Here is a 128,863-nt window from a genome sequence, read left to right as displayed (position 1 = left end):
GCCACCTTGGCATCGGCCTCTGGCTGCAGCCTAGAGGGAGCCTGTGTGGCACAGCGGTTACCTGCCCAGCTCCTGGGCTTGCCTCCTTCCTCATTGTGAGACTCTAGGCACGCAGCTCAGCCTCTCTAGGGCTCAGTTTTCCTCATCTAGAGAATGGGGATAACGACAGCCACCTCTGCACTTCGGGAACAAGTAGTGACACTAACAGCACCCCTACGTGAGCACTCTCCAGCTTCCAGCTGGCCACGGTTGGCCAAGGAGGAGGGCTTGTTAGGTCCCCACAGCCTTATGTCTTACCATGGGGTCCTCAGGGGCAGAGAGAGAGAGAGTCAACAGAGCCTAAAGCTGGTTGGTTGAAAATCTCAGCACAGATGATAAATTTCTATCCAGATTAATCAAGATAAAATGTGGTGGGCCGGGCGCGGTGGCTCACACCTATAATCCCAGCACTCTGGAAGGCCGAGGAGGGAGGATCCCTGGACCTCAGGAATTCAAATCAGCCTGAGCGAAAGTAAGACCCCATCTCTACTTAAAATAGAAAAGCTAACCAGGTGTGGTGGTGGGCACCTGTAGTCTCAGCTACTCAGGAGGCTGAGGCAGGAGAATCACTGGAGCCCAGGAATCTGAGGTTGCTGTGAGTTATAATGATGCCACTGCACTGTAGCTGGGGTGACAGAGCTATACCCCATCTCCAAAAAAAGAAAATAAAATAGGAACTGAGGAGAGATGGAGGAAGCGTGTCACTGCCTGTTTATTACCTGAGAACAGTGACAGGCTGACTCGCATGTCTGCCCAGGTGCTGGCTGCAGCCCACAGGGAGGACGTGCTTTTCATGCACCCCAGGGCCTGAGCGGGGTCCTGGGGGAGCTCCCGTGGGGTCTGTTTCTGAGATTAATCAAAACAGCAGAGAGGTGGGGAGTTTCCATCTCCTGGCCGGCCGAAGGAAGGGGTGGGGTGGGCTCACTGAGTCAGTCCCACTGATCACGGCTGGGACCCGGTCGGCTAGAGAAGACTATAAAGTTGGGGTCTGGGGTAACCCCCATGGGACCTGTTTCTGAGATTAATCAAAACGGCGGGAAAGAGGGGAGTTTCCACCTCCTGGCTGGCCGAAGGAAGGGATGGGGATGGGACTCTGAGTCAGTCTCACTGACCGCGGCTGCGACGGGGTCAGCTGAAGAAGGTCATAAAGTTCCGGTGAGTGACGTGATCTTGTTCCATCCCCAGAATGAGTCTTAGGCAGTGGGAACTCTCCATATGGAGGATATCTCCGGCTTCCCAGAATTCTTCATCAAATGTACAAATGTTTCAAAGGAAACTGTTCTTCATTAACATTTTCCACCAGTCAACTGAAGTCTTCTGAGAGAACGCCGGGAACCTTTTTATGAGGTTTCCGTGAAACGTGTTTGCTGACACAGCAGCTGATCTGTCATGACCAGGCGGCACCATAAAAAGGGGCCTGGGTTCAAATCCTTGCTGTGCACCCCTGGGAAGATCACTTTCCTTCTGTGGGCCTCAATTCCCTCCTCCCCAAATGAGAATAATAACTGCCACCCACCTGTCAGGGCTGCTGCAGAGATAAATGAGAGGACATGGGACGTGCTCAGGAAGCGGTAAGTGCCTAACCGTCAGTGTGCAAGCATTTATAGGTGAGGGCTCTTATTCCTGCTATTTAAAATAGATTCTTCTGTGCATGCTTGACCCAAGCAGCAGACTTAGGGGCAAGTATTTCTGGGGAAAACACAGCCTGTCTGTGCGGTAGAGCTTTTGGCCACACCAGATCCCTGGTGATTCCCAAACCCAACTTGCATCACTGTAAGTTCTCAGGACAGAAGATTCCCAGGCCATTTACCATAATAATAATAATAGACTGAGAAAGCCCCTATAGACAGAGTTATTAAGTATCAATTAGGATTCAGTCTGGAACCATGGAGGGTTTGGAAAATGTTTTCAGATTATTTTCCAAGTATTTGATGAAACCCCAAGACATTTTTCCCAGGCATATTTTCCCCTGAAGTTGGAAACCCAGAAGTATTTAAAGGAGAATTTAATCCTTGGGTTCAGGATCTGCTTGTGCTTAACTCATCTGAATGGAACGGCATTTGATACCCGAGACATCCGTGGTATATCCCCATATTTGAAACGTGGAATTACATACTTGCATTTCGGGTGCCTGCAACCGAAGCTCACATTAATCCGCAAACCAGAGCTCGATTTTCCAGAGGGTATAAACTTGGTGAGGGCGCCCTTCAATTAGGGGACTTGAGATAAAACCGCAGGCCTTAGAGGACTGAGGACCCTCGGTCTGCAGAGAAGTGGAGGGTGGAGTGAGGGACTGTGCTGGCTCCCCTGGGAGTGTAACGGTCAGGCATGGAGATGACCAGATTTTCAAATTTAAAAAGGAAAAAATGCCTATTTCAGGAGACCCAGACTACACAGACAGATATTGAGAGCAAGCAGGGAAAAAACAAAACCACCCTACGAAGACGGCCCTGGTGATGGTCAGGCCAGGCATTGCCTTCTGGTCTGTCTTCCCCTCACTTTGGGAACTGGCTTTCCAGGTGGCAGAAACGAAGAGTGGGGTTTCACGAATAATCAGCCATGACCCTTCTGGTAAGGCTTGAGGGACATGGAGAGACAGGCTGAGAGCCAGGCTGGGTGGCCTTGCTGGAGGGCACAAGCCACAAGACCCAGGACTGCTGCCTCCCCACACCTGCCACTCAGAAAACACGGCCTGAGTTTCCGCTCCTCTCACAGAAGGCGTGGGAGCAGAGTCACAGCAAACAAGGGGAGAGAAGGCAGCCTCGGTGGACACTTCGAAAACACCGCTAGCTACGTTTCAGTATCCCTGTTTATAAATGGGCCTGATCACACCATGAGGACCAGGATTATGTGCCATGATTTTAATTCAGTCGCGCAGTCTGCAGCTTGGTGACTCAGTGGGCAGCCAGGAAGAAGGCGGCTTTACAGAGTCACATCTAGGCGAACGTGCCGTGCTGAGAATACAGCAATTGATTAGTGGAGATACTGTTATTAAAACTGGTAACCTCCGGGCATATTTCTGTGAGCTTAGATCCCCTCCCGGGAACTTTTTTTTTTTTTTGTAGAGACAGAGTCTCACTTTATGGCCCTCGGTAGAGTGCCGTGGCCTCACACGGCTCACAGCAACCTCCAACTCCTGGGCTCAAGCGATTCTCTTGCCTCAGCCTCCCGAGCAGCTGGGACTACAGGCGCCCGCCACAACGCCCAGCTATTTTTTGGTTGCAGTTTGGCCGAGGCCGGGTTTGAACCCGCCACCCTCGGTATATGGGGCCGGCGCCTTACCGACTGATCCACAGGCGCCGCCCCCCTCCTGGGAACTTCAACAGAGGTGACTTCAAGGCCCGTCAAGGGGTTTGCATTGGTCCCATCCATGCTTGATCCCTGCTGTGCTCTCTGGGGCAGTGGGAGAGGAACACGAGCCCTGCGTCCACTAGCCCTGAATGTGTGCTGGACCCACAGCCCAAAGAGTGTGCACCCAAGAGAAATAGGCCCACCAAGACACCTGCCAGACAGGAGTCTGGCCTGTGCTCAATCCTAGCACTCTGAGAGGCTAAAGCGGGTGGATTGCCTGAGCTCAGGAGTTCAAGACCAGCCTGAGCAAGAGTGAGACCCAGTCTCTAAAAATGTCTCAGCGTTGTGGCAGGCACCTGTAGTCCAGCCACTCGGGAGGCTGAGGCAAGAGGATCACTTGAGCCTAGGAGTTTGAGATTGCTGTGAGCTGTGACACCCACCACGGCACTCTACCCAGAGAGACAAAGTGAGACTGTCTCACAAGAAAAAAAAAAAAGAAAGAACAAAAAACGTTCTTAACGTTCCAGCAATTCCTTATCACTCGGCAGGGAGAAAGAAGCAAGCCCTGGCACCCGCCCCACTGGCACAGACTTCAGAGAAATAATCCTGAGAGAGGGAAGACAGGGAGGTCACTTATGAAGGCTCTGATTCGATGCTCAACACAGTCAAAAGCATCTGTGGCCACCGCTCTCACCGGGGGTGACTGTGTCCATGTGGGAGAAACTTTGTTGTCATGACTAGAGAGGGTGGGGGCAACTGGCAGCCAGCAGGACAGAGCAGGGAAGCCACTAAAATCAAAGAACAGCCCCGCCACAGAGAAGTACTGGCCCCAAATGGCAATAGTGGGAGGGTGAGAAACTGACGTGTGACCACAAATGTCAGGTTGGTGGTTGCGGCTGGGGATGGGACAGTGACCAGGGGCAAGCTTGGGGCCTTAGGGCTCTGGACATAATCTATACATTTACATACGTTTCTAAATACAGCAAGAGCCTCAGGGCTGTGTGCGTGTGCTGTGTGCTTTGTCACACACACACACACACACACACACACACACCCTCCTCCCACGCTCCCAAATCCAGACTGGCTCCAGCAGAGCAGTGGCCGTGGTTTCATGTCCCATCACCGTCCCCGCCACTCCTCTCATTTAACTGGGGCAGAACAGTTGATTCAATGCAGTGCTTTTACTGAAGCAAAAAGACAGGGTTTGACTCTTGGGTAATCCAAGGCAAATACGAACCATATGAACTTGCAGACTCACGGCAGCCACCGCGATCGCTTTCCCAGTATTTTCCAAACCGCCGCTGTGGCAGCGAGCGGGTGCACACAGCATCCGGCGTTTACGGCGCCCCTGGGTTTTTATTGCCTTGGCATCACCGCCTTCGGGAGCTCATCATTTCTGTGAAAAGGTGCTGGGCCGGCCAGTCCCTGCTTGTTTCATCAGCCACAAACCCGTCACAGGGAGTCAGCAACTGGTCAGTATTCAAAGGCCCCGGGCCGTCTGCTCAGTGGACCAGTAGGTCAGCGTCAAGGGCTGAGACCGTGGCCTGTGCTCACGTCCTGGGCCACAACTGTGTTCAGTCTAGTCCAGGGCAAAATGGCTTGAAGTCATGCTCTGGCAAGACTGGGTAGATCTTTTGCTGTGGCTGTCACTCCATGGACGGTTGAGCTCAGATGCTCTGACCCGAGAGGTGGAACGGTGACCACCTATTGATTCTAGTTTTTTCCAATGAGGTTTACTCACTCTTTGGTTCATATTACATGCATTACCAACGGTGACCATTAGAACAAACAAGAATAAAACACTGAAAAAGATTTAGTTTCAGGAGGCAAAGACTCAGAAGTCAAAGTCAAGGTGGGTTTTATGGTATAAGCGCCTGGCCCTGGGGATTTGTGCCCCTTAAACCAAGGGAGAGAAATAAGGCCAGGCTGCAGCCCGGGGGTACCAAACAGACCATCAGGCCGAGCAGACAGCCACCTACAGGTCTCCAAAATGGATTTCTAAAATGTAAACCGTGTCGGGCCGCATCTGTGGCTCAAAGGAGTAGGGCACCAGCTCCATATATCGGAAGTGGCAGGTTCAAAACCGGCCCTGGCAAAAACTGCAGGAAAAAAAAAAAAAACAAACCGTGTCCCAGCTATTTGGGAGGCTGAGGCAAGAGAATCGCTTAAGCCCAAGAGTTCGAGGCTGCTGTGAGCTATGATGCTACGGCACTCTACTGAGGGCGACATAGTGAGACTCTGTCTCAAAAAATAAACAAATAAATAAAATGAAAACCATATCTCAGCACACAGCGACCCTCAGCACTCCAGAAGAAAAATAGTGACCAGCCATTTCCCCGTAGAGATTAGAGGGTCGGGGTTGAGAAAGTTGATTACAGGGGCTGGTGAGATTGTGGCACGGTCATAACTACAAAGCTGGCCTTTCAGGAAGACCAGGCCAGACCCAAGCCACTTGCTTCTCGGCCGCCTCCCCTGCTTTCCTATCTCTACCTGCCCACGTTCTCACCTTCCCATCCCCTTGACCAATCTCAGTATGAAATTTGAGCACCCTTTGCTGGATTTATCAAAGTGAGTGTTTTCTTCTCAGATGTAACTGTGGGCAAGTTGTACCTTTATAGTTCTAATTCTCTGCAAACAAATCTTAGGTTGTCTTAGTTCATCTTTGTTGCTATGAAGGAATACTGAGGCTGGGTGATTTACGCTAATAAGAGGTTTAGGCTGGGAGTGGCTCACGCCTATAATCCCAGTACTCTGAGGCCAGAGGTTCGCCTGAGCTCAGGAGTCTGAGACCAGCCTGAGCAAGAGCGAGACCCCCATCTCTACTAAAAACAGAAAAATTAGCGAGGCGTTGTGCCAGGTGCCTGTAGTCACAGCTACTCAGGAGGATGAGGCAGGAGGATACTCTGAGTCCAGGAGTCTGAGGTTGCTGTGATATCACAACACTCTAGCCAGAGTGAGACTATGGCTTAGAAAAAAAAAAAGAAAGAAAGAAAAAAGGAAAGAAGAAAATGAAAGAAACAGAGGTTTGTTTGGGTCCCAGCTCTGCAGGCTGTACAAGAAACACAGCGCCAGCATCTGCATCTGGTGACGACCTTCTCCTGCTCCCTCCCTGCACAGGGCAGAGGAGAAGGGGAGCCCCATGTGCAGAGACCACACAGGAGGGGGACCGGGGACAGGTTCTTTCAACAACCAGCCCTGGTAGGAAGTGATGGAGCTAGAACTCGCTGGTTACAAGGACAGCACCAAGCCTTTCAGGAGGGATCAGCCCCCAGACCCAAACCCTTCCCCACCAGGCCCCACCTCTGACTCTAGGGATCAAGTTTATTTATATATATATATATAATTATTTTTTTTTTTTTTGCAGTTTTTAGCCAGGGCTGGGTTTGAACCCACCACCTCTGGCATACGGGGCCAGTACCCTACTCCTTTGAGCCACAGGCGCCACCCAGGGATCAAGTTTAAACCCAAGGTTTGCCGGATCAAATAGCCAACTGAAGCACTTGGATTGATGTCCTCTGTGATTTTTCTTGTGCCAGTGGCTTTTAGTTTTCAAAAAAGTCCCATTGCAGATGGAAAGAAGCGCAGGAACAGAAAAATAGAAGGCCTGCTATGCACGTGGCCTGTGCAAGCATCTGAGGGGTAGGAGGGGCCGCGCCTCCTGTCCAGCACTTCAGGGCAGCCCTCCAGCCCTCGCACCATTTTCTAGTGGAAATTTGGCGGGCAGAGGAAGTTTTTCTACTGTGGTGGTTCCAGACCAGATGGGAGACAACACCCAGATGCTGAACTAAAGCGGTCTGGGCTGAGCAGAGGCACCAGAACCGACTGCGTGGCAGGGATCCAAACGAGGGGCGGGCAAGCAGTGACCCGGGCAGGCGAGGCGCCCACTTGGGGAGGGGAAGGGTGTTGGGCTCCCTCTCCTGCCTCTTCCTGCCGCTGCCAAGGACCCCAGGACAAACCTGGCAGCACGGTGGTGGCTGAGAGGCGGTTCACACCTTGTGTGGGTGACGAGTTCTCATGGTGGGTGCTTGCTCCCTTCAACCCACCTACGCGTCGGCACCGCAGTCTCAGGTGACTGCCCCACGAGCAAGGCCTGCAGGAGGTGCCAGGCGCAGGTGACCAGGTGGGCCCCGGTGACTGAGCATCCCATGCGCTCACGGATCACACTGACTACCTTCATCAACCCTGCCGGAGGGCCTGGGTGGCAGCACCACTCCCCCCGGACACCGCATAGGTGAGATGCAGGGCGACCTGCCCAAGGGGGCGTGGCCGGCTAGGGCTGGGCGGGTTGGGAGGCAGGCTGTGTGGCTTCTGCAGCCTAGTTTTTTACACATTACTTTGCTGCTTTTGTTTGCTTTAACGCTACAACCAGTGAGAGTTCATCCAGACTTTCCTCCTATTTCCACAGGTTCTGTCTGCCCTCCCAGTTGACTCCTCGGTGAGCAGGGCAGGCCGCAGCGGAGCGCAGGAACAAGAGGCCAGTCTGACAACTGCTCTCAGCACAGCTCAAAGGCTCCACACAGGGGTGGTGCCAATTCCCCGTCCACACAACAGAGATACTGATGCTTCCTGGTGCTGCCAGAGGACAAGGTGCCTGGGAAGAGCTCAGGAGCAGGCCTGTCAAAAGCCCTAAGTCTTAGTTGTTAATATCTTTGGAGACTGTCCAGGAGAATGGAGGAGAGGCAGGGAGGTGCTGAAGGAGTGACGTGCAGGAAAACCCCAAGGGTGGCCACAGGAGTGCTGATCTACCTCGCTGGTCCCCTGGGGCCACCTCCAGGTCATAGACCCATAAGGAAGCAACAGACGTGTCCTTAGTCCTTATCTTGCTCTCAGCAGGACTCCACTTGAGCCTTCACTTCCCACGCTAAGAAGTATGGCAGGGACATCTGAAGCCACAGGAAACAGGGCTATCTTCCTGGACTGTCAGTTTTCCTCATTGCAAAGCTGATACCTACTTTCCCCAGTCAGCCCTAAGGAGGCCCTGCTCACTTGCCTGGACCCTAAAGATACATATTTTGCTGGAAACTTTTCTCTGTAGAGCATAGGAGAAAAGTATTTGTGAACTACATGTGATAAGCCTGGACTGTCAAAGGCGCTTGCCAGACCCACAGGTATCAGGAACTATTTTTAGAAACAATAAATAAGGGCAGCACCTGTGGCTCAGTGAGCAGGGCGCCGGCCCCATATACCGAGGGTGGTGGGTTCAAACCCAGCCCCGGCCAAACTGCAACAAAAAAATAGCCGGGCGTTGTGGCGGGCGCCTGTAGTCCCAGCTACTCGGGAGGCTGAGGCAGGAGAATCGCCTAAGCCCAGGAGTTGGAGGTTGCTGTGAGCTGTGTGATGCCACAGCAATCTACCGAGGGCAATAAAGTGAAACTCTGTCTCTACAAAAAAAAAAAAAGAAACAATAAATAAATGGTTACCTGCACAGGAGAGGGATCGACAGAGCTCAGTCCAGGGCTTGTCCTCTCTGATACAAATAGAACGGGTGGGGACACGGAACAGAGTCTCAAATCTAGAAGCAAATCTCTGTGTACAGAAATGGCTTTCCATCTTCTTTTTCTTTTTTTTTAATTAAGCAAAGGAATAATTCTTTTCTTAAATCAAAAAAGAATGCCGGAATACCGAGAAAACACGTGAAAAGAGAGTTGGTTTCTTTGAAGGACAAGTGGGAAGTCCAGGGGTAAGCTGACCAGACCCAACCCCAGAAACCCAAAGCTGCAGATAAGACCTTAATCTATGACATAGCCCAATACCATATGCCAAGCACAATGCACTCCAGATGGGTTAAGTTGTTGGGGAAAAAACAAAACAAAACAAAACAAAACAAAAAAACCTCCCTCCCCCCAAAACAAAATCAAAACCAAACTAAACACAGGGTCAGATTTTGTCTAGTTCCCAAATGTCCCATCAGTAACACAGGATTCCTTGGAAATTTTCTATCAGGGAACTTTTCAAATGCACAAACACGATACTTGTTGGTTCCAAACAGAATGGAGCCACGCTAATGTCATACTTGTTAGAAAACCTAATATAAAAATTTTCCCCCAAACGATCAATAACACAGAGCAAGCATTTAAATGGGAGTCTCTGAGAAGATGAAATTGATAAAAGTGTTTAAATGAAAGTATCCTGGCTGGGTGCAGTGGCTCACACCTGTAATCCTAGCCCTCTGGGAGGCCAAAGCAGGTGGATCGCCTGAGCTCAGGAGCTGGAGACCAGCATGAGCAAGAGTGAGATCCTGTCTCTACTAAAAATAAAGAAAACTAGCAAGGCATTGTGGTCCCTGTAGTCCCTGCTACTTGGGAGGCTGAGGCAAGAGGATCGCCTGAGCCCAAGAGTTTGAGGTTGCTGAGAGCTATAATGATGCCAAAGCACTCTAGCCTGGGGGACAGAGTGAGATTGTCACTCAAAAGAAAAGAGGAGGGGAGGGGAAGGAAAGGGAGTGAAGAGAAAAGAAAAAGAAAATATCTTGTACAATATTATCAGTGTGAAATCCTAGAGTCAAAACAAAATACTCTGTAAATACCGCAGCAGCTAGGATTGGATCAATTTCATTTAATGCAAATGCTGGACCATGATTTATAAACTTACTTGCTGGCTGTTACCAAGGAAAAGTCACCTAACAAAATACTATTATGTTCAGCAAATCAGTGCCTAGTAAACAGTTGTGAAATATGACCACAGTGTACAGAGGGGCATGAGTAAGTCTGCAAAACAAAATGTACAAGCAAGAAGCAACCATACCATTTAAATTCCATGAGAAAAACTGACTTGCTGATTAAAATGACATAACATTTCTTGCTGAAATGTTGAGGATAAGGAAAGGCAGGGAAAGTCTGGTCACCTGTTTCTAAGAAGCGCTACCACCAGACAAAGCTGGCGGGTGCTGAAGTGCAGTTCATTTTCAAAAACAAGTTAATTTTTCTCCAAAATCTACAAATAACACAGGAACAGGCAGGCCATGTGAGTATTACTTCAAAAAAAATTCCTAGGAAGCTAGAGGCAACATTTGAAGAGGGAAAAGCATGTCTACTTGGCAATTCGTTATGACTGATTTTATTTTATTTTATTTTTTGTAGAGACAGAGTCTCACTGTACCGCCCTCGGGTAGAGTGCCGTGGCAGTCACACGGCTCACAGCAACCTCTAACTCTTGGGCTTACGTGATTCTCTTGCCTCAGCCTCCCAAGCAGCTGGGACTACAGGCGCCCGCCACAACGCCCGGCTATTTTTTTGTTGCCGTTTGGCCGGGCCCGGGTTTGAACCCGCCACCCTCGGCATATGGGGCCGGCGCCCTACTCACTGAGCCACAGGCGCCGCCCGTTATGACTGATTTTAAAGGAAACACACCATGTTTCACGTACAGCTCTGGCCACATGGCCTTGCCACACATGAACTTTGAAGACACCAACATTTTGCCTCATGTTTTTTAAGTCTACTGACCTTCAAGGAATCGGTATAGAGGATACCATCTTCAGTGGGGTCTATTAACAAACTGGTTTTCTTTCTTGGGCCAAAGAATAGAAAAACCTTGAGTCTGTGTCTCTGTTTTTAGTTTTTTTTTTTTTTTGAGACAGAGTCTCAAGCTGCTGCCCTCAGTAGAGTGCTGTGACATCACAGCTCACAGCAACCTCCAACTCTTGGGCTTACGTGATTATTTTACCTCAGCCTCCCAAGTAGCTGGGACTACAGGTGCCCGCCACAAGGCCCGGCTATTTTTTGTTGCAGTTGTCATTGTTGTTTAGCTGGCCTGGGCTAGGCTCGAACCCGCCAGCTTCGGTGCATGTGGCTGGCGCCGTAACCACTGTGCTATGGCTCTGAGCCCTGTTTTTAGTTCTTTTGTGGGCTAGATACTTCCAGTGGGGAGTTAAACCATCCACAATGGCACAGATTATTAATTTATCACTGACTCATGCAAATTAGTTGAATACTAGTGCACTGGTATTATACGGTTAACACATTAACTGCCATGTCAGTTAATATTTAGTATTTAACTTATGCTAGTTTTAAACCCAGGGCCCTGTGAAGCATATATAACTCACACAGCTTTTGACCTATCTTGACCTAATAAAACACTGTGGCTCCAAGGAAAAAAAATATTTTCTAGTGAGGCAGTCAACGTGTTAATTCAAACAACTGACTCTGCGCTTGTAGCTGACCAGTCTGCACTGGTCAGGTAGAAACAGTCTATGACAGCAATACCCAGCAACAACACAAGGGAAAGCCAGTGAACTAAGCTGCCTCCGTTGACGGCAAAGCTGGTGCTCAGGCTGCCCACACACTAGACCACAACGGTCACACGGAAATGAAAACAGAATGCCACTGTGAGCCACGTGGGTGGCTAAACCATCACGCCAACAGGACAGTGAAATACACACCACTGTCCCCCACCCGCCCCCGCAGTAAACCCACAGTGGCCTGCACGTTCTTGGCTAGTGGGTGAGAAACGGACCAACCACTAACAAGCTACTGTGAGCCGCAGAGAGAGGATGACCAGTTATGAGGGTGGGGGACATGGGCAGGATGGATGAGCCTCTGAGGACAGGAAGGACCTGATCTGGTTCAAGTATCAAAACCTACGGCTCAATGAAGTGCTTCAGAATAGAATTTTGTTTCACCTTTCACTGGGTTACTGCTGGTGTGGTCTGCTTCCCCCAAAGTTAATTTGGCTTCCTAACTCCCTGTGCTCCAAGAGAATTGTATATTATTTTAATGAGTAGCTAACTGTGATTTATAATCTAGCCAAGCAAATCAGAATAGGGTTATAAAGGGTAAGCAGGCTAAGGGGATGATGTTAGTACTCTAATTTCACAAAGTAAGCTGTGAACCCCAGACTGGGACACTCTGAGATTAGGCATACCAGAGAGGAAGACCCGGACCACACCAAAACCACTTCTCCGCAGGTTCCAGGACGTAACCAGAAGTGTGCACAGATCCAGAAGCCCGGGCGCAAGAGGCCCAAGGGCGCAGTACTGGCACCGCACCCCACTCCTGAGTTCCCTCTCTCCACATCTTCTGTCCAGGCACCTACCAGCAGGCTAGGCGGTGTCCTGCCCCAGTGTCCTTCAACTAAAAGGATGTTCAGCCTTGACCTAACCCGTCGTTTTGGTGATTGTGAAAAACGCTGCAATGTAGAAACAAGGAGGAAAATAAAATGGGGAGGAAAATCTCTTATTTTCTGCTAATTTCAGATTTTAAAACTTCATTTACTCAAACCACTATGGTTAATAATTTTGGCAACATTAAACGCGCATCATCTGAGTCTTGGTTCAGCTTCCACACACATTTCAAGATCACTCGAGGCAAAGTCATGCCCCACGAATTCCAGTTACTGGAAAAGGCATTCACATTCAAGGAAACACACACAACTTTTAAACCAACTTAGTGATTTTTATTGATGGGCGACGACTTTATACTCCTAGGTATCACTACACTGTGTACAGTTAGGGACGCAGCATCGTAGAAGAGCAGACAGCAAAGTTAACAGAGACGCAGGAAAGACCAGTCTTCACCACGGTGCCCACTTCTCATCGTGTGCACACAGAAGCACGAATGCAATTTGAAATCTTTTAATGGCAATAAAGTTACAATCACCCATCTATGGAGACTAACATTGTAACTCCAGATATTTGATCTGCAATGTGTACGTAAGCAGTTTCTCATTGCACAATTATCAAAACCTATTCTTCCTATTAGGAACCAGCAACTTATTTTTGTGTTTATTTTTCTGTGAAGTAAGAACTATTTCTTCTTTGATAACTGGCTCATTTTTATTGTTTATCAAAAACTAAAGGGTGGGGAGGAAAGTGTGATGGATTAAAAAATTTCTTTTTTAAGGAAAGATAAAATTCATTTTCACAAATTTACAAGTGTTGCTGGTGCAGGATTTATGCTACTAAGCAATTAGGCTGGGAATCAAATGCAAGTTCCACTTTCTTGTCTCAGGAATCAGCATTATTTCAGAAATATGGGGTTTTGTATATATTCTAAAATCAAGCCAACAGTCTGTTTCAACCAGATGATTTGGAAGTTAGAAGTCAACATAGCTAGGTTGTGCACAAAGCCCAAGGCAAGTCCTTTTCATTCTAGCCCATTTTTGCAAAAGGGAGAGTTTCTCTCTATAGAGCCACTAAAGAGAGGCGGGAAGTCAGTGAGAGATGGAGTTCTACAAAGCGGGCACCGGGCACACACAGCGCACAGGAGCTCACAGCAGGTCCACGCGGCGGTAATACAGGAGGTAGGCTGTGCGTTCAGCAGTTGGCTTCACCACCTGGTACTGGTTAATCACCTTGACTGTCTGGTCATCGATGCGCAGCCAGCCGTTCAGACCAATCTGGAAGACGTCCGTAGTGTAGTGACCCCCTGTGGCGCTGCCGCCGTGATGGTAGACCACTGCAAGAGAGTGCCAGCAGGGACACCGTGAGAGCAGCACCGGACAGACCACCTAATTAGGGGTGTCCACCTCATTCCTTCCAAAGATGTGTCTTACGTGCAAAACATCTTACCAACACAGACGAGACAGAGAGGAGCACCTACACAAAACAGTGCGATTTAAACTCAAAAATGTAAACAATTTATAGTAAAACCTTTTACACAGCTTTAAAGTAAGTGTGTGTGTGTGTGTGTGTGTCTATCTCAGTAACGTTTTAACATGCCCGGCCCCTCACAGGACACTGCCCTACACGGCCACCAGCAGCACGTTCTCATCACCTCTGAAGCACACAGTCAGAGGCTAGGTTCATGCCCTCCGACCTAGCCAACTCCACCTTTACACTGTCCAGAAAAGATTATGGAGTCTTAAATATTATGTTATCATTTATAATACTGAAAAAAAAAAAAAAGGCTTGGCACCTGTGGCTCAAGCGGCTAAGGCGCCAGCCACATACACCTGAGCTGGAGGGTTCGAATCCAGCCCGGGCCGGCCAAACAACACTGATGGCTGCAACCAAAAAATAGCCGGGCGTTGTGGTGGGCGCCTGTAGTCCAAGCTACTTGGGAGGCTGAGGCAGGAGAATCGCTTGAGCCCAGGAGTTGGAGGTTGCTGTGAGCTGTGTGATGCCACGGCACTCTACCCAGGGTGACAGCTTGAGGCTCTGTCTCAAAAAAAAAAAAAAAAAAAAAAAAAAAAAAATACTGAAAAAAAAAAGGGAAAAACTTTAATGCCTATTGTAAGAAATAGGACTGATTAGTAAATTATAGTAACACAAATTTTTTCATAGACTAAAAATGGTGACATGGGAATGTTTATAAAATAGTACACGAGAAAACAAAGACCCCAAGTTTTCTGTGAACAATCTGTCATCATGAGTTGACATCACATGCATGCATGGGCCCAAAGAAAGGAGGGACATCAGGACTGTTGAGAGTATAGCTGTGGAGGGCCCCTACAGAGATGGCACTAGTAATCCTTTCTCCTTTTTAAAAAAATTCAATGTTTCTATAATGCTTTATTTATTTATTTTTTTGAGACAGAGCCTCAAGTTGTCACCCTGGATAGAGTGCCGTGGCATCACAGCTCACAGCAATCTCCAACTCCTGGGCTTAAGCGATTCTCCTGCCTCTGCCTCCCAAGTAGCTGGGACTACAGGCACCCGCCACAAAGCCCGACTATTTTTTGGTTGCAGCCGTCGTTGTTTAGCGGGCCCGGGCTGGATTCGAACCCACCACCTCAGGTGTATGTGGCTGGCGCCTTAGCTGCTTGAGCCACAGGCACCAAGCCTATAATGTTTTAATAGAAGAAAACACCACTTGCTATTTACTTTTTTAAAAATCCTCTTATTCAACCTAGAAACCTAACCAAAGGCCTAAAACAAAGTCACCCGTTGGACGATGCCATGAAGGTTGTTATTAAAAGACAGCTACAGGACACAACCGTCCCCCATCTATGAAGCGGGGAGCAGAGGGCTACCAGGCCTGCAGCAGACGTCAGCCTGGGGAAGGGCGGGGGGTAGTCCGAGACTCTAGGACGGCAGTGTGGCTTGGTAAACTGTGTTCCACCACCGGGACCCAAAGGACCAGGCCTGGGGAGTGACAGAAGACTCAGCTGGTAGAAAATTCTGAGACTGGCATGAATTAGAAATGGGGATAGTAGAGACAGCAACGCAGGTGGGTGTGGCACATGCTCTCACGCAGCCCTTGACCAGGAAACACAATTTCTAAACCCTGACCGTGACTGCCAACCTTCTCGTGCAGCCACCTCCCTCCTGAAGTGATGCAGAGAGAAAGCAAAGAAGCTGTTCACCGCCTACCAGGACTTGGGTGCTCGAGTCCACCCTAGTCAGCTGCTGAGTCTGAGCCCCAACTGAGGCCCTGGAATTCCCACTCCAAGGCAGAGGAAAAAAAGGCTGAGAGACCCATGGGAACAAATTGCCTGCTGCCACCCAGTCTGGGGCCCAGAGGGTACAGGAGGGTCTGTGCTGCCTTTGGGGGAAACCAAGTCAAAAGGAACAGTGACTAGGAGGAGGGGAGAGAAGTCTGGGCACCTTCCAGTGTGGCCCAGGGCCCTCTCCCACTGACCAGTAGCCAAACTCTCCAAAACCTCAAGAGTGGACCAAGGTAGACAAGAGCTTGAGACCCTGCTTGGGCAGTCCAGGCCAGAGTGGTGACTTTTACTGTTTGAGTTCCAGTTTATTCTGTTATAAAATGGTATACCATGTCTAATACCATGTCTAATCTCTCAGGACAGCTGTAAGAATAAAAGAAAAAGCTATCCAGTACAAAAAAAAATCAACAAATGAATAAGGATCAGTGAATAGTAGTGTTATCTTAAAACACAAACAGGCTCAACAAAGGTAACATAAAAGAGCTATAAAGGCCGGGTGGTGGCTCCTGCCTGTAACCCCTGCAGTCTGGGAGGTCGAGGCAGCAGGAGCTCAGGAATTCCAGACCAGCCTGAGCAAGAGTGAGACCCGTCTCTACTCAAAACAGATCAGCCACGTGTCGTCTCCACTCAAAACAGATCAGCCACGTGTCGTCTCTACTCAAAACAGATCAGCCACGTGTCACGGCTCACACCTGTAGTCCCAGCTGCTTGGGAGGCTGAGGCAGAAGGATCGCTTAAGCCCAGTAGTTTGAGATTGCTATGGGCTGTGATGACACCACTATACTCCTCTACCCAGGGTGACAGGAAGATTCTGTTCAAAGGCATTAAAGACTCAGGCTGTATGTACAGGAGAGAGGAGGATGGACAGCAAGAAGGGAGAGGGAAGAAGTGTGAAAGAGGGCGGCGCCTGAGGCTCAGTGAGCAGGGCGGGCGCCCCATATACGGAGGGTGGTGGGTTCAAGCCCAGCCCCGGCTGAACTGCAACAACAACAAAAAAATAGCCAGGTGTTGTGGCGGGCGCCTGTAGTCCCAGCTACTCGGGAGGCTGAGGCAAGAGAATCGCTTAAGCCCAGGAGTTGGAGGTTGCTGTGAGCTGTGTGAGGCCACAGCACTCTACAGAGGGCCATAAAGTGAGACTCTGTCTCTACAAAAAAAAAAAAAAAAAGAAATACAGAAGGGAAGAGGTCCCATTCTCCAAGGGCCAGCTTGACATCCTAAGACTCTCCTCAGACTCAAAGACAGAGTGAGCTCCTATGTTAGGGCCTAAATGATGTGCCACCAAATTCTAGGCAAAACATTCTCAAAGGACTTCCGGACTTATGAAGCCCACAGGGACACCTAAATAGAATACCATACTCCCTATGTTAAGTGGTATTAGCACAAACATGTGCCTCAGCACACACCCTTTTCAACATTGCTTTCACAGGAATATACAAATTTACTTACCTGCAAACAGCCGATATGTTCTGTGGCATTTAAAATTCTTATTTTTAACCCCTGGAGAAAGAAGTTCTGAAAAATAAGACATGGAAGGTTCAGAGCAGCAACACCAAATGCCTAATAACAGTCCCTGAAATAAACTGCCCAGCAGGGGAGAGCTAAACAAGTCTCCATCCTTTCGATTGCATGGAAATTGAGGAAGGAGGAAATTCAGCCACACAGCACAGCAATACACTTGAGCAACCAACCCCCTAAGACAAAGGAGCTAGAAACTGAACCTATGAGGTTTGTACTAGAAAAAGTTCTTTCTTTCTTTTTTTTTGAGACAGTCTTATGTCGCACTCGGTAGAGCTCACAGCAACCTCACAGCTCACAGCAACCTCAAACTCTTAGGCTTAAGTGATTCTCCTGCCTCGGTCTCCCAAGTAGCTGGGACTACAGGCACCCACCACAACGCCCAGCTATTTTTTGGTTGCAGTTGTCATTGCTGTTTAACTGGCCTGGCTGGGTTCTCAGCAGTTGCCAATGCTGTTTAACCAGCCAGCCTCAATGCATGTGGCCAGGGCTGTAACCACTGTCCTACGGGCACTGAGCCAAAAAAGATGTTCTTAAAACTGGAAAAGAAAAAGCTACCTACTTAAAAACAAAAACCAAGAATCAGAATATTTTACACGTGAGTTGCTTCATAAAACTTCAATTATGTGACAGTGAGAAGATTTCAACAACAGGTGTCAGTCCAGCAGGGGCTACCGCTGGGAAGCTCCTTCTCTCCTGTGCAGCCCCCACCTTTGCAGGAGTGCCACTGCCTGGCAGGAAAGTCCAGCAGAAGATGCACTGTTCCTGGCAGCCATCAGTGGCTCCTTCTCTACTGCCCACCCCACAACTACGCTAGGTCCTTTTGTCCCCATTTGTCATCTCTCTTCCCATAAAGTAATGGAGGTGGCAGTTGACACAAAAACACATGACAAGCAAGAGAAGCTATGCCAGGCTCAGTGCCCGTTGCTCAGTGGTTAGGGCTCTGGCCACAGTCACGGGGGCTGGCGGATCTGATCCCGGCCCAGACCAGTTAAAACAACAATGACAACTACAACAAGAACAACAACAAAATAGCTGGGCATTGTGGCAGGTGCCTGTAGTCCCAGCTACTTGGGAAGCTGAGGTAAGAGAATCGCTTAAGCCCAAGAGTTGAGGTTGCTGTGAGCTGCGATGTCACAGCACTCTACCCAGGGCAACATCCCGAGATCCTGTCTCAAAAAAAAAGGGAAGCTATGCCAATAAAATCCATGTGGAACAATATCCAAGTCAGACAGACAGCTGATGGGGTGGGGGAGACGCAGGAGTGTGGGTCAAAGACTGCCTTGCCTGATGCTGGCTGCATTTCAGACTCCCTGCAGATAATATAAGATGGGAAGGCCTATCTACCACACTATTCTTGCTGCCGTCTTTCTTTCCCTTTCTGGTCCTCGAAATCCCTGATGACTAAGGAAGTAGCACGAAGTGCGAGGGAGGAATGGGCACTGAAGCCGGGTGGCGGCGATGCCCACCAGCACCAGACTGTGGGCCCGGAGAGACCCATCTAAACGCTACACTACAGGTGATAAAGGTGACACTACATCTCCTCCATCATCTGTAATGCATGGAGGTGGGGGTGGGCACTGAGTGCCGTGGGGGCGGGGGAGGAAGAGGCTCTCAGTCCAGGTTCATTCCTCTACCCCATCCAGGATCAAGGTCAGACATCTCCTCTTTTGTTTCCCAAATATTCAATATTCTGAGAATCACCTCTAGCCTATCATAGGTTTTTTCACAAATTCTGAAGCTTTCAAGAAAAAGTTTTCCTTCAAGCTGTGATTTTTTTTTTTTTGAGACAGTCTCACTATATTATGTTATCCTCCATAGAGTGCTGTAGTATCAAAGCTCACAGCAACCTCAAACTCTTGGGCTTCCACGATTCTCCTGCCTCAGCCTCCCAAGTAGTTGGGACTACAGGCACCCGCCACAACGCCCGGCTATTTTTCTGTTGTAGTTGTCATTGTTGTTTAGCTGGCCCGGGCTGGCTTCGAACCCGCCAGCCTCGGCGTATGTGGCCAGTGCCATAACCACTGTGCTATGGGCACTGAGCCTTTTCAAGCTGTGATTTTAACATGATATCCTTTACCTTAGGGCTCTTTAAAATAGCTTCCAAAATATGTGGACACTGCCCTGGCTCCCTGACAGAGACTTGCGGCCAATCAATTCTTCCAAATCTCTCCTGAGTCCCACTTCCTCTGGCAAGCATTCCCACTGCATTAAGACAGTCCACTTAGCCAGGCTGCTCGAGTTGTTAATGCTCTGTGTGCCATTAATGCACAAAATGTCTATGGAAAAATTATGTTCTTTTTGATGGACAAAAAGCTCTTATTTCTCTAATCTAGTAAGATTACATGGTTTACTTGTTTTTGCCTCTATATTAAAAAGGTTACTTTCATCGGTATTTTAATGTAAAGGTTTACTGTAAGTCAAGAAATTTAAAACAAAGTCAGCAGGAGAACCTCCCCGTTCAGCGTCACCCAGGAATGCTCACTGATGTGCACGGCACTGCTCATCACGTGTGTTACCTTTACTAATCTCCAAGTCCACAGGATAGTCGATGTTTTTGATAAGCTTCTGACATCCACCGGTCTTCTCATAAACAAACCGCTTCAGGTGCAGCACAAGAACAGGAGGCAGTTTCTCCAGAGTCACTCTTCGACTTATTTCAACCTACGACACGAGACACACCAGGACACATCACCCTGTCTCACGAGGACCAGCAGATGTCACATCCACCTTCCCCGTGGACTTCCTCTGAGAGCTGACACCTGAGACTTCTCCAGGGTAGCACAGACACTCTTCTTAAAAGCTGCACACCTCCCTCTGAACTGTAGGGGATTCTTTGGGTCCCTGAAAGCCCATCCGTGAACTCAAAAGTTAAGAACTTTCCTCTGTGACAACATTAATGATGAACTGGCATAAAACTAAAAAAGCTAACTTAGTAGTACCTTGAATTATATGTGAATTAACCTTTTTTTTTTTTTTTTTCTTTTGAGACAGAGTCTCACTCTGTGTCCCTCGGTACAGTGCTGTGCCACCTTAGCTCACAGCAACCTCAAACTCCTAGGCTCAAGCAATCCTTGTGCCTCGGCCTCCCGAGTAGCTGAGGCTACAGGTGCTGGGTTATTTTTTTTTAAGAAACGGGGTCTCGTTCTTGCACAGGCTGGTCCTGAGCTCAAGTGATCCACCTGCCTCGGCCACCCAGAGTGCTAGGATTACAGTCATGAGCCACTGCACCCAGCCCCCATTTTTAATTAAATAATGTTCATACTATTGATAAAACTGATCCAGTATGTTTCTTCTGCCAAGCATTTACGTAACCATATAGCTATTTATTTTAACCATTAATCAATTTAATATGTCCTTATGCACATATTGTCTAATCAATAGTGCTTTTCAATAAAGCTAGGATTTTTTATCAAAATGCATTTTTATAGATAATCTTTTTATCCATCATTCTTGGTACTTATAACCTCTTCTGTGCTTCCTACATTTATCTGGAGAATACTTCGGGTAGAAATATTTTTTAAGTAACAATTCAAAAGATAGCAGCACATAAAAAACAATTTTAAAACCATCAGAGTACTATATACAAATCTAGTTAGGCAATTTAATGGGTGCTGCACTCATAAGACAGCACTACATGGATTTATGTGTGTTAATTTCCCAAACTCTTCCATACCTGTCTTCCCACCCACACAGACACCCCTCACACTTCCTCCTAGTCCCAGGGTGTCCTTCTGCTCTGGTATCTCTGTTACAACAGGAATCTGCTAATGAGAAGCACGGACACAGCTCACAGGGACCCGGGGAGCGGGCGTGCTGGACTAACACGTCGCTAGGGAGCTTCTCAGGGCTGACCAACCTACGAGTTAAACAGGTAAGTTCCTGAATGCGTACTGGGAAAGTGCTGCATACCTCACTGCCGAATGCCACTAAGGTCATGTTTGAAGTGCCCCCCGTGGCCATCTGTGACCACAGTAACATTCAGCATTGAGGCATGTAGCACTTTTTCTAGAACGAATTTGTGAACTTAATTGTCAGATCCTGTATAATTATGACTAAACTTTCTGCTTATTCATTAAACGGCTAATCCAAAATTCTTAAATATGTATTTTGGGTTTCCAAACTGAGGCACAATTTCTCATCACCAACAAAACTGAACATTTTCTATATAGCAAATATTTTGTATGATCATATTTCCCCAAAGACCTTCATGGGTCCTCACAGAAAAATACTTATGACTTAAAACAACAGTGAAATTAAACTTGGTATTCTAAAAAGTTTAAAAAGAAAATCACATTCAAGAAAATGTAAGCTGTCCCAATTGTCCTTCCTCAAACACCGGCTTTTCCCACTGTTCCTGACCTCCCGTGGTAACACACTAGTCCAATCACGGAACCACAACAGTCGCCTCTTTCTTTTTGATCCTGAAGGCTTCACCAAAATGCCACACACACACACACACACACACACACACACACACACACACACACCCTGTTCTTGAAACCTTCCTGCCAATGTGCTCTAGAGGACAAACTGTCCTTTCCTGCCACTTTCTAACACTGACAATCACCTGTCCTAGTTCCCGACCCTCCTACTGCTCAAGCCCCCTAAAAAGTCAAACTTTAACTGCAGCAGAAGCAAAAGTAATGAAAGCAGATACATCACAATGGCAGCTTTCCTAGGTTGCCTAAGGCAAGGCTGACAAGCTCCCCAGCAGGATGAGTGGCAAAGGCTCCTGGGTCAGGTCAAGGAAGAGAGCAAGGACAGCAGGCCGCACCTGGAGAGTCAGACCCATCCGTTCCCACAGCCAGCGCGGCTTCCCCACCCGCCCAGCCACCCAACACAAGAACCCATTTCTCTCCCTCTCTCTTCCGTGAAACTCCACCACCAGGCTCTTGTTAGCTGATTCACGTAGTCAACTGTCTCTGGCTCCTACTAGTTTTATTTTTTAAACAAATCCACCCGTAAGACACAAGTCAGAAAATATGAAGGCAGATCAGGCATAACTTGTGCAGATTCCAAGAGTCTGGCTTGACCAGCCCAAAGCACAAGACCCTGGACGTACTAACAGTCTCCATGTGCTACCGTGGTCTTCTCAGAGCACAAGACAAGGATAACTCCAGCCACACCGTGGCGACAGGTTCTCTATGCTGGGCTGCCTTACTTCACCTGGTAGCTGCCACACACTGCCCAGCATTTACATGTTCAAAGAAGCTTTGTCCATCACCAGCCTGCATGTTATGAATTCACTGCCACAATCTAAAGTGGGACTTTAAAGAAGAAAACAGGCACACAGTGGCACATTCACACAGCCAGGAACTAATAAGCTCTCTCAGACAGAACACGACCCGCCTCTTCTGGCTTAGCTGACACGTACACCACTAAGCTATCATCTGCTACTCTTAACCCCTGAAGACTGGGAAGACTCAAAGATTTTATCTTTTCCAGATTACATCAAAGAGCAGCAGGCATTAGAATCATGGCTTTATATTTTTTCAGTGTCCTTGAACATCTACCATCAAACGTAAAACAGATGTGTTTAGAATCTTTTATATCCTAACTAATCTAATACAAGTTGTGCTCGATGATATCATGAGTATAAATACACTGTTCAACCTCAATTAGAGATTTTATTGACTTTGTGATATGACGATTAGTTTTCCAGAAAATCTCACGTAGCTCAGGAAAAACAACCAAGATGAAGACGGCCGCGTGTGGCACGATCCAGAGCTAAGAGGTGGTCGGGATGACCCATTTCAACTAGAAACGTGGACGCTTTCCGTCCAAAAAGTTAAGCAGCTAATTTAAGGAACAACTCAAATTCATTTCCCTTCATTCCTAATTTCATGTTTTTTTCCACCAAAGCAGAGTGCCTTAGTGCAAAGGTTCAAGAGCAACTGTGAACGTACCTCTTGCTTAGTTTTTGTGGTATAACCTTGGACAGATTCTCTTGCCACCAAGCTTTCCAATGCGTCCTGGACCGTACGTATCTTGTCAGCCTGGATATCCAGCTGCAACGTGAAAAATGGTTGCAAAGTGGCAGATTCTTTTGAACTCTGCTGGTAAACCACAGACCTAAGAAATGAAAACAAAAACAAAAAATTTAAGGGAAGAGTCCTTGCCATTTTCTCTAAGATTAACTAGAAGAGGAATAAACACCGAAAATAAGATCATTCAACATTACTTTCAAAACACCAACAGAGAAAAAGCCAAAACATAATGAATTTTAAAATAATTCTGCTGAATACCACCTCCTTCGTATTACCAGCAACTAAATCTACAGTTGAGGCGGTGCCTGTGGCTCAGTTGGTAAGGCGCTGGCCCCATATACCGAGGGTGGCGGGTTCAAACCTGGCCTTGGCTGAACTACAACCAAAAAATAGCTGGGCGTTGTGGCAGGCGCCTGTAGTCCCAGCTACTCGGGAGGCTGAGGCAAGAGACTTGCTTAAGCCCAGGAGTTGGAGGTTGCTGTGAGCTGTGTGATGCCACGGCACTCTACCGAGGGCCATAAAGTGAGACTCTGTCTCTACAAAAAAAATAAAATTAAAAAAATAAATAAATCTACAGTTGAAAAATTTTCCCAGCTTAAGTGCACTGGAAGAAAACACACTTCATTCTTTCCCCTCCACTCCACATTATCATCTACTGCGTGAGTTGAATACAACGACATGGACTCAAAATGCTGACGCTTTTTTTTTCTTTTTTTTTTGTAGTTTTTGGCCAGGGCTGGGCTTGAACCCACCACCTCTGGCATATGGGGCAAGCACCCTACCCCTTTGAGCCACAGGCGCCACCCCAATGCTGACGCTTTTCATTTTCTCAGAGTATCGTAGCCTGTTCTAATAAAAACGGAGGCAATCCCAAGGTAAACAAAAAATTTATAATGGCATTTTCCCCAATAAAAATGACTTACAAAAAGAAGAAGGGGAGTTGGGTGTGTACCAACAAGTTAACATTCCATGAAAAAAGGCTACCTACCACCCTTTCAAGAAGGGTGTCAATTCAACCTTATTTTCTTAGCTAGTTTTTCATTTCAATTTTCTTTTTCTAAGTTTTCTGAGTAAAAATTGTGTGTTTGCCCCATTTCTCATATAGCCTTAGCAAGGAAACATTCCAGAAGTTTAATAAGTGATTCTGTCTCTGCAGTCTGAGTGACCTAGTTACAAACGGAATAAAATGGGTGTGCGCAGGTATTCAGGCTTCCAGAACAGGTGCTGTCTAGAAACATTCCTCTGGAATGATGTCAGTGACAGCAGTTCCTATGGTTCCAAAAAGGAATGCAGTGGTGGGAAAACCAGCAAGGAAAGTTGATGAAGAAATTAACAGGGGCCTCTTAATTTAGTGGTCCTGCATTTTACAGGATCACAGGGGGAGAAAGGTGAAGAATGATGCTGGTCTTCCTGGGGAAACTAAAAAACACCTGAAGAAGAATTTTAGAAGAAAATCTTTCAAATGGCTTGAATAAACATGCTAATGACAGCTGAAAAGGAGTTCCTGGACTGTAAGAACGCCTTATCTTTTGCTTCATCACTTTTCAAAAGGAAACATGAATCACCAATTTCAACACAAGCTCCTACAAAGGCTGAGGTTAGCAGCCACGACAGAGCCAGCAGTTTCTCCAAAGTGAACTCTGGTGCTTTCTGATCACTCTTAGACAAAGTTGAAATCTCTGGATACACTGCCATCCGTGGTCTTGCAATTTGGATACTCTCTACTGCTGCACAAAAATGGTGCTCTCATTGTCTGGCATGGGAGCGGTTCCCTCACCCTTCTCTCCCACACCTAAAGGAGTGTTCGAACAATCGTACCAGCAGGCAGCTGGACCCTTGGAACTAAGGGCTTGGCCTCCCCTCACTGCTACTCACCAACTGGGGTCTCTGCTTTCTCCTGCCAACACAACACATCCTGGTACAAGAAGTTACAGTGGCAGTGGTAAGGAGCTGGGCATTTCCCAGACCACAGCTAGCATGGAGAGACTCCAGAACACCAGAATAGAAAGGGCCTGTGGGGCTGAGCCTGTAGCACACAACGCAGAAGTGACTGGTTCAAGGACTCACGGCTGCTCAAGTGGCTCCTATGTCCAGTTCTACACGAGGTCAGAAACCAGCTTCTGAAGGAATCAGTACGGGCCATCAGAGGCTTTTATCATTAGCCTGTTGAAAAGTGCTCAATTTCAAGTGTTTTTAGCCACAGTGGGACCAAGTCAAGTCTTGATGCCTCTATGTTACTTCTTTTAGATATACAACATTTGGGACAATGTTGAGACTGAGGACCTCACTAAAGCATCACCCTTGGAGGCAAGGGCTTCAGAGAGGAAAGCGTGCTACAACAAGGCCCGTCTAGTGCTTCTGAGGAGGAAGCCTCCCTGGAGATGGTACAAGTTTTACCGAGTTCCACATCACAGTGGTATTGAAAAATTCTCATGTAAATAAATTAAAACCTTTAGGACTTTGCAAATGAGCAAAAAAAGCTGGTTAAGGCACCAGCGACATACACGGAGGGTTCAAAACTGGCCCAGGCCAGCTAACAATGACAACTGCTACAAAAAATAGCCGGGCATTGTGGCAGGCACCTATAGTCCCAGCTACTTGGGAGGCTGAGGGAAGAGAATCTTGTAAGCCCAAGAGTTTTGAGGTTGCTTTGAGCTATGATGTCACGGCACTCTACCCAGAGCAACATAGTGAGACTCTGTCTCAAAAAAGAAAAAAAGGAAACTAGTACTGAGCAAAGTACCCAGAGATGCTATGCCTGGTCCCCTGTCCTCCTGTGTCAAAGTACGTCCGTCAACACTATCTAGCTCACTTGGCTCCAACGTCTAAAATTCCTCCAATCAGGGTGGAGCCTGTGGCTAAAAGGGGTAGGGCGCCGGCCCCATATGCCAGAGGTGGCGGATTCAAACCCAGCCCCGGCCAAAAACTGTAAAATTCCTCCAATCAATTCACAATAGTCAAGATATGGCAATAACCTAAGTGTCCAAGGACAGACCAATGGATAAAGGAAACTGGAATATACCAATATTGAGAAAACCGTGTTCACCAGGGGCCAGTGAGGAGTGGGTGGCAGGTGGAAATGGGAGGTGCAGGTCAAGGAGACATGTAAAATGAACAAGTCTGGAGATCAACCATATAGGATGAGGACTGCCGTGAATAACAACGTACCACACTCGCTCCTGCCACACACACAAAAAACTGAGACCACAGACATGTTAATTTGCTTCACTATAATAACCACCACTTTACGGCCTGTATTTCCTAACATCCCATTGTAAATACACACAACAGAATGTGTTAAAGTAAACAAAATTCTTCTGATCAGATTACAATGAGTTTGTTCTCTGAACTTGATGCCGTTAGCTCACTTTCCTCCTGCTACCTAGGAGTGAGCAGCTGAACTTGACAGAGCAAAAGCAGTGGGGACTCACTGTGGGACACAGGCCCCACGGATGGTGGCCCTGGGGAAATGCTCTAGTGGGAGCAGGGTGGAAGTGGGCTGCAGTGGGGCCACAGGGGAGCGTCAGAGTGTGGACAAGAGTGGGCAGGAGCCTAGAGTTGAACTACTGGTTCCAAGATGTCCAGGACAAGTCTCACACTTTCCTCCTTCAGCAAAATGGCAAAACCCTTAAAAAGGCAAATACTAAATTATTCCAGAAAAGCATAAACCTGATGTGTCCACCAAAGATGCCGGTGATGGGCGTCTGAACGAAATCTGCCTGGCGGGTGAATGAAGTCTTGTTCCTGGGGCCGACTTGCTCCCATTCATCCTCACTTCCTTCGCCTTGCTCCTCCTGCTCATAATCATCAAGCAAGTGGCTCTTGGGCCCATTGGAAATCGTAAGTTCTGAAAGGAGAACATCAAAAAATAAAAATAAACAAAGGTTCTACATGTGAACCATCAACTATAGTTTTAAAAATAAACTCGGAAAGTGTTCCAGAATAAGAGCCACGGTGATCGCCATGTGTCCCACTCCATGGATCTTTGTCTGCACACGTGCTGTGCACTCACAGAGCAACTGGAGAAGCGCAGAGGTGCTAGGACACAGATGCCACTGTGTCATTACAGTAGGTGTCCACAGCTAGAAGAGGGACTGTGATGATGCAGGAGAGGACTGATCCTTAGGGGACATGTGCGTTAGCACTTGGGGTGGAGACTAAACTCTCATCTGCACCTTGACTTTGACTCACTCAGGAGAAATGTGGAGGCAGTATGTACCCAAACTGTATAGACAGAGACAGCACAAACTTGATATGCTAACAACCGTGGACTCCAGCAATGATAAAGGTATTCAACCTATTCTCCTCTGGATGCTTGATTGTTTGCCTAATTAAAAAGTGAAGGAAAACAACAGAGGTTCTAGATAATTCTGATTTATCTAAATATAATGTTCTCAATGATATGTTACCCTAATGCAGTGGTTCTCAACCTTCCTAATGCTGCAACCCTTTAACCCAGTTCCACATGTTGTGGTGAAACCACAACCATAAAATTATTTTTGTTGCTACTTCATAATGGTAATTTTGCTACTGTTATGAATCATAATGTAAATATTTGATATGCAGGAGACCCCCAAAGGGGTCACGACCCACAGGTTGAGAACTACTGCTCTAATGAATAAATAAGTGATAGCTGAAAGGGTAATAACTGTTGGGGGCAGGGGAAGCAATTTATATACAAGCATGCAACATTTATATAAAGCAATTCTTAAGAAAATTTTCTCACAAATCTTTTCAGCAAATAAAAGACCACGACCTACTTTCATCATTTGGTGAGAGCAGCTTTTTTAGGTTCAACATTTCCTCATGAAGTCCATTTAGAATGAAACCTAAATACTCCTCAGCATCTTCTTGGCGACCCTGAAAAAGTCAAATCCGATCTCATTAACTGTAACTGATCACTGTCCACAGCTGTAGTTCAGAGCACCTGAATATTTGATTTATGCCTCCTCTAAAATTTAAGAAGATTTAGTGTAAAGTATTTCCAAAAAATAACCTGAGTTTTCTTTGGATAGCTAAGATCACAAGAGCAGGAAGGAGACAGATTAAACACATAACTCTATGTGGAGATTTTCATTTTCTTATTTATACTTTTTCTGTGCTTTTGAAATATCCTCTAATAAATGTATAATACACCTTTGTAACAAAAAGGCTATTTAAAAGTTCTCTTTTGTTAGTACTAGAACTGGATGTCTAGAGCCAACTCACTGCACAAGCCCAAGGGTCACTGACTCTGGGAGCTACGAAACTAGAAGCCTGGGTGCCTCCTTCCATTGTTGAAGAAGGTCAACTATAGGGGAAAGATTCAAATTATATGTGAACAACTCAACCAACCTCAAGATTCACCTGCTTTATGCATACACACACATCAGCAAAACCATTCAGCTATGAGTCACACAAGAGTCTTATAATCCCCACAGGTATTATTTGGCTCTGTGATTTTTCATGATCCGTTCAGTTCATTCTTCAGTGTTAATAGCTTATTCCAAGGATCTCTATATTCTTCTGCTTAAGAGGAACTCGTCACCCACGGTGTGGCTGCCCTGGGAGAGGGCCTGAAGGTTTCCTCGAGACTTTTTCCCTTCTCTGGTTTTGCTTTGCACCCTTTTGTGGCAGTAGCACATAACCAGGAGTGTGCCAGCTTCTGAGTCCACTGACTATTCCGATAAATCACCAAACCTAAGGGGACCCTGATATATCAACATTAATATAACTTTGAAAAGCCATTTGTTTACAGTATCAATCTGAGCATGACCCTAGAGGAGTCCAGCCCCAGGAAGCCCTCCCTGAGCACCACTTCACCTCTGCCTGAGCGAGGCAGCCCTCCTCCAGCTGCGGGGGATGCATTATCGATGTATTTCTCTTGGTGTCTGTTCACTCAGGTTATATGTTTAATTCCCTCACTGAGCAATGGCTCTTTGAGGGCAGAATGCACATTTTATTCCATTTCTACATCTCTAGCACTCCGTACATTTCCCATTATTTGGGAAAAATAAACTCTAAGCAAATACCAAATGCTGCATTATTCGCATAATACTTAAAACTCGGGCGGTGCCTGTGGCTGAAAGGAGTAGGACACCGGCCCCAATATATCGGAGGTGGCGGATTCAAACCCAGCCCCGGCCAAAAACTGCAAAAAAAAGCTTAAAACTCTATGCTGCCCCTGTGGTATACCACACCACCTTTGACATTCACACTTCTTCAAAGCAGTGGAGCTTTACTTGATTTTAATGGCTTTTTTTTTTTTTTGAGACATAGAGTCTCACTATGTCACCCTTGGTAGAATGCTGTGGCATCACAGCTCACAGCAACCTCCAACTCCTGGGCTTAAGCGATTCTCCTGCCTCAGCCTCCCAGTAGCTGGGACTACAGGCGCCCGCCACAATGCCCGGCTATTTTTTTGTTGCAGTTGTCATTACTGTTCAGCAGGCCCAGGTCGGGTTTGAACCGGCCTGCCTCAGTGTTTGTGGCTGGTGCCCTAACTACTGAGCTACGGGTGCCAAGCCAAATGTCATTTTCTTTTTTTTTTTTTGTAGAGACAGAGTCTCACTTTATAGCCTTCGGTAGAGTGCCATGGCCACACACAGCTCACAGCAACCTCCAACTCCTGGGCTTCAGCAATTCTCTTGCCTCAGCCTCCAGAGTAGCTGGGACTACAGGCACCGGCCACAACGCCCAGATATTTTTTGGTTGCAGTTCAGACGGGGCCAGGTTTGAACCCGCCACCCTCAGTATATGGGGCCGGCGCCTTACCGAATTAGCCACAGGCGGCGCCCCAAATGTCATTTTCTTAACTATTTTTCCCTCTGCATAAGTTTCCCTAAGTGTCATTTCAATTGTCATGCTGATTTGTCACAAACTCAAAAGAAATACTGTAGTTAAACGTGCTAATAGGGGCGGCGCCTGTGGCTCAGTGAGTAGGGCGCCGGCCCCATATGCTGAGGGTGGCGGGTTCAAACCCAGCCCTGGCCAAACTGCAGCAACAACAACAACAAAAAATAGCCGGGCGTTGTGGCGGGCGCCTGTAGTCCCAGCTGCTCAGGAGGCTGAGGCAAGAGAATCGCGTAAGCCCAGGAGTTAAGAGGTTGCTGTGAGCCGTGTGAGGCCACGGCACTCTACCGAGGGCGGTACAGTGAGACTCTGTCTCTACAAAAAAAAAAAACGTGCTAATAGTGCCCTGGACTCATCCTAATACCCATCAGGGCCCTTCCTTAGGCAGCACCTTGGAGTTCGGCAGCAAAATGTATAATAAAAAAAAAAAAAGAAAGAAAAAAATTCAGGGGCAGCACCTGTGGCTCAGTGGGTAGGGCACCGGCCCCATACACCGAGGGTGGTGGGTTCGAACCTGGCCCCGGCCAGCTAAAACAGCAATGAGAATTGTAACAAAAAATAGCCGGATGTTGTGGCGGGCACCTGTACCCCAGCTACTTGGGAGGCTGAGGCAAGAGAATCATTTAAGCCCAGGAGTTGGAGGTTGCTGTGAGCTGTGACGTCACAGCACTCTACCGAGGGCAACAAGGTAAAACTCTGTCTCAAAAAAATGAAAAATATAGGGCGGCGCCTGTGGCTCAGTGAGCAGGGCGCCAGCCCCATATGCCAAGGGTGGCGGGTTCAAACCCAGCCCCGGCCAAACTGCAACAAAAAAATAGCCGGGCGTTGTGGTGGGCGCCTGTAGTCCCAGCTACTCGGGAGGCTGAGGCAGGAGAATCGCCTAAGCCCAGGAGTTGGAGGTTGCTGTGAGCTGTGTGATGCCACGGCACTCTACCGTGGACAGTAAAGTGAAACTCTGTCTCTACAAAAAAAAAATAATAATAATAATAAAAAAATAAAAAATATATAAAAAATTCAGGTAAAGGAGGTCAAGGACACTGAATACTCCTGTGTGATGAAGCATGTTTAGCATTCAGGTACACATGAACTTGACGACTACTGCCTTCATTCTAGGCCCGATGCACTCCACTCCAAAAGCAAGACTGTATTGGTTAAGAGAGCTGCCCCCAAAGCCAGACTCTGTCATTTACTAGCTATGTGGCCATAGACGATGATTTAGTTCTCCCAATTATAATGAGATAGTAATCCTACTTTACTCACAGGGTTAATCGAGTTATATAAAGTACTCAGAACATTACTTGGTGAACAGTGAAACTTCTACAAGCTCGGTTTGGTGATGAGGGCTATCGCACACTCTTTAAATTCACACAAGCACTGACGTCATTATAAACCTAGATCTACTACTGAACACCCGCCAGCCTCCAGCACCTCAGAGGGTGGGCAAACACTGAATAAGCCACAGTCACCAGACAAACCAGAGCAAAAGGCAACAGGGACTACACAAGAGCAGGCTCAGACCTTCTCAGACAGGCTCGACTTGTTCACGGTCAGGAGTCTATAGATATACGTGGGTTCAAAGGCAGCTCCAGGGCGGATATCCCTCACAATTTTATCCCCAAGAGCTGCAATGGAAACAGGAGACAGACTTTCCTAACTAAAATGAAGTTATAAATGGTGAAAAGCAAAATAATCAAACCTCCCCCCCTCCCCAGCCCACTGAATGCTGAGAATGGCACTGGGGTAGCAATCTGTATTTAGACGTTTTCCTTCAACAAGACTGAATTTAAAAAATCCAATCATCTGACTCTGTAACTCCTAAGAGGTAATGGCCTCTTTTTTTTACTTATCAAAAGGCCTCATTTTTACTCACCTTGTCGGGGTTTTGGAGGTACTGGCATATTAGTAAACTCATTCATTAGCCGAACACTAAACAGGGGGAAAAAAGTTAAAGAGTGCATTTTTTAAAAAGACATGCTTTTACGAAAGAGATTTGATGAGTAAGTAAAATATTAATTAGTATGACTAGAGCAGGTTTTAGGTAAGCAATGCTACAACAGTGACTTCAAATCTTTTCTGAATACATTTCCAGTATCTTTATGTGACATAAACTGGTAAACACAAAATGTTTTCTACTGAATCTAAAGTATGCAGATAAACAAAGCCCCAATTTCACTTCTGGTTAACTTCCATATGAAATCATGAACAGTACATTTTTAGAAAGTAACAGAATTATGGGACTCATTTGCAAGAAATCAAGATCTTTGATAAATTATTTAAATTCTAATTATCATAGGGAACCAACCCCGCCCCCTTAACGTATTTTCGGTACCTTACTTACAAGCTATCTATCATGGGTGTTGATGTACAAGGCCTTTGCACTTTTGAATACAGAGGAATGAACTTCATCAGGTGGTACATCGGAGGGCATGCGACCAATGCCTGCAGTGTCTAAATGGCAGCAGTAAGGAAGTGTAAAGGAAACGGAACAGACACACCACATTTCCTAAGGCACATTAAACAAACAAGAGCATACAAAAACTAAATAAGCCAAGGACATTGAACTACTTAGATATATAAATACACCAAATAATCACACGGATGACTGCCCTGTAATATCCATATAAGGATCTGCTATGCAGCCAATAGTTTATATTTAAGAACTTAATTCAACCAAGATACTCAAATCCGTTACAGCAAAATTTTAAGTGGTTAGATGACTTAAAATCTATTATTTGGAACTATCCTGATGAGAATAAAATTTGCTGATTCTGTCATTCATAGTTCAATAAATCCTTTTGGGGGATAAAAGGGGTTGGGTTCAGGAATAACCCTGTTTATAGGCAGACCAAGTAATAAATCACATCTTTAGATTCAAAATTTAGGCTCTGGAGTTCAGCCCACAAAAGCTAAGAAGACACAACAGCAATAAGGTCCCGTCCCACAAGGATACGGCGTTAATGTAGCACCAGTTTCCTTTATTGATCAGCCCACGGGGTTGCAATGACACTGGCTTATGTATTAAGGTTACATTCTCCAGTAACTCTGAAAGAGTGAAGAAGCATATTTAAGAAATTAATGACATCTAGTGGATAACACTGAAATCAATTCACAAGCTCTACTCACAAGAGTGTTTTAGCACATATCCAAAGAAAATATATATGGTTAAAGCTTCATTCAGTTCAACATCAAGTACATTCTTTAATAATTTAATGATTAATTTTTTTTTCAAATTAATAGTTTCCCCCAAATAGCAACAACAGTTATCTATCTTCTTATGAAAATACAAGTAGGGAGCACAAGAACTACCTATTATAAAGACAAACAGAAACAACTTTAAAACAGTGTCAGTGTTAGAAAATAGATGAAAAAGATACAGCCTTTCTTCCTTAAACACTGATAGCTGGGCCTGCCTCCTTGATAGAGAAATCTCACAGGCATTAGATAGAAAGACGCAGAACTTGAGCTTCATTCATTTCTAAATCCCCAGCAACTAGCACCGTACCCTTCACGTGGGTGCTCTCGACGGCTGTTTGGTGTGTAAAGATGCTCCTTCTGGAGACAACTTGTCTCCTACTAATTAAACTGTATTTTCCATTAGAAGACTAATTTAGTGACTCTTTTATACACTGTAATGCCATTTACAAACCGCAGGTTCACCCTCTAATACCCTTTTTCAGAATATTAAGATAGCCGTGAATGCTACTTTTACAGTTAACCATCAGAAAAGTTTAACAACAAGAGAAGCTCGCTCCCCTGTCCCATTATGAATCTTAGACAAAGTGATGATGGCTACAACCTGTGAATACCCTCTACACTTGGCACGCTCTTTATGACTTGTGTGTTAACTGGTTAGACTCACTCCTCAGTAACCCAGTAGGGCCACCATTATCCCCCTTTCGCCAATAAGCAAACTGAGGCTCAGAAAGGCCGACAAATTTGCCTGTGATTACACAGGAGCTAGGCAGTATAACCAGGGCCTCAGCTCCATCTGTGACCTGGAATCACACCACACTGTCTTTTAAATTTTATACCAGGAAAGAAAAATAAAATGGGCATATACTTCATAGTAGCATTCGCCTAAGGCATTGCTCACATGAAAGCAGTTTTGCCGGCAGATTCTAGACTTAAGTAATAAGGTAATGAAAAAAATTAATGTGCAATTCAAATGTCAACACACATTATCCCTCTTATTCCCTCCTTCCCGAGACTAAATGTCCTCTTTCCATTGACATTAGAGATTCAATGGAGTCTGTTAATATGCTAAGCTTGCAAAGCCCCTCTCTTTTCTCTCTGTACAAGACACAGACCTGGGCCCTGAAATGACCAACAGATCAGCTACAAAACTGGGCCCCGTGCCTACAGGCAGCGATACTCAGCAAAGCCAGTGTCTGTTGTGTGGGGACACTGTGCTAGCAGCTTATCTGTGGTATCCATAATTGTTACAACCACTCTGTCAAAGGAGCACCATTACTTTCCCATTGTAAGATGAGAAAGCTGAGGTCACAAGTTGAACTGACCTGCAAACCTGGGCCTACTTGACTGCAGATGGCTCCACTTAAATATCCCTTTTATTCCAAGGTTTCAGATACTTACTTTTTTCCCCACAGGCTTAAGATCTATATACCATGGATTTTAAAATCTGTCTTTTAAGCCATATTATCACAACAGTATACCGTTTCAAAGTGTATGTCACAGAACAGCAATTAATATACTCTATCAAAAATCTGCACATTTTCGGGGTGGCACCTGTGGCTCAGTGGGTAGGGCGCCGGCCCATATACCAAGGGTGGTGAGTTCGAACCCAGCCCCAGCCAAACTGCAACAAAAAAATAGCCAGGCATTGTGGCGGGGGCCTGTAGTCCAGCTACACAGATGGCTGAGGCAAGAGAATTCCCTAAGCCCAGGAGTTGGAGGTTGCTGTGAGTTGTGTGATGCCACAGCACTCTACCGAGGGCTTAATAAAGTGAGACTCTGTCTCTAAAAAAAAAAAAAAAAAAAAACTGCACGTTTTCAAATAAGCATCAGTAAACATTATAGTGCAAGGCATAGTGTCTCAAGTGAATACTCCAGGATCACACCAATGAATCATTGCTTGCTGCAGTATTTTTGTATCTAGTAACAGGTCATGCTGTTCTTACATAACCATAAGATTCAGACTCATTGTCCCCCTAACAGAGGCCCTCTGCTATGTATCTAGGACATACTGCCTTTCTCTAACAGCTGGACAACCATTTGCTGAGCTCTGCCTGGTACCAGGTAATGGAGGCACAGTGAGGAGGAAGAGGCGGCCCTGTGCTGGGTGAGTCTGCAGACCAGTGGAGAGACGGACCGTGATGTTCTACCTGTGAAGCTACGCTGCAGGGGTGCTGGCAGGGGTGGTGGTGGGGGGAGGATGTTTAACCCAACAGAAAAACCATACAAGGTTGTAGGTTTGGAGGCTGATGACAGCAAATGGAAGCTGAGGAAGAACAGACAGGAAGTCATCCCTGGCTGGGTGGTGGTGCTATCCATCTAGAGGAAAAATACAACAGGACAAGCAGGTTACTATTTTCTGTGGTGACGAAATAATGATTTCCAGGCTCGGCGCCTGTAGCTCAGTGGTTAGGGCAATGGCCACATACTCTGGGGCTGGCGAGCTGGAACCCAGCCCAGGCCTACCAAACAACAGTGACAACTACAGCCAAAAATAAAAATAGCCAGGCATTGTGGTGGGTGCCTATAGTCCCAGCTACTCAGGAGGCTGAGGCAAGAGAATCGCTTAAGCCCAAGAGTTTGAGGTTGCTGTGAGCTGTGACGCCACGGCACCTACCGAGGGCAACATAGTGAAACTGTCTCCAAAAAAAAAAAAAGAAAAGAAAAAAGAAATAATGAGTTCCATTTCAGAGATGTTGATATGGGCTACCCAGATGACACCATTAAATAATATATTTATACTTACGGACCATTAAGTAACATATTTATAATCACTCCAGTATGTGCAAGGTCCCTCCCGTCCAGGGCTCAAGTGCGCGCTCTGATGGCACACACAGCAGGAAGAGCAACTCAGCGTGTGAGAAAGAGGGTGGTGGGCAGGAAGGAGCTAGGCAGATGAACCAAAATTTCTGGGTGGGAGAAGAAATGAAATAGCAACCTCAATTTACTTGATGATATGGAAGAAAAAGTCTTCCAGGGCAGAATGAGGGTGAAGATGCAAGTGGGATGTGGGTGCAGGCCTTGAAGATGTGGACTCCAGTTCCGCAAAGATGGGGGCAGGAAATGGAGAGGAGCCAGCCAGGGCCGGGACTGCAAGATCTACCTGGAACATCCCTTCCATGTCATCTGTTCTAACAGACTCAAAAACATGCTTACAGATGGAGTACTTCACATCCATCCACACTTTAGTTAAAAGAAGTCAGGCTTGGGCGGTGCCTGTGGCTCAGTGGGTAAGGCACTGGCCCCATATACCGAGGGTGGCGGGTTCAACCCCGGCCCTGGCTGAACTGCAACCAAAAAATAGCCGGGAATTGTGGCGGGTGCCTGCAGTCCTAGCTACTCGGGAGGCTGAGGCAAGAGAATCGCCAAAGCCCAGGAGTTGGAGGTTGCTGTGAGCTGTGTGATGCCACGGCACTCTACCGAGGGCTATAAAGTGAGATTCTGTCTCTACAAAAAAAAAAAAAAAAAGAAGTCAGGCTTGGCGCCTGGGTCTCAAGAGGCTAAAGCGTCAGCCACATACACTTGACCTGGCGGGTTCGAATCCAGCCCGGGCCCACCAAACAACAATGACAGCTGCAACCAAAAAATAGCCAGGCATTGTGGCAGGCGCCTGTAGTCCCAGCTACTTGGGAGGTAGAGGCAGGAGAATCGCTTGAGCCCAGGAGTTGGAGGTTGCTGTGAGCTGTGATGCCATGGCATTCTACTCAGGGCGACAGCTTGTGGCTCTGTCTCAAAAAAATAAAAAGAAGTCAGACAAGGCCAATTCCACTCAGAAAGGAGGCCTGCACAGGACAACCAGGAGCTGGCTGCACCATGTTCCCATGAAGCCACGGCAGCGTCTCTCCTGGTCTGCCTGAGCAGCAGACCCAGAGTGATCGCACCACCTGGAGGCATCAACACTCAAGCTCCAAGGAATCAGAAGACACATCTAACTTAAAAATCAACTATAAACTGATTTCTTTCCAACATTTATTTGGGAAACAGTATGAACTGTTCAGGAAGAAACCTCCAGTTTCCACACCGGCCCCTGGCTCGGAGGTGGCCAGCTTCTTGGGAGCTGATTTGGGGGAGCTCTGCTGGTTTTCTCCTGTAGTATTAGCAGGAGAAAGTCCTTTAGCATCACCTCGTGGTTTGTTCAACAACTGCCAAGTAGTAAAATTTCACAGACACCCACAAAATCAAAAGCACAAAAACTGTGACCCACAGAATAGAGTGGAACCAGAAGGATGCTGGGAACATTCACTGGAAGGACGTGTCAGCCTCCTGCTCAGGGCCTTCAACACCCCTGAAAGAACTCTCTTGTACAATGTCCTTACTGTGCAATACATTTTATAGACTGAAGGTACAGCAAAGACACCTATCAATTCAAATTTTTCTTTATGACTACTTCTTATTTGAGAAAAATTTTATCTAGTGCCAAGTCTTCTATAAACTAAAATATAGTATCATTCAGTTATTAGAACTAACAATCTTAAATCCTACTCTCCGAGTAAGACTAACCAGTTTCCTCCCCCAGACTCTCCACACTGCATCTCCACAGTGTAGATGACATCACCAGCCACCTTGTATTTACCACGTCTCTCTCTTCCCCTGGATAGGAAGCTCCTTAAAAACAACATCCTTACACTGCTAACTGTTCTAACAAAGTCAGCCCCATTCAGGGTGGCAGGACTTGCTATTGCCATCCCTGTTGGCTGCATAAGGTCTCCCCACACCCCCTCTGCATATGACCACTTCTCTCTTTTGGCTAATTAAGAGCTGCATCTGTTCCTTTTTTACCTTCTGCCTTAGACGACCCTGAAAGCAAAGGCCAGTCCACAGCACACGGTAAGTACGCAGTTGACAGTAACACAGAATAAATTAAACACCTGGAGATCAGAGTTGTTGGTTATGATAAATTACTCCATTCTGGTTTTTCAGAAATGACTCAACTGACTTCAAAAGTCATTTATCTCATAGTTCAAAAAGTCTAAGAGCCTTCTTACAGAAGCTTACTAAGAGCAAAGACTGGGTCACACTCTGGCTAGCCACTTCATTTTGCAAACTGGAGCAGACCCCTTAACTTCTCACCTGCAACAGAGATACTGAGCTCACCAGGCAGGCTACAGAGAGAACGGGGATAGTGTAAACAAATGTGCAGACACCTAGCGGAACGGTCAGCTCACTACAGACTCCACAGTCCTCATACTCCTCCACCTCGCAGTACAACACATACACAAGGACGACTCTAATTCCTCGTGAAGAGTCAACGGTATTGTTGATCTGAATTGTTAAAATGAATGAATCCTACTGCTGTATCTCAAAAGTCTGGACTTGTAGACAACCAATATTAATACTGCTAATACCTGGCTCAGGGCACTGGCCACACGCACGGGGGCTGACTGGTTCGAACCCAGCCTGGGCCTGCCAAACAATGACAACTACCAAAAAAAAAAAAAAAATAGCTGGGCATTGTGGCAGGTGCCTATAGTCCCAGCTGCTCCAGAGGCTAAGGCAAGAGACTCGCTTAAGCTCAAGAGTTTTAGGTTGCTATGAGCTGTGACACCACAGCACTCTACCGAGGGTGACATAGTGGAACTCTGTCTTTAAAAAAAAAAAAATGCTGCTAATACCACTACTCTACTTAATTAACATCACCATTTCTGTTTACTGTATTATTCTTAGCCTGAAGTCTAAAAAGTACTATAATTATTACAGAGGACAAAAGAACCAAAAATGAAAAAGGACGGCCACAGGAGAGAGATGACAGGGTATTTCTGAGGTTGAAAACTTTAAATCTGACCTGCATTCCAAAGTCATCAGAGTTGAAACCAATTCTATTTATCTATGTTACCAGAGTTTAGGGCAAATAATCAGAAGTTGACTGTAATGAACAACCTTCTTTTCAACCCACCAGCACTGGGGTAACTCACTACTTAAAGTCTATTTAGATAGCAACTTTAGGAAGATAGCTTCCCCACTCTATCTCTTTTGTAAGAGTTTGTTTCATTCTAATGTTTCTGGAATGGAACAAACTGCCAGAATGACTCATAAAAGATAAAAAATGAAACCCATGTCTTCACTTTTGTAATAACTCAAACATTAAATGGCTGAATTAAAGTTCAACTTTTCTTATGAGATCTGCTGATACGCAGCAAACTCAGGTGCTTTCTCTTACCTGTGTGGTGGCTTACACAGGTTGCCACCAATCACTCTATTGATATGACTTGTAAATTTAATAGGATACCAGCATTATTCTTACACATAGTCTATACACCAAATTTTGTTTTCCTAAAATTAGGATTTAGGTTTCATGTTACCATTTAAAATCCATGAAAGTGCAAGGTGCAGAACTTTGATTCTTAAGGCTCAATAACTGACCCGTAATCGACATTCTGATGCTGTTGACCTGCTTTTCTGTCATCTTCCTAACTGTCCAGAACATTCTCCAAGTGTCTTTCTTTTCCTCATTACCATCACTTTGGAAGAACACACGCTATCTTGGTTACCTAATCAGGTGGAGGACAGCAAAGTGACCAAAATGCACCACTACCCATTGGCTACAGATCAACTTATGTTTTACAAGTGGAAGGGGCTCAATTTAGTTCTATAAAATAGAGACATGTAATAAATATAAGGATATATACATTCAAACCAGATATGGACTAAACAAGGGCAGATTCCTGCAAGCAGGTGCCATTTCTCGTTAACTCTGGGCTGAGTCCTTTCAATTATTCTTTTCCTGCCAAGAGCTAATCTTGGTGTGTTAAAACACAGTAAAATCCACTTGATCCAAAATAGGCATTAAAAAGAAATAAACCCATGTTATTCACAAAATGCTTTCTCATATCTTAAATATAAAAAAGAAACAGTGCAAACTGAGTACAAAGCAAGGATTATCACATTCAAGTCATGTACAGTTTGAACACAGGGCAAGTCCATAACACATGTACATTCACACTGTGGAGCACAATTATTTCATAAAAGGCGAGACGTGCAGATATAACTTGTCAGCAGGAGAGGACGGCTAACAGACAAGGGTTTTCACTTGACACAAGGTGTGTCTGACACCGTCCTCCTCTCAGTTTGTTTCTGTATCATCTTACTGTTCGATAACATTCAAAACATAAGCTTTCATCAGAAATTCTTATTAATACACAAGTAATCTCCTATTGCTACAGGTAATATTTTACCACCACAGTTCATAAGCTCAGACTGTCTTAAATTTCACATTCAACAGACGATGAGATCTGTTCCCATCTTCACTCTCCATTTGTACCTGTTTAACTATACCTGCAATCTTTATGGCTACGGGATCCTCTGAAACCGGAACAAGCCCTTCTTTAACTTCAACCTGCTTTTCAGAGACCAGGGGAGATGTGGTAGGAGGAGAATACTTGGTTTCCACATAAGCCACAAGCGAAGAGGAAGAAGGCTTAGAATCATGAAAGAGACTGGCCCAGGACTTGGGCTGGCGGACAGGAAGGGCGCCTGACACAGAGACCACGCCGTCAGCAGGCGGTGAAGCACGCTCGGGTTTAGTTGGGTCCAAATCTACGCTCTCCATAGTGTGCAATTCCACTCCATTGGCAGCTGTGCCCTCACCCGAGGATTCAAGTATTTGTCCATTAGCAACTCCAAGGTTTTCAGTAGTATTGGTACCAACATAGGGCTGAGCCCCAGCTGTCCTTAACAGGTTGTCTCTGCCAGCCTCTCCAGGGAAGCAGGACTGATCAAAATCAGTCCCATGGACCCCTTCAGGCTGCTCTGCAGTCCTGGTGTCACCACTGAGTGCTCCGGGGAAAGAGCCATCAGGCCCACTGTCACTGACAGAGTCCGTGGAGTTCTGAGGGCTGTCACAAGTCCTGGGCGTAACCGATGGAGGCACGTCACCCATAAACTCCGCATCCTCTATGCTGATGATGCTCACAGCTGCTGAGTTAGCATGGCCATTGACCAGGGCCTCTGTGGAAATACCATCTTCACCACCATCTTTCAAGTAACTATAATATCCAGGTGGCCGTTTCTTCTTCTTTTTACGCTCCCTTTGTCCAAGACCACCTGAGACACCATCGTTTTCTAGAACCTCTACCTCCACACTGCAACTGCTATCCTCAGCAAGGGCAGAGCCTGGGTAATGACAGTCAGTGGAACTGTAGCTTGCTTCCTTATCTATGCCATCAGGGCTTGGTTTGGAAGTTGTACAACCAAGAATAAATTCAGGGGCCTGAGGGTTCAATGTGCTTGAAATACTATAGCTGGGGCTTCTCGGCAAAGTGTCACTGGGTTCAATTACTTCATTAACACCAAATTCAATTCGCTGATATTCTTGTCCTGTTTAAGAAGGAAATAATTAGTTAGAATAAAGTTTTATAAACTACAAAAGTACCAATAATTATTCATTTCCTTTTTGAAAACTAAAACCTTAAATCTTTTCCTAATTAACAAAGCTATGACATATTTTATTTCTGCAGTGAAGAATCTGCTGAAAATAACTACAAAATTATATTTAATTTGTGGATATGAAAAATTGAAGCCTGTATTTATCTTTCTAGTAAGAAAGGCTTTTCAGAAAGTAGAAATTAAATTTGTAATAAAAAGCAAATAATATTTTCCCTAGTGTAAAAATACACCTCTAGGCCCAGCATTGGGAGGCCCAGATAGGAGTATCACTTGAGTCCAGGAATTCAAGAGGAGCCTGGGCAATAGAGAAACCCCATCTCTATAAAAAAAAATTAAGGGGCGGCGCCTGTGGCTCAGTTGGTAAGGCGCCAGCCCCATATACTGAGGGTGGCCGGTTCAAACCTGGCCCCGGTCAAACTGCAACCAAAAAATAGCCGGGCGTTGTGGCAGGCGCCTGTAGTCCCAGCTACTCGGGAGGCTGAGGCAAGAGAATCGCTTAAGTCCAGGAGTTGGAGGTTGCTGTGAGCTGTGTGAGGCCACGGCACTCTACCGAGGGCCATAAAGTGAGACTGTCTCTACAAAAAAAAAAAAAAAAAAAAATTAAGAAAAAGGGTGGCGCCTGTGGCTCAGTGAGTAGGGCGGCAGCCCCATATACCGAGGGTGGTGGATTCAAACCCAGCCCCAGCCAAACTGCAACCAAAAAAAAAATAAATAAATAACCAGGTGTTGTGGCGGGCACCTGTAGTCCCAGCTGCTCGGGAGGCTGAGGCAAGAGAATCACATAAGCCCAAGAGCTGGAGGTTGCTGTGAGCTGTGTGAGGCCACAGCACTCTACCGAGGGCAGTAAAGTGAGACTCTGTCTCTACAAAAAAAAAAAAAAAAAAAAAAAAAAAAATTTAAGAAACAAAAAATTATTAACTCAAAAGGCTAAGGCAAGAAGATCACCTAAGCCCAAGAGTTGAAGCCTGAAATAAACTATGATAGGGTCACTGGTCTCCAGCCTTGGTAACCCCAAGGTAACCCCAAGACCCCATCTCTTAAAACAAAAACAAAAAACCCCAATGGAACCCAAAACTTCCTTTATGCCTGAGATAAAGCTAATTTAAAGACATAAAACACGGTTTAATCAGCTATGGCAGTTAGTGTGGCTTATGATTCCAAAAACATGAACTACATGAAGAATTTTGTGTATTAAAGTACTCTTCCAAATTATCCATGTCTTGGTCTCCTCCACTGATATTTTTAACTGAAGTCTGAAAACTGGCCCTTATATTAACACAGGTAAAAGTCTACTAAATGAATTCATATTAAATTCACTCCACAGGGGTAAAGATACTTCCTTGGGCGGCGCCTGTGGCTGATTGAGTACAGCGCCAGCCCCATATACTGAGCGTGGTGGGTTCAAACCCAGCCCCGGCCAAACTGCAACAACAAAAAAACAAAAAGATACTTCCAAAAATACTACAAGATAAAGTCAGAACCAAGAACTTTTAAGTATCACCTTGGAAACCTTTAATAAATACTTCCTTCCAGTTCACCACAATCTATATACATTTTTTTCACAGCTCTGAAATTAGGTGACAAATGACAATTTCTTCAAGTCTAGCTTAAGGGGCCAATTTTTTTTCAAAGCATGTATTTCATAATACCTAAAGAATGCTGTTCTCCTGCAGAGAACTGAATATATTTCACATCTTGAAAGGTCCCGTAGAAGTCTTCTTGCAGAATATAGATCCAGAGAGGGGCCAGTTATGTGCAAGCTGGTATGAACGAGGACGGGGCCTCTAGACTCTTTCTTTTTTGTTGTTGTTGTTTGGTTTTAGCTGTGGCTGGGTTGGAACCCACCACCCTCAGTATATGGGGCCGGCACCCCACTCCTTGAGCCATAGGCGCCACCTTCTTTATTTTTTTTGCTATCACAACTCCTGGGGGGATTCTGCCCCAACAAAAGGTTTCCAGAGAAAAACTCTTACGATGCCAGTTAATCTAATTACTTTAATCACTATTTCTATCTTTACTTTAGAAAGAATCAGCAGAGAAAAATGAGTTTATCGTTACACCCAGGAGGTGACTGTCCATTTTGCCGCCAGGCATCACCCATTCCACGGTGCTGAGGCTGCCAGTGCTGCGGGGGCTGAAATGAGTGTAACCGAGGAAGAAGAACACACCACAGAGGCCGCCCTTCTCAAGACTGTAGTGTATGTTGTGAAATCACATTAAAAATTAGCACGCATTGTGTCATGTAGCTTATGCAAGATAGATTACTGCCTTTCACATCTCACTTCCCAATCTTATCAGAACATGGAACATTCTAGAATGGGACGTGACATGAAAGGAACCGTTTCAACATGCTACAGCTATTATCACAACATTGACCCAAAACGCTGCTTGATGGTGTCACTGGAAGGCAGACTCCGAGCCACAGCAGCTCCTCTTCTTACTGAGGAACGCTCACTGCGGACACACTGCCCTGTGCAGCACAGGAGAGCTGACACAGCCCCTCTGCCAGGCTGGAGGAGCAGGGCAAGCCAGCAAACCAGGCTATTCAGCCCAGTCCCCACAATGGGAAGATGGGAACTCAGCACTGAGACCACACAGGCGGGAGCGGGGGGTAGAGGAACATCCCCTCAAATAAACATGACATCCTAATCCACCATTTCTCTAAGTTGACCTGTTGCAGTAGGTGCAGTACAGTGGCCTGGGTGCAAAGTGGGGGGTGTGAGGGGGGACATTCCAGAAGGATGCAGAGATCAGTATGGCAAGGCTCCTGTTCAGGGAGTTTTAAATTGACTAGGGAGACCAACACATGGAAATGAATTTGGTCCCTGCCATCAGCAGCTGAGTAGTTTTTTTTTTTTTTTTGAGGCAGAGTCTCACTAAGTCGCCCTCAGTAGAGTGCAGTGGCGTCACAGCTCACAGCAACCTCAAACTCTTGGGCTTAAGTGATTCTCTTCCCTCAGCCTCCCGAGTATCTGGGACTACAGGTGCCTGCCACAACGCCCAGCTATTTTTTTTGTTACAATTGTCCTTGTTTAGCAGGCCCGGGCTGAACTCAAACCCACCACCTTGGGTATATGCGGCTGGTGCCCTACGCTCCAGCAGCTGAGTAGTCTTAAAAGCAGTCTGTGATTAGTCAAAGTGACCCAGTGATTACATATGCTGCCGTTTACAGCAAAAACTTCACGGTGTAAGGAACATTCATTTGGCAAGTATGGACAACAGGAAAATGATGTTTGCAGGCAGCCTGCCCGCCCAGCCTATATGGCCAGAATTTACTTCAGGGAGATAGAAAGAGAACTGGCTTACCGTCGGGTAGTGTATCCACAGCCTGCGTGCTACACAGAACTGTTCCACTGTACGGAGGAAGCTGAATGAGGAAGTGGAAAACAGGTTAAATCGGCAAATGGTAAAACCCAACACACTGTATTTCATTAAGGTGACATTCCACTAAAACTTTTTACTCCTGAACCTTCTTCCCATGACATTACTTTTATCAAAATAATAGACATGAAGAGTCAGTAAAATCTAGACCATCTTCATTTAACTTAAGAAAAAAAAGAATGAAGGAATGCTTTCGAATTCTGTGTAACTATTAAGAAGCTCTAAAAATGAGACCAAAATGAACTCCAATGGACATGTAAATCAGCCTTCTTTTCACAGAAGGTTAGTGACTGACAATGACAGCCACAGTTTTCTTTGTCCACTAGTAAACATGACTCTGACCGACTTCCTGCATTTCTTGTTCAGGACCACTCACTACAGCACAGCCAGCAGAGGTAGGGACCAGGTCTATTTATGGGCAGAGAGCAGAGACCCACCAGAAGAGCAAAGCTGGGAATCCCAGCTCCCTTTTAACACAATGCTTTAAATAACTAAACTAAGAGCAAGTAGCCACATTCCTTGTCTGGAGAAGAAATGCAAAATGGCTGAAGTGTCTGGCCACTTTGTTAAAAAATAAACAAATAATAGTACTACAAATATCTCAAATTTTTGTTCTTGCTGGCTATTCCATAATGTTTATCTAAAGAGTTGGAAATGCATCCAATGGATGTTTGGAATAAGACAGTTTAGGAAAGGACAGAGTAAATTAAATGGACAAATGCTACCCTAAAGAACAAAACAATCATGTCCTGCCCCAGCGTGTCTCAAAGTCTGCTCACTGCAGTCCAGTGGCCCAGTGCCTGGATGGGTCCCAGGTCCACAACATCCAGGGACTGACTGAGTCTCATGCCCACTACTGTCTGAAAACTGACATGTAAGTGGCTTCCATGGCTGATTTCTCCAATGAACTCTTAGCATGCTAATTTCGTAATCATTCTCCAAGAAACCCAGACTATTCTCTTCCCATAGATAGAATGACAAGTAGGAAATGAGAAAACACAACAACTCCAAGGGAACCGAGCAATTCCTGGACTTGAGAACTGCAGATCCTTCCTCCACCAGGGGCACTGCAGTAGCCACCACAGGGGATGAGAAAGCACTCGCATGCTGAGACAGCCATGAAACTGGGCCTGCAGTGCAAAGACCATTCACCCCAGAGCAGGAAGCTGCAGATGTCTACAAGGGCAGTGTACACAGCGGCCACATGTGTCTGGGGAAGCCGCAGGTCTCGTTCATGGTCCTCTGTAGTCAGAGAAGGTTCAGAAACTAATACACAGATGGCCTCCTCTCTGCCGTGACACTGGGGTGCCCCCTGCTGATGAGAAGCTATACTATTTTGAGACACAAAGTTCTGAATCACTATACTTACACAAAATCATTGTGACACCAAGAAATCATGTTTTTCTGAGTCAAAACAAACAAGTTTCATAATCCCATGTAACAGAACAAAAGTCCTCATCAAACTTACTGTATTCTGTTCTGCTCCAGAAGAGAACAGTGAAGAAAGTTTCCGACCTGAGAGAGGATGGCAGGCTGGGAAGACTCAGTTTGGAGAAGAGATTTCAGCACTCATCCCCTTGAAAGCCCATCCACAGCAAGGAGCTGCTAGACCCTGAGAACCATCCTCCAGCTCACCTCCTCTCCAAACACTGCACCACGGACTGAATGGCCACCCCAACTCCCAACTGCTCCTAGCAAAGCACAGAGCATGAGCCTGTCCACCGGGAAGGACAGCCGATGGGGCTGAGGACAAGCAAGTCGGGAGGCCGGACCAGCAGTACCAGGTGGCACTGCCGGTGCTCAGGATGTGCCAGGCACACATCCCACTCCTCCACTGTGGGGAGGAAGTCCGGGTATTACCACGGCCATCTGACAGATGAGACGTTCCAGGTCACACTGCTAGCAAGTGGTGCACACAGCAAGGGTCCAATAACAGACCAAAGTCAGACTCGGGGCTGACACCACCATTCTATATTACTGTACTTAACACAATTACTTTGACTTACTAATCTAATAAACAGTGCAATTCTGAGGACTCCAAATACTGGAATAAACTGGCACAGAAGAAACGTGCGTGTGTTCCTTTTTCACTGCATGTGTTGCCTTTCACTCAACAAACGCCTGCCCTATCACAAGCTCCTCAGTCTGTAGTGAATGTCTATATAAATACACAGCACAATGAAAGTGTAAGAATGGTTCAAACTTGGTTCTCTAACTATACAGATATTTATAAGAATAAAAAATTCAAAGATCAACGTAGGGGCGGCGCCTGTGGCTCAGTGAGTAGGGTGCCGGTCCCATGTACTGAGGGTGGCAGATTCGAAGCCGACCCCAGCCAAACTGCAACGAAAAAATAGCTGGGCGTTGTGGAGAGTGCCTGTAGTCCCAGCTACTCAGGAGGCTGAGGCAGGAGAATCGTCTAAGCCCAAGAGCTGGAGGTTGCTGTGAGCTGTGATGCCACAGTACTCTACCGAGGGCGACAAAGTAAGACTGTCTCTGAAAAAAAATAAAAATAAAAATCAAGGCAAAACACAAAATTCCCCACACAAACGCAAACTGAGCCAAGGTGAAAACTTAAAATCTAGTCTCACAACAGTCTGCAAACAGCCTTGTGAGGGAAATCTAAGGCCTTAGGTACAGCGGTAGTGTACTGAATCTTCTTCTGAGCCTGTTTCTGTGTGCACTGCTGACACACCTCTCTGAAATCCCATTAAGACACCAGTTGACAGCTGTCTTCACTGGCGTCTGTGCTGTCCTGCTGTGCGCTCACTTACCAGGAACAGGTGAGGTGGGCATGTCATCCCCCATACTGAGATTCTAGAAATCTATAAGAATGAGCATTTCCTCTCCATTTTTGAACATAAGGATCACAATTATGACCAGGGCTCAAACATGCTTATTAAATAAGTTGATTATTTTGGCCCCTGGAGAAATTCATTTTTAAATCACCTTGGCTTATAAACTAGAGCATAGCTCTGAAAAAGTTATCAGTTAATTAACACTGATATTTAAAAATCACCTGATAGGGCCAGGCACAGTGGCTCACACTTGTAATCCTAGTACTCTAGGAGGTCAAGGCGGGTGGACTGCTTGAGCTCAGGAGTTCAAGACCAGCCTGAGCAAGAGCCAGACACTGTTTCTTAAAAAAAAGAGAGAGAGAAAGAAAGAAAGACTAGGGGGGGGCATTGTGGCAGGTTCCTGTAGTCCCACCTACTTGGGAGGCTGAGGCAAGAAGATCTCTTAAGCCCAGGAGTTTGAGGTTGCTGTGAGATGATGCCACGGCACTCTACAGAGGGTGACAAAGTGAGAGACTGTCTCAAAAATAAAAACCACCTGAATTTGTTTCTCCTGACTCTGTTAAACTACTGGCCACTTTATCTTGCCAAAGGGAAGCTTTCAAATAAGCAAACTAAAAGACCAAAAAACTCAGCTCAGAGGAGTGTTATTTTTGTAAAACTCTTTTACATTTCAACGTTCTATATTTTTTTTTTCTTTTTTTGAGATAGAGTCTTACTTTGTTGCCCTCGGTAGAGTGCTGTGGCATCACAGCTTACAGCAACCTCCAGCTCTTAGGCTTAGGTGAGTCTCCTTCCTGCCTCAGCCTCCCGAGTAGCTGGACTATCCAGCTATTTTTTTGTTGCAGTTTGACTGGAGCCGGGTTTGAACTGGCCACCCTCGGTATAGGGCGGTGCCTTATCCTCTGAGCCACAGCTGCCGCCCAACATTCTATATGGCTTAATTTTGGTTTTTCAGTTCTTGGCTCCAAGTAGAGAAAAAATGTTTTGATAAATTTGATAAATTCCTAATAACCGAAAAAAAGTATATGAAGAACATGGCTACATTTCAACTTATGCCTCAGCCACATGGTGAGAACAATGCACATACGAAGTGAAATAATTTAACCTGTGAAATAAAAGGCCAAACGATCATATAGCCACATATCTCCCCATGAAAGACTTGGTGCCCTATTTAATTTTATATTATTATAATTCAAACTCCTGAATTATAATTATACCACTGAGATAGAGAACTCATTCTAATCATGCCAATGAACCTGTTTTTCCCTTCTGCAAGCTACTGTGATTTTGAAAGACAAGTCATCATACTTTCCCAAGCTTTAATACATGCTCACAAATAGGAAAAACAGAAAACACAGACACACTAAGATTTCTGAAGCTAGAACTCATTTTGATGAGATACAACCATGACTTCCACATTTAAAGTCTGGCCTAACTTTACCATCCGCATCCTTCATTTCTACTAATAGCTGTACCTATGCTAGGCTTCAGAACATACACTAGCTGATTTCCCACCATTTATGTAACATAATCATTCTCTATTTTTCAAAATTAAAAAAGACAGAGAGAAAAGAAAGGGACATGAGATAAAGGAAACTACCAAGACCACTGAACCTATTTAAGGCAAAGTCATCTCAGGTCTTCAGACTTGAAATGTGGTGCAGTTCTGACTTTCACGCTACACGAGAATCAAGTTTTAATTCTAATACTTACTTGCAAACAGACACACCCACATGTACACTTGAGAAAAGCAATAAAGTACAGAAATTGATCTTTATCATTTTTAAAAATCTTTAATTGCAAAGAAACATTTCCATTTTCCTTCAAGTACCACTGTATCTTACTGTGACTCAAAGGCAGAAATTATGGGCTCAGTGCCCATAGCACAGTCGTTATGGTGCCAGCCACATACACCAAGGCTGGCGACTTTGAACCTGGCCCGGGCCAGCCAAACGACAAGGACAACTGCAACAAAAAATAGCCGGGCGTTGTGCAGGCACCTGTGGTCCCAGCTACTTAGAAGGCTGAGGCAAGAGAATTGCTTAAGCCCAAGAGTTTGAGGATGCTGTAACCTGTGACTCCATGTAACTCTACCGAGGGCAACAAAATTGAGACTCTGTCTCGAAAAAAAAAAAAAAAAAAGGGGCAGAAATTATTCAAAATCTGAATCTTTAGCAGAGTATACAGAATACAATCTCAACACTAACACTTGGGGAATACGAAATCTGATTGTGTTTTTACTGTTTTTTTAATCAAAAAACACTAAACTTCAGTCCTTATTCTACAGAATCCCAATATGAAGGGATACATTTTTGCGTCAGGAAATGCTATACAGTAATTCAGCTTTCACTTTCTTCTGGCTCATATTCTGAGATCTTCTAACATCAACTTAGTATCAGTGAATATAAGAGATAAAAATGATGAACTGAATTATTCGTTTCCAAAGTGAAACCGCACATAAATTTCCTTTGATTTCTTTTTCCTAAAGTGAAAGAGAAGAAAACAAGTAATCTTTCATGCATCTATATAGTTTAAATAATTCTTTAAAGGTTATTTTAGGGCTGGGAGCGGTGGCTCATGCCTGTAATCCTAGCACTCTGAGAGGCCAAGGCAGGTGGATAGCTTGAGCTCATGAGTTCAAGACCAACCTGAGCAAAAGTGAGATCCTCATCTCTATTAAGAATAGAAAAACTGAGGCAAGAGGATTGCTTGAGCCCAAGAGTTAGAGGGGTTGCTGAGAGCTAGGATGCCACTGCACTCTACCCAGGACAACAGCTTGAGACTCCGTCTCAAAATAAATAAATAAATAAATAAATACATGTTATTTTAATTCTAACTCCCCAACTCTAAAAAAATATTCAGAATTTAAGTAGCCAGGGTGAAGAGGATTGAAGAGATTTGCCAAGGTCACATGCAAGTGGCCCAGCCAGGCCTCCACCCTAGTTTTCGACTCCAATTGTAAGGAGTTGGCTCCTTAGAATTTAAAAACTAGGGCAGCGCCTGTGGCTCAGTGGGTAGGGTGCCAGCCCCATATGCCGAGGGTGGCGGGTTCAAACCCAGCCCCGGACAAACTGCAACCAAAAAAAAAAAAGAATTTAAAAACTAGTCAGGCTTCACTTAAAAGATTCACTTGACGGGTGGCGCCTGTGGCTCAAGGAGTAGGGTGCTGGTCCCATATGCCAGAGGTGGTGGGTTCAAACCCAACCCCAGCCAAAAATCACAAAAAAAAAAAAAAAAGTTTCACTTGACATATGCAATCCTCCTTCCCTTTTCAATATAATTTCAACAGTTTCATATTTAAAATATAAATGTGGGGGCTGGGCGTGGTGGCTCACGCCTATAATCACAGCACTCTGGGAGGCCGAGGCAGGTGGATTGCCTGAGCTCATGAGTTTGAGACCAGCCTGAGCTAGAGCAAGATCCTGTCTCTAAAAATAGCCAGGTATTGTGGCAGGTGCCTATAGTCCCAGCTACTCAAGAGGCTAAGGCAAGAGGATTGCTTGAGCCCAAGAGTTTGAGGTTGCTGTGAGCTCTCACACCACAGCAGTCTACTGAGGGTGACAAAGTGAGACTATCTCAAAAAAATAAAAGGGCGGGGGGGAGGCTATAAATCAGAAAATTCAAAAAGGAAATCTATATTGCCAGCAGATGTGTAAGAATGATGAAATAGCATTCAACTGTTTGCAATCTGAAAGATGTAAATTAAAACAATGGGAATTCATTTATTACACATCAGATTAACAAAATCTTAAATATGCCAATACTGAGAATTTGGGCAAGGATTTCTTAAAATGTAAGCAAGAAAACTCTCAGGTGCTGCTGATAGGAACAGACTGTTAAAACCAGAGAAGACTAACTGGCAGCTTCTAGTGAAGTGATGATGTGATATCCCTTGCAAACCCAGCAATTCTACTCCTAGGTCTGTATCCTATAGCAATTCACAGAGAAGCAAAAGGAGACATGACAACTTGTGTTTACTGTAATATTTATAAAAAACTGAACTGAAGACTTAAATGATCCTTAATAAGAAAATGTACAGAAACTGTGGTATGTTTGATTAATGATATTGAGCAATTAAAACAACAAAAAGAGCAAATGCATCAGAACAGATCATCTAAAGAATATAACATTAGTTTAAAAGGATGAATATAGTATAACAGGTATGTGACATTTTGAAGCATATAAAACACAACTGACTCTGGTGATAACACACTCGTGTAATAAAAAGGGTGAAAATAACAGTGAAGAACCAATACTTAACAGTTTCAACAGAATAGTGATTTCAGGGAAAAATGGGGGGGAGGGGGGCAAGATACATTACCAGCAGTCTCTGCAATGCTTTTTTTGTTTTACATTTAAAGCAAAATGTTACTATCAGTCAAATCTAGCTGGTGTGTTCAGGCATTTCTCTGCACTTTTCTTTACATTGAAATTGTTTTAAAAAAATTAAAAACTTGGGCAGCGCCTGTGGCTCAGTCGGTAAGGCGCCGGCCCTATATACCGAGGGTGACGGGTTCAAACCCGGCCCCGGCCAAACTGCAACCAAAAAATAGCCGGGCGGGGTGGCGCCTGTGGCTCAGTCAGTAGGGCGCCGGCCCCATATGCCGAGGGTGGCGGGTTCAAACCCAGCCCCGGCCAAACTGCAACCAAAAAATAGCCGGGCGTTGTGGCGGGCGCCTGTAGTCCCAGCTACTCGGGAGGCTGAGGCAAGAGAATCGCTTAAGCCCAGGAGTTGGAGGTTGCTGTGAGCTGTGTGAGGCCACGGCACTCTACCGAGGGCCATAAAGTAAGACTCTGTCTCTACAAAAAAAAAAAAAAAAAAAAAAAAATAGCCGGGCGTTGTGGTGGGCGCCTGTAGTCCCAGCTACTCTGGAGGCTGAGGCAAGAGAATCGCTTAAGCCCAGGAGTTGGAGGTTGCTGTGAGCCGTGTGAGGCCACGGCACTCTACCAAGGGCCATAAAGTGAGACTCTGTGTCTACAAAAAAAAGAAAGAAAACAAAAACAAAACAGTGCCACCCAGGCAGAATTTAAAACATTAAAAACTTAAAAGGAAACATAATCATTAATCATATCTACACATGTACTTAATAAAACACAATTTCTTACCTCAACTGAAGAGCGAGGAGTCACAAAGAACTGATTAAATTCATCAGGGCTAAAATCTCCAAAAATATACTGAAAAAAATAAGAGTCACAGATCACATAAAATATACAAATAATACTCACCAAAAAAAGTAACATACTATAACAATTCTACCAAACATTTGGGCCAGAATCCCCAAAATCCTTTCTCAATTAAATAAACAGAGAATCTGCAAACTGAGATTTCTAGGCGTAGTACTTTCCAATTACAAAAAAGAAAATACTATTTAACCTTTCCTAGGAATTGTCAAAGAATGGTATGAAACTGATAAAGATTTTAGAACAAGTCAATTTTGTATGGTAAACTTGTAGCGTCCTGCTTGCAGAATTTTTGGGTTCACAAATATTTCCAGTTGTTCCATTTACCTTTCTGCTGACTCATGTCACTACCTCCATTTCAGTTTTCTCTGCCAAACATACTAAAGAAAAGCAGAAAATGTGGTTCAAATGGGAAGATAGGGAAATCCAAAAAAAAGGAAAATATTAATAATCCTGATTAATGATCCTTAAAGATACATGTAACTTTTTAAAAAATGCATTTGACTGTGATATACAGATATACACACTATTAGACAGACATGCCCCCATTAAAGGCCCTGATTTCACAGAATTTTGAATGTGACTTTCTGGAAAAACAACTGGTTAAATTGCATGGACATGAGTTTGACAAAGTGCCCACCAGTTCATATTCTCCCTAGGGCTTCCAGAAGTCAGTCATTGACAAGAATTAGCATGACTAGATTTCCACACTAGGGGATCATTATTTACTAATCAATAATTATTTAGAACCTAGTAAATGCCATGCACAATCAGTACAGGGGATAAAACTGGTTAAGCAGAATTGTGGTTCCTTCATTCTAATGGAATTTGCAACCTGGTAACTCACAGGGAAATTTACAAGCATATGTAAACCTGTAAAAATAACCTGTAACCAAATATTATATAAATGAATAATACCTATTATTATTGTAAATGTGAAAAAAAATGACAGCTATTACTCATACCCTGCTGGTAAGAATACATAAAGGAAAACATTTCTGGAGGGCCCTTTGGCAATAACTACCCAAACCATAAATGTACACTAAGGAAAAAAAGTCTTCACATAGTATTTACAAATACAGTACTTGGCAAAAGTCCACAAAAAAAAAATGCATTGAAAAAAAAAATGCATTGATGGTAATAGTGAAAATAACCAAGACCTCAGAATGATTTAGAGATGACCCTCTGAAATATACTCATTGTGAGCTTACCACCTTTCTCCTCATCTCCAACGCTGGAGAAATGCTTTACCACATATTAATTTCACTAAGGCACGCACCAAGTAATGGAAGGGCAAATTATTTTTAGGTGAAAAGAAAGCTTAAAATTTAAGCACAGACTGCCATGAAAAAGAAGGTATCCGTGAACAAGAAACTGTTTGTGGAGATTAGACTGCTAAATTTAAACACTCAACGGAAGGTCTTAATAGCAAGTCAACAAAGCTATAAAGCAATGGGACAACATTTAGAAGTTCCAAGAATAAAAGTATTTTTGTTACTAGAATTCTAGGGCATTTTTTTGGATACAATTCTAATCTATAGTTAAATTATCATTATTCACATGGAAAAGAAAAATAACATTCTCAGACACCCATAAATACTTCTGAGGTCAGGAGGACTGAATTGCTTAAGAATTTCAGAAAACAATTTTCATTCAATAGATGCAAGAGAGATAAAGAAGTAAAATCCAAGAACTGTTCATATTGCAGCTGTGAAGTTTCAGGGAAATATTAATAAGAATTACTAAACTAGGGGCGGTGCCTGTGGCTCAGTTGGTAAGGCGCCGGCCCCATATACCGAGGGTGACGGGTTCAAACCCAGCCCCGGCCAAACTGCAACCAAAAAATAGCCAGGTGTTGTGGCGGGCGCCTGTAGTCCCAGCTACTTGGGAGGCTGAGGCAAGAGAATCGCTTAAGCCCAGGAGTTGGAGGTTGCTGTGAGCTGTGTGAGGCCACGGCACTCTACCAAGGGCCATAAAGTGAGACTCTGTCTCTACAAAAAAAAAAAAAAAAAAAAAAGAATTACTAAACTAGGCCAGGCAGTGGCTCATAGTTGCATAGTTGGTAGTTAGCAGTCGCTTATAGTCTTTTTTGGATTAAATGTTTTAATCAAGCCCTAATCTCTTGTTAAGAGTGATCTTAAAACCAACAGATTTGCAAAATTACAATGTCTTTGCAAAATGGGTACATTTAAAGAATTATAAAGTGACTTGTTTACACATGGGAGGCCATGGAAGGAGGATCTCTAAGTTTAGGAGTTCAAGACCAACCAGAACAGGAGCAAGACCCAGTCTCCACTACAAAAAAAAAATTAGAAAATTAGCTGGGCAGTGTGGTGGGCACCTGTAGCCCCAGCTACTTGGGAGGCTGAGGCAGGAGGATCACTTGAACCCTGAAGTTTGAGGTTGCTGTGAGTTAGGCTGACGTCTCGACACTCTAGCCAGGGCCACACGGTGAGACTGTCTCAAAAAAAAAAAAAAGGAGGGGGAAAATATAAAAAGTGTATTTTGTTTATATATAATGTTTGTAGTTATTAATAATATAGGTTTGAGTTCACATAAAGAGATTCTGAAAAGATAAACAAAAGGGGACATAACTATTTACAAAGATGGGGCAACTGAGTGGAAAGGGGAGTAGAGGGAACTCCTTGGTAGGTATCCTTGTGAAGTTTTAATTTTTGACATATAAATACCACATCTATTTAAAACATTAATTATAAAAAGTCAATGTAAACAAGTCACTTTACAATTCTTCAAATGTACCCATTTTGCAAAGACATTGTAATTTTGCAGATCTGTTGGTTTTAAGATCACTCTTAATAAGAGACTAGGGCTTGATTAAAACATTTAATCCAGGGCGGCGCCTGTGGCTCAGTGAGCAGGGCGCCGGCCCCATATGCCGAGGGTGGCGGGTTCAAACCCAGCCCCAGCCAAACTGCAACAACAACAAAAAAAAAATAGCCAGGCGTTGTGGCGGGTGCCTGTAGTCCCAGCTACTCGGGAGGCTGAGGCAAGAGAATCACCTCAGCCCAGGAGTTGGAGGTTGCTGTGAGCTGTTTGATGCCACGGCACTCTACCGAGGGCAATAAAGTGAAACTCTGTCTCTACAAAAAAAACAAACAAAAAAAAAAACATTTAATCCAAAAAAGACCACAAGTGACTGCTAACTACCAACTATGCAACACACTAAAATATCACTTAACACCTGACAAATGGCAGACAGAGCTTCTGTGAACTCCCAACTTAATTACCTTAATACTGGCTCACGTATATTAATAAACAACTCTATTAAAATACACATAAATCGGGCTCAGTACCCATAGCTCAGAGGTGAAGGCACCAGCCACACACACTGGGGCTGCTGTGTTCAAACGCGGCCTGGGCCTGCTGAAACAAACAAACAAAAATTAGCTGGGCACTGTGGCGGGTGCCTGTAGTCCCAGTTACTCGGGAGGCTGAGGCAAGAGGATCTCTTGAGCCAAGAGTTTGAAGTTGCTGTGACCTATGATACCACAGCACTCTACCCAGGGCGACAAAGTGAGACTATGTCTCGATTAAAAAAAAAATACACATAAATCGCATCCTCCTGCCATAATCAAACCTATTTCCAATCCTTAAATTGCATGAGTTTTTGAAAGTGAGCAAGCAATTACCACTTTACCAATATCGAAAAACAGCTGTCTCAATTTTGTAGCTAAAGTAACAAAGGGAACTGTTAGGAAACCAGTATCAAGGGTTACAACCATCTCTGCAAAATGTTCACCCTCCTGAGGGGCACTGGTTAGAATTTCTGTTTCCTATAGAATAAGTAAGTATATCTCATACGCTCACGGTAGATAAGCTACTTAGATCTCTTTCCTATGTGTCTGTCCATTTATCACCTATACTAAAACAGGAATTCTTTTGTAGCATAGCAACTATATACAAAAGGAACGTCTAAAATTGGGGAAGCACATTCCCAAATGTCAGTCACTAAGATGACAGGCCAAGGAAATCCTAAAAATAAAACAAACTTCCTATGATTGTAGTGCATGTTAAAATTTATATATATATTCTAGCAAAATAAATAATCCTGATATGATGACCATCCGAACATCCATTTCAAGTGATATAATAAAATAACTCGTATAAAGGTGGAGGCTGTGGCATCACTTCAATGCTTAACAAAATCATCTGTACCATTCAAAGCAGTACTACGAGGAAGCAATTATTGCCAACATTATTCCAAAAAGACAAATAGCAATGCTGCTTGTAAAATAAATTAGAATATAACTTCAGTGGGAAGGGAAAAGGTCATTTTTTTTTAGAGTCTCACTTTGTTGCCCCTGGTAGAGTGCTGTGGCATCATAGCTCACAGCAACCCCCTCAGATTCCTGAGCTCAAGTGATTCTCTTGCCTCAGTCTCCCAAGTAGTTGGGACTATAGGCGCCCAACACAATGCCCGGCTGTTTTTAGGGACAGGGTCTTGCTTTTGCTCAGGCTGGTCTAGAAACTATGAGCTCAGGCAATCGATCCGCCTCAGCCTCCCAGAGTGCTAGGAATACAGGTGTAAGCCACTGAGCCTAGCCAAAAAGGTGATTTTTTTGATGTGCTGTTCAACTACAAAAGGAAGGACAAATTATTTATTCACAGAAAATTCTGTAAGTGGACATAAATTATACGACCCTGCCATTTTAAGGAAAATTATTTAACTAAAATGATACCTGATCAAAGACTAGAACAAGGCATGCTTTGTGCCCTCAAAAAGTTTGTCACAGAAATTCAGGACAGCCAATTGCTAGAAAAACGCTCTGGTCTCACCATCTCCTGCTCTAAAAGTCTTCCTAATTTCCACCAAAGTTACTTTGGAAGTTTGGCAAAATGAGAAGAAATGTTACCAAAGGAGGGGAGAAGGGACTGTGCTCTTCAAAAAGGTCAGTGTCATAAAAAGGCTGTGGTGGCTCGGCACCTGTAGTTCAAGCAGCCACATACACCAGAGCTGGCAGGTTTAAATCCAGCCTTGGGCTGCCAAACAATGACAACTACAACCAAAAACTAGCTGGGCGTTGTGGCGGGAGCCTGTGATCCCAGCTACTTGGGGGGCTGAGGCAAGAGAATCGCTTAAGCCCAAGAGTTTGAAGTTGCTGTGAGGTACGATGCCAGAGCACTCTATCCAGGGCGACATCTTGAGACTGTCTGGGGTGGGGGAAGCAACTTCACTCTCTTTTTTTTTTTTTTGAGACAGAGCCTTAAGCTGTCGCCCTGGGTAGAGTGCCATGGCATCACACCTCACAGCAACCTCCAACTCCTAGGCTCAAGCGATTCAGCTGCCTCCGCCTCCCAAGTAGCTGGGACTACAGCGCGCCCACCACAACGCCCAGCTATTTTTTGGTTGTAGTGGTCATTGTTGTTTGGCAGGCCTAGGCTGGATTCGAACCCACCAGCTCAGGTGTATGTGGCTGGCGCCTTAGCTGCTTGAGCCACAGGCAGAGCTGCAACTTCACTCTTGTTAATAGTTAACTCAACTACTACAAGGTAAACACGGAGAATTCCCCTAGATGTTAAGCATCTCTGTATTAGAGGAACACTCCTCAAATGGAGGAACCAGAAAGCAACATCAAATGCCCCTTTTCAGGGTTCTGGGGCTCATGAGGAAGACACAAACGCCTGCCATGGAGGGGCGCAGGTGCCTACAGCTGCCTAGGGCATCTGCACTCCCCGTTCAGGGTTGGGAAGACTGAGCTCTAGGGCGGAGATTTCCCACACACACAAGCACAAAGCTGAGCTTCCCCTCATAACCTACCCCAGCCCCAGCCCAGGCTTTCCTAACTCCAACTGCTCACAAGTTTACCTTCTGGTCCCTTCTAAAGAGGACATGAAATAATATACACACAAGAAACACTACAGGAGGAAGGGGGCAAGCCCACAACACACAGATAGATGAGACAGCTGTCAGTATCATAATGACAGGCCTTAAAGACCAAGGACCCAAGTTTTCATCTTTCATTTACATAAGTGGAATTCTTAAGCACCCTGTGTTTGTAAGCACCCACACTGGGATTTTTAGTTTCACATTCCTTGGTCCAAAGACTCTTACTAGTTAGTGGTACACTAGAACATCTAAAATACTGCGGATCATCTTTTTACTCTGTTGTCTGTTTGCAGGTAACTGTGTTCCCCCCCTTCTTCAAGCCTCTGTCCCATCATCATCAATCACCTCAGATTACTCCTGACTGGATCAACCTCTGCAACTGCCAAGATCCTCTGACCATGTACTCAAATTCCACGCTACACACAAAGACAATATTACCATAAACAATGAAAACAAAACTAGTGATTCATTAAACAGAGTGCTACAGGTGCTGGAACTTGCAGGTGCCATCTGTTCTCCAGGATTTTTTACTTAATGAAATATGCTGGAACCAGACCAGCGAAAGACCACCTGCCAGGAAGGGAGGCACATCACTAAAGCAGGAATTGATTTTATAGGACATCCACGAAGAAAGGAGTCTGACTACAAAATTATTTACTTCCCGGCGGTGCCTATGGCTCAATGAGTAGGGCGCTGGCCCCATATACCGGAGGTGGTGGGTTCAAACCCAGCCCCGGCCAAAAAAAAAAATTATTTACTTCCAATTTCATGGCTATTGCCAATGGAAAATCTAGAGCCACCTACTGAGAAGAAGGAATGTTACCTGGTATATCCACTCCTCTCCTTCCCATTTTAAGATTGAGTACAGAATTTCCCCCTTAATGAGTTGCTTTGGTTGTTTATGAAAAGCAAAGTTACTTAGAAGCATTTGTTGAAGTAAAAACATGAAAAAATGCTATCTACTATAAAGACATGCAAAATAGAGTGCTGACAGCTAAGGGTTCAGACACCTGAGTGAGCCCTCTAAGGAAACAAGTCTCTGTTTACTTTCTCAATTTAAGAGCAGCGCCTGTGGCTCAAAGGGATAGTGTGCTGGCCCCATATGCCGGAGGTGGTAGGTTCAAATCCAGCCCTGGCCAAAAGCTGCAAAAAAAAAAAAAAAATTTCTCAATTTAACTTTCACCTGTTGATCTGTTGGAACATGCACTACAAAGTATACTTTAGGCTCGGTGCCTATAGCTCAAGCGGCTAAGGCGCCAGCCACATACACCAGAGCTGGCGGGTTCAAATCCAGCCTGGGCCCGCCAAACAACAATGACAACTACAACCAAAAATAGCTGGGTGTTGTGGCAGGCACCTGTAATCTCAGCTACTTGGGAGGCTGAAGAAAGACAACTGCTTAATCCCAAAGAGTTTGGGGTTGCTGTGAGCTGTGATATCACTCTACCCAGAGTGACATAGTGAGACTCTGTTTCAAAAAAAAAAAAAAAAAAAAAAACAGCCAGGCATTGTGGTAGGTGCCTATAATCCCAGCTACTTGGGAGGCTGATGCAAGAGAATCGCTTAAAACACAAAAGTTGGAGTTTTCTGTGAGCTGTGACACCACAGCACTCTACTGAGGGTGACATAGTGAGACTCTGTCTAAAAAAAAAAAGAAAAATATTAACTCCAGCCTTGAGAAAGTCTCCCTGATGTATGTGGAGGTCAGGACTGAGATTCCCAGAAGAGAAATGTTTTTACCCAATCAGCTCCCGTTTTCTATTTTCCATATGTAAGTAGAAAACCTGGTGACACCTGGCAGGGGAAGCAGGATTAGCCACACAGGACAGTGCAGGACAAAGATGTAGGACAACAGTCCTCAACCCTGTCAACAATTTACAATCACAGCATCCTCAGGCCCTCTTGGCAACAATTCTGCGTTCAGTGCTCTGAGGTTGAGTCCAGGCCTCATTCAGAATTTTATGCGTTTCCTGCATGATTCTGACTTTCAGTCAGTGTTCAGAATCAATGAGTAGGGGCCTTACCCATGGTCCAAGAAAAAGCTCTAACGCTATAGGTGATTAAGAAAGTGGAGAAACTAAGCAGAAAACAGGAGGGTGAATAGAGCTATTTCATTATGTCACAAATCAAAAGGAAAAAATTACAACATAATTTGAGATGATTATTCACTTTTTTTTTTGTAGAGACAGAGACAGAGTCTCACTGTACCGCCCTCAGTTAGAGTGCCGTGGCGTCACACGGCTCACAGCAACCTCTAACTCTTGGGTTTACGTGATTCTCTTGCCTCAGCCTCCTGAGCAGCTGGGACTACAGGCTCCTGCCACAACGCCCGGCTATTTTTTGTTGCAGTTTGGCCGGGGCTGGGTTTGAACCCGCCACCCTCGGCATATAGGGCCGGCGCCCTACTCATTGAGCCACAGGCGCCGCCCGATTATTCACTTTTATAAGCAAATGAACAACGTCCAAAACAGATGTCTTTTTGTTGTTGTTGTTGTAGAGACAGAGTCTCACTTTATCGCCCTGAGTAGAGTGCCGTGGCATCACACAGCTCACAGCAACCTCCAACTCCTGGGCTTAGGTAATTCTCTTGCCTCGGCCTCCCAAGTAGTTGGGACTACAGGCGCCCGCCACAATGCCCAGCTAAGGACAGATGTCTTTAAAATATGAACTTCCGGGGCGGCACCTGTGGCTCAAAGGGGTAGGGCGCTGGTCCCATATGCTGGAGGTGGTGGGTTCAAACCCAGCCCCGGCCAAAAAATAAATAAATAAATAAACTTCCAGTGCTTTCAAGGTTTTACTGATTATGAACTTTTTGACAACGCCTACAGGTTTTGTAGGTACATTTCATTTCTGAGTGCTCCGTAGTCAAAACGTTAAGGCAAAAAACATAAGTAAATGTCAATCAAAAGAAAAACTGTAATGCAAGTAAACAAGAAATAATTTGATAATAAAACTAAACTCATGCAACTTTTCAGAAATAGCTTTTGCACAAAAGACACTTCTTTTGTAACTGAACTCATTTCCCATTTGCTCTTTTAATTATTAGAACCTAACTTTCATCTCCTAACTTCACCTTCTCAAAAATAACCTTCCAATCCAATCCAAGATTGTTCTTTCCCGCTCGAGGCAACTGATCTATCTCAGCGTTAGTAAGGAGCTCGCTCTCACACACAACTCACAACACTTTCCTTCCTTGGCTTCCAGGGCTCCACAGACCTGACTGTCCCCTCAGACACTCTCTTTCTCTTCTCCCCTAAGCAGCTCAGCTACTCTACAGCTCAAGTAGAATGATGGAGTCCAAATTCACATCTTCAAGGTGGATCACTCAATTATATTCCAGTTCCATTTTCTAGGCTATCAAATCCATGACACCTCCACTTCTATGTTCTAGTTTAACCTTCAATTCCAGAAGTCCACTATTTTCTTAAAACCAGCTGTTACACTTATGTTAATGGCACACTTCCCTGTTCTTCCAATCTCTCAGGTAGAAATTGGAAAAAAAATTATTTTTGGCCAGAACAACAAGAACGGAATGAATTAAAGATTTTAATTAATTAATCCACACCGAAATCATACACAACTGAGAACGAGAGAACAAAATCCCAGTGAGTGAATGAAACAAAGGCAAGAGAAGGACCTTGCTGAAGGTAATTGTACAATATCCAGGAAGATCACTAAGACGGAAGAGATTCATCTCCTCGTCAATCCTACAGACACAATGTGGCAAGCCCTAATTATCCATCCCTGATCCTGCAATACCCAGCTGGGAGCCTCTTACTACTAATAAAATGCTTGGCACCTAAGACTCTCACTGACAAAATAGCTAACAATTCTCAAACAGTTTTATCACCAAACTAAATAGATGTTTATTGAGCACCAATGGGATAAAAAAGATTCTAAAAAGTATTTAAAGTGTTTAAGCAACCTTTTGTTTCCTACCTTCAAAGAGCTGGGGTCAGAAGAGATGAGGACAGACAGCTAATGAGTACGTTAGTTGACCCTTTATGGTCCGGACTGTGCTAAAGGCACTTACTATTCATATTTCATTTTATCTTCACATCATTTCTTTTCTTTCCTTTTTTTTTTTTTTTTTTGAGATAGAGTCTCACTCTGTCACCCTTGGTAGAGTGCTGTGGCATCACAGCTCACAGCAACCTCAAACTCCTGGGCTTAAGCGGTTCTCTTGCCTCAGCCTCCCAAGTAGCTGGGACTACAGGCACCTGCCACAACACCCGGCTATCTTTTATGCCAGTTATCATTGTTGTTTAGCTAGCCTGGGCCGGGTTCAAACCCACCAGCCCTGATGTACATGGCTGAGGCCGTAACCACTGTGCTGCGGGCACCAAGCCCAATTTCTCTACTTTTTGTAGAGACAGGCTCATACTCTTCCTCAGGTTGATCCCAAACTCCTGGTATTGGGAATCCTGCCTCAGCCTCCCAAAGAGCTGAGATTATAGGTGTGACTCACCACACCCAGCCTGAAATCTCAACTCTTAAGACCCTACATAACACAGCTTCACAACAGCAAATTTTTAGGCTTCTTATGCTGGTTCTATTTACTCACAACTGTCCCACAATTCCACTCAGTGCTAAAGTTAAAATAATTCTGAGAGGGTGGCACCTGTAGCTCAAGCGGCTAAGGCGCCAGTCACATACACCAGAGCTGTCGGGTTCGAACCTGGCCTGGGCCTGCCAAACAATGACAACTACAACCAAAAAAAAAAAAAAAAAAATAGCTGGGCGTTGTGGCAGGTGCCTGTACTCCCAGCTACTCGGGTGGCTGAAGCAAGAGAATCCCTTAAGCCCAGGAGCTGAAGGTTGCTGTAAGCTGTGATGCCATAGCTCTCTACGAAGGGCGATAAAGTAAGACTGTCTCACACACAAAAAAAATCATTCTCAGAGTGGTGAGACCTGTATTTTTGTTGTTGTATACAAATAACCCAGACCAGAGCTGTTAAAACATTCTATCCAAAATATGATTTACTTACTACTATTCACAGGAAAGTGCTAAGTCTGGGCTCGGTGGCTCACGCCTGTAATCCTAGCACTCTGGGAGGCCCAAGTGGGTGGATTGCCTGAGCTCAGGAGTTCGAGACCAGCCTGAGCACCAGCAAGACCCCATCTCTAAAAAACAGCCGAGTGCTGTGGCAGGCACCTATAGTCCCAGCTATTTGGGAGGCTGAGGCAAGAGAATTGCTGTGAGCTATGATGCCACAGCACTCTACCGAGGAGGACAAAGTAAGACTCTGCCTCAAAAAAAATTGGGTGCCTGTAGCTCAGCGGCTAGGGTGCCAGCCACATACAACGGAGCTGGTGGGTTCAAGTCCAGTCCAGGCCTGCCAAACAGCAATGACAACTACAATGAAAAAATAGCGGGGTGTTGTGGCAGGCACCTGTAGTCCCAGCTACTCGGGAGGCTGAGACAAGAGAATCTCCTAAGCCCAAGAGTTTGAGGTTGCTGTGAGCTGTGACGCCATAGCACTCTACTGAGGGTGACAAGGTAAGACTGTCTCAAAAAAAGAGAGAGAGAAATTTACTACCAAGGTACTAAAGGAAACATTTTAAAATAATAACAGAAGTTATCTCAGAGTTGTGAGATATTATGAGTGATCTGTTTTTCTCAATATTTTCTTTATCTTCCGGGAGTATAATCAGGGAAATGCTTGTTTTTTAAGGACATCTCACTCTCCTCCCCACAAAGGGAATGCCCTGAATGGCCTTCCCTAACTCTCTATCCACTTATCTGTCCCCAAAAGAAACGTCCTACTTTTTTCCTTCAAAGTTATGGGGTTTACAATGATTGCCATAGGAAGGAGAGCAGATCTGGAAGAGAACCCCCATAATCAAACCCCCTACAACTCAGAGTTGTCCTACCAAGTCTTCTTCCTCAAACCTTTCCCAGAAACCCACCCGCCTGGAAGAGCCTGAACTCAGCGTTTGGCCTGGACTATGAACCCTTTACCTCGCCTCTCCAGACTCCCCGGCACTACATTTCAGCCACAAATGTATCTGTCTCCCAAACATGCCCCAGGCTTTAAGACTTTGCACATTCTCCTCTAAATGCCCTGGCCCTCAAGCTTCTCCACTTGGAAAACCATAGCTCAAATGTCCCCATTCTACAAGAAAACAATCCCCACCTTTCCCTGACACTCATTCACACCCTATTCCTTTTTTAAATCCATCTCACACCTAACAATCTCTGGGCCATGTAACTTCTGTCAACCTCCACTGTGTTCTCTTAGTCAAAAGTCCAACAACTCTCCTAAATGATCTCCTTATGGCCACCTGACCCTGTTACAGTCTATTCTGCATCAAGAAAAAGTGATCCCCAGCTGCAATCTGATTATGAGGTTCCTCGGCCAAATGTCACATCATCCTCTTTCACATTTTTCTCAATATGAAGACAACATCATCTAACACAAGCTGCAATGTTGGGACAAGCAGCCAACCCTCCTCTCTTGTAGTGCACTCAAGACGCAGACAGGGTTGGTCGTGGTGGCTCACACCTGTAATCCTAGCACTCTGGGAGGCTGAGGCCAGTGGATTACTAGCTCACAGGTTCGAGACCAGCCTGAGCAAGAATGAGACCTTGTCTCTAAAAGTAGCTGGGCATTGTGGCGGGCGTCTGTAGCCCCAGTTACAACAGAGAGACAAGAATCGCTTGAGCCCAAGAGTTTGAGGTTGCTGTGAGCTATGATGCCACAGCACTCTACCAAAGGTGACAAAGTGAGATTCTGTCTCAAAAAGAAAAAAGGCATAGGCTCTGGCTGAGTTACCTTCCATGCTACAAACCCCTCCAGCCACAAAGCCACTGCATGTGCTGTTCCCATGCCCAAGGGGACCCTTCCTTCACTTCCCCAGATTGTTCCCTTCCTTTGGGACAACACATGCATTCTTGTGATTTTCTGATGGCAAACGTCATCACTAGACCAGAAGCTCCCTAGTAAGGCAATGCCTGTTTCTGCTCATCACTCCATCATCAGTACCTGGCACACAGAAGCCACTCAGTGACAATTTGTTCAATGAACAAATGAGAATAAATAAAGGAATTTTCTTTCTTTTCTATTTTTTTTTTTTCTAGAGATAGAGTCTCCCATTATCGCCCTCGGTAGAGTGTCGTGGCATCACAGCTCACAGCAACTTCCAACTCCTGGGCTTAGGCAATTCTCCTGCCTCGGCCTCCCAAATAGCTGGGACTACAGGCACCCGCCACAACATCCGGCTATTTTTTTGTTGTTGCAATTTGGTCAGGGCCGGGTTTGAACCTGCCACCCTCGGCATATGGGGCCGGCGCCCTACTCACTGAGCCACAGGCGCCGCCCAATAAAGGAATTTTCTTGACTGCGTTGTTCACACTTCTGTTACTGGAATTATCAACCTAAACCTTGATTCACCAACCCACCAGTCTGTTTCTCTCCCCCCCCACTACTCTGTGCGCTGTGAAAACACAAGAACTCTTTTCAGCTGTGTCCCTAATCTCCAGCCACCAAAAATCTCTGAACAATCACAAAAAATAAAGTCCTATATATGTGGTTCTAAACAAAAGTGTCTAACAACCTACAAATTAATCCCAAACAAAACAGGACACTACCCTTGGAAGACCTGATTTTGCATTTTATCAGAGTATCAAATAGTTAAATGTAGTTGTCTCTGGGGGAGGCACTGGGGCAGGTGAGTGTTTTATTTTTTTTGGCACTATAGTACTTTGATAATGTTGAGAGACGAACACCTGATTTTGGAAAAGATGGTGAGAACTTCAGGTTAACTACTGAAATCCTCACTATTCACTAGCACAGGTGACCTATGAATCCCTGCTACTAAGGAAATATTTGTCCTCTTGGGAAGCTCTAGTGCAAAGGCAATGGACCAACAAGAATTTGAATCAGCTCTTTTTTTACAATACAAAAACTGACTGCTCTAATTAAGGGTTTGAATGTCTTCAAAATATTTCTTTTTAAAAAATAGTTGTTCTGGCTTGGTGCCTGTGGCTCAAGCGGCTAAAGGCACCAGCCACATACACTTGAGCTGGCGGATTCGAATCCAGCCTGGGCCCACCAAACAACAATGATGGCTGCAACCAAAAAAACAGCCAGGCGTTGTGGCAGGCGCCTGTGGTCCCAGCTACTTGGGAGGCTGAGGCAAGAGAATCACTTAAGCCCAGGAGTAGGAGGTTGCTGTGAGCTGTGATGCCACAGCACTCTACCCAGAGCGACAGCTTGAGGTTGTCTCAAAAAAATAAAAAAATAAAAAATAAATAGTTGTTCTGGGACGGTGCCTGTGGCTCAGTGGGTAGGGCGCCAGTCTCATATACCAAGGGTGGCGGGTTCGAACCTGGCCCCAACCAAACTGCAACAACAAAAAAAATAGCCGGGCTGGAGGTGGAGCAAGATGGCAACCGAGTAACAGCCTCCCTGCAACTGGGCAGGGTGAGTCTGGGGAGATAAGACTCCAGGCACCTCTGGCTGGTGGGATCTGCCTATAATCATCCCTTTGAGGATACAGGGAGCCAGCAAGGGACTTCTGGACCCCAGGAGGAGGACAAAAACAGTGGAAAACTGGCAAGTGGTTGCGTGTGTCTGATCGACCTAATGTGTCTGATTGACCTAATCCAGCCGGCAGCCGTTAAGTATAAGCAGCAATGAGAATGCAAACTGGAAAGGTCTTACCTGTGAACTGTTTCGGTGTTTTTGGACTTGGCACTCAGTTGAACTACCTTGGGGAGAGCTTGAGCAGGAGTGCAAAGAACTTTGGGCATTGTCTAGGGCCCCAGACTGAGCCACTGAGTGGGCCGCAGAGCAAGGATCGGGCGGGAGCTAGTAACCTAGTGACTGAGCAGCCTAAAAGCGAGGACTGAGCTGCCTTACAGCCTTAAACCTCAGGGGCAGAGTGAGACTGGTTTTGGCACACTGGAGCCTCGGGCTGTTGCCCAAGGTAGAATGCTGTGGTGTCATAGCTCATAGCAACCTCAAACTCCTGGGCTTGGTGCTGCCCAGACCTCCATAAGAGCAGCGCCGTGACCCACGCCCTCTGGGCCTCTGCATGCCCTGACCAAGAACTGTGGGAGCCGCACAACCCTGCGTCCTCCCTCCTGTACCCTCCCTGCCTCCACACCAGCCTGCTGGTCTGGCCAGGGACTCTGGTAGTCACGTGCCCTCCAGAGCCCTCCCTGCCTCTGTGCAGAGCCCTTCTCCCGGCCAGAGACTACTGGAGCCTTGGGCTCTCTGTGCCAAAGTCACTGGGCGCCAGACGCTTCCAAAACCGTGCGCACCACCTCCCACCCTATTGCTGGATCCAGGTGTGTCACACTCCGGAGCTGCTTCCACAACCAGAACTACCCAGCTGGGGCAGCCCCTGAGGAAGTACACAGGGTCACTCCCCACAAGGATCCAGCAACAATAGAGTGATCCCCCAAATAAGACATCCCCCAGACACATCATAATCAATTTCACTAAAGTTAATATGAAGGAGAAAATTCTGAAAGCAGCCAGATGAAAGAAAACCATCACCTACAAGGACAAGAATATTAGAATAACTGCAGATCTCTCTGCTGAAAACTTTCAAGCTAGAAGAGGATGGTCATCGATTTTTAATCTCCTAAAACAAAATAACTTTCAACCCAGGATCCTGTACCCAGCTAAACTGAGTTTCATTTATGACAGAGAAATTAAATACTTCAAAGACATTCACATGTTGAAGAAATTTGCCATAACTAAACCAGCTCTCCAGGTTATTCTCAGACCTATCCTCCATAAAGACCAGCGTAATCCTCCACCACAAAAGTAAACCCACGCTGAAAATTTTGATCAAATTCCAACTTCCACAGTCGCAAAAGGATTAAAAATGTCCACCGGACTCTCGAAAGGCTTATCAATATTCTCAGTTAATGTGAATGGTTTAAATTGTCCTCTAAAGAGGCACAGGTTGGCTGACTGGATGCAAAAACTCAAGCCAGATATCTGCTGCATACAAGAATCGCATCTTACATTAAAAGACAAATTTAGACTCAGGGTGAAGGGATGGTCATCTATACTCCAGGCAAATGGAAAGCAGAAAAAAGCAGGCATTGCAATCCTATTCGCAGATGCAACAGGCTTTAAACCAACCGAAATAAGGAAGGATAAAGATGGACACTTGATATTTGTTAAAAGTAATACTCAATATGATGAGATTTCAATTATTAATATTTATGCACCCAACCAGAACACACTTCAATTTATAAGACAAACTAACAGACATGAGCAACTTGATTTCCTCCAGTTCCATAGTAGATGGAGATTTTAACACCCCTTTAGCAGTGCTGGGTAGACCCTCCAAACAGAAGCTAAGCAAAGAAATTTTGGATTTAAACTCGACCATTCAACATCTGGACTTAACAGACATCTACAGAACATTTCATCCCAAAAAAACTGAATACACATTGTTCTCACCAGCCCACGGAACATACTCCAAAATCGACCACATCCTAGGCCACAAATCTAACCTCAGCAAATTTAAAAAAATAGAAATTATTTCTTGCATCTTCTCAGACCATCATGGAATAAAAGTTGAACTCAATAACAACAGGAACCTGCATACCCATACAAAAACATGGAAGCTAAATAACCTTATGCTGAAGGATAGATGGGTTATAGACGAGATTAAGAAGGCAATCACCAAATTTTTGGAACAAAACAACAATCAAGACACGAATTACCAGAACCTCTGGGATACAGCAAAGGCAGTCCTAAGAGGGAAATTTATAGCACTGCAAGCCTTCCTCAAGAAAACGGAAAGAGAGGAAGTTAATAACATAATGGGACATCTTAAGCAACTGGAGAAGGAAGAACACTCCAACCCCAAACCCAGCAGAAGAAAAGAAATAACCAAAATCAGAGCAGAATTAAATGAAATTGAAAACAAAAGAATTATACAACAGATAAATAAATCCAAAAGATGGTTTTTTGAAAAGATCAATAAAATAGATAAACCTTTGGCCAACCTAACCAGGAAAAAAAAGAGTAAAATCTCTAATTTCTTCAGTCAGAAATGGTAATGATGAAATAACAACAGACCCCTCAGAAATTCAAAAAATTCTTAACGAATACTACAAGAAACTCTACTCTCAGAAGTATGAAAATCTGAAAGAAATCGACCAATACCTGGAAGTACGCCACCTACAAAGACTTAGCCAGAATGAAGTGGAAATGTTGAACAGGCCTATATCAAGTTCTGAAATAGCATCAACTATACAAAATCTCCCTAAAAAGAAAAGCCCAGGACCAGATGGCTTTACGTCAGAATTCTACCAAACCTTTAAAGAAGAACTAGTACCTATATTACTAAACCTCTTCCAAAATATAGAAAAAGAAGGAATATTACCCAACACATTCTATGAAGCAAACATCACCTTGATCCCCAAACCAGGGAATGATCCAACAAGAAAAGAAAATTATAGACCAATATCACTAATGAATATTGATGCAAAAATACTCAATAAGATCCTAACAAACAGAATCCAACAACACATCAAAAAAATTATACACCACAACCAAGTGGGATTTATCCCAGGGTCTCAAGGCTGGTTCAATATATGTAAATCGATAAATGTAATTCAGCACATAAACAAACTAAAAAATAAGGACCATATGATTCTTTCAATTGATGGAGGAAAAAGCATCCCTTCATGATCAGAACACTTAAGAAAATTGGTATAGAAGGGACATTTCTTTTTTTTTTTTTTTTTTTGTAGAGACAGAGTCTCACTTTATGGCCCTCGGTAGAGTTCTGTGGCCTCACACAGCTCACAGCAACCTCCAGCTCCTGGGGCTTAAGGGATTCTCTTGCCTCAGCCTCCCGAGTAGCTGGGACTACAGGCGCCCGCCACAACGCCCGGCTATTTTTGGTTGCAGTTTGGCCGGGGCTGGGTTTGAACCCGCCACCCTCGGCATATGGGGCCGGCACCCTACTCACTGAGCCACAGGTGGCGCCAGAAGGGACATTTCTTAAACTAATAGAGGCCATCTACAGCAAACCCACAGCCAATATCGTATTGAATGGAGTTGAATTGAAATCATTTCCACTTAGACCAGGAACCAGACAAGGTTGCCCATTGTCTCCATTGATCTTTAACATTGTAATGGAAGTTTTAGCCATTGCAATTAGGGAAGAAAAGGCGATCAAGGGTATCCACATAGGGTCAGAAGAGATCAAACTTTCACTCTTCGCAGATGATATGATCGTATATCTGGAAAACACTTGGGATTCTACTACAAAAGTTTTAGAAGTGATCAAGGAATACAGCAATGTCTCAGGCTACAAAATCAACACCCATAAATCTGTAGCCTTTATATATACTAACAATAACCAAGCTGAAAAACAGTCAAGGACTCTATTCCTTTCGCAGTAGTGCCAAAGAAGATGAAATATTTGGGAGTATACCTAACAAAGGACGTGAAAGATCTCTACAAAGAGAACTATGAAACTTTAAGAAAAGAAATAGCTGAAGACATTAACAAATGGAAAAACATACCATGCTCATGGCTGGGAAGAATCAACATTGTTAAAATGTCCATACTACCAAAGCAATATATAATTTTAATGCAATTCCTATGAAGCTCCATTGTCATATTTTAAAGATCTAGAAAAAAATAATACTTCGTTTTATATGGAATCAGAAAAAAACTCGAATAGCCAAAACATTACTCAGCAATAAAAACACAGCAGGAGGAATCATGCTACCAGACCTGAGACTGTACTATAAATCGATAGTGATCAAAACAGCATGGTATTGGCACAAAACCAGAGAAGTAGATGTCTGGAACAGAATAGAGAACCAAGAGATGAATCCAGCTACCTACCATTATTTGATCTTTGACAAGCCAATTGAAAACATTCAGTGGGGAAAAGATTCCCTATTTAACAAATGGTGCTGGGTGAACTGGCTGGCAACCTGTAGAAGATGGAAACTGCGAGGGTGGTGGGTTCAAACCCGGCCCCGGCCAAACTGCAACCAAAAAATGGCCGGGCGTTGTGGCGGGCGCCTGTAGTCCCAGCTACTCGGGAGGCTGAGGCAAGAGAATCGCTTAAGCCCAGGAGTTGGAGGTTGCTGTGAGCTGTGTGAGGCCACGGCACTCTACCGAGGGCCATAAAGTGAGACTCTGTCTCTACAAAAAAAAAAAAAAAAAGAAGATGGAAACTGGACTCACACTTTTCACCATTAACTAAGATAGACTCTCACTGGATAAAAGATTTCAACTTAAGACATGAAACTATAAAAATACTTGAAGAAAGTGCAGGGAAAACTCCTGAAGGAATCGGCCTGGGTGGATATTTTATGAGGAGGACTCCCCAGGCAATTGAAGCATATCAAAAATACACTACTGGGACCTAATCAAACTAAAAAGCTTCTGCACAGCCAAGAACATAGTAAGTAAAGCAAGCAGACAGCCCTCAGAATGGGAGAAAATATTTGCAGATTATACCTTCAATAAAGGTCTAATAACCAGAATCCACAGAGAACTCAAACATATTAGCAAGAAAAGAACACATATGACCCCATCTCAGGGTGGGCAAGGGACTTGAAGAGAAATTTCTCTAAAGAAGACAGACGCGGGCGGCGCCTGTAGCTCAAGGAGTAGGGCGCCGGTCCCATATGCTGGAGGTGGCGGGTTCAAACCTAGCCCTGGCCAAAAACCAGAAAAAAAAAAAAAGAAGACAGACGCACGATCTACAAACACATGAAAAAAAGCTCATCATCCTTAATCATCAGAGAAATGCAAATCAAAACTACTTTGAGGTATCACCTAACCCCAGTAAGAGTAGCCCACATAACAAAATGCCAAAACCAGAGATGGCGTGGATGTGGAGGAAAGGGCACACTTCTACATTGCTGGTGGGAATGCACACTAATACATTCCTTCTGGAAGGATGTTTGGAGAATACTTAGAGACCTAAAAATAGACCTGCCGTTCGATCCTATAATTCCTTTACTAGGTTTATACCCAGAAGACCTAAAATCACAATATAACAAAGACATTTGTACCAGAATGTTTATTGCAGCCCAATTCATAATTGCTAAGTCATGGAAGAAGCCCAAGTGCCCATCGACCCATGAATGGACTAGCAAATTGTGGTACATGTATACCATGGAATATTATGCAGCCTTAAAGAAAGATGGAGACTTTACCTCTTTCGTGTTTACATGGATGGAGCTGGAACATATTCTTCTTAGCAAAGTATCTCAGGAATGGAAGAAAAAGTATCCAATGTACTCAGCCCTACTATGAAGCTAAATTATAGCTTCACATGAAGGCTATAACCCAACTATAGCACAAGACTATGAGGAAAGGCCCGAGGGGGAAGGGAGTGGGGAGGTTAGGGTGGAGGGAGGGTAATGGGTGGGGCCACACCTATGGTGCATCTTAGAATAGGTACAGGCGAAACTTACTAAAGGCAGAATACAAATGTCTACATAGGATAACTAAGAAAATGCCATGAAGGCTACATTGAACAGTTTGATGAAAATATTTCAGATTGTATCTGAAACCAGCACATTGTATCCCTTGATTGCACTAATGTACACAGCTATGATTTAACAATAAAAATAATTCTATAGGGCAGTGCCTGTGGCTCAGCGGGTAGGGTGCCGGTCCCATATGCCGGAGGTGGCGGGTTCAAACCCAGCCCCGGCCAAATTAAAAAAAAAAAAAAAAAAAAATAATAATTCTATAATAAAATTTATAAAAATAAAAAAAAAATAGCTTGGCATTGTGGCGGGTGCCTGTAGTCCCAGCTACTTGGGAGGCTAAAGCAAGAGAATCACCTGAACCCAGGAGTTGAAGGTTGCTGTGAGCTGTAAAACCATAGCACTTTCTAGAGGGCTATAAAGTAAGACTGTCTCTTAAAAAAAAAAAGTTGTTTGGACACAGTAACAGGAAATCTCTACCACACTTCCACAGGCCTCAGCGCACTAGTCCCTAATGAGGCACATTAACTTCCAGAGTTTTTGCTCTATTCCTGGGGAAAACTGATAAAAACTGGTAAAAACAGAAACCCAACTAGAGTAGATGCTGTCAATAATTCTGAAAACTAGATTTGCTCTAAAAAGTTCAGTTCAGTGACTATCTGGTTAGACTGTATTATGAAATTATGGGGGAAAAAGATGCCCTAACAGAAAAAAAAAACAGAAGATACATATTAAACTGAGGATTAAGGATCAGAGAGAGGAAAAGAATGACTTTTACTTTAAATACTTTTGTATTGTTTACATGTTTTAAAAATAACATATCTTTATTTTATAACTTAAAATATAGGCTTTTCTGCCTGGGTGAGGTGGCTCATGCCTGTAATCCTAGCACTCTGGGAGGCCGAGGTGGGTGTGGGTGGTTCAAGACCAGCCTGAGCCAGAGGGAGACCCCTTCTCTAAAAACAAAAACAAAAAAAGGACTTTATCAAAATGCACCCACACAATTTAGTAATTAGTAACATATTAGTAACACACTTGGTAATTAGTGACCTATTTAAGTCTTTAAACATTTATTTCACTTATTCAATAAACTTTCACCAAGGAACTACCAGGGGAAGCCACAATGTGAAGCTTTATGCTTTCATCAGCCTCTTCCAGGAAAGCAGTTTGGTAAAAGCAAAAGATTGGTAAGTCAAAGACCTGCTTTTAAGTCGCTCATCACCATCAGCCATGTCACCTCAAGTCACTGCCGCCCTGGGTCTTTCTGTACTCGTCAAGGTAGTAACCATCCTTGACAGAGCACCCCCAGCGCTAAGGCACTTTATAGACCACGCAGCTCACAGGCCACACAGCGGTCTTCAAACAGTGATTACTGCAAAGCTGAGTACTGTATAACAAATGGGTTCCCCCTTGTCCAATGATCACATCTACCCAAAAGGCCTACTTCGTGTCGTAAATAAATATTTAATGCAGTCTCAACAACCACCTAAGAGAAATTATTATTAATACTTAAAATTTCTAGAAAAAGGGCTTATGGGAAATCTGTGCCTTCCTCTCAATTTTGCTGTGAACTTAAAACTGCTCTAAAAAAATAAAGTCTGAAAAACATTTTTAAAATATGTCAAGAGGTTTTTTACATAGTTCAGGAATATCCAAAAACTCTAAATTAAACTCAATTTTCCTATTATCTTCTATTTAGCCCAACATATCCCATCAAAAGGAAAAAGGTAAATAGTTTCAGATGAATAAGAAGAGTAGTTAGGTAATGATATAAGATGGAAGTCTCTAAAGAGAGCCATTACTTCACTCTCTCAAGTTTTTGAAAACTGTCTAAAATAGGAGAAAAGAAAAAAGGGAATGCTCTGAACCTCTTGACAGTTACTAGAATATCAAATAAATTCACGAGTTAATTGGTCCTGATGAAATTTAAATGATGTAATAAAATTAAAATGTATTGCTTTTATCCACAGCAAAGGGCACTATCAATCTATAGGACAATTAAACAAGGTAGACTGTAACTCGTTAGACACAGACTCTTACAGTAAATGCCTTTGGATAGTCCTAGTTCACAAGGTCCATGGCCTGCAAAATGTAATTTATACAGAAATTTGGCTATATTCCATAAATTTTTTAAACATCAACATAAGCTTTTTCTTCTTTTGAGACAGAATCTCACTTTGTTGCCTTCTATAGTATGCTGTGGCATCACAGCTCACAGCAACCTCAAAACTCTTGGGCTCAAGCAATTCTCTTGCCTCAGCCTCCCGAGTAGCTGGAACTACAGGAGCTGGCCACAATACCTGGCTATTTTTTGAGATGAGGTCTTGCTCTTGCTCAGACTGGTCTTGAACCTGTGAGCTCAGGCAAATCCCCTTACCTCAGCCTCCCAGAGTGCTGGGATTACAGGCGTGAGCCACTGCACCCCGCCAAAATAAAGCATTTTGACACATACAATAATAGTAAACCTTTTTCTTTTTTTTTTTTGAGACAGTCTCTTTCTGATGCCTTACACTAGAGTGCTGGGGCATGAGCTTAGCTCACAGCACCCTCAAATTCCTGAGTTCAAGTAGTACTGCCTCAGCCTCTTGAGTAGCTGAAACCATAGGAGCCTGCAGGGATGCTTGGCTAATTTTTCTGTTTTTAGTAGAGACAGGGTCTGAACTCCTGAGCTCAAAGGATCTTCCCCCTTTGGCCTCCCAGAGTGCTAGGGTTACAGGCATGAGCCACCATGCTTGGCCTAAACTTCCATTTTGGTGGACAAAAACTTGTCCCCACCATATCCCACCCAGCCAGCAGATCTCATCTAAGGACTTTAGGAGGTGTCCAAGTCACTGGATTGTGCCTTTGCCATCCCTGACAGAGTGTCCACAGTGACAGGTCTATAATAAACCCCTCTGTTTTATGCAGTTTTAATGCTTTTCTCTATCTTCAGTTTCTTACAGAGGGGCACACTGGACACATCTAGTATTATTCAATTAGAATTTATACATACATATATTTTTCCACAGTAGCTCTGATGCGCATAAGTTTGGAACTGTTGTAATGACTACTGATAGTTTTAAAACTGCAAGAGAAAAGCAAGAGCATACTAATGTCTGTACCTATGACAGATGAAAAGAAGCATTTCTTCATAAAACAAGGATAAATGGACAAACAAAAATCTACCACCATCAAAGACAGAAAAGAAAGAAATGAGAAGGCTAGATGTAAAAATCAGGTATTGAAGGCACAAGAGCAGGGAAACTGGACGGCACCTGTGGCTCAGTGAGTAGGACACCGGCCCCCATATACCGAGGCTGGCGGGTTCAAACCTGGCCCCGGCCAAACTGCAACAAAAAATAGCCAGCCGTTGTGGCGGGTGCCTATAGTCCCAGCTACTAGGGAGGCTGAGGCAAGAGTATCACCTAAGCCCAGGAGTCGGAGGTTGCTGTGAGCTGTGTGACACCATGGCACTCTACCGAGGGTGACAGAGTGAGACTCTGTCTCAAAAAAAAAAAAAAAAAGGGGGCAGGGAAAACCTTGACTTTTAATGAGGAAGCACTCATTTCAAATGCATTAGTTGTAAGACTCTCGAATGGTAGCCTATAGGCTTAGGAGATGGCCCTCAAGCTGATACCAGAAAAATTAATTGAGAATTGATCTGAAGGATGACAACTGATAAAGCCGCAGGCATAAGCCCAAAAAGGACAGCTCAGAACAGCCATTATTACTGTGCAGAGCAATCTCCAGTGCAGGGCACTAGGCGTTTCCACTCTATGTGCACACTTGCTGCAAACAATCCTCACGGAAGCCAGAAAAGGGAACTCAAGACAGGCTTTGATCCTCTCTGACCTTACCTTTCTCTTCCAGCCTCAAATCACACTTGTATCTCAACACCTCACCTACCCCATTCCAGGAGAAGACAACCAGAACAAGACGTGTTTCATGAAAGGGAAAGAATGAAGGTGCTGGCAGGCAGCTCTGGTTTCTTGGTCTTCTCATGAAAATGGGGTCATGGGCAGAAGCTTTCAATCAGAAAATAGCCAGCTCATATAAAGTCTATCATCTTAAGATTCCACATCTAGACTTATGATAAATTCTACATTTTCTGATCCTTGTAACAAACACGATAAACATACCCCATGGCTACCTTTATGTTTTCAACACTAGTTCCTAATCCAGCCTGCATTGACAAAAATGGTCACAGAAAGATCTCTGGGGAGATCACTTCAACACACAGGAAAACTGCAGTCCAAGCACACAAGTCTTTGGAAATGAACATCTACACTGCTGAAGTAGCACTAAAGTGACAAATGACAGTAATCCAATGGCCCAAGGCCAGCAAATTCCATTGAAAACAGATTTATCCGTTTTGTGAGATAGTGATTCTTGCATGTGTGGCAGTAAATAGAAATGTAACCGCCTAATTACAAATTCAAAAGCAAGCTCATACTACTATTTTTCATACTTTAGTATACTATCAGTAGGAAGTGCCTTCAGCAATCTTGTTTAATGTGCCACTCAAAAACCCAGATCCATTAATAGAAAATACTTACATGTCTGAAATTCGTATTAAACACACACACACACAAACCGTGGAGAGGACACCACTTTTCTCAATTATGTAATAATTATATTCTAAGCGCTGCACAAAGTAAATGTGCCACATAGGCTTAGCATTAAAAAATAATCATTAAGCTTTGTAATCCTTTTCTCCTTTAAGTTTTCCTACGTGAACCACTGTTTAAACCCCGCCAGCTGCACATAACACAACGCTGAACACGCGCCCTCACTCTTGCTCTTCTGATTCACTTCTTTCACTTATGGTGCCACGTGACTTCAGTACAATGTGAACAACCAGAGGGCTCAGGAGCACCAAGGTGAGGCCCTGGATGAAGTGCACCTAAACAGTCTCTCTGGAGAAACCACTAGCCTTGGGACGTGTTTAAACATTTTGTTTAGGAAAGGAAAAGGAAAATTGTTATCTCCAAATATGCTGTCAGCATTTCAAATAATTTTATTTACTTCAGCTGCTCACTGTGTTGTTATCCTCCAATAAAAATGTATCTTTTAAGAATTAACACTAATCCAGCAGCCAGTTATAAACAGATATTCAGCAACATAGTAAGCCTTTCTGCCATATGCTGTAGTTGGATCCAAGAAATTCCACCATGCAAAATGTGGGGGCCACTACCACAAGATCATAGAAAGACTGAGGTGAGTCTCACCCCAGGCAGAGGACAGGAACAGGAACCAAGTACATGATAGCCAGACTGGGTGTCGGAAGCGTTATCGTGGTGATTTCACCATAAACAACTTCAATGATCACAAAAATTTCTTTAGGTATACGGCAGAACTGATAGCTTCAAATTAATAACCCCAAATTATTTATTTTTTATTTATTTATTTTTTTTTTTTGGGTAGAGAAAGAGTCTCACTTTATCGCCCTCAGTAGAGTGCCATGGCCTCACACAGCTCACAGCAACCTCCAGCTCCTGGGCTTAAGCGATTCTCTTGCCTCAGCCTCCCGAGCAGCTGGGACTACAGGCGCCCGCCACAACGCCCGGCTATTTTTTATTGTTGTCGCAGTTTGGCTGGGGCTGGGTATGAACCTGCCACCCTCGGTATATGGGGCCAGCGCTCTACCCACTGAGCCACAGGCACCGCCCAACCCCAAATTATTTAATTGGTTCCCCTGGTGACAACAATATTTACTTCAACTTACACTTCAACTAGTAAAGTGTAACATTTGTTTCTGTTAAAACAATGACAGTTACTGGCATTCTTCACTATTGCACTTCAATACAGGGAGCAGAACTTAACCAATATTTTCTAATAATACAAAAATGGGCTACTATCTGTATAAAATGTTTAACTGTAACCATCACAAGTCAATTTTAAAATGAGACTTTCCTGTTTACTCGTGGTTCTTATTCCCAACAGTAAACAAGTAATATGCATATTGTGGGGCTTAGCACAGGGAAATGAACGCTATTTGCTGAATTAATGAATAAATGACCATTAAAGGCTTCAAGACCCTTAGGACAGCAAGCATCTGAATAAAACTTAAAATGCTCAGAATGACTCAAGCAGGATTCAGTAATCAAACACGGCATATGATTCCATTATCACGCTTTTAAAGTGAAGACTGAAAAATCAAACTGTTTTCTTTGTTACCTTCTCCATGCTAGAACGTAAAAGCATTTAAATCATATTTTAAAAGAATAAACTCAAAGTGTTTAACATTTATGTTCAGCTGACTTTTGCCATTCTATGTTTTGTAAAGAAGTATATAGGCAATTCAGTGGCGTAAAACACCCAACAATGAATGTGAATGAAATTACAATTAGGTTTACATATTATCATTACTAAATTAACATTTCATTCAATTTTGCATTATAATTGTAAAGGAAGTGAATTATGCCCAAACCGGGTTTTTTCAGTTCAAAATCACAATGAATGAAACTTACAACTGTTTACACTAATTTTAACAATAAAATAAGCTATTATTTAAGTTGAAAAAAGGCAAATGCCAAACCTCTTAACAAGAAAACCTTTCAATTACACGTTTGTAAAAATCATTCAACAACTACTTTGTTCTTTTTTGGTGCAAAGAACTACACTAAACACTTAACAAAAGCAAATGTGCAAAAGAACAAAAAGTTAATGGGGGTGGGGCAATTCTGATGCAAACTAAAGTACCAGAAAATTCAACAAAATTGCAACTTCAAGATCTAATTTTTAAAAGGTGTTCACATTTTAAATTCCACAACACGTATTAATTTCAATAGTTATTAAATTCATTTTTAAAAGGAGGTCCAATCAGATCGACTTCACTTGCCAGAGGGCAACAAAAACCAATTGCTTTTGAAGGGTTACCAGTTTTCCCAACAGCTACTTTGTTTCATTTCCCCACATTTAATACAAAAGCACATTGAGACGGCATAAAAGTGTGCAACAATTTCTAGGGATTAGATGTCAACAAATCAATGCTCTAAAGCAAGCCTGACTATAAATAATAGCACACGCCGATTTTTATGCAGAATAATTGTAATTTGGTGGGGGGGAGGGAGAATGGGTGGAGGAGGGCAGGAAGAGCTTAACTCTACACGTACATCTCCCCAAAACAGAAAGAATAATTTGACTCTTTCTTTCCACTCTGCAATTATTTCTAAGGGCACCTAAGCTTTAGATACTGTCCTGACAGGGTGCGTTAGTGTGACGCTGGTTAGGATGGGTTCGTGCAAAAGATGTCACTCAAATGCAAGTAAAGTACGGTCATTGCGACTTATTTCGAGTTTTCTTTCCAACAGTAGCCTAACGCTGCTCCTCGGTGACTTGGGTCTAAAATGAGAAAATCAGCAACCCCCCGCGCCATCAATCAAGCTGACAAGGTGAGCTTTGGGGGCACAGGCGCTCGGAGACAACGAGGCACCCCCAAATCTCTTAGGCAAGCTCCAGGCAAAGACTGCAACCGGACGGCAACCAAAGGGCTCCAGCAGCCCCCAGGCTGCCTCTCCCGGCCGGCTCGCCGGGGAGGGCCCAGCTTCCACACCCCGGCCTCGCCCCGCGGTCCAGCCTGGGGCGGTTAACCCCTTCGGCGCCCCCACGCCCTCCCCAAGACCGGGCCCGGCGCCTCCGCCCCTCGGCCTCCCCGGGACTGGAGAGCCTGGACAGCTCGGGCGCGGAGGAACGCGCGGGGGACGGCCGAGGGCGCGGAGGCAGCGGGCGGCTCAGGCCTAGGCCCAGGCAGCGTGTCCCGGCGCCCTCCCCCACTCCCACACGCTCGCTCCGGGCAGGGTGCGGGCCCCAGTCCGCCCGCCCCGGCGCCAGCCTGCCCTGGGCTCGGGGCCCCTTCCGGCCGACAGCGCGGGCCGGCGGCTACCTGCGGGTTGTGGAGGGCCATCGTGGCCCGTTTCAATGAGACTCGGGGTTCCCCGGCTCCTCACGCTGCTTCCCCCGCCGCCGCCATCTTCTCGCCCGCACATACACACTCGCATCGGCCGCCGCGCCTGCGCACTGGGCGCTCGCCGCGGGGCGCGGGGAGGCCGGCGCGCTGCTGCGCCTGCGCGGCCGACAGGTGGGCGTGCGCCGCCTGGGCCGCCGACCTTCCCAGCCGCCGCTGGAGCGCGGAGGGGTGGACTCTGAGCCCTGCGCCCCTCGGGCTGGGGTGCGGCGGGCGGGCCGAGGGTCACAAGCCCGCTGAGGCCCTGCTGCGGTGCCGGAAGGGGAAAGTGCGTACTAATGGAGAGGACAAAGGCGAAGCGCTAGCGGGCCCTGGGCTTTCTCACCTGCTGGGGAGGCCACCTGGGTCACCGGCAGCGGGACTCGGGTCCTCTGGGGAGCCCGGCAGCCTCAGTGTGAGGTCTGCCCGGGGCCGGCGGACGTCCAGGGTTTCCCTGGGCAGGGGCCCCTGAAGTTATTGCCTAAGATCCCCGAGAGTCTCTGGTTTATGGAGATCACATTTCCGTCCATCCATTCATTGTTCATTCACTCCACAAATGTTGCCTGGGCGCCAAGTCTGTGCCACGCCTTTTGCTAGGCGTTGGAAGATGAAACAAGACGAAAAAGCACAAAAGAGCACGTAAAGCGCTTAGAATGGGCCGCCAAATGGTAAGCCCTCAGTAAGTGCTCTCTGTTACACACAGGCGTGCAGGTACACAGACCAGCTTTGGATCATCGGTTCGTTCGTTTATTTAAGAATCAGTGAGCCCTGACCGCCGCATTTACCGGTCAGTAAGTGTACCAATCTGGTTCGGCCCGCTTTATACCTGTGGGATTTCAGGCAAATGACTTACTTTACTAACCCTTGGTTTGCTTACCTGTCAGTGAGATAATAAAACGTCTTACCTCCTAAGATTTCTGTATGGAACAAGTTAGATAAATGAGAGTGCACTGGCCAAGAAAGCCCTCAAAAAAATTAGCTGCTGTGACTACTATTCGTAACTATTATGGTTTGGTTTCATTTGTTCAACAAATGTCAGGAGAGAGCCTGCTATTGCCGGCCCCTATGCTGAACAGGAGATGAACTATGAGATGTATTCCCATATCACAAAGAAGAGCAGGCCTTGTCTCTTCAAAACTAGGATTCAGTGAAAAACCTTAAGTGACAGAGACAGACAGTTCCAAAATAAGAAAGCTAAAAACACATTACCAATGCAATGCGTCAATCTTGGTTGGATCCTGGTCTATTTTAAAGTTTCTTTTACTATTTATTTTCAACAATTGGAGAAAAAAAAAATTTTTTTTTTTATTCAGAGCCTCAAGCTATGGTCCTGGGTAGAGTACAGTGGCATCACAGCTCACAGCAACCTCAAACTCTTGGGCTCAAGCTATTCTCTTCCCTCAGCCTCCCGAGGAGCTGGGACTCAGTACAGGCACCCACCACAATGCCCAGCTATTTTTTTGGTTGTAGTTGTCATTGTTTGGCAGGTCCAGGCCGGATTTGAACCCACCAGCTCTGGTGTATGTGGTTGGCCCCTTAGCCGCTTGAGCTACAGGCGCCACCACAATTGAAAAAATATGAATATTGTCTGGATAAAGATGATTTTAATTACTTACTGGTAATTTGTATAGTGTAATAATGATATTGTACTCATTGGCAGAATATCCTTATTGTTAGGTGATGCATTCTGAAAAATTTAGAGATGAGTATCATAACACTTGCAAACTTTTTTCTTTTCTTTTTCTTCTTCTTCTTCTTTTTTTTTTAGACAGACAAAATCTCACTGTGTCTCCCAGGCTAGAGTCAACCTAAGCTCACAGCAACTTCAAATTCCTGGGCTCAAGTGATCATCTCCTGTCTCAGCCTCCTGAGTAGTTGAGACTACAGTGCCTGCTACCATGCCTGGCTAATTTCTTCTGTTTTTAGTAGAGACAGAGTCTCACTCTTGCTCAGGCTGGTCTGGAACTCCTGAGCTTAAGGGATCCTCCTGCCTCACCCTCCCAGAGTGCTGGGATTACAGGGAAAGCTACCCCCAGGAGACCTGCAAACTATTTTTGAATGGTTCAGTAAAAAATCAAGTCACACAGAGAGAAAGAGAAAGGAAATACAGCAAAATATTAACAATTATTGGCTCTTAGTGGCTCAATTATGGCTCAACTTTCTCTATGTTTGAAAATTTTTATAACAAAAAACTGGGAAAAGCTAAATATATCATTGTATATGTAGCTATGCTATAATTACAACTACAGAAAAATTATATCTACACATGGATTGAGACTGGGAGGAATATAAAAATTCCCTGAAGATTTGTAGTAGACCAAGCCTACATCTTTTTTTTTTTTTTTTTTTTTTTTGAGACAGAGCCTCAAGCTCTGGGTAGTGTGCTGTGGCATCACAGCTCACAGCAACCTCCAACTCCTGGGCTCAAGCAATTCTCCTGCCTCAGCCTCCCAAGTAGCTGGGACTACAGGTGCCCACCACAAAACCCAGCTATTTTTTGGTTGCAGCCATCATTGTTGTTTGGCAGGCCCAGGCTGGATTCGAACCCGCCAGCTCAGGTGTATGTGGCTGGCGCCTTAGCCACTTGAGCCACAGGCACCGAGTCCAAGCCTACATTTTTATCATAGCGTTGCTTGAACAAAAATTAAAAGTCGACTCAGTGCCTGTAGCTCAGTGAGTAATAGAAATATTAACTCATGACTTCAATACAAGGAGATAAATGTTAGAAGAAAGATAGGAATAAACTCCATGCTATAGTGCTTGTCGGGGCCCTGGTAGCTCCCATGAGTTTAGGGGGAGTACTGGAATTTGGAGTCAAGGCAGCCCGAGATTCAAATCTGGACTTCTCCACCTGGCTGTGTGAACCTGGGCAAGTTACCAAAATTTTACGTGAATCTTTTGCAATCTGGAGAAGAGAGGGAGCAGCCTCTCAATTCTGTTCTGCCTGAGTTACAATTTTAATAGTTTTTATAATGGGAATACAAGGAAACAAATCTAGAAAATTTTAACTTTATCTGTCAGAAAACAGTATCAAAGTAGTCTTCATTCTAACAATGTAAAATGTTTAATCTACATAAAAGTAACCTTCACTCTGACAATGTAGCAATAAAAGTAACCTTTACTCTAACAAAATATCCAAGAGAATCATCAAAGAAAACAACATAACATCCAAGTGACGTTTTTTACTCTAACAATATCACAATACATGTTGTCTATGTGTGACTGCCTCTCTAAAAACATTGTCACAATTATTAGCTCACAGCAACCTCAAACTCTTGGGTTCAAGCAATGCCCTTGCCTCAGCCTCCCAAGCAGCTAGGACTACAGGTGCCTGCCACAACACCCCACTATTTTTTAGAGACCGGGGTCTTGCTCTGGCTCAGGCCGGTCTCCAACCTGTGAGCTCAGGCAATCCACCTGCCTCAGCCTCCCAAGCACTGAGGTTACGGGCGTGAGCACTGTAATCATGGGGGCGGGGGTGGGGTGGGTGGTGGCAGTGATTTGAGCTAGTAGGCCAGGTCAGCTATACTGCTTCAGCTTAGATTCTCAGACTCCATTATGTATGTATGTATTTTTAGACAGTCTGACTATGTCACCCTCGGTAGAGTGCTGTGGCATCACAGCTCATAGCAACCTCAAACTCTTGGGCTTAAAGTGATTCTCTTGCTTCAGCCTCCCAAGTAGCTGGGACCAGAGGCACCCGCTGAAACACCTGGCTATTTTTTGTTGCAGTTGTCCTTGTTTAGCTGGCCTGGGCCGGATTCGAACCCTCCACCCTCGGTGTATGTGGCTCGCGCCATAACCACTGTGCTACGGGCACCAAGCCTTAGACTCCATTTTGTAGGCTGCTTTTCTGGCTTCAGTGGAATGAGCAGAATAACACCTCCCGCAACAGAGATTCCTGTCCTAATCCCAGGAACCTACGAATGTTGCCTAACATAGCAAAAGGAATTTTGCAGATTAGATTATGTTAATTAAGTCCTTGTGATGGGGGAATTATCCTGGGTAGTAATAATCTAATTATTATTGGTGGGCTCCAGGTCATCACGAAGGCCCTTATAAGGCAAAGAGGTGCCGAGCGCAGTGGCTCTCCCCTGTAATTCAGCACTTGGGAGGCTGAGGCAGGTGAATTGCCTGAACTCACAGGTTGGAGACCAGCCTGAGCCAGAGCAAGACCCCCGTCTCTAAAAAATAGTGGGGTGTTGTGGCAGGCACCTGTAGTCCCAGCTGCTTGGGAGGCCGAGGCAAGGGGATTGCTTGAACCCAAGAGTTTGAGGTTGCTGTGAGCTAAGACGCCATGGTCCACCCTACCGAGAATGACCAAGTGAGTATCCGTCTCAAAAAAAAAAAAAAAAAGGAAAAGAGGCAAGAGAGATGTCAAGGAGACATGAAAACAGCAGAAGGGTAGGGGGAAAGATTTGAAGATGCTGTGTTGCTGGCTTTCTGGCTTTGAAGATGAAGGAAGGGGCCTGGTGCCTGTAGCTCAGTGAGTAGGGCACAGTCCATATACACCAAAGCTGGCAGGTTCGAGCCCAGACTGAAACAACAATGACAACTGCAACCAAAAAACAGCTGGGCATTGTGGTGGGCGCCTGTAGTTCCAGCTACTCGGGAGGCTGAGGCAAGAGAATCACTTGAGCCCAAGACTTTGAGGTTGCTGTGAGCTGTGACACCATGGCACTCTACCAAGGGCTACCAAATGAGACTCTGTCTCAAAAAAAAAAGTCTTTAAAATAGTTTGCAGAGTTGAGGTCTTTTTTTTTGTTTGTTTTGTTTTGTTTTGTTTTGAGACAGAGTCTCACCTTATTGCCCAAGCTGAAGTGGAGTGACTTCAGTCTAGCTCACAGCAACCTTAAACTCCTGGGCTCAAGTGATCCTCCTGGGTTCAAGTGATTCTCCTAACTCAACCTCTTGAGTATCTGGGGTTACAGGTGCCTATCACGGTATCCAGATAATTTTTCTGTTTTTAGTAGAGACAGGGTCACACTCTTGCTCAGGCTGGTCTCAAACTCCTGAGCTGGAGGGATCCTCCTGCCGCAGCCTCCCAGAGTATTAGGATGATAAGTGAGCCAGGGAACCCAGGCCAAGTTTGAGTCTTTTTCTGTTCATAGCCACTAAAAGAAATATAGCCCTACACCTTGATTTTAGCCCAGTGGATCTTCTGACCTACAAAACAATAAAATAAATACAGTAGAACCTTCATAGCCGACCACTTCCCTACATTGACCACCTCCTTAAGTTGACCTAATTTTCATAGACTGGACATGCCCCACATGTACGTATCAGTACAGCAGGCCTAATTTCTTATGTCGACCTCTTCCGTATGGTTAAAGTCCCTTGGGTGGTCAACCAACAGAGGTTCTCTTGTAATTTGTGTAGATTTAAGCTGGTAAATTTTGAGTGATTGATTACATCAGCAGTAGAGGCCAGGTGTGGTGGAACACACCTGTAGTCCCAGATACTAAGACAGGAGGATCGCTTGAGCCCAGGAGTTTGAGGTTGCTGTGAGCTATGATGACACCATAGCACTCTACCTAGGGTGACAGAGTGAGACTGTGTCTCAGAAAAAAACTCAACCAGTTTATAATTCTAGCATTCTGGGACGCTGAGACAGGTGGATTCCTTGAGCTCAGGAGTTCCAGCCTGAGTAAGAGTAAGACCCCTTCTCTACCAAAAATAGAAAAACTACAGGCGGCGCCTGTGGCTCGAGGAGTAGGGCGCTGGTCCCATATACCAGAGGTGATGGGTTGAAACCCAGCCCCGGCCAAAGACCACACACACAAAAAAAAAAAAAGAAAAAAAAATAGAAAAACTAGCTGGGTATTGCAGTGTGCACCAGTAGTCCCAGCTACTTGGGAGGCTGAGGCAGGAGGATCTCTTGAGCCCAAGAGTTTGAGGTTGCTGTGAGCTACTATGATGCCATGGCACTCTATCCAGGGCAACAAAGTAAGACTCTGTCTATAAATCAATCAATTAATTAATTAATTAATAAAAATGAGAGAACTAATACCTCCTAGGGATGTAGTAAAAATGAATGCAGCCAGGGGTGGTGGCTCACCCTTGTAATCTCAACACTTTGGCAGGCCATTCTGGAGGCCAGAAGTCCAAAATGCAGGTGTCGGTGAGGCCACACCCCCTCTGGAGGCTTAAGGGAGACTCTGCCCAGGCCTCATCCAAGCTTCTGGAGTTGCAGCCAAGCCAACCTTGGCACTCCTCAGCTTGTAGTGTCATTGCTCCAACCTCTGCCACCACTTATCACATGCCTTCTTTCCTCTTTGGCTCTGTTGCTGTTAAAGAAACCAACACAATTTTCCCTCCGGAGATGAATGAGATTTCCAGGTTGTCCCTGTGAGCCCCGACTGCAGCTTCCCCCCCACCCCCCACCCCTCATGTGTTATCTGAAATGCGTTTATCTTTAAACATCCTCAGCAAACTCAGCTCAGCAGGCTGCCCCAGGAGGGAGGAGCAGAGGGAAGGGACATAGCTCACTTTTTTTTTTTTTTTGAGACAAAGTTTCACTATGTCGCCCTCAGTAGAGTGCTGTACTGTCACAGCTCACAGCAACTTCAAATTCTTTGGCTCAAGTGATTCTCTTTGTCTCAGCCCCAAGTAGCTGGGACTACAGGTGCCCGGCTGTTTTTAGAGACAGGGTCGGGCAGTGTCTGTGGCTCAAAGGAGTAGGGCGCTGGCCCCATATGCCAGAGGTGGTGGGTTCAAATCCAGCCTTGGCCAAAATTGCAAAAAAAAAATAAATAAATAGAGACAGGGTCTCACTCTGGCTCAGGCTGGTCTAGGACTCATGAGCTTGGGCAATCCACCTGCCTCGGCCTCCCAGTGTGCTACGATTACAGGCATAAGCCACCTCACTCAGCCATTATTCTTTTTAATCTTCTTCTCTTTTGCTCTCTCAGTTTTGGTGACAGAACTCTCACAGCTGAAGTCCCTTCTTAAGTAAGTGGTCTGTATCATGCAGCTCCATGGCTTACACATTGCACTTAAACGGCCCTGGTCCCTGCTGCTCTCCAGATGGCAGAACAAATGTAGACCAAGTTTAGACACCACCATTTTGAAGGACTTTGGCCAGCGGGAAAATCTACTAAAGGGAGGAAAAGCGGGGCGTGGTGGCTCACGCCTGTAATCCTAGCACTTTGGGAGGCTGAAGCTGGTGGATCCCTTGAACTCTGGAGTTAGAGACCAACCTGAGCAAGACTGAGACCTCATCTCTACTAAAAATAGAAAAACTAGCAGAACCTTGTGGCAGGCACCTGTGGTTGCAGCTCCTCCAGAGGCTGAGGCAGGAGGATTGCTCAAACCCAAGAGTTTGAAAAGGTGGGGAGGAGTAAAAAAAAAAATGTAAGAAGAATCATTGGTCCAGATTTCTTTTTTTTCTTTTCTTTCTTTCTTTCTTTTTTTTTTTTTTTTTTTTTTTGTTTTTTTGTAGAGACAGAGTCTCACTTTACCACCCTCGGTAGAGTGCCGTGGCGTCACACGGCTCACAGCAACCTCCAGCTCTTGGGCTTATGTGATTCTCTTGCCTCAGCCTCCCAAGCAGCTGGGACTACAGGCGCCCACCACAACGCCCAGCTATTTTTTTGTTGCAGTTCGGCCGGGGCTGGGTTTGAACCCACCACCCTCGGTATGTGGGGCCGGCACCCTACTCACTGAGCCACCCTTTTTTTTTTTTTTTTTGAGACAGAGCCTCACTTTGTCACCCGGGCTAGAGTGCCCTGGCATCAACCTAGCTCATTGCAACCTCAAACTCCTGGGCTCAAGCAATCCTCTTGTCTCAGCTCCCCTAATAGCTAGGACTTGTAAGCACCCGCCCCAATACCCAGCTAATTTTTCTGTTTTTAGGAGAGACCAGGGTCTCATTATTTCTCAGACTCCTGTGCTCAAAGGATCCTTCCCCCTGAGCTTCCCAGAGTGCTAGGATCACAGGTGTGAGCCATCACACCAGGCCTAGATTTCATTCTTAACTCAGCCCCCAATTCAGTCTGAGACCTTGGAGAAATTGCTAATTTTCTGTAACTCAGTTCCTATGTAATGAGAAAAGTCCAATTTGTCCCGCCTGCCTTGCAGGTGGAAAGTGAGGTCAACCGAGATGATGAATGTGACAGCAACTGAAACCACGTAAAGTGATACATTAACTGCAACGCGCTCCTGTTATTAACGAGTTGAAGTGGCGACATCCTTACGAGTTGAAGTGGCAACATCGTTATTTAAAGTTCTTGCATTTTTCTTGATCCAGTCACCTCTACAAACCTTTTTCCCCCCCACTCAACCAAGAATTTCTTATTTTTCATTGATTTTGACCTGGCATAGGTTTTTTCTTTTCTGCCAGACAGAAAGCCTAGGCAAAAAAGCATTCTTTCATCTCCTTTAGCCTGTAAAAATATATATCTTTTTGTGCTCTAAGGGCAAGATTGAGTATTACAACCAAATCATGACATTTTGAAGACAAAATATTCCATAACCACTCTAGCACAAACTGAGTGCTTAATTTTTTTCTTTTTTAAGCCTGTGGTTAACATGGATGCAATCTATAAAATGAGCCTGGGAGCCCCAGGTCTGAGCTCAGTTCCTGGCTCTCCCCCTTAGCAGCAGGTAACTGTTTCCTCATTGGTAATGTGGGATAAGGATGCCTGGCTCACAGTGTCAGCATCAGGATTAAGCAAGACTTGGCTTAAGTACAAACTGAGGAATGCAGAGACGTGTCAGCAGAGGCACCCTGGTTTGTTTACTTATTCATTGGACAGACACATAAGGAGCTCCTCCTGTATACAAGCATTAATCCAGATGCTGGGAGTGCTTCACCATCATTGCAAACCCTGCCATGAGTGTTTATTTTTTTTCTTTTCTTTTTCCTTCCTTCTTTTCTTTTTTTTTTTTTTTTGAGACAGAGCCTCAAGCTGTTGCCCTGGGTAGAGTGCTGTGGCATCACAGCTCACAGCAACCTCCAGCTCCTGGGCTTAGGTGATACTCTTGCCTCAGCCACTTGAGTAGCTGGAACTACGGGCGCCTGCCACAACACCCGGCTATTTTTTTGTTGTAGGTTGGCCGGGACCGGGTTCAAACCCGCCACCCTCAGTATATGGGGCCGGTGCCCTACTCACTGAGCCACAGGCGCCACCCCTGAAGTGTTTATTTCTTAACCAATCTAGCCCTGGCTTTATTATTTTATTATAAAGCAAGTAAATAAGCAACGAATTGATGGCTGGTGAGCTGATTTCAGCCAGGTACCCTCAAGGGATTCTCTATAGCTGTGACTCCTTGTGAAGGAAGCCACTTAATGCTGATGAAATTGAGCAGGAGATGGAATGATTTTTTTTGTTGTTGTTCCATTATATGCTGCTGAGTCAAAACCACAAGGTTTCCTGGTCCACCCTAACAATCGTGATCTTGCTCCAGTGAAGTGGGAGCCATGTGGGTCTTGCTTCCCACTATACTGTGACACATGGTATAACCCCCAGCACATAATGAGAGCTCAGCTACTATTTGATGAATTACCAATGAACTGGAGTCCCAGACACTTTTCAATGTTGCTAAAGTCTCTGGACAAGAGAGAGGCAAGCAGGCTTCAAGCCTTCAAAAGCCATCCTCACTTCTGGGTGCCCACAGCTCAGAGGTTAGGGTACGGGCCACATGCTCCGGGGCTGGTGGGTTCGAACCTGGCCAGGACCTGCTAAATAAACAAACAAAAAAATAGCCGGTTATTGTGGCAGGTGCCTAGGTCCCAGCTACTAGGGAGGCTGAGGCAAGAGAATCGCTTAAGCCCAATAAATTAAGGTTTCTGTGAGCTGTGACGCCACAGCACCCTACCCAGGGTGACATAGTGAGACTCTGTCTCAAAAAAAAAAAAGTCAACATTGTAGTAATACACTTTCAAGGAGCCAAATTAAAAAAAAAAAAGAACAAAATGAACGTCACCTCTCTAAAAGTCTCTACACAATATATACCTCTAGTATTGGAAATAATTGTTTCAGCTGGGTGTGATAACTCACATCTGAAATCCTAGCGCTCTGGGAGTCTGAGGCTGAAGGACTGCGTGAGGCCAGAAGTTTGAGACCAGCTCTGAGCAAGAGGGACATCCCATCTTTACAAAAAACTAGAAATTAGTTGGGCTTGCTGCATGTGCTTGTAGTCCTAGCTGAGAATCATTTGAGCCCAGGGGTTTGAAGTTGCCCAACACCACTGCTCTGTAGCCCAGGTAAAGAGTAAGACCTTGTCTAAAAAAAAAGGAAATGATTACTTCGAAGATGAAGTACATAGCATAGCAAAATGCCAACAATTTAAAATAATGAAAAAAATTCCTAAAAATAGATGAAGAAAAGAAAAAACTAAAAAAAAAAATTGACATGTAGAAACGTGTATTACAGGGATAGAATATATGTAAAGGCTTTGAGACAGTGCCTAAGAGTTGGCCAACTGTGATGATCATTAACTGTCTTGAAGTCTCACATTACAATGAATAGCTGCTTTTTTTCCCCTTTAGTACATCCCTTTCCTTAGAGAATACCTGCACAATCATTTTCTGCATGGTGCTGTTCTTGAAATTCTTCTGTGATTCAATACACAACAACATGAGTGTTCCTTTCTTTTTTTTTAGAGACAGAGTCTCACTTTGTCGCCCTTGATAGAGTGCTGTGGTGTCTCAGCTCATAGCAACCTCCAGCTCTTGGGCTTAGGCGATTCTCTTGCCTCAGCCTCCTGTGTAGCTGGGACTATAGACACCCACCACAACGCCCGGCTATTTTTTGTTGCAGTTTGGCCGAGGCCAGGTTCGAACCCACCGCCCTTGATAGATGGGGCCGGCGTCCTAGTCCCTGAGCCACAGGCGCCGCCCGACATGAGCATTCCTTACTGAATTTTCCCATCTTCTGTGCCAAGCTTCTATGTTGTTCCAGTACGTGAGTTTGCATTTTGAAGTTCCCAGCCACACTGCTCTAGTGCTCTCCCTGGAGGACGCCTGGGAGAGACAACTCTCCCACACAGGCCTGATGTAAGGCTACCTTTAGCTTCAACCTCTATCTCTAATTTCATTCATTCATTCATTTTAGACAGAGTCTCACTCTGTTGCCCTGGGTAGAGTGCTGTGGCTTTAGTGTAGCTCACAGTAACCTCAAACTCCTGGGTTCAAGTGATCCTCCTGCCTTAGTCTCCCAAGTAGCTCACATTTCAGGTGTCTGGCTACAGGCTAGTGGGCTACTATGCCTGGCTAATTTTTCTATTATTAGTAGAGGCGGGTCTCACTCTTGCTCAGGCTGGTCTCAAACTCCTGAACTCCAGGGATCCTCCCGCCTCGGCCTCCCAGAGTGCTGCCAACTACAGATGTGAGCCACTGCTCCCAGACTCCGATTTTATTTAAAGGAATTCAAGCAAAAAGGGTGACACCTGTAGCTCAGTTGGCAGGACGCTGGACACATACACCAAGGGTGACCGGCCCCTGGCCAGCTAAAACAACAATGACAACTGCAACAACAACAACAACAAAAATAGCCAGGCATTGTGGCGGGCGCCTGTAGTCCCAGCTACTTGGGAAGCTGAGGCAAGAGAATCGCTTAAGCCCAAGAGTTTGAGGTTGCTGTGAGATATGACGTCACAGCACTGTATTCAGGGTCACAGCTTGAGAAAAAAAAAAAAAAAAAAAGAAGAAGAATTCAAGCAAAAAGATTTGAATTACGGCTCTCAGCCTGTAGCCATCAGGAAGACCAACACAACTCAGAGAAAAAGGAGAAATTTTGCTTTGATATTTTGAACAACTTTATCAACTTTTAATTCATTTTCCACACGATTCACCCATTCGAAGGATACAATTCAATAATTTTTTTATGTAGTCACAGATGAGTGCAACCATCTCACAATTTTAGAACATTATCCTCATCATGAGGTCAAACATAGTGCTCCTTAGCTACTGCTCCCATATCCGCTCTCATCTATTTTCTGCCTGTATGAAGTTGCCTGTTCTGGCAAATTCTAGATGTTTCATAGACATGATCTTGTATACTGTGAGGCTTCTGTGTCCGGCTTCTTTCACTGAGCCTTGTCTTCAGAGTCCATCTGTGTGTGCAGCACGTATCAGAATCTCCTTCCCCTTTATGGCTGAGTAATACTCCTTTGCTCGGACACACCACATTTTGTTTTTCTGTGTATCTTTTTTCATGGGCCTTAGTTTTTACAGTAAATAACTGATTATTACCAAGCATGATGCCTCACACCTGTAATCCCAGCACTCAGGGAGGCCAAAGCGGATGGATCCCCTGAGCTCACAGGTTCAAGACCAGCCTGAGCAAGAGCAAGACCCCATCTCTAAAAATACCGGGGCATTGTGGTGGGCGCCTGTAGTCCCAGCTACCTGGGAGGCTGAGGAGAGAGAATAGCTTGAACCCAAGAGTTTAAGGTTGCTTTGAGCTATGATGCCACAGCACTCTACCAAGTGTGACAAAGTGAAACTCTGTCTCAAAAAAATCGATTATTGGGTGGCGCCTGTGGCTCAGTCAGTAAGGCGCCGGCCCCATATACCGAGGGTGGCGGGTTCAAACCCAGCCCCGGCCAAACTGCAACCAAAAAAAAAATAGCCGGGCGTTGTGGCGGGCGCCTGTAGTCCCAGCTACTCGGGAGGCTGAGGCAAGAGAATCGCTTAAGCCCAGGAGTTGGAGGTTGCTGTGAGCTGTGTGAGGCCACGGCACTCTACCGAGGGCAGTAAAGTGAGACTCTGTCTCTACAAAAAAAAAAAAAAAATCAATTATTTGCTAAAATTCATAAAACCATACTTGTGTGTGCATGCACACCCACAACCAAGTCTCTCCTTTGTACAGGGGAGTCAGGCTGAATGTGGTTGCTCACACCAGTAATCCCAGTACTCTCAGAGGCCAAGATGGTAGGATCACTTGAGGCCAGGAGTTTGAGAACAGCCTGGGCAATACAGTGAGACCCCATTTCTTTTTTTTTTTTTTTGTAGAGACAGAGTCTCACTTTATGGCCCTCGGTAGAGTGCCGTGGCCTCACACAGCTCACAGCAACCTCCAACTCCTGGGCTTAAGCGATTCTCTTGCCTCAGCCTCTCGAGTAGCTGGGACTACAGGCACCCGCCACAACGCCCGGCTATTTTTTGATTGCAGTTTGGCTGGGGCCGGGTTTGAACCCACCACCCTCGGTATATGGGGCCAGCGCCTTACCGACTGAGCCACAGGCGCCGCCCGAGACCCCATTTCTAAAAAAATGTTAAAGAAATTAGTCAGGGGTGGTGGCATGTGCCTGTAACTCCAGGTACTCGTGAGACTGAGGTAGGAAGATTGCTTGAGCCCAGGAGTTTGAGGCTGAAGTGTGCTATGATTGAGCCACTGTACTTCAGCCTGGTGACAGAAAAGAAAAAATAAGAAAACAGGAGTTCAATCACAGCTTTCCTCTTTGGTCTGCCTGTGGGGGGCAAAGCTCTTGCCCACCTAATGTTCCCTGAAAAAACACTGACATGAGACAGATTGATTAACAGAAGGAGAAGTATATAAGTTTATTTAACATGTGTACATGGGGAGCCTTCATAATGAAGACTCAAACATATAGGGAAAGTTGTCCATTTTTTATGCTTAGGTTCAATGAAGACATGTAAAATATGATTGGACAAAAAGGATGTGACGTGATACTAACAGGCTGAGTGGGGGATCCGGCCAGGCCTGTCCACCTCTCTCAGCTGGTTCCTTTCCTCTGGGCTTGGGCACGGCCCTCTCTGGCTGGAATGGGGGCCTGTGGCTTACAGTTAAACAAGGCAGTTCAGGTAATGACTTTATGGCCAGTTTTCTAGAATAATTTCAGGTTTTATGGCTGGCTTTTGGGAAAGGGTTCTGCTTTAGACTGGCATTGAAGAAGAAAGAGTCTAGTTTCTATGGTTACCCCAGGACCAAGAGGCAGGAGGACCCGGGAAGATCAGAGAACTTTTGCTTCTGAGGCTTTCCTGTTCGGGTTGAGCCCCATTGTGCCCCATTTATCTCCCTTTCTGTCTCATCATCAATGCTCTCTCTCTTTTTCTAGGGGACAAGATCTCATTTGTCGCCAAGGCTTCAGTCCATCTCACAGCAACCTCAGACTCTTGAGTTCAAGTGATCCTCCTGCCTCCACCTCCTGAGTAGCTGGGACCATGGGCACCTGTCACCACGCCTGGTTAATTTCCACTCAGTGCCCTTTGCCCCTCTGACTTGCCACAGGTACTCCCCATGCAAAGCTTTTTTATTTTTTTTAGGCTTTATTGAGATATAATTCACATATCCTGGTATTTACCCAGTGGGTTTTGGTCCATTCGGAGCCAGGATCTCTCCCTGGCTGTTTGTGGTCCTTTCCTGCCCCTGGGCAGGCATTTGCTGCCCTGTCCTCCAGCATTTCCCCGGCAGCCAGAACAGCCCCGCCTGGTGCACAGTGGAGAATGCTGATGGGTCCGTGAGTTCAGTCAGAGCCTGCATGCTCCTGTCTGAGGCCAGGAGGCGAGCTGTGAGTTGGTCTTAATTTAAGGACATAGGCAGGTCCTTGAGACAGTGGACCAGGCTCTGTCAACATGTGGTACCGACATGTTGTCCTCCCTCTACTCTTCCTACCCGACGAAGGCTCCCCTGTCCTGTATCTGCTGCCTGTCTGCCCCCTCTGAGTCAGGTGACAGCAATCTTTGCTGAGGCCCAGTGAAAACCAAGCGCCTCTCTGGTCGGCCTCTCTGGTCCTGCTTGAATCGTAGTCCAGCCTCTGAACCCCACGTAGTGACTGTAAATGGTGATTGTTTCAGAGTTGTTGAAAAAGTGGGGTCTGCACTGGCAGACCTGGGCCAAAATCTGGCTCTGCTGCTGTAGCAGATGTCCCTGGAGGCCAACACAGGCCCTGGTCCCCTCTGACCCTACCCACAGTGGCAAAGGACATCCAGTGCAGGCTCCAGCTGGTCGCACTCTTGACAGCGTCCCCTCTGTCATGCACATCACTTCTTCCTGCTGCTGTGTGGCCTGCTCGGTGCAGAGGCACTGAGGCTCTGGGCACAGCCCTCCTGGGGAGTGCTCTGCTCTCCAGCAGGCAACAGAGGCTGGCCGGGAGTGGGGGGAGCTGCCACGGTCAGGGAGGTGGCTTCAGCTCTGATTTGCAGACAGGGCTGCCAACTCAGCAACTCTGTTTCCAGCAAGAGGTGTCCACCTGGGGGAGATTTTGTGATGGCCTCACGGGGCAGCAAAGTGACAGTTTGACTTTTCAGGCTGGGTTGGAAAAAACCACGTGGCCTCTGCTAATGACCCCGAGGACATTGCTCTGGGGTCTCTAGCTGCCACGTAGGTCTGGGTAAGGCCACCATGTGGAGAGAACAGAGCGAGAAGAGACTGAAACAGCAAAGGGGGAAGAGGGTGAGGGGGGATTGAGGGGATGGGGGGATGAGAGATGGAGAGGGAGGAGGGAAGGAGGCCCAGGCCTCTGTGTTTCCTTGCTCCGTCTGCAGGAGCCACCACCTGTCTGAGGCCAGGGACTGTGCAGAGACCAGAGACTCAGGGACAAGCTGCCTAGCTGAGCCCTCGGCTTCACCAGTGTAATAAATGATTATTGTTTGAAGCCGCTGCTTGAGGGTAGTCAGCAGTAGCTGAACACCTTCTCATCAGTATTTAGAGTCCTCCCTCCTTATCCTATTCTGGCTCCCTGGGCACCACCTTCCCCCCAAACCACCTACGTCCAAGTCTTTGTCTAAGGTTCTGCATTCAGGAACCCACATGTGACCTCTGACCTAGCTGGGCAGGCAAGGTCATTCATTACATTTGGGTAGGGAGCTTAACCTGAGCTTTGGATTCTTCACACGGAAAACAGGGAGTATCATTTCTGACCTAAGATTCTCCTGAACTGAAATGAAATAACACAGGAGGAATTTAGCATCTGGCAGTCAGGGTCTAGTTTGGGGGAGCTCACTGGCTCAGAGGTGAATTCTGAGCAAGTTTCCGGTGCCCAGGTAGCTCCCTCCATCCTCCTAAAGAGGAACTGCCAAGGGTCCAGGGGAAGAGGGCACCACTGTGACTGGGCTTGTTGGATGGTGGCCTTGCAAAGCCCCAGCCAGACAGGGGAGTCACCTTCCTCTTAGACTCCAAGTTCTTTCAGAAATTCTTTTTTTTGTAGAGACAGAGTTTCACTTTATTGCCCTCCGTAGAGTGCTGTGGCGTCACACAGCTCACAGCAACCTCCAACTCCTGGGCTTAGGCGATTCTCCTGCCTCAGCCTCCTGAGTAGCTAGGACTACAGGCGCCCGCCACAACGCCCGGCTATTTTTTTGTTGCAGTTTGGCCGGGGCTGGGTTTGAACCCACCACCCTCGGCATATGGGGCCAGCGCCCTGCTCACTGAGCCACAGGCACCACCCCAGAAATTCTATTAACATTTTTTTTGAGACAGAGTCTCATTTTGTCACTCTCAGTAGCGTGCTGTGGTGTCACAGCTCACAGCAACCTCAAACTATTGGGCTCAAGCGATCCCCTTGTCTCACCCTCCCGAATAGCTGGGACTACAGTCGCTGGCCTCAACTCCCGGCTATTTTTATTTTTTATTTATTTTTTTTTGTAGAGACAGAGTCTCACTTTATGGCCCTCGATAGAGTGCCGTGGCGTCACACAGCTCACAGCAACCTCCAGCTCTTGGGCTTACGCGATTCTCTTGACTCAGCCTCCCGAGCAGCTGGGACTACAGGCGCCCGCCACAATGCCCGGCCTTTTTTTTGTTGCAGTTTGGCCGGGGCCGGGTTTGAACCCGCCACCCTCGGTATATGGGGCCGGCGCCCTACTCACTGAGCCACAGGCGCCGCCCTCCCTGCTATTTTTAGAGATGGGGTCTCACTCTAGCTCAGGTAGGAGCATTCTTTTCTGATAAAAGACAACAAATTGTCATAAGCTATCTTTTCCTTGGTTTCCACGTTTCTTTTCATTTTTTATTTTTATTTTTGGAGACAGTCTTATTATGTCGCCCTCAGTAGAGGGCTATGGCGTCACAGCTCACAGCAACCTCAAACTCTTGGGCTCAGGCGATTCTCTTGCCTCAGCCTCCCAAGTCGCTTGGGCTATAGGTGTCCACCACAATCCCCAGCTATTTTTTTGTTGTAGTTGTCATTGTTGTTTAGCTGGCCCGGCCGGGTTAAAACCCACCAGCCTCGGTGTATGTGGCCGGTGCACTAACTGCTGAGCTATGGGTGCCAAGGCCCACATTTCTTTTCTAATCAGATTGCCCCAAATGACAGAAATTTAAGCAGAGAGCTTCATTTCAGGTCAAGGGGACTTAGTGTTGCAATCAAGGATCTGAATGAAATTCCTGGCAAAATATAGTAATTAGAAGCATAATGAGAGCAGAATGAAAAACGTCCCAGCCTCCCTAAAAGGAAGTCTGGTTAATTTCCAAATTATGTTTGGCCTTAACACGCAAGGGATTCTTTTTCATATGGGCAGAGAAAATTGGACCAGAGAGCATTATAATAAACCACACAAGACTAGGAATGTAATTATAAACCAAACCCTAGCAGGCATATTATTTTAATGTGTTTCAAGAATTGAATACTCTGTATAGAATTAAAAAACAAACAAACAAAGCAACGTGCAGAAATTAAAAAGAGGTAAGACAGAAAAATTTTGAATGCCATTAAATTACAAATACAAAAGCAACCAATTAAAAGACACCAACAATTAACAGATTTCAGTAACATTAGTAGCCAGAACATACCCAATGAATATACTTAATCATCAGATATCTCACCGAATCTGAAAGGGGACCAACCTCAACTGATCCAAAGGGAACTGCTCTTCCTTACACGAGCAACCTGTAAAGATGGCTTCAAGGAGCTTTGAAAAGGTAGAGTTTCTTTTCTTGAAGAAAATAAGACATGGAAGGGTTTATCCCTTTTACCCCTCCACCACTGAAATTTGTACATTCAATTCTTTTAACTAAGGCAATCTATGGACAATTTGAGACCCCCAAACACCCTCAGAAACCACAGATTTTGTTCATGTTAAAAAAAAAAATTAACAAACTCTATAGACTATGATTCTATAAAGTGCAAGAATGATTTGCTGTTTTAGCTTTTATCGATTTCATGTTGAGATTTCTCTAAAGAACAGAGGTGAGTAGACCAGGGCCCCAGGACCCCAGCCCTACACTGGATGGAGAAATGACCTGTATGAGAAAGGTGAGACGTGGACCAGGCCTCTGGTGTCTCTCCGACTCTGTGCACACCTCTGAGGTAGGAGCTTTGGAAGAATCGCAGAACCTCTTAAGGGAGGTAAGTGTCCTCTCGGCCAATCAGGTGATGGCCTGAGATGGTCACACTCACGTGCCGCGTGTCACTGGGTGCAATTCCAGAGCTGTACCAGATCAGCCGGGGAGAAGGGCAGGATCCAAGACAAAGCCAGACGAGGTGAGGGCCTGGCACTGACCCCGGGACATTGGTTGTCCAGCACAAATCAAGAGGCTGGAGGGAGGGGATAAGGTGGAAAACCTGGGCAGGCATTCTACAAAATGGTTATTAGCAAATTGTATCAAAAAGTATCAAAAAACATTTCGAAAAACTCTAAAAACTGCCGGGCTCGGCAGGTGCACAGGTGCCCGTGTGGGAGTTGCCTACGCTCCAGGGGTTTATCCTGGAGGCCGGGATGCCACCCTTCCCCCTCTCTGCTCCCTTTTGGGGGCATGAAGAATCCATGGACACCAGCTCCAAACCTCAGCTGCCCTGTCCCTTCAGCTTTGAGACCAGTGGGCTGAGATTCTAGCCACAAGCTCCTAGAGCCACAAGGCCGGTGAGGTGCTGCTATGAACCACGGAGGCCCAGGACAAAGAATGATGGTAACTCCACCAGAGGTTGGGGGGCAAGCATTGGGGTCTTTCACTTTCCCCATTGCTACAAGTCATGGGAAGGTCAATCTTGGTTTAGGGTGTGAGGTACTCTGAACCTCAGGTTCATGCACCTGAACCCACAGAGCAGGACCCTGACCTCAGAAGAGGATCCCACTTCCCCTTAGCTTTGGGGTTCCTACCCCAGAACTGAACACCCCTTGGGTTTAGCTTCTGGGTCTCTACTAAGTCACATGTGGTCACCTTGTTAAGAAGGAGTGGGGGAGGAACATTCCGAATGTTCCTGGTAGCCTTACTAGAACGGCAGAATGTTGACTATACCAGTTGAGTGCTAAGTACAAGTCAGCTGAAAAGATAATCCATGTATATTTTAAATAGCAGAAAGACCACTGCAGGGACAGGGTATCCTGCTTTCTCCTCTCCTTCCCTTCTATCCTTATACCGTGTCTTAAACAAACTGGGTTCAACTTGGGCAAAGACCAAGCCCCAAACTTAACACTAATATGAAGTTAAGACTCTAATTCTTTAAAAATCAGAAAAATCTAAAGCTAAATAAAAGCCTGCCACGCTCATTTTGAAAGATTAAAAAACAAAAAAATTCCAGGTGTTCTCCACAAGATAAAACTTACTTATCAATCCTCCTTTTAAAAGAACACTCTCATCCTTATTAGATTCCAAGCCATGTAAATTATAAACGCCTTACTAGTACCAGGAAAGATCACAAAATGTAAGGTATGGGACATCCTATGTAACCCACGAGACACAAGAACATCAGAATAGAGGGTGACACCTAACACATATCCGGGGACAAGTCCCAGTAGCAAAACCTATGAAGAGCTGGATGGCTTAGGCTAAAAATCAGTGGTGCTCCTCCCCCAAGGTCAAAGCATTCCTGCTCCCCGAGTCACTGAGACATTGTATGATCTCCCTGACCTGCCCCTGGATATCGGCTGTACCACCATCTGTTTGTTCATGCCCTAGGCTAAGCTCGGCCAGAGCACACACACCTTACCACACTGTGCCTTCTGAAGGGTCTGCCAAGTATTAAAAACTTTACTGGAATGAGCTGGGGGGTAAGCTACCACCCCAATGTTGGCAGAAGTTGTGCAAAACATGTTTTGTGGAGGTCTGGGATTAGACATGACAAAAAAGTTTCAGGCTCAAAAGAAGTTTGAAAATGTTCGGTTGATGGGAGGTTAACAGCTAATGCAGGACTTCTCCGAGCCTTTAATATACTAGAGTATTGTACACCTCCAAGGGGAGTTTATAGCTTTTTGGTTTGTTTGTATGCTCTGCAAAACTTCTCAATGTTGTGCACCCCCTAGAGACTTCCGCATGTAAGTAACGAGCTAAACACTGGTTTAGCTGAGGGCCCAGTTAGTAACAGAGGGCAGCAGTAACTTGGGTATTGAAGCTTCCAAGCCCCAGACCACTTTTCATCTTCACAGAAACAGACCAGTGAAAATCAGTTAGCTCTGAAAGAAAAGGGAAATACAGCAAAGATACAAAAGAAACAGAAATAAATGTTAACTAAGATTTTTCTTATTCGAATATTAATGTTAGTGATAAATCTTGATGTCTTCTAATCTCTGCGGGTGAGATCTCTGCTGAGGTGCAGATCATGAATGCCTTCCTTGGCTCAAGATTAAAATTGATGTATGATCCACAAAAAAACAGAAAGATTAAAACTGATCACACTCCTACACAGCCCCCCCCAGTGGTAGTCTGCAGGACAGAGTGGCTCGGGCAGCCACCCCAGAGCTTTCTTGAAGGTCATGCAATCTCAACACCTGTTCTAGGGACTGTTTGCAGGAGTCAGAGCAGGGCAGTTGAAGGAGGCACCAGTCACATATTCACGGCTTACAGAGACCCATAGAATTTGGCACCTGGGAGGAGCCTGGAGATTATTTCACCTAACCCTAACCCTGTTTCTTAATAAGTGGAGGGAACAGATCAAGACTTGTTAAAGAATTTGCCTGGCAGCACAAAACTACTTAGCAGCAGGCAACTGGGACCAGAGTTGGGGAAGATATCCAATGACCTTCTTAGGGATCAACACGCACTCAACTGTGTAGGAACTTTCAATGGTATCTCAGAGAAAGACTCAGCGAGAAACAACAGCAAATTCTATGGTGGTAACCTTAAGTTTTGGGAGCTCAGCACATCTGTACTGTTAAGAGACAGTGGGTTCAGGAAAAAAGAAAAAAAGGAGGGAAAAGTGCAAATTACACTTTTTTTTTTAAAGGACACAGAGTCTTACTCTGTCACCCCGAGTAGAGTGCAGTGACATCATCATCCCTGTAGCTCATGGCAACCTCAAACTCCTGGGCTCAAGCGATCCTCTTGTCTCAGTCTCCTGAGTAGCTAGGACTACAGGCACCCACCACCATGCCCAGCTAGTTTTTCTATTTTTAGTACAGATAGTGTCTCGTTTTTGCTCAGGCTGGTCTCAAACTCCTGAGCTCAAAGGACCCTCCCAACTCAGCCTCCTGGAATCCTGGGATTACAGGAGTGAGCCACCACACATGGCAAAATTATAAAATAATGTTTATAAAGAGCTTCATGCCTTTTGTTTCTTTCTTGGTTACTTGTAATCTTTTACAATTCAGGATTACCAACCAGGAAAACTATTCGCCTGACAGAGAAATCTCAGAACAGCTTCCTGGCAAGAAGTCCCCACGTGTCACCTGCCAGTGCGGGGAGCAGGGTGACCCCTTGTCACTCACTCACCCTCCTGGGGGGTGGGGGGGTCTCTGTGCCCTCATTTATAAAACACACACACTGGGACTCACCAGCAATTCCCAAATGTGGCTGATGCTCACAACACTAAGAACTGGTTAAAATACAGTCTCTGAGCAGCACCCACTGTGCCACTCCTGGTAGCCTTGGATTTGACGATTCTGAGGTGGGGCCCAAGAATCTGTATTTTTTTAAAGGCTCAGCCAGGTTTGCGGAGGCTTGGATTAGGTGATCCAATATATCTGTATAAGGATCCAAGTTCCAGTACATAAACTTCTGTGTAACCCACGTGTTGGCTACTGTTGGGGGACGGTGAGGGGGACCCAGGAGGACGGAGGCCTGCACAGATACAAGGGGTTCTTTACTGCCTGGGCCCAGGCTTAATTATTCAAGCAAAATATATAAAGTTACATACGATGTTTAATCGGTTATTGTGATATCATAGAAATACCAGGAATCATAAAAGTAAAAAAAGCTGCTAAGCAGTACATGATGTTGGCAGCAGGGTCTATGCAGCTGGGCCAGTCTGCAGATGCTACAGGAGCCGGCGGTCACTGGCCCCGGTCCTGGTGCCGCTTGCCCTTGCCCTTCTTCTTCTTGTCCTCCAGCCGTGGCTTCAGGGCGCAGACGCAGGCCGACACACCGGCAATGGCCTTGGGCAGGTCGGTGCCCCGACTCCACTTGTTGGCCTCGCGGTCGTACACCTGCACCGTCTTGGAGAAGGCAGTGTTCTCCCAGCTGTAGCCGCCCAGGATGTAGATGCGGCCCTGCCACACGGCCACGCCCGACTCGCTGTTGGCGTGCAGCAGCGGCGCCACGCGTGTCCACTGGTTGCACTGTGGGCTGTAGGCCTCCACGCCCAGCACATCGAAGCGCTCCATGGACTCGATGTTGTCGTCGCTGCCCCCAATGGAGTAGATACTGTCACCCAAGCTGCACATGCTGTGCCAGCCACGCGCCGTGGTCATGGGCCGCCGCTCCTCCCACACGTCCGTCCGGTGGTCATAGCACAGCAGGTTCTTGCGGTATGGGCCAATCTGGTAGTCATGGCCCCCAGAGATGTACACAAAGTCCTTGTAGATAGTGCCCGCGTGGCCGTACGTGAACCTGCAGAGAGACAGTGGACAGAGAGAGAGGGAGCTCAGTACTGCGTGGGCTTAACCACCATAGGCCTGGGCCCAGCCTTCTCTATAAAATGGGAACAACCAGCCCTCTTAGGGGGCGGCGAGGCTCTAACGAGACAAGACCACACACACTGTATAGATGGCAGCTGTCATCAGACAAGATGTGGCCAGGCAGGTGCAGGGGCAACTTTGCAGTCAGACCATCCAGCCTAGAATCCCAGCTCTGCCCTTCTCTGAATCTCCACTGTCTCATCTGGAAAATGGGCATAATCACAGGGCCATCGTCCTTCTCATAAGGGCTGAAAACGATATACTATTTAGGCACACGCATGTGCATGACCAAATTACAAACGGGAGAGAGACTGGAACTTATGAGGAGATTCCAACTGTGATGCCAAAAATGGGAAAACCATAGAGGGCAGTGTCAGCAGAGACTAGGGGCTGGTGGGGTAGGATGTGGGGGACAGGGACAGCAAATTAGGGCCACAAAACTCTTTTTTTTGTTTTTTGAGACAGAGTCTCACTTGTTGCCCTCAGTAGAGTGCTGTGGCATCACAGCTCACAGCAACCTCAAACTCTTGGGCTCAAGCGATTATCTTAACTCAACCTCCAGAGTGGCTGGGACTACAGGCACTTGCCACAACACTCAGCTATTTTTTTTTTTTAGAGACTGGGTCTTGCTTTTGCTCAGGCTGGTCTGGAACCTCTGAGCTCAGGCGAGCCACCTGCCTCAGCCACCTAGAGTGCTAGGATTACAGGTGTGAGCCACCACACCCGGCCACAACACTCTTCTGTATGACACTGTAATGGTAGGCACATGTCATTGGGCCTTTGTCAAAACCCTTATAACTGTGCAACAGAGCCAACCCCAATGGCAACTAGGGATTTCAGTTACTATCATAACAATGTATGAACGTTAGTTCATCATTGGGAACAAACTGTAGCATTACTGTAGCACACCAGCCACAGTGTGTGCCAGGAGAGGGCACACAGGAGCTCTCCGTACTTTTTTTTTTTTTCAGAGAGAGTCTCACTTTGTCATCTTCAGTCGAATGCTATGGCATCATAGTTCACAGCAGCCTAAAGTTCTTGGGCTCAAGTGATCCTCCTGCCTCAGTCTCCCAAATAACTGGGACTACAGGTGCCTGTCACAATGCCTGGCTATTTTTAGAGACAGGGTCTCACTCTGGACTAGGCTGGTCTCAAACTCTTGAACTCAAACAATCCACGGGCCTCAGCCTTGCAGAGTGCTAGGGTTACAGGTCTGAGCCACTGCGGCCAGCCTTTCTCTGTACTTTCTGTTCAATTTTCTGCAAACCCCAAACTGCTCTAAAAATTGAAGTCTATTAAAAAGGGGAAAAAAAAAAACAAAAAACAAAGGTTTAAGAAAAGCCAATGGCACACTGTTGTGAAGTTCAGGACAGTGGGTCCTTAGCTGGGAGGCAGGGGACGGAGGGCAGAGCATTTGGAGCAATAGTCACACAAGCACAGGCCCAGGGCAGATGGAGGTGACCCTTCAATGTCCAGGCTCTGGGGTTGGGCCACGGAGGTCTCACTACACAAATAAGCCAACATGCGAAAAGATCAAGTAAGTGAACTAAGCAGATGGGGACGTGCACGTGCTCAGGGCGACGGCAACACGCACTGTGTTCATTCCAACTTTATGCACCTAAAGAACATTCAGAAAGAAATGAATAAGGTTGTTGTAGTGTTTAAGGTACATATATCACACAGGCTGGCCCAGAGAAAAGGATGACAGCCAATGTCCTTAGCAGTATCATGAGGCTTCACTTCCCCATCTGTAAAATGGGACAAAGGAGCACCTGAGTGCAGGGAGAGCAGGGCCCTGGGTAGCCCGGGATGTGGCCTCCATTCACACCACTGCCCCGACCCATCACTGTCGTCCTGGGTTAGGTGGGAAGTTATGCAGGGGTTACTGTGGCTGTCAAGGGACTCATCACATAGAGCACCTGGCCCAGGCTCAGCACACAGCAATCAGTAGCTATTACGATTGTCAAGTCACCTTGGTACCAGCTATCCTGGTATTAGTGCACTGCCTTCCTGGAAGCTGCACAGGAAGCAGGCAGTCATCTAGGAATTGAGGAGCTGGGATTCACGCCCCTCACCATGATTTTGAAACATGGGTGCTTACCCCATAGGATCTTCTGACTCTTGGGAACAAAGCCCCCAAAGCACCTGGATGTGTTTCACAGCCAGAATGGCTCAGAAAGTATACCTTCAGGTACAGCAACACAGAACCAATAAAATAAATGGTGTGTACCTTCTGCTAATCCCGTGCTGATAATAACTGCTCAGTAAATACACGGCTGGATGTGGGAGGACTGAGGGGATGAGAAGAGCCCCCACCCCGGAGCACACCCTACGTGCTAGACGCCAGGCAAAGGCATCACGCAGCGTCTCATGGAATCTTCACGGTAGAGCTCTGGGGTGGGAAATCAGATGTCTCCCCTCTACAGGGGAAGTAGAGCACGTGTGGGGTGAAGATACCTGCTCACGTCTTAGATCTAGTACAGACAATCCCCCACCTCTTTGAATTCCTCCTGCCCAAACTCAGGGAGACCTTCCTGCCTGAACTCAATACATATTCAGTGAACTCAGGGACTGGACAGGTTCGGGGGGGCATGCCTTGGTGGCAGAGTGGGGACCTGAACTTAGTCTGAAACCAGAGCCCGGGTCCTCACCAGTGCGCTCCCAGGCCCTGCTGTCTACCTACTTCACTCAGGGGCCAAGAGACTTTTTCCTGGCATCAGAGACCAAAATGCCCAGAAAGTGCAGACTACATCCCACAAAAATGCCCATTTGAAGAGCCTGCCATGAAGCCCCCGATCACCTTGGCAGGCCGGCCACGTAGGACCAGGAGTCGGTCTTGGGACTGTACGTCTCTACTGAAGAGAGAGCTCCGTTCTCATTTCGGCCCCCAACGGCCACCAGCATGTCTTCAATGGAGGCAAGGTAGAAATCCACGCGGCGCTGGTTCATGGAGGCTACCTGTGGAGACAAGACACCCGTGCCTTCCCTTTCCGACCTGGTATGGCGCCAACACCTGGCACTGCATCTCCACCTGTGTCTACAGAACGCACAGTCCGGGAGGGTGGGCAGGTGGCCAAGCAAGTGTGGGGAAAGGGAGCTACACCTGGGCAAAGAGGGGTTCTTCAGGTTGGGGGCTTCTCAGAGCCCCCCATCCCCCAGTTTCCTTGAGACACCCCGAGCCCCTGATAAGGGGATGGAGACACAGGGCTCCCCAAACTTGCTCGGTCACATGGCTGACCTTGCGGACTAGAACGCTGCAGGGGACACAGTTCAGAATTGCTGACTCAGATTTTCCCAAAATAAAAATTCATATTTCCCCTCCCCCCCATCAGATTTTTTGGGGGGAGACAGAGTCTCGCTTTGTCACCCTGGGTAGAGTGCCATGGCATCACAGCTCACAGCAACCTCAAACTCTTGGGCTCAAGTGATCCTCTTGCCTCAGCCTCCTAAGTAACTGGGACTACAGGTGGCCGCCACAACACCCTGCTGTTTTCTAGAGACGGGGTCTTGCTCCCTTGCTCAGGCTGGTCTTGAACTCATGAGCTCAAGCAATCCACTGGCCCTGGCCTCCCAAAGTGCTAAGATTACAGGCATGAGCCACTGCACACGGCCCCTATTGCATATTTTTAAAAATTAATGCTTATTTACATCAGTGTTAACAGAACAGAAAGTGGCACTCACAGGAAATTAAAAAGGAGAAGACCCAACATTTGTTTTTTTTCCGCAGTTTTTGGCCAGGGCCAGGTTTGAACCCACCACCTCTGGTATATGGGGTCGGCGCCCTACTCCTTGAGCCACAGGTGCTGCCCGCAACATTTTTGTTTTTTAACTAATCCAAGCAGAATTCACAGCGAACATGGTCCCGTGGGAGGCCAGGTGTCTAGGTTGCCGCTGCTACAGAACTTTACAGAATAGGCTCTTTCCAGTGTAAAGACATAAACTTGGAGGGTGGTTTTAGATTTTTGAGAATAAAATTCAAAGATTACCTGGAGTCCATTCTGAGTGAGTTGTGAGCTCAGAAAAACACCCAGTTAAGTAAAACATGCTGAGGTGTGAGTATAAAGACTGAGCCGGTTCTCACAGCGGAGGCTGCAGAGGCGTCCTGGGAGCAAGGCAATGCCTTCCCTAGCCAGGGTGTGCCCCTTGGTATGAGCTACACTCCAACCCCCAGACGCTAGAAGCCCAGTGTTGCCACACATATTCCCAGAAGCAGCATCTGAAATTTGCAGAGGGTCTAAAATCTCCCAGGTACAGTTTAGCCAAGTTGGGAGGCAATCTCAGGTCTGAGGTCAAGGTTGTCACTCTTTCTAGAATCAGGCCACGATACCTGACCCAGGAGCAGCTGTGAGAGCCTCTGTGGCCTCCCTAAACTAGCTCTCAAAACCTCTCCAAAAGAGGAGCCTGGCAGAGTCTCTGATACAGGGAACACTTTGCATTATGAATCAAACCTTTAGGTTAGCACTGTCCAATATGGTAGTCACAATCCTCGTGCAGCCATTTATGTATAAATTGGTTAATTAACTAAAATCAAAAATTTGGTTCTTCAGTGGCACCAAACACACTCGAAGTGCTCCGCTGCCACACAACGGCCAGTGGCTCCCTTATGGGACAGCACAGACACAGAACATTTACATCCATACAGAAAGCTCCCCTGGGCAGCGCTGCTCTGGACAGTGACTGCACTGTCACAGGGCGGGCGGTAAGCCCTCTCACCCCAACCAGGGGTGGCCGGGGGAGGGCGGGAGTTGAGTTGCTCATCACTTTATCATCACACCTCGTTCAGAAGCAGGACAGCCAAGGCCCGAGAGAAGGGAGGGGAGGTCAGGAAAGCAAGAGGGTCCTCAAGAGTAAAGAAATAATCTGGCTTTAATCTCACCTTGATCCACTGTTTACAGCGGGGGTCATACCTATAAAGAAGACTGGAGGCCGCATCCCCTCCGTTGTCCCGTGAGAAGCTGCCGCCGGCGATGAAGATGAAGCCCCCCAGCACAGCGACGCAGTGGTGGCTCCGCCGGGCTGGCAGGGGCGTCTCCTTGACCCACTGCTCGTTCTTGGCGTCCAGGTAGCAGGTGTCGTCGCTGAGCTCCAGACACCGCTCAGAGACCTCGCCGCCCACAAACAGCAGGCGCTCCTCGTTGGTGCGCAGGGCTGTGCGCTTGGTCTGCATGACGGGCTGGGCTGCCAGGCTGTTGTGGTAGTGCACGGCCTCCTCGATGAAGCCCTCGCAGTTGGCCTCCTTGGGCAGCAGCGAGCACACAGCCGGCTTGACGCGGTGCAGGAGGTCGTTCTTGGGGATGAGCGGGAAGTGGATGTTCTCCAGCACCTGGCGGGCGTACGCCTCGCGCTCGGGCTGTTGTGTCAGCCACTGCAGGGCAGCCTGTAGCAGGTCGTGCTCGCACTCCCGCTGCACCTCGCTGCTGCCCAGGTAGGCACACAGCTTCTGCAGGGACACGTTCTGCAGGAAGTCGGGCGTGAAGGACAGTGTGCCGAAGTGACTCAGGATGAAACCATCGATGAAGGCGTCCAGCCGCTTGAGGCTGTAGATGGAGGCCAGCTCCTGCAGGTACAGGTAGTTGTCCTCACTCACCTCCTGCTCCAGGTAGTCGCAGCAGAAGTCCACCACTGTCCAGATCTGCAGCAGGTGCGCCGTCTCCAGGACGTAGTCGATGTTGCCACCATCCAGAGCCAGCTCCCCACCGTACAGGAAGTCCACCACGGCCTTGAGCCCGATGTAGGAGGCGCCGATCAGTTCCACCTCCTTCTGGAAAGCCTCGCGCATGCCGATGGTGAACATGGAGTTGAAGTAGTCGCTGCACACAGCCAGCAGGTTGCGGTGGGCCGGCACCTGCTGCTCATCGGCCACCAGAACGATGTCACAGAAGAGGCCACGGAGACGCTGCTCGTTGAGCCGCTGTAACACCGTGCCTGAATGGTCGGCCCAGCGGTACACCTGTGACAGAGAAGCACATCAGGGATGGGGGTATGTGTCTGCTTGGTCCTAGGACCAATCCAGCGGGTCTCAACCAGCATTTTATTTATTTATTTATTTTTAATTAATTAATTTATTTTTTGAGACAGAGCCTCAAGCTGTCACCCTGGGTAGAGTGCCTTGGCATCACTGTTCATAGCAATCTCCAACTTACGGGCTCAAATGATTCTCCTGCCTCTGCCTCCCAAGGAGCTGGGACTACAGGTGCCTGCCACAGTGCCTGGCTGTTTTTTGGTTGCAGCCGTCATTGTTGTTTGGCAGGCCCGGGCCCGGGCTGGATTTGAACCCACCAGCTCAGGTGTATGTGGCTGGCACCTTAGCTGCTTGAGCCACAGGCACCGCATTTTATTTTTTTTAAATTTTTTGAGGCAGAGTCTCACTATGTCGCCCTGGGTAGAGTGCCATGGCATCACAACTCACAGCAACCTCGAACTCTTGGGCCCAAGCGATTCTCCTGCCTCAGCCTCCCAAATGGCTGGGACTACAGGTGCCCACCCACAACACCCAGCCATTTTTTGGTTGTAGTTCTCATTGCTGTTTGGCAGGCCTGCGCTGGGTTCGAACCCACCAGCTCTGGTATATGTGCTTGGTGCCCTAGCTGCTGAGCTACAGGCGCTGAGCCAACCAGCATTTTATTTTATTCTGAGATAGGGTCTCTGTCCACTGTCCAGGATAGAATGCAGGAGTGAGATCACTGCTCACTGCAACCTCCTATTCCTGGCCACAAGCCAGCCTTCTGCCTCAGCCTCCCAAGGGACTGGACCTACAGGTGTGAGCAACCATACCCAATCAATTAAAAAAGAAATGTACTTATACAGACAGGGGTCTCACTACATTGCCCAGGCTGGCCCCAAATTCCTGGCTTCAAATGATCCTCCCCACTCAGTCTCCCAGAGTGCTGTGATTATAGGCATGAACCCTGCCCAGCCTGAACCAGCATTTTATTATTTCTTATTTTATTTTACATATATATATATATATATATGTGTATGTATTTTTTAGACAGAGTCCTAACCTGTTGCCCTGGGTAGAGGGCTGTGATGTCATAGTTCATAGCAACCTCCAATCTTGGGCTCATGTGATCCTTTTGCCTCAGTTTTTCTATTTTTATTTTATTTTATTATTATTATTATTATTTTTGTAGAGACAGAATCTCACTTTATGGCCCTCAGTAGAGTGCCGTGGCATCACACAGCTCACAGCAACCTCCAACTCCTGGGCTTAAGTGATTCTCTTGCCTCAGCCTCCCAAGAAGCTGGAACTACAGGCGCCCACCACAATGCCCGGCTGTATTTTGGTTGCAGTTGTCATTGCTGTTTAGCAAGCCCGGGCTGGCACCCTACTCACTGAGCTATGGGTGCCAAACCAGTTTTTCTATTTTTTTTGTAGAGACAGGGTCTCACTTTATGGCCCTTGGTAGAGTGCCGTGGCCTCACACAGCTCACAGCAACCTCCAACTCCTGGGCTTAAGCGATTCTCTTGCCTCAGCCTCCTGAGTAGCTGGGACTACAGGCGCCCACCACAACACCCGGCTATTTTTTTTTTTTTTTTTTTTTTTTGTAGAGACAGAGTCTCACTTTATGGCCCTCGGTAGAGTGCCGTGGTCTCACACAGCTCACAGCAACCTCCAACTCCTGGGCTTAAGCGATTCCGTTACCTCAGCCTCACGAGCAGCTGGGACTACAGGCGCCCGCCACAATGCCCAGCTATTTTTTGGTTGCAGTTTGGCCGGGGCCGGGTTTGAACCCGTCACCCTCGGTATATGGGGCCGGCGCCTTACCGACTAAGCCACAGGCGCCGCCCCCAGTTTTTCTATTTTTAGTAGAGACAGGGTCTCACTCTTGCTCAGGTTGGTCTTGAACTTGTGAGCTCACGCAACCCACTGGCCTCAGCCTCCAAGAGTGCTGGGATTACAGGCATGAGACACCGCGCTTGGCCAATTTCTTTTTTTTTTTTTTTTTTTAGTGGCTCCAAATCAAGCAATAATTGACCAGCATTTTAAAATGGACGGACAGTACCTGTAGCTCGGTGGGTAGGGCGCGAGCCACATACACCCAGGCTGGCAGGTTCGAACAACAATGACTGCTGCAACAAAAAAATAGCCCGGTGTTGTGGCGGCAATCCTAAAAACTTTCTTTCTCTCTCCCTGTCTTCTCCCTTCTTTACAACTAGAATTCCTAAAATTTATCTTCCTTTTTCTTTGTAATCACAGGTCATGACAAATAGGTTTGAAAATGCTATCCAGTTAGGGAAGCAGAGTTGCTCGGGGCATATCCTCTAAAATCAGACAGGATCTGGATCTCAGTCCCAGCTCTCCTGCTTACTGGCTGTACAGTCTTGGTTAAGCCACAACCACCCTTGGAGCCTCCATGTCTTCACCTCACAAATGAGGACATTGGTTGAATCACGACCAGGTCTGGGAAGTTACTGAGGTAGAACAAGTGGCCATGCACAGTGGCTCACGCCTGTAATCCCAGCACTCTGGGAGGCCAAGGTGGGTGGATCACTTGAGCTTTATGAGTTCGAGACCCGCCTGAGCCAGAGTGAGACCACGTCTCTAAAAATAGCGGGGCGTTGTGGTGGGCACCTATGGTTCCAGCTATTTGGGCAGCTGATGCAAGAGGATCGCTCGAACCCAGGAGTTTAAAGTTGCCGTGAGCTGTGACATCACCGCACTCTACCAGGGGCAAGAAAGTGAGACTCAGCTTCAAAAAAACAAAAGAGACAGAACATGGTCCAAAGGAAAGCTTGAATGTTGGCTGTCAATGACCAATGGGCTCTACTCTGAGGAAGACGGCTTTCTCTGTGCCTTATAAAGTGTTTGGCACACCATCACACTAGAGAGCATGACCCCCTCTGCCCTCCAGGTTCTATTGCTCGGTTCAAGGAGGTGGCGGGTCTCAGAGACGTGGCAGCATATCTGAACGAAGGTGCTCTGGGATCCTACTTTGAGAAACAAGGCTCTGTCAGTCATCACCAGGGCTAGAGGGGACACACTGCATGTGACATGTGGGCAGTTGCCTCCTCCTGGCGGGTCACTGCACTGCACACTGAATATGCCCTCTCTCATGCAAGCATCATGGCAACCCCCTGAAAGAACATCCGTTATAAACCCCCTTTCCAGGTGAGGACAACAGAGGTTCAGAGAAAGTAAGAAATGTGCCCAAGTCCTGGAAGGACTGAGCAGCGGGGCTGAGAGCTGAACCCAGGCCTCGTTCCAGAGCCCAAACCCTTCATGACCGCGATAAACTCAACTGATAAATTAATATGAATATCCACTCAATCAGTGAATCTAATACATTTAAGCTGACAGTTGTGGGGTGCTACGTGTCTCTGTGGGCTTTTGAGGATGCCAAGATGCATTGGGTCCAGACAATAGCTTCTAAATCCTTGGGAGACTGACAAGAAAACTCAACGTAAGGTGAAACAGACCATTAAAAAATATGTTGTAGGGATCCAGTCTATTCAAGGGTGACTGAGGTATAGAACTCGCCTGGTATGAAGCCTGGAAGTGAGGGAACACGTGGGAAGGAAAAAAATCGACTGGGAGCTTATTATTAGTTGCCAGCAGCTTTGTGGCTGGCTTGCACCAACTTGAATTTTTTTTTTTTTTGGGAGACAGGGTCTCGTTCTGTTGCCCCAGCTACAGTGTAGTGGCACCATCACAACTCACAGCAACCTCAAACTCCTGGACTCAAATGATCATCCTGCCTCAACCTCCTGAGCAGCTGGAACTACAGGCGTAGGCCACCATGCCTGGCTAATCTATATTTATTTGTAGAGATAAGGTCTATGTTGCTCAGGTTGGCTTCAGTGATCCTCCTGCCTCTGCCTCCCAAAGTGCTGGGATTGCAGGCGTGAGCCACTGTGCCCCGTCTCCTCCCTGAATTTTTATAAGTTACTTCTCAACATATGTCTTACTGCAGTGGGTCTTATTTTTTTTCTTCCCTTTCCAATCAGTGCTTTACTGCTGCTGGTGCATTTGTAATTGAGATACTTTGTTTCCCCAGAGTCCTCCCACATCTAGCCAATTCCAACAGCAACCACCCTGTCTATATTTATTACAGCAGTGGGTAAGGTCCCCACACCTGCTGAGGGTGCCAAGCAGATATTACTTACCATTTCCTCAGCTCCCAGACATTACCGGGACTGGATGGCTTTCCTAGGTCTCATGTGTGGATACACCTCTGTTTATGCTGGTTACTCACAGACAGTGCCGGCTGGCCTTGTTTGGGTTTCTAATTAAGCAAGGATAGTCTAGGCAGGCCCCTTCTCTGGTGTGGACTGGGGGAAGGAAATTAAAAAGCACTAGAGCAGCAAGTGACCCGGGTAACAGTCAAGGCCTAGTGGCATGAGAGAACCAGGGAGCTACCTGGCCGCCCCAGGCCTCTGGTGTCTCTCGTGAGGGTGCTGGACATTTAGCCAGAGGGATACACAACCCCAGGCTGCTGCATAAAAAGAGAAACAGCCTGGGGGGTTGGGACCAGGGACAGCCCCAAACTGCAGCTGCCAAGGGCAGCCATCTGCTCCAGAGAGCCAGTGCAGGGGAAAAGAGCAGCCGTTGTCCCCCACGCTGGGTCTCCATACTAAGTAGGCAGCATTAATCCTTCACCTGGGGCCCAGCTGCACCTGTTTCTGGTATTTTAGCACAGCTGCATGGATGACAGCTCTCGAGACAATCGTCATTTTCCAGTTTTAAAGGGACATCAGTAATAGTTTCAACATTTCAGGTCGTTTAGAATCGCCCATCCCTAACATTCTCAATGGTGTGAATCCTGATCATTCCTTTATTTCTTGCTACATTGCCTTAACTGAATGAGAGGCTAGGGGTGGAGAGGAAGAAATACAGGTGGTCAGGGGCTAACCCTGGAGTGAATGCAGCAGATATGGGGGGTGTTGCATAAGATAAGAACTTAGCACCAAAATGGAGCAACACCTTTCAGTTTAGGTGAGTGAGCACCGGTGGCACACAGCGGGGGGACTCTGCCATGCCGAGAAGCACCCCTACCACTAAAACACATGCAAGGTGGGTGAGTCTCAAAGGCATAATGTTGAGTGAAAGATGCCAGACGCCCAAGAACACCTACTACAATTCCAGTTAAATTAAGTTCAAAAACAGACAAAACTACAGCAATTAAAGGCTGGGAGAATGACTGTCTCAGTGTGTTGAATGGAAGTGTTTGGAAATTTTAATCTTCCCCACTCCCCCCCCATCTGGGTGCTGGCAATATGGTGCCTTTAATGTCTAGAAATTCAAGGGTACACTATGACTTGGGCACCTTTTGAAAGAAAAAAATTAGAAGCATAAATTTAATCAACCAAAGGACAGAGAACCCTATTCCTAAGAGCTTCCATTCAGACAGAAAACAAACTCAGAATTTGGCACAAAGGGACAAAGATTTCTAGTGCTATCAAACTTAGAAAGTGACACTGTCCCCGCAGCCAAGCTCCAAAACAAAGCTCCTTTGTGACAGCGCAAGAATGTTCGATAAAGCTGGGCTTGGCAGGGGCCTTCTCAGTAAACTCAAATGCAGAGAGGAGATCATTTCTCAGGAGAACCAAGCTCTCAGAAATGACAGCCCATTTTTCTTTCATAGCACGTCTGCAGAACCTCTTTTTCTCACCCCCCCACACACACTGTTCACAACTTCCTTTACCTAACAGTGTTTCTCCACTCCTTTTTCATCATTATCCTGTATGTCTGCCTGTGCGCGGTATGCGTAGTTGTACTTTATGTATAAAAAGGATAAAATTCTTTCCGCACCTCCAAGCACCAATTTTCACCCATTTGGGGGGCAATATTGCCCTCACTGAGAAGGCAAGGTTTAAGGTCTCTATAAAATTTAACTTCCAGAAGGGACTCTTCTAAAGAAAAGAGGGCGTTATTAATATTTATAACAAGGAGACAGGTATACACGGGAGCCTCCCCACAAACAGGTCCCTCCGCCCCTGATCTTTGTCAACAGCAACTGTGGGCCACAGGCTGCTATGAATCACCCAAGGGGTTTGTTGCCACTCTCAGATTATAATTTGGCAGGTCTGGGGTGGGGCCAGGCATATATATTTCTAAATGGACAACCCCTGGTTGCCTGGCCTTGGGGAACCCACTGTCTCTTGCTCAGAGAGTCATGACCAGGGAAGAGGACTCCAGGCCCTTAACGTACAGGTACACATTACAGAAGGTTCATTGAACACCCAGAGTTTCTGAGCCTCCAAGAAGGGACAGAACTTCCCTGGTTCTTTTCCCGTGTTATCCACCTTTTAGGATTGATGTACAGAATAAATGAACTAAATTGTAACACAGGGGAAGTTCTAGAATGCTGCACTAAAAAATAAGGACATCATGTCTTTAATGTTCCTTGCACTTCCCGCTCTTTCTGATTCTATGACGATTTCCCCTCCATGTCTCTACTCCCTGTTAACAATACCAACAGAAAAAAACAACCAGTCTGTGCATCAGAAATGAGTTAATCAGAAAGACAATCACACATCCTAAGCAATTTGCACAGGTGGGAAGTGAACGTGAACAGACCTTTGACGACTCGCTGATCTTGTATGGCCGGGACACTCGAGTCTGCCTGCTTCCCTCCATCGTAGAAGAGACCGTAGCCCTACAACAAGAAGGGGATCCTGAGCACAGAGTCACAACTCTGGGTCATTCATTGATTTTAGGCCCTGCTGGCAGATACCAAGGACAAGAAAAGTGAAAACAGTCACATGGAGGAAAGAGAGGACAGTGTACTACAAAGATCTCTTTTATGCCGTGAGTTGAGAGCTGGGTTGTTAGAATTGGCTGGAACATCTAACTCATGTTCTTTTATCGCCTGAAACCTCACAACATCATGTCATTAAGCTTACATCCTTTTACCTACCTTTTGAGTCTCAATCTGAACTAGGGCTTTTGATTAGATAATTTGAACTATGATAATAGTTACCATTTCATGGCCCAGACTATGGCCCTGGGACCAAGATAAGGGACTTACACAGACCATCTCATTTAACCACCACAAATCCTCGGCCTGGCTAATGTCTTCATCCCATTTCACAAATAAGGATACAGATCTCTTGGTTACAAAGCTTATGAATAGCTTCGATTTACACCTGGATCTGTCCAGTTTCACCACTTTACCGCAAAGCACGCTGCAATGGGGCCCAGTCTTGGACAGTACCATACTCCTAAAATACGACGCAGTTAAGGCTGTCGTGCAGTAATGACTACCACGTCAAAGCCTGTCTAGTCCCTGTCCTAAGTTCTTTTACAACTCTTCACTCATTTAATCTCTACTGCAACCCCATGGGGCCAGCCCTACTGTTATCCTCACTTAACAGTAGAGGATGATGATAGCAGTGAGGTGAAATAGCTTGCCCAGTGTTACACAGCTAGAAACTGTGTAGAGTCCACAGCAGAGCCGGGACTGGATGCCAACTCAGGGAGGCTTCCATGCTCTTAACCTTTAGCTATACCACCTGGCCATTTAAAAATTTGTGGGGGTGGGGGGAAGAGTCACCCTTGGTAGAGTGCTGTGGCGTCATAGCTCACAGTAACCTCAAACTCTTGGGCTTAAGCGATTCTCTTGCCTCAGCCTCCTAAGTAGCTGGGTCTACAGATGCCCGCCACGATGTCCGGCTGTTTTGTTGTTGTCATTGTTGTTTAGCAGGCCTGGTCTGGTGCATGTGGCCAGCGCCCTAACCACTGAGCCATGGGCACTGAGCCATCATTTAAAATTTTTTAAGAAGGCCAGGCGCAGTGGCTCACACCTATAATTCTAGTACTCTGGGAGGATAAGGCGGGTGGATTGCCGAGCTCACAGGTTCAAGACCAGCCTGAGCAAGAATGAGACCTCTATAACCGGGCATTGTGGAGGGCACCTATAGTCCCAGCTACTTGGGAGGCTGAGGTGAGAGAATCACTTCAGCCCAAGATCTGAGATTGCTGTGAGCTATGATGCCATAGTACTCTACTGAGGGTGACGAAATGAGACTTTATCCCGCCCCCCCCCAAAAAAAAATCCTAGCACTCTCTGAGGCCAAGGTGGGTGGAATGCTTGAGCTCAGGAGTTCGGGACCAGCCTGAGCCAAAGCAAGACCCCCATCTCTATTCCAAATAGAAAAACAGAGGCAAGAGGATCAGTTGAGCCCAAGAGTTGAAGGTTGCTGTGAGCTATGATGCCAGGGTACTCTACCCAGAGACAGTTTGAGACTGTCTCTCTCTCTCTGTATATATATTTTAAGCCCTAAGGCAGGATACCTCTGCTGGGGCCTAATGCTTCTTGCCTTCAACATAAACTTGAGTAAGTGTGTTAACCTCTCTGAATCTCACAGTCACACCTACAGATGAGTTGGTGCGCCTTGCTTTTCTCCCAGCGTGGAAACGCTAAACAACTCACTCATAGCACAGAGCGAGGCTTTGGGAGCGGGGCATGGGTTAGACTATGGGTTAAAAATTTGACATAGTTAAAAGACTATGGGGGGGGCACACAGTGGAAGGACCAAGCTAATGTCTTAGCACAAGTCACATACTGGAGCTGAGGTTTTCAAAAGAAATATTTCCCCCCAGTACCTAAGATCATAAGAAGAGTCAATTTGTTATTTTTTGAACAAACAACGTTTGCCAATAAAGAACAACGTGACAGTAAGTCAGCACTGTTCTAAAATAATCTGGGAGGCAAGGAGGGGACTCCAGTGTTCCCATGGGAGGAATGGATTGGGCACAAACACTCCATGCAACTCCCCCGGGGAAGGAAGAGGCACTAGATTTTCTTGACAAACTAGCAACTTTGTGACAGTGACAAGCTGTTCCCACCCCCGTCCTTCCTGAGCACCCCTACCTAGGCTGCTTGGAGGCCCAGAGAGGGGAAGGAGGAAGACCAGCATTGGGGCAGCACCCACTGCGCCCCCCCCCCTTCTCCTTCACCCTCTGAGACAGGTGTCACCGTCACTTTCACAGTGAGACACCCACGCTGGCAGGTGCCCTCAGGGCCCGCTCTCTTCGCCACCCGGAGCAGCCGCCAGGGCTCAGCTTCGCCCCCAGACGCTCAGCGCTTTCTTCTCTAGGCCGCGATCTCCAGACAGAGTTGTACTGGAGGCTCCCTTTGTCTGCCGGCCAGTCGCTGGGGGCTGCCTGCTACCGTGTAGGATGTCGGCTGCCTTTTCTGCTTTGCAGAACCAGGCGAAGGGTCAAGGCCACCCACAACCCCAGTGGCGATCCCAGCTTACACGTAAAAGGTCTTTTGGTAAACATAGGGACAGAGGCCACGTCCGGGACGGCAGCGTCCCCAGGGAGCTTCCTCCCCGAGATCCCTCCCGGCCTCCGCGTTCGAGGAAACTCGAAGCCGCCGAACCCACACTGCTGCCCGGCCGCACTCACCCGTCCCGGCCTCGCCGCAGGGTCTCCGGGGACGCCGCCGCCGCTCGCTCGGGGCCGGCACCCCTGGCCAACAGCCGGCCCAACGGCCGCCCGGGCGGGCTCGAGCCCGCCGCGAGGAGGCGGAGTCGGGACGCACCGGGGCCCGCAGCCGCGGCGGGACGCGCACACACGACCCTGTGCCGCGCGGGGACCCGGCTCCGCACAGGCCGCACCTGTGCCACCTGCTGGCGGCGGCGCGTCCCCCCACCCGACCCCGCGGAGCCCGGCCGCGCGGCCCATCCTCCCTCCCCGCCCGCAGGCGCACCCACCCGAGCACAAACGGCCGCTGGGGGTGGGGGTCGCAGGTCGCCGGGGCCAGGGACCCTGCCGATTCCCGCCTGCCCCCGCCCCGGCACCCCCGGACGGAGGGCGCCCCGCCAAGGCCCACCTGGGAAGCTGCGCTACCGGCGCGGCGCGGGACGCCCGGGCGGCGGGGCCGGGCGGACGGCGCGGCGGGGCCCGGGCGCAGGAGCCCCGGGGCCGGCCGTGAGCGCGGCCATGGCTCCGCCAGGAAGTGCGAGGCCGAGGGCGGAGGCGGCGGGCGCGGCCAATGGCGGCGTCCACGGGGAGGGGGGCTCCGGCGGCGGCGGGGCGGGGCCTGCGGCGAGGAGGGGCGGGGCCTGATGCAGGGCGGGGCTCCGGCGGGTGGGGCGGGGCCTGCGACGGCGCGGGGCTCCGGTGGGGAGGGGCTCCGGCGGGGAGGGGCGGGGCGGGCTCCGGGGGCTGGCGTACCCTGTCCCGCGGGCCCCGCGACTTGCCGAACCCCGCTCGCTGCCCATCCAGGCGGGCGGTGGTCACGCGGCGCCAAACGCCTCCTGCGTGACGCCCTCGCACAGTGGGGAAGGGATCGGCGAAATCCCGGGCCCGTGGGACAGACCTGCGTGCTGGGACCTCGGCGCTGACCGGGAGGCGTGGAGATGCCAGTTTGACGCCTCACCTGGGTCCAGTCTGAGCGGGAACGTCCCTGCGGCCAGCCTGTGGCCAGGCCTTTGCTGACCGTTCTATTTAAAGTCACAGCCACCCTCTTCACCCTGTTTACGCTTCACTTTAGCTCTTATCCGTGGCCTAAAATTCTAAATAGTATACTTGCTGGTTTGGTTTCTTGTCTCTCTTCCGACCTAGGAAGGGTTTTATTGTCAGTTTCATTCCTGGCTGAACCCCCAGGGCCAGAATAGTGGGCACTCAACACCTGTTTGTTCAATGCCTGCATTTAGCCATCGTCCATCCATCAATTGTCACACTTCTTTTCTCACTGACTATGGAAGGACATCATATTAAGTGAAGGTAGCTGGGTACAAAAGAACACACACTGTGTGCTTCCAAACTGGTGAGAAGGTCCAGAGTGGGCAAATTAAGCTATGGGCACAGAGAGTGGTTTCCAGGCCAGGGGAGGTGGGGGGAGAGGGGTGACTGCTAAGGGATAAGGGATTTTTTTTTGGGGGGGTGATGAGAATGTTCTCAAATTAGATAGTATTGATAATCGCACAGTTCTGAATATTCATGGCATGTGAATTAGTTTCAATAATGCTATTATAAAAACAAAAGCAAACCAAAAATGTATTTCTCCCTGTTTTTCTATTCCTTTCCTTCTCCTGAAAGCGTTTAGAATATCTTTCAGGGCTGTGTAAAACATGACAAGATTCAGCCACCGAAGGTAGGCCAAAGAGAAAAAGAAAGAAGGGTGGGGAGGCCAGGCACAGTGGCTCAGACCTGTAATCCCAGCACTTGGGAGGCCGAGGTGGGTAGATTGCCTGAGTTCATGGGTTCAAGATCAGCCTGAGCCAGAGTGAGACCTTGTCTCAAAAAATAGCTGGGCGTTGTGGCAGGCCTCTGTAGTCCCAGCTACTTGGGAGTCTGATGCAAGAGAATCTCTTGAGCCCAAGCTTGAGGTTGCTCTGAGCTGTGATGCCACAGCACTCTACCAAGGGTGACCTAGTGAAACTCTGTCTCAAAAAAAAAAAAAAAAGGTGAGGAGTGGAGTAATAGTGCCAGGTCCGTCCTCAAGGCCTTTCTCTGTCTCTTCTGTTGAGACATAGCACTCAGCTTGGGCCACTACATGAGACGGTTCCCAGCAAGAGAATGTGTGGGCCCTTAGCACCCTGGGTCAGGCTCCAGAGGCCGCCTCCTCCAGGTCCAGTGGGGGTACATCACTATCACCTGTGGCTCAAAGTAAGGAGGCAACAAGATTTGTGCAATGACCAAATGACTATGTGTTCCCTCCAAACAGAGATGCATCATGAGGTTCATGCCAGCGATTTCCTCTGAGGGAGCTTTGCCTCCCCAGCCTCGGTTTCCAGACCTGTGAAGGGGACATTAAGAGAAGAGCCACCTACTCTGGTCGTCCTGTTCTTCCCATTCCTGGCTCAGTTCACTGCCCACTTACACCCTGCTTCTGTCTGTAAAGCATCACTTTATGGTACTTTTTTCCCCCTTCACTTTTAATAATTGGGATTTTTATTAAATATTATTCATTTATTCAGAAACAAAAGTTTAGAAATTACCCATTAACAATGAAAAAAAAGTTTAGAAATTATCTTTTTAAATTAAGGGGAGTTATGGCAAAACAAGCCCTGGAGGGTGGCGCCTGTGGCTCATAGTAGGGCACCAGCCCCATATACCAAGGGTGGCGGGTTCAAACCCGGCCCCGGCCAAACTGCAACAAAAAATAGCCAGGCATTGTGGTGGGCACGTTCAGTCCCAGCTACTTAGAAGGCTGAGGCAAAAGAATCGCCTAAGCCGAAGAGCTGGAGGTTGCTGTGAGCTGTGATGCCACAGCACTCTACCAAGGGTGGCAAAGTGAAACTGTCTCTAAAAATACCCCAAAAAACTAGCCCTGGAATCATCCACCTAGAGGATCTTTGAAATGATGTTCTCACTGACTGGATCCCTGTCCCCATTTTCACGGGGATAACTACACATTCGCCCTTCAGAACCTTACTTGGACATCTTCTTTACTCTGAAGCCTTACCTGCCCATCCTCAGCACTTCCAGGAACCATCCCCAACCCAAACAAAGCTAATACCCACTTTGGTCCGTCTCTGTACCTTGACATATGTGTTCCTGTTGTTATATGAATTCATTCATTCCATTTCATTCATTCAACAGACTTTTCGGGAATGCCTACTATGTGCTAGGCACTGCAGCAGGTGCCAGGGATAGAAAGAAGAAACTTGCAGAGATTTCAAGAAGAGAGGTAAATAAGTAAACTACCTCCGTTCAAAAATGAACTTCACAGAAGGGTGGTCATTGAAAGAAGGATATCACTTAGAAATGTGGAACGGCAAAAAAATGGGGGGTGGGAGGCACTAGGTAAGTTAGGACTAGGTTGACCGAGGTTAGCACACAGATCTTGTGCTGACCCCTCTGCGAGCTGCCCTATCTAATCCTCACAGTAACCTCGAGTGGATACTATTGTTATCCCCACTTTACAGATGAGGAGACTGAGGTCCTGAATGATTGCACAGCTCAGTGCATGAATCAGGTTGAGGAACCCAGGCTGTCTTATGCCAGTGCCCAAATGGTCAACCAGTGAGCCAGTTAACCAGCAGACTAGCAGGGTCCTTCAGGGGCTTCAAGCTGCCAGTGCCTGGTGTACAGGAGGTTGCCATGGCTACTAAGGGGGCAGGGCAGAAACATCTCTCTGGCTCCCTAACAATACCCTTTGGAAGGGGGTGTGGCCAAGCCAAGGGCCTGGCCTCCCCTGGAACGCTGGGCCTGAAGGGGGCAGGCTCTGTGCTAACTGCTACTTGCAGCCACAGCACTTTTTCCCTGTAGGGCCTTGCCAGATCCTGAGTCTCCTAGAGGAGAAGGTGGGAGGAGGAGGGGGCCAGTTCTCTATACACCCTGTTCTTCTTACCAAAGGTTTGTCCTTGGCCCAGATTCCTTTCCAAAGGCTGAGTAATGTAGAAAAAAATCACAGCCTAGCATAGAAGAGCAGGCCTGTGGGTCAACCTGGTACTCTCTTGCACTGTTTGCAGCTGCTAGCCTAGAGGACAGGAAGCAACATATGCCCCCGGGGTATCAAACCTTGGGGTGGGGGGGGGGAAGGGGAGGAGCCACGGTGGGAAGTCTGGGCCCAGAACTTGGGTGATCCCTATGGCAGATTAAAGGAAAAGACCTCCCCTCATCTGGCTGGGTCCACTTCCTTCTTCCGTCTCCTTGCCAGCATTTTTCTTCCGTCTCTGCCTGAATTTGAGCCCTGGCCTGGCCACTCCCAGCTTTGTGAACTGGTACAGCTACTTAGCTCCATCGTGGCTCAGTTTCCCCATCTTTAAATGAAGCACTTGTTCCTCCCTTGAGGGGTTGTCGTGAGAGTTACAGGAATTAGGGCACGCCAGTTACTTTGAACAGTGCCCAGTATGTAAAGCTCCATAATTATTAGTTTCTGTTGATGATACCAGACACTCCACCACTTAGAGAGGTGTTCTTTGGATTAGCCTTCAATAACTGTTGAAATAGAAATCATTTGTTTTTTGTTTTTTGTTTTTTGTTTTGCAGTTTTTGGCTGGGGCTGGGTTTGAACCCACCATCTCCAGTATATGGGGCTGGTGCCCATCTCCTTTGAGCTACAGGCACCGCCCAATAGAAATCATTTGGAATGGGCACTTTTTCCTTTTCTTTTTTTGGTTTTTGAGACAGAGTCTCACTGTGTCACCCTCGGTAGAGTGCTGTGGGTCAGGGCTCACAGCAACCTCAAACTCTTAGGCTTAAGTGATCTTCTTGCCTCAGCCTCCCAAGTAGCTGGGAGGACTACAGACACCTGCCACAACACCCAGCTATTTTTTGAAACAGGGATCTTACTCTTGCTCAGGCTGGTCTCGAACCTGTGAGCTCAGGCAATCCGCCTGCCTGGTCTACCAGAGTGCTAGGATTACAGGTGTGAGCCACCAGGCCCAGAAAGGGCACTTTTTCTAAATCAGGTTTTGATGGGAGGGAAAGGAAGGTTCCAGCCCCTGGAGAGAGGGCATGGAGAGGGAGGGAGGACCAGCAGGTGTCAGGTAGGTCTCTCTGCAAACTTGCATTACTTGCTCTACTTCCTGCCGTGAGGTCTGTGGGGTCAGAACTGTTCTGATTTGCCACTGAGGTTCCTGACCAGGCTGGCATTGCCCACAGCCTGCTCCCTCCAAGGCATGCTGGATCTGACCGAAAGTCTCTCTGTCAGCTATTCAAATGAAGCATCTCAGAGACTCAGGATTTCAGGGTTGCAAACCTGGCCCAAGTCCATGGGCAACAGATATCTCTGAGCAGGCCACATCTCCGGAATCTTCAAATCTCTCCTATATAAAACTAGATGACACTAACCCAGGCACTAGAACTGTGCCCAGCAAAACAGTCACCACCAGCCACATGTGGCTATTTCAATTTCTATTAGTTAAGACTTGGATAAAATTAGAAGTTCAGTTTCTTAGTTGCACCAACCACATTTCAAGTCCTTCATAGTCATGTGGGCGAGTGGCTGCTGTGCTGGACAGTGCAGCCTCAGGACATTGACCTCATCACAGATACAGCTTCTGATATGCTGCCCCAGAGCCACTGTGTGACTTCGGCCACGTCACTTACCACTTTGAGCCTCAGTTTCCTCATCTGCAAGATGGGAGTTAATTTGATCACCAGCAGATATGTGCCAGGTACTCTTGTAGTACTGAGGACGCAGTGTTAATCAACGCATATAAGAAAAATCATAGCCCTCATACAGCGAACCTTTTAGAAGAGGGAAAATAATAGCATTTATCTCCTAGGGTTATTCTGAGGACTAAATGTGATAGAGCAGGAAAAGCATTTAACATGGTGTCTGGCATATTCTAAGTGCTTAATAAATGTTAGCTGTGGCCAGGCATGGTGGCTTACGCCTGTAATCCTAGCACTCCAGGAGTATGAGGCTGGTGGATTGCCTGAGCTCACAGGTTCAAGACCAGCCTGAGCAGGGCATTATAGCAGGTGCCTGCAGTCCAAGTTACTTATGAGGCTGAGGCAACAGAATCTCTTGAGCCCAAGAGTTTGAGGTTGCTGTGAGCTGTGATGCCATAGCACTATACCCAGGACAACATAGTGAGACTGTCTCTAAATAAATAAATAAATAAATAAATAAATGGGGCAGCTCCTGTAGCTCAGTGGGTAGGGCCAGCTAAAACAACAATGACAACTGCAAAAAAAAAAAATGTCAGGCATTGTGCCCGGCGCCTGTAGTCCCAGTCCTACCTGGCCTGTAGTCCCAAGAGAATCGCTTAAGCCCAAGAGTTTGAGGTTGCTGTGAGGTGTGATGCCACAGCACTCTATCCAGGGTGACATAGTGAGACTCTGTCTCAAAAAAGAAAAAAAAAAGTTAGCTGCCATTGTTACTAGTAATCTGCCCACCTTCCTTCTCCTATAGCTCTGCTTCTGAGGATGGTAAACACATAACATATGTGTCTAAACTTTCACTCCCATGTCCATGGCAGACATTGCTAATTGATCACAGCACACATTCCCTCTGAGTTCAGAGGTACCTATGGGAGTCTAGCAGCAGAGCATTAGATAGCATTAACAGACATGTCCTCTCAGAATTTACAACCATTCTATTCAACGTTTCTTGCATTCCCCAGCAATCTGCCTGCTCTACACAATTCTGGAGCTGAGATCCCTTAAGTCCTATCTGCAGAGCTCAAGCTCAGACTCCAGGCCCAGCCTACCTCTCCTCAGGGGAAATAGCAATTGCACGGTCAGTACCTTGTCAGCTGAGCAGCTGCTCCCACTCTGAGCTGGTGCCAGGCTTCTTGTGTGGCTACTTCTGGAGTGAATCTAGCCGTGTTCTCTCCAGGGCTTCTGGAGCTTTAAATCCTGTTCCTTACCTTCATTCAAGAAAAATGGGTAGTTTCTAGGCTGGGCAAACAATTCTGGCCAAAAAGAGCTGAGTGGGACCCAGCCCCTGCCTCTGTAGCAGGAGAGATGGACATGTGAGCACGCAATTGCAATATAGTGAGATAAAGGGAGACCGAGGCCAGCCCTCTGCTGTGTGGGAACTTAAGGGAGGAAGGAACACAAGGTCCCAGGAGCCTTCTATGTGGAGGGGTGCCTATCCTGGGCTGCCACCTCCACTATCTGCAGCCAGACCCTTGGAACTCTCTGTCCCAGCCCCTCTTCTTCCAGGCTGCAGGGCCTGGCTCAGCAGGGCTGTCCTCCCTTTGGCTTTTGCTGGTGATTTCATTCTATCATTAATTCGAAGCAGCATGCTGTGATGGCACATGGCCTGAAGAAGGTCTGAGATCAACTCAGCTGTGTGGCCCTGGGCAAATTACCTAGGCTCTCTGTACCTTGTTTGCTCCTCTGTGACAGGAGGGTTACAATAGAGCCTACCATGAGGATTGCAGGGGGGATTTATGAATTTATTTACTTATTTAGATACAGAGTCTCACTCCATCGCCCTGGGTAGAGAGCCGTGGCATCATAGCTCACAGCAACCTCAAACTCTTGGGTTCAAACGATCCTCCTGCCTCAGCCTCCCGAGTAGCTGGGACCACAAGTGTCCATCCCAGCGTCTGGCTAGTTCTTCTATTTTTAGTAGAGATAGGGTTTTGCTTTTGCTCAGGCTGGTCTCAAACTCCTGAGTTGAGGTGATCCCGCCTCAGCCTCCTAGAGTGTAAGGATTATAGGTGTGAGCCATCTTGCCCAGCAGAATTTACAGATTTGATGCACGGAAAGGTCCTAACACCGTGACTGGGGTGCTATAAATAAGTGCCTGACACAGGCTTGCTGCTGCCCTCACTTGCACACAACCCTGCAACCCCAGAGATGTTTCTCTCTTACTCTGTGGGCCTGGTGAATTGCATGAACTTAAAAAAAAAATGCTAAACTTTCTTGGCATCCTTGGGATAAGGCATATTTATCTATGATACATATTAGAGAGAGATGTGTGAACAGAGTTTGAAAGGATAAGGGGAAACTCTGGCAAAGGGGCAGCAGGTGCAAAGGGCTGGAGGAGTTAAACAGCACACTTGAGTCCAGGAAAGGGAACTCTGGAAAGTGGGGCGGAAGTGGGAGACCTTGGACCTCATGGGGGCAGGAGCCTCTCAGCGCTGAGCTGGGTGTCCGGCACAGGGTGATTAACGCGGCTGTATTTTAAATTCCACAAGTGGATCATGAACTTCGTGAAGGTGAAGCTCATGTATCCTCTTTGTCACACTCAATATACATTTGTTGTTTACTTCAGAATTTTCAGCAGCTGTGAGGCTCCTTATTTTCTATGAGCTGTGGTGCCCGAGTGGATGCTGCTCAGGCCTCCGCCTTCACCTGCTCAGGTCGGGGACTTGCACAGCAGACCTGTCAGGGACTTGCTGACAGATGTGCAGGGTGTTAATTAGCTTTTGCTTCCAGCCAGATGGGCAATTGGGAAGAGCCGTCCTCTGTGAATTTGAGAAAAAGCCCTGCCAGGGATGCAGACACTGGCAGCTGAAGAAGTGAGGCCTAAGGAATAGGGATCTACTTTTGCACTTTCCCTTAGGGAGCTCTTTTGACCAGTGCCCTTCCAAAATTTTCTGTTGAAACTGCCAATCTGAGAACTGCACACACTCTAGTCCACAAGTATGGGCACATGACCTAGGTCCAGCCAATCATAGGAGCCTATTTCTTGGCTGCAGTGATTGGCCCAAAGGGTGAATATGTCATCCAAACAGGGCCAATCAGAATCCTTCCCTTGACTGTTTATACAGTCACTGGGAGAGAGGAGTCCTTTCTACCTTGTGTCACTAACTGGGGATGATGTAAACTCAAAGTTCTCACATGGAATAGAAGCAAATGTGGCCAACATGCAGAGAAACAGAACTGAGAGATGTTGCTCATCTCAGAGGGAGAAAGGATGATGATGATGATGTTTGAATTCCTGGTCCACTGGACCTTTTCTATGGGGTGGTATCCCCATCTTCCTCCCTCCCCATAGAACTGCTGGAGCAAACTGGTGTGCTTTCTGTTTCTGTCCATTAGTTAAAGGTCTATTAATATTCTAATCTCTCAGACTCAGAACGGGCAGCATTTCAGGGATGAAGACATTATTTGTCAACTGAGAGTCTTGGGTTATGAGTCCGTGTACTCAAGGCCAGGCCGTTCCCGTGCTGTTGATTCCCAAAAGGAATCTGGCCTGCTTCATAGTTTTCTTTTCCAAGTTATATAACACATGTAACTTGGAATGCAGGATGGGGGTGTGGAACAGGGAATCAGGGGAAGCTGGTCTGGGGATGCTGTGTCGTGTCATCTGGATCTGGTGCTCGGGTGTCCATATGGTTGACCCTGTGGGACCTCCTGGGAGACCTGTGAAAAGCATCTCAGAACTGTGCACCCGTGAGACAGGAGGGGGACACATTTGTCTATTGGCTCCTACCTTCCCATTGGTCCAGGCTGGCCTGGGGTGTTAAACCTCTCCCCTCTCCTTTGAGTGTGCCTGTGTGTGTCCCTAGAAGGCCTGCAAAGTCCCAGGACAGAGAGGGAGAGTCGTTTTGCTTTTGCACAGAACACACCGGAGGCCTGTGCAGAAGAGCTGGTTGTGCAGCAACAGGAGTGAGGTGGGAAGAGAGGATCTGAAGGCTATGCCTCCACCCACGGCCTAGGTCTCACCTAACAGGTTGC

At 46.4% G+C, this 128,863-nt stretch overlaps 2 protein-coding genes across 3 annotated transcripts; both read right to left on the bottom strand.

Annotated features, from left to right (window-relative positions):
• Positions 1–12,698: 12,698 nt before the first annotated feature.
• Positions 12,699–81,214, bottom strand: USP10 (ubiquitin specific peptidase 10). The gene is made up of 14 exons (XM_053553610.1): positions 81,077–81,214; positions 52,847–52,915; positions 44,868–44,928; positions 40,452–41,492; positions 32,938–33,029; positions 32,326–32,435; positions 31,858–31,913; positions 31,506–31,609; positions 27,917–28,016; positions 26,826–27,003; positions 23,076–23,241; positions 19,686–19,830; positions 17,098–17,163; positions 12,699–13,721 (listed from the first exon to the last, which is right to left on the bottom strand). The coding sequence occupies exons 1-14, from the start codon at positions 81,095–81,097 to the stop codon at positions 13,534–13,536; spliced, it is 2,397 nt and encodes a 798-aa protein (XP_053409585.1). The 5' UTR covers positions 81,098–81,214; the 3' UTR covers positions 12,699–13,533.
• Positions 81,215–98,612: 17,398 nt separating this feature from the next.
• On the bottom strand, positions 98,613–119,790 carry KLHL36 (kelch like family member 36). 2 transcript variants are annotated; one of them, XM_053553623.1, is made up of 5 exons: positions 119,658–119,790; positions 116,396–116,474; positions 108,751–109,824; positions 106,675–106,832; positions 98,613–103,806 (listed from the first exon to the last, which is right to left on the bottom strand). In XM_053553623.1, exons 2-5 carry the CDS (start codon positions 116,453–116,455, stop codon positions 103,251–103,253), a joined length of 1,848 nt encoding a protein of 615 aa, XP_053409598.1. In that variant the 5' UTR covers positions 116,456–116,474; positions 119,658–119,790; the 3' UTR covers positions 98,613–103,250. The 2 variants fall into 2 exon arrangements, with proteins under 2 accessions (XP_053409598.1, XP_053409607.1); XM_053553632.1 differs by lacking the exon at positions 119,658–119,790 and adding an exon at positions 119,231–119,425.
• Between the last annotated feature and the right edge of the window lie 9,073 nt (positions 119,791–128,863).

Source organism: Nycticebus coucang, chromosome 2, assembly GCF_027406575.1.
Source record: "Nycticebus coucang isolate mNycCou1 chromosome 2, mNycCou1.pri, whole genome shotgun sequence".
In the NCBI taxonomy this organism is placed as follows: Eukaryota; Metazoa; Chordata; class Mammalia; order Primates; family Lorisidae; genus Nycticebus; species Nycticebus coucang.
Note: the sequence above shows the minus strand (reverse complement) of the source record. Positions and strands in the feature narration are given on the sequence as shown.

Excerpts from the sequence above, each read along its gene's own strand:
- USP10 (XM_053553610.1), bottom strand. The coding sequence starts at position 81,097 with ATGGCCCTCCACAACCCGCAG. Across the intron at positions 31,914-32,325 it reads ACACCCATGATAGATAGCTT|TGTTCGGCTAATGAATGAGT; the intron begins GTAAGTAAGGTA and ends CCCCCTGTTTAG. Across the intron at positions 28,017-31,505 it reads AGTCGAGCCTGTCTGAGAAG|GGTCGCCAAGAAGATGCTGA; the intron begins GTCTGAGCCTGC and ends TGACTTTTTCAG.
- KLHL36 (XM_053553623.1), bottom strand. The coding sequence starts at position 116,455 with ATGGAGGGAAGCAGGCAGACTCGAGTGTCCCGGCCATACAAGATCAGC. Across the intron at positions 109,825-116,395 it reads AGATCAGCGAGTCGTCAAAG|GTGTACCGCTGGGCCGACCA; the intron begins GTCTGTTCACGT and ends TCTCTGTCACAG. Across the intron at positions 103,807-106,674 it reads TACGTGGCCGGCCTGCCAAG|GTTCACGTACGGCCACGCGG; the intron begins GTGATCGGGGGC and ends GTCTCTCTGCAG.